This window comes from Mesoplodon bidens (assembly GCF_964165515.1).
Source record: "Mesoplodon bidens genome assembly, chromosome: X".
Taxonomy (NCBI): Eukaryota; Metazoa; Chordata; class Mammalia; order Artiodactyla; family Ziphiidae; genus Mesoplodon; species Mesoplodon bidens.
The window spans coordinates 87,008,965-87,153,143 of record NC_138163.1 but is presented as its reverse complement, the minus strand read 5'-3'; the positions used below and the strand labels follow the sequence as shown (position 1 = coordinate 87,153,143).

The following is a 144,179-nucleotide window of genomic DNA, read 5'->3' as shown; positions in this document are numbered from 1 at the left end:
CTTAATCAGCTGCTACTTTCACCACCACTTACCTGAGTGGGGACCTGATGCCTGAGGGTGGTCAACAGACAGAGGCAGGGCCAAAACCAAAGTTGAAATCCAGGGGTGGTGCGACCAAAGAAGGAGGAGGGAAATCTCTCCATGCAGCCACAGGGGCTGTGGGTTAAACCCCTTCAATTGGATTGGTAAACCCTGCATCTGTGAAATATATGAATAGATGAGTGTTCCAAAAATGAGGCTATGGACTTTGGGGACAAGTAAATGCGGGAGTAAGACAAGACCAGAGTTTGGGCTGGCCCCACAGCGCCCATAGCAGGTCCAGAGACACACCTAGAAGTATTAGAGGACTTCCTGGGAAGGCAGGGAAATGCAATGACTCACTGTGGGGGAAAGGACACTGACAGCAGAGGCCACAGGAATGTACTACTATTATTACTACAATATATATCTTTCTTTTTTTTACATTTTGTTTAATTGTTGTCCTTTTCTAATTATTCTTTAAATTTTTATTTTATATGCTTTTTCTTTTCTTTTTTATGCTTTTATTGTTAATATATTTTTATCTTATTTTTTCTTATTTCTACTGTATTTTTTCATTATATTGTGTTTTTCCTTGTTTTGGTTTTTCTTTGTTTTAGTCTTATTTTTAACTACATTTTCTATTTTTCTATTTTTACTTTACTTCTTTTTTTTGCATTTTTTCCATGTGTGTTCATCATTCATTTGTTTTTACATTTTCTGATCATTTTGAGTGTTTCTTTCATACTTTCTTTGCCTTTTTTAACATCTTTATAATATGGTATATATAATATATATATAATATATTAATATTATATATATATATAATATGGTATAATATGGTCTATTTTCTAACTTTTTTTTTACACCTTTATTGGAGTATACTTGCGTTACAATGGTGTGTTAGTTTCTGCTTTATAACAAAGTGAATCAGTTATACATATACATATGTTCAAATATCTCTTCCCTCTTGCATCTCCCTCCCTCACACACCCTCTATGCCACCCCTCTAAGTGGTCACAAAGCACTGAAGTGATCACCCTGAGCTATGGGGCTTCTTCCCACTAGCGATCTATTTTATGTTTGGTAGTGTATATATGTCCATGCCACTCTCTCACTTTATCACAGCTTACCCTTCCACACCCCATAACCTCAAGTCCATTCACTAGTAGGTCTGTGTCTTTATTCCCGTCTAACCCCTAGGTTCTTCATGATCTTTTTTTTTCTTAGATTCCACATATATGTGTTAGCATATGGTATTTGTTTTTCTCTAACTTCACTCTGTATGACAGACTCTATGTCCCTCCACCTCACCACAATTAACTAAATTTATTTCGTTTTATGGCTGAGTAATATTCCATTGTATATATGAGCCACATCTTCTTTATCCATTCATCCAATGATGGACACTTCGGTTGCTTCCATGTCCTGGCTGTTGTAAATAGAGCTGTAATGAATATTTTCGTACATGAATCTTTTTAAATTACGGTTTTCTCAGGGTATATGTCCAGTAGTGGGGGAGCTGGGTCCTATGGGAGTTCTATTTTTAGTTTTTCAGGAACCTCCATACTATTCTCCATAGTGGCTGGATCAATTGATATTCCCAACAAAAGTGCAAGAGGGTTCTCATTTCTTCACACCCCCTCCAGCACTTATTGTTTGCAGATTTTCTAATGATGACCATTTTGCCCAGTGTGAGGTGATACCTCAATGTAGTTTTCATTGCATTTCTCTAATGATCAGTGATGTTGAGCATTCTTTCATGTGTTTTTGTCAATCATTATATATTCTTTGGAAAAATGTCTATTTAGATCTTCTGCTCATTTTTGGATTGGGTTCTTTTTTTTTTTTTAAAGAAGATGTTGGGGGTAGGAGTTTTTATTAATTAATTTATTTATTTTTGCTGTGTTGCGTCTTCATTTCTGTGTGAGGGCTTTCTCTAGTTGTGGCAAGCGGGGGCCACTCTTCATCGCGGTGTGCGGGCCTCTCACTATCGCGGCCTCTTGTTGCAGAGCACAGGCTCCAGACACGCAGGCTCAGTAGTCGTGACGCACGGGCCTAGTTGCTCCGCGGCATGTGGGATCCCCCCAGACCAGGGCTCGAACCCGTGTCCCCTGCATTAGCAGGCAGATTCTCAACCACTGCGCCACCAGGGAAGCCCAGATTGGGTTCTTTGTTTTTTTGTTATTGAGCTGCATAAGCTGCTTGTATATTTTGGAGAGTAACCTTTTTTCATTTGCTGCATTTGCAAATATGCTCTCCCATTCTGTGGGTTGTGTTTTGGTCTTGTTTATGGTTTCCTTTACTGTGAAAAAGCTTTTAAGTTTCATTAGGTCCCATTTGTTCATTTTTATTTTTATTTCCATTTCTCTATGAGGTGGGTCAAAAAAGATCTTGCTGTGATTTATGTCATAGAGTGTTTTGCCTATGTTTTCCTCTAAGAATTTGATAGTGTATGGCCTTACATTTAGGTCTTTAATCAACTTTGATTTTATTTTTGTGTATGCTGTTAGGTAGTGTTCTAATTTCATACTTTTGCATGTACCTGTCCAATTTTCCCAGCACCATTTATTGAAAAGGCTGTCTTTCCTCCACTGTATACTCTTGCCTCCTTTATCAAAGATAAGGTGACCATATGTGTGTGGGTTTATCTCTGGGTTTTCCATCCTGTTCCATTGATCTATATTTCTAGTTTTGTGCCAGTACCATACTGTCTTGATTACTGTAGCTTTGTAGTATAGTCTGAAGTCAGGGAGCCTGATTACTCCAGCTCTGTTTTTCATTCTCAAGATTGCTTTGGCTATTTGGGGTCTTTTGTTTTTCCATACAAATTGTGAATTTTTTTGTTCTAGTTCTGTGAAAAATGCCAGTGGTAGCTTGTTAGGGATTGCATTGAATCTGTAGATTGCTTTGGGTAGTATAGTCATTTTCACAATGTTGATTCCTCCAACCCAAGAACATGGTATATCTCTCCATCTCTTTGTATCATCCTTAATTTGTTTCAGTAGTGTGTTTTAATTTTCTGCATGCAGGTCTTTTGTCTCCTTAGGTAGGTTTATTCCTAGATATTTTATTCATTTTCTTGCAATGGTAAATGGGAGTGTTTTCTTAATTTCACTTTCAGATTTTTCATCATTAATGTATAGGAATGCCAGGGATTTCTGTGCATTAATTTTGTATCCTGCTACTTTACCAAATTCATTGATTAGCTCTAGTAGTTTTCTGGTAGCATCTTTAGGATTCTCTATGTAGAGTATCATGTTATCTGCAAACAGTGACAGCTGTACTTCTTCCCAATTTTGATTCCTTATATTTCTTTTGTTTCTCTGATTGCTGTGGCTAAAACTTCCAAAACTATGTTGAATAATAGAGGTGAGAGTGGCAACTTTGTGGTGTTCCTGAACTTAGTGGAAATGGTTTCAGTTTTTCATCATTGAGCACTATGTTGGCTGTGGGTTTGTCATATATGACCTTTATTATGTTGAGGAAATTTCCCTCTCTGCCTACTTTCTGCAGGGTTTTTATCATAAATGGTTGTTGATTTTTTTCAAAAGCTTTCTCTGCATCTATTGAGATGATCATGTCGTTTTTCTCCTTCACTTTGTTAATATGGTGTATCACGTTGATTGAATTGTGTATATTGAAGAATCCTTGCATTCCTGGAATAAACCCCACTTGATCATGGTGTATGATCCCTTTAATGTGCTGTTGCATTCTTTTTGCTAGTATTTTGTTGAGGATTTTTGCATCAATGTTCATCAGTGATATTGGCCTGTAGTTTTCTTTGTTTATGACATCTTTGTCTGGTTCTGGTATCAGGGTGATGGTGGCCTCATAGAATGAGTTTGGGAGTGTTCTTCCTTCTGCTATATTTTGGCAGAGTTTTGGAAGGATAGTTGTCAGCTCTTCTCTAAATGTTTGATAGAATTCTCCTGTGAATCCATCTGGTCCTGGGCTTTCATTTGTTGGAAGATTTTTAATCCCAGTTTCAATTTCAGTGCTTGTGATTGGTCTGTTCATATTGTCTATTTCTTCCTGGTTCAGTGTTGGCAAGTTGTGCATTTCTAAGAATTTGTCCATTTCTTCCAGGTTGTCCATTTTATTGTTATAGAGTTGCTTGTAGTAATCTTTCATGATCCTTTCTATTTCTGCAGTCTCAGTTGTTACTTTTCCTTTTTCATTTCTAATTCTATTGATTTGAGTCTTCTCCCTTTTTTTCTTGATCATTCTGGCTAATGGTTTCTCTCTTTTCTTTATCTTTTCAAAGAACCAGCTTTTAGTTTTATTGATTTTTGCTATCGTTCCTTCACTTCGTTTTCATTTATTTCTGATCTGCTCTTTATGATTTCTTTCCTTCCGCTAACTTTGGGCCTTTTTTTTTTCTTCCCCCCCCCCTTTCTCTAATTGCTTTAAGTGCAAAGTTCGGTTGTTTATTTCAGATGTTTCCTGTTTCTTAAGGTAGGATTGTATTGCTATAAACTTCCCCTTAAAATTGCTTTTGCTACATCCCATAGGTTTTGGGTCGTTGTGTCTCCATTGTCATTTTTCTGTAGTTATTTTTTGATTTCCTCTTTGATATTTTCAGTGATCACTTCGTTATTAAGTAGTGTACTGTTTAGCCTGCATATGTTTGTATTTTCTACAGATCATTTCCTGTAACTGGTATCTAGTCTCATTGCATTGTGGTCAGAAAAGATACTTGATACAATTTCATCATTTCATTATGTTGTCTCCTTCTTTATCTCTTGTAATAGTCTTTATTTTAAAGTCTATTTTGCCCTATATGAGAACTGCTACTCCAGATTTCTTTTGATTTCCATTTGCATGGAATATCTTTTTCCATCCCCTGACTTTCAGTCTGTATGTGTCCCTAAGTCAGATGTGTGTCTCTTGTAGTCAGGATATATATGGGACCTGCTTTTCTATCCATTCATCCAGTCTGTGTCTTTTGGTGGGAGTATTTAATCCATTTACATTTAAAGTAATTATCAATATGTATGTTCCTATTCCCATTTTCTTAATTGTTTTGGGTTTGTTATTGGAGGTCTTTTCCTTCTCTTGTGTGTCTTGCCTAGAGAACTTCCTTTAGCATTTGTTGTAAAGCTGGTTTGGTGGTGCTGAACTCTCTCAGCTTTTGCTTGTCTGTGAAGATTTTAATTTCTCTATCAAAACTGAATAGGATCCTTGCTGGGTAGAGTAATCTCAGTTGTACGTTTTGCTCCTTCCTCACTGTAAATATGTCCTGCCACTCCCTTCTGGCTTACAGAGTTTCTGCTGAATGCTCAGCTGTTAACCTTATGGGGATTCCCTTGTGTGTTATTTGTTGCTTTTCCCTTGCTGCTTTTTTTTTTTTTTTTTTTGGTACGCAGGCCTCTCACTGTTGTGGCCTCTCCCATTGCGGAGCACAGGCTCCGGATGCACAGGCTCAACAGCCATGGCTCACGGGCCCAGCCACTCCACGGCATGTGGGATCTTCCCGGACCGGGGCACGAACCCGTGTCCCCTGCATCGGTAGGCGGACTCTCAACCACTGCACCACCAGGGAAGCCCCCTTGCTGCTTTTAATATGTTTTCTTTCTATTTACTTTTTGATAGTTTGATTAATATGTGTCTTTGCATGTTTCTCCTTGGATTTATCCTGTATAGGACTCTCTGTGCTTCCTGGACTTGATTAACTATTTTTTTCCCATATTAAGGAAGTTTTCAACTAAAATCTCTTCAAATATTTTCTCAGTCCCTTTCTTTTTCTCTTCTTCTGGAACCCCTATAATTCGAATGTTGGTGCATTTAATGTTGTCCCAGTGGTCTCTGAGACTGTTCTCAGTTCTTTTCATTCTTTTTTCTTTATTCTGCTCTGCAGCAGTTACTTCAACTATTTTATCTTCCAGGTCACTTATCCGTTCTTCTGCCTCAGTTATTCTGCTATTGATGCATTCTAGGGTATTTTTAATTTCATTTATTCTGTTGTTCATCATTGTTTGATTCCTCTTTAGTTCTACTAGTTCCTTGTTAAATGTTTCTTTCATTTTCTCTATTCTATTTCCAAAATTTTAGTTCATCTTTACTATCATTATTGTGAATTCTTTTTCAGGTAGACTGACTATTTCCTCTTCATTTGTTAAGTCTGGTGGGTTTTTATCTTGCTCCTTCATCTGCTGTGTGCTTTTCTGTCTTCTCATTTTGCTTACCTTACTGTGTTTGGGGTCTCCTTTTTGCAGGCTGCAGGTTTGTAGTTCCCGTTGTTTTCGGTGTCTGTCCCCACTGGCTAAAGTTGGTTCCATGGGTTGTGTAGTCTTCCTGGTGGAGGGGATTAGTGCCTGTGTTCTTGTGGATGAGGCTGGATCTTGTCTTTCTGGTGAGCAGGTCCACGTCTGGTGTGTGTTTTGTGGTGTCTGTGACCTTATTATGATATTAGGCCGCCTCTCTGATAATGAATGTGGCAGTGTCCCTGTCTTGCTTGTTGTTTGGCATAGGGTGTGGAGCACTGTAGCTTGCTAGTCATTGAGTGTAGCTGGGTCTTGGTGTTGAGATGGTGATCTCTGGGTGATTTTCGCCATTTGATATTACATGGATCTGGGAGGTGTCTTGTGGACCAGTGACCTGAAGTTGGCTCTCCCACCTCAGAGGCACAACACTGACTCCTGGCTTGAGCACCAAGAGCCTTTCATCCGCACGTTTCAGAATAAAATGGAGATAACATAGAAAGAAAGAAAGAAAGATAGAAGGAAAGAAAGAGGATAAATAAAATAAAATTAAGTAACATAATATAAAGCAAAGTTACTAAAATAAAAAATAATTATTAAGAAAAAAATTCAAATAAACCTACCTAAGGAGACAAAAGACCTGTATGCAAAAAATTATAAGACACTGATGAAAGAAATTAAAGATGATACAAATAGATGGAGAGATATACCATACTCCTGGATTGGAAGAATCAATATTGTGAAAATGACTCTACTACCCAAAGCAATCTACAGATTCAATGCAATCCCTATTAAACTGCCACTGGCATTTTTCACAGAACTAGAACAAAAAATTTCAAAATTTGTTTGGAAAAACAAAAGACCCCGAATAGCCAAAGCAATCTTGAGAACGAAAAACGGAGCTGGAGGAATCAGGCTCCCTGACTTCAGACTCTACTACAAAGCTACAGTAATCAAGACAGTGTTGTACTGGCATAAAAACAGAAAGATAGAGCAATGGAACGGGATAGAAAGCCCAGAGATATACCCATGCTCATATGGTCAACTTATTTTTGATAAAGGAGGCAGGAATGTACAGTGGAGAAAGGACAGCCTCTTCAATAAGTGGTGTTGGGAAAACTGGACAGGGACATGTAAAAGTATGAGATTAGATCATTCCCTAACACCATACACAAAAATAAGCTCAAAATGGATTAAAGACCTAAATGTAAGGCCAGAAACTATCAAACTCTTAGAGGAAAACATAGGCAGAACACTCTATGACATAAATAACAGCAAGATCCTTTTGGACCCACCTCCTAGAGAAATGGAAATAAAAACAAAGATAAACAAATGGGACCTAATGAAACTTCAAAGCTTTTGCACAGCAAAGGAAACCATAAACAAGACCAAAAGCCAACCCTCAGAATGGGAGAAACTATTTGCAAATGAAGCAACTGACAAAGGATTAATCTCCAAAATTTATAAACAGCTCATGCAGCTCAATAGGAAAAAAACACACAACCCAATCCAAAAATGGGCTGAAGACTTAAATAGGCATTTCTCCAAAGAAGATATACAGACTGCCAACAAACACATGAAAGAATGCTCAACATCATTAATCATTAGAGAAATGCAAATCAAAACTACAATGAGATATCATCTCACACCAGTCAGAATGGCAATCATCAAGAAATCTCGAAACAATAAATGCTGGAGAGGGTGTGGAGAAAAGGGAACACTCTTGCACTGCTGGTGGGAATGTGAATTGGTACAGCCACTATGGAGAACAGTATGGAGGTTCCTTAGAAAACTAAAAACAGAACTACCATATGACCCAGCAATCCCACTACTAGGCATATACCCTGAGAAAACCATAATTCAAAAAGAGACATGTACCAAAATGTTCATTGCAGCTCTATTCACAATAGCCCGGAGATGGAAACAACCAAAGTGTCCATCATCAGATGAATGGATAAAGAAGATGTGGCACATATATACAGTGGAATATTACTCAGCCATAAAAAGAAACGAAACTGACCTATTTGTAATGAGGTGGATAGACCTAGAGTCTGTCATACAGAGTGAAGTAAGTCAGAAAGAGAAAGAGAAATACCGTATGCTAACACATATATATGGAATTAAAAAAAAAGTCATGAAGAACCTAGGTGTAAAACGGGAATAAAGACACAGATCTACTTGAGAATGGACTTGAGGATATGGGGAGGGGGAAGAGTAAGCTGTGACAAAGTGAAAGAGAGGCATGGACATATATACACTACCAAACGTAAGGTAGATAGGCAGTGGGAAGCCGCCGCAGAGCACAGGGAGATCAGCTCGGTGCTTTGTGACCACCTGGAGGGGTGGGATGGGGAGGGTGTGAGGGAGGGAGATGCATGAGGGAAGGGATGTGGGAACAGATGTATATGTATGACTGATTCACTTTGTTATAAAGCAGAAACAAATAAAAAAAGAAAAAAGAAAAAGAGAAAAAAAGAAAAAAGAAATTAAGAAACAAACAAAAAAACGGATGGACAGAACTCTAGGACAAGTGGTGAGAGCAAAGCTATACAGACAATATCTCACACAGAAGCATATACATACAGTCTCACAAAAAGAGGAAAAGCGGAAAAATTATATATCTTGCTCCCAAAGTCCACCTCCTTAATTTCAGGTGATTCTTTGTCTAGTCAGGTATTCCTCAGATGCAGGGTACATCAAGTTGATTGTGGAGATTTAATGTGCTGCTCCTGAGGCTTCTGGGAGGGATTTCCCTTTCTCTTGTTTGTTCACACAACTCCCGGGGTTCAGCTTTGTATTTGACCCTGCCTCTGCCTGTAGGTCGCCTGAGGGCATCTGTTGTTGGGAGGAATTGATCTCCGTGTCTTATTCTTCCACCATCTTCCTCAACTCTCTTTGCCTTTTTTTATTTTATTTTATTTTATTTATTTTTTTTGCGGTATGCGGGCCTCTCACTGTTGTGGCCTCTCCCGTTGCAGAGCACAGGCTCCAGACACGCAGGCTCAGCAGCCATGGCTCACGGGCCCAGCCTCTCTGCGCCATGTGGGATCCTCCCGGACCGGGGCACGAACCCGCATCCCCTGCATCGGCAGGCGTACCCCCAACCACTGCATCACCAGGGAAGCCCCTCTTTGCCCTTTTTTAGTTTGCTTTCTGTGTTTGATCCATTTTTGATATTTTGTTTTTGTCAGTTTACTTTTTAGTGTTTCTTTTCATTTTCGGGTGTGTTTATTTGTTTGCTTGCTCTCTTTTGTTTTCTCTTTTTTTTTCTTTTTTTTTGTGTGTGTGTGCACGTTTCTTTGCCTGTTTTTGTCTGTTCAGTTTTGCTTTTACCATTTTTCTCAGTGATTTGTTTGTCTATTTGTTTTCTTTTTTTTTTCCTTTTCTTCCATTCCATGTGGCTTCTGGGGTCCTGGTGTTCCAACCAGAGATTGGGCCTAAGCCTCCGAGGTGGGAGAGCTAAATCCAGGACATTGGCCCACCAGAGAACTCTTTGTCCCATGGAATATTAATCAGTGAGAGTTCTCCCAGAAGTCTCCATCTCAACACTAAGACCTGACTCCACCCAGAGGCCTGCAAGCTCTACTGCTGGACGCCTCATGTCAAACAACTAACAAGAAAGGAACACAACCCCACACATTTGCAAACAGGCTGCCTAAAGTCATAGTAATCTCACAGAAACCACAAAACACACCACCAGATGTGTCCCTGCCCATCAGAGGGACAAGATCCAGCTCCACCCACCAGAACACAGGTAGCAGTCTACCCACCAGGAAGTCTATGCAAGCTACTGTACCAACCTCACCCACTGGGGACAGACACCAGAAGTAAGAAGAACTAAGATACCACAGTCTGTGGAAAGGAGAACCCAAAGACAGTAAGTCAACAAAATGAGAAGGCAGAGAAATATGCAGCAGATGAAGTAGCAAGGTAAAAACCCACAAGACCAAACAAATGAAGAGAAAATAGGAAGTCTACCTGAAAAATAATTCAGAGTAATGATAGTAAAAATGGTCTAAAAACTCATAAATAGAGGGGAGAGAATACAAGAAACATTTAACAAGGACCTAGAAAAATTAAAGAGCAAACAGTGATGAACAAAACAATAAGTGAAATTAAAAATACTCTAGAAGGAATAGATACCAGAATAACTGAGGCAGAAGAACTGATAAGTGAGCCAGAATATAGAATTCTGGAAATAAATGCTGTGGAGCCGAATAAAGAAACAAGAATGGAAGAATTTGAGGACAGTCTCAGAGATTTCTGGGACAACATTAAATGCACCAACATTCAAAGTATTCAGAAGAAGAAGAGAAAGAGAAAGGGTCTGAGAAAGTATTTGAAGACACAATAGTTGAAAACTTCCCTAAAATGGGAAAGGGAATATCTAATCAAGTCCAGGAAGCCCAGAGAGTCCCACACAGGATAAACCCAAGGAGGAATATGCTGAGACACAATTAATCAAACTAACAAAAATTAAACACAAAGAAAAATATTAAAAAGCAGCAAGGGAAAAGCAACAAATAACACACAAGGGAATCCCCATAAGGATATCAGATTATTTTTCAGCAGAAATTCTGGAGGCCAGAAGGGAGTGGCAGGATATATTTAAAGTGATGAAAGGGAAAAACCTACAACCAAGATTATTCTGCCCAGCAAGGATCTAATTCACATTCAACAGAAATATCAAAAGCTTACAGACAAGCAAAAGTTAAGAGAATTCAGCAGCACCAAACCAGCTCTACAACAAGTGCTAAAGGAACTTCTCTAACTTGGAAACACAGGAGAAGTAAAGGACCTACAAATACAAACCCAAACAATTAAGAAAATGGTAATAGGAATATTCATACTGATAATTACCTTAAATGTGAATGCATTAAATGCGCCAACTAAAACACACAGACTGGCTGAATGCATACAAAAACAAGATCCGTATATATGTTGTCTACAAGAGACCCATTTCAGACCTAGGGACATATACAGACTGAAAGTGAGGGGATGGAAAAAGATATTCCATTCAAATGGAAACCAAAAGAAAGCTGGAGTAGAAATACACATATCAGACAAAATGGACTTTAAAATAAAGTTTGTTACAAGAGATAAGGAAGGACACTACAAAATGATCAGGTGGTAAATCTGAGAAGAAGATATAATAATTATAAATATGTATGCACCAAAAACATAAGAGCACCTCAGTACATAAGACAATTGCTAACAACTATAAAAGCAGAAATCAACAGTAACAGAATAATAGTGGGTGACTTCAACACCTCACTTAAACCAATGGACAGAAGATTAATAAGGAAACACAACCTTTAAATCTGGGGTCCCCAACACCCAGGCTGTGGACAAGTACCAGTCCCTGGCCTGTTAGGAGCCAGGCCACACAGCAGGAGGTGGGCAGTGGGAGAGCGATCAAAGCTTCTTCTACCATTCCTCATCACTCCCCATCACTTGCATTACCAGATGTACCTTCCCCCCTGCATCCGTGGAAAAATTGTCTTCCACGAAACTGGTCCCTGGTGCCAAAAATGTTGGGGATGGCTGCTTTAAATGACACAATAGACTAGAGATATTTAATCGATATTTATAGGACATTCCATCCGAAACCAGCAGATTACACTTTCTTCTGAAGTGCAAACAGAACATTCTGCAGGATAGATCATACCTTTGGTCACAATTCAAGCCTCAGTAAATTTAAGAAAATTGAAACCATATCAAACCTCTTTTCCGAGTACAATGCTATGAGATTACAAATCAATTACAGGAAAAAAAACCTTAAAAAACACAAACACACAGGGGCTAAAAAATACACTACTAAATAACCAAAGAACACTGAAGAAATCAAAGAGGAAATCAAAAAGTACCTAGAGACAAATGGCAACAAAAACACGAGAACCCAAAACTTATGGGATGCAGCAAAAGCAATTCTGAGAGAGAAGTTTATAGCAAAAATATCCAACCTCAAGAAACAAGTAAAATCTCAAATGAACAATCAAAGCTTACACCTAAATAAACAAGAGAAAGAAGAACAAAGAAAACCCAAAGTTAATAGAATGAAAGAAATCATAAGAATCAGACAAGAAATAAATGAAATAGAAACAAATAAAACAATAGCAAAGATCAATAAAACTAAAGCTGGTTCTCTGAGAAGATAAACAAAATTGATAATTTTAAACCAGACTCATCGAGAAAATGAGGGAGAAGACTTAAATCAATAAAATTAGAAATGGGAAAGGAAAAGTTACAATGGACACTACAGAAATACAAAACATGATAGGAGACTACTACAAGCAACTCCATGCCAATGAAATGGACAACCTCGAAGAAATGGACAAATTCTTAGAAAGGTATAACCTTCCATGGCTGAACCAGGAAGAAATAGAAAATATGAACAGACAAATCACAAGTAATGAAATTGAAATTGTGATTAAATATTTTCCAACATATAAAGTCCAGGACCAGATGGCTTCACAGGTGAATTTTATTATATATTAAAAGAAGAGATAACACCCATCTTCCTCAAACTCTTCCAAAAATTTTTAGAGGAAGGAACACTCCCAAACTCATCCTAGAAGGCCACCATCACCCTGATACCAAAACCAAACAAAGATATTACAAAAAAAAGAGAAAATTACAGACCAAAATCACTGATAAATATAGATGCAAAAATCCTCAACAAAATACTAGCAAGCAGAATCCAACAACACATTAAAAAGATTGTACACCATGATCAATTGGGATTTATCCCAGGGATTCAAGGATTCTTTAATATATGCAAATCAATCAGTGTGATACACCATATTAAAAAATTGAAGAATAAAAACCATATGGTAATCTCAATAGATGCAGAAAAATCTTTTGACAAAATTCAACACCCATTTATGATAAAAAAAAACTCCAGAAAGTTGGCATAGAGGGAACCTTCCTCAACATAATAAAGGCTATATATGACAAACCCACAGCAAACATCATTGTCAATGGTGAAAAACTGAAAACATTTCCTGTAAGATCAGGAACTTGCCATTATTATTCATCATAGTTTTGGGAGTCCTAGCCACAGTAATCAGAGAAGAAAAAGAAATAAAAGTAATTCAAACTGGAAAAGAGGAATTAAAACTGTCACTCTTTGCAGATGACATGATACTATATATAGAAAATTCTAAGGATGCCACCAGAAAACTACTAGAGTTAATCAGTGAATTTGGTAAAGTTGCAAGATACAAAATTAATGCACAGAAATTTCTAGCATTCCTATACACTAACAACAAAAGATCAGAAAGAGAAATTAAGGAAACCATCCCATGTACCATTGCAACAAAAAGAATAAAATACCTAGGAATAAACCTATCTAAGGAGACAAGACCTGTATGAAGAAAACTATAAGACAGTGATGAAAAAATCAAACACGACACAAACAGATGTAGAGATATACCATGTTCTTCAACTGGAAGAATCAATATTGTGAAAATGACTGTGCTACCCAAAGCAATCTACAGATCAATGCAATCCCTATGAAATTGCCAATGGCATTTTTCACAGAACTAGAACAAAAAAAATCACAATTTGTATGGAAACACAAAAGACCCCCAATAGCTAAAGCAATCTTGAGAAAGACAAATGGAGCTGGAGGAATCAGGCTCTCTATCTTTAGACTATACTACAAAGCTACAGTAATCAATACAGTATGGTACTGGCACAAAAACAGAAATACTGATCAATGGAACAGGATAGAAAGCCCAGAGATAAACCCAAGCACCTGTGGTCAACTAATCTATGACAAACTAGGCAAGGATATACAAGGGAGAAAAGACAGTATCTTCAGTAAGTGGTTCTGGGAAAATTTGACAGCTACATGTAAAAGAATAAAATTAGAACACTCCCTAACACCATACACAAAAATAAACTCAAAATGGATTAAAGACCTAAATGTAAGACCAGAGGACACTTAAAACTCTTAGAGGAAAACAAAGGAAGAAGACTCATGGACATAAATCACAACAAGAACTTTTTGATGCACCTACTAGTGTAATGGAAATAAAAACAAAATAAATTGGACTTAATGAAACTGAAAAACTTTTGCCCAGGAAAGGAAAACATAAACAAGAGGAAAAGACAACCCTCAGAATGGGAGAAAATATTTGCAAGTGAATCAATGGACAAAGCATTAATCTCCAAAATATACAAACTGCTCATGCAGCTCAATATCAAAAAAATAAACAGTCCAATGCAAAAAAATGGGTGGAAGACCTAAATAGACATCTCTCCAAAGAAAACATACAGATATCCAAGCAGCACATGAAAAGATTCTCAATGTCACTAATTATTGGAGAAATGCAAATCAAAACTACAATGAGGTATCACCTCACACAGTTAGAATGGGCATCATCAGAAAATCTACAAATAATAAATTCTGGAAAGGGTGTTGAGAAAAGGGAACCTTCTTGCACTATTAGGAATGTAAATTGATACAGCCACTATGGAGAACAGTATGTAGGTTCCTTATAAAACTAAAAATAGAACTATCATATGACCCAGCAATCCCACTATTGGGCATGTACCCAGAGAAACCATAATTCAAAAAGAAACATGCACTCCAATGTTCATTGCCACACTATTTACAATAGCCAGGTCATGGAAGGAACTTAAATGTCCATCAACAGACGAATAAAGATGCGGTACTTTACACAATGGAATATTATTCAGCCATATAAAGGAACAAAACTGGGTCATTTGTAGAGACCTGGATGGACTTAGAGACTGTCATACAGAGTGACGTAAGTCAGAAAGAGAAAAACAAATATCGTACATTAATGCATATTTGTGGAATCTAGAAAAATGGTACAGATGAGCTGGTTTGCAAGGCAGAAATAGAGACACAGATGTAGAGAACAAACGTATGGACACCAAGGGGGTATAGGCAGGGTGAGATGAATTGGGAGATTGAGATTAACATATACACACTAATCTGTATAAAATAGATAACTCATGAGAGCCTGCTGTATAGCACAGGGAATTCCACTTTGCTGTATAGTAGAAACTAACACAACATTGTAAAACAACTATACCCCAATTAAAAAAAGTTTTTGCTTTTAAAAATATTGCAGGAATGCATTTCCTTCCCCAAAGCCATACTTTGCCAGAATAACAATTTTAATCTAAGTATTCATTAGCTCATTAGATTTTGGTGAATCTACTTTGTACTTTGTTAATATGTGCCAGCATTGTATTCATTTATGCATCCATCCAACAGATATTATGTGCAGAACATTATGCCTGACTCTAAGAGATCCAAATAATGAACCCAGTAAACCTGCTTTTAAACAATGCTCACACAGTTTCCTTCACATTGGGCTTGGCAGTCAGACTACTATGTGTCTGCAATGCCCATTGTATTTCTTTCATCACCAGGAGTGTACTAAGGAAGAAAAGGTAACCATGTGAGTCATGTGAATCAGTCCTGGTGATTAGGGAGATGATAGATATCTTGCCCTCTTTATAAGACAAAACTCCAACACTGAGGTACTAGAACGTGATATGAGACATTATTGAACTAAAAACAATGTTACTTGGTACCAACTAAAACTGCTCTAGAATTTTGGAAGTGAAAGCAATTCATGAAGACTGGAGTCAGAGAAGAATTTCTGGAGAAGATAGGATTTAAACTCATCCTTCAAGGACAGGAAGGATTTGGATCAGTGAAAGCAAGAACATTTCAAGTAAGGTGTGTGTGTGGAGGGGGAGATGAAACATGTTTACACTCCAAAATTAGGCTCTGGTTATAAACTGATATTTCCTTTTCACATCTATAAATTTTTTGCCTCACACTATTTTTATATCTAAACATCATCTCAGAAAGTAAAGTCTCCTTATATTTCTTATAAAATTTAAATGAATCAGAGAAGCAGAAATTATGTATTCCTTTGACTAAAACATAGCAGTCAAAGCTATTAATAAAATTTATGAAGATATCATGAGTAATACTAATATTTATTGAGTATCTTGTATGTGCTAGGAGCTATTTATATACTTACCATGTATTTATTCATGTAATCGTCAAAACAATCTTGTGACATATTACTATCTCCATGTTATAGATGAGAGAACTGAAGCACAATGAGGTTTAAGAAACTTGCCTAAATTTCACAATAAAGAAGTGGCAGAGAATTAAAGTGGAATTAAAAGATTCAGTTCCAGGTGGATTGTCAGCTGATAAGCAACCATAATTACATCTGCAACCTTAATTCCTCTTGTTCATGTAACATATTCATAGGTTCTGGGGATTAGGATATGAACATCTTTGGGAGAGGCATTATTTTGCCTACCTCACTCCCTAATACACTGCAGAAGAGTAACAGGTAGCCAAAGGAATAGATCAAATTGTTTGGAAAATAAGGCTGAGAAGGGACCCATCTACAATAACCTGGGTTATATCCTGAGATTAGATTGTGTTCACATTTCCTGGAAGAGATGCTGGATTGTGAGAATGTCTGCATTTTATGGATGTGAATAGAGATTCAGGGTTTGAAACTGCACATAAGTCATTTCCCCAAATGGTGAACTTCCCATAAATTCACTCAGGCAAACATAGAGGGCGTATACATAATATTCAGACTTCTGCATAAGCTTTCTGGATGCTGGTGGGCTCTAATTCAAAAGACTGAATCATGGAAATATAGGATGTGAGAACTGGAAGGGACCTCAAAGACCAGCTAATACAAGGCTCTCCTTGTACAAGTGACAAGACTAAGACCAAAGAAGGAAAATAGGCCACCCCACGTAACACATGAGATTGTGGCATAGAGAGGACTAGAATATATTTCTCACTACTAGGTCCAATGACTCCAAACAAAGATGTCATGTTTGGAGGCAGTGTAGGTGCTTTTGAGTCCCTTAAATGATATCATGAAGATGACCACTTCCTCTAGTCAGTGGTTAAGCCAGCCACCAATATGGCATTCTCTCTCTCTCTCTTTTTTTTGTATTTCAAATTTGAATAAATAATAATGGCTAAAAGAAAAAAATATAGGAAATTAATTATTAATACAGTACTGCTACAATCAATACATTCAGAAGCTACTATATACATATATATATATATATATTAACAGTTTTATTGGAGTATAATTACTCTACAATGGTGTGTTAGTTTTGGCTTTTTAACGAAGTGAACCAGACATAAATATATATATTATATATATATATATATATATATTATATATATATATATATCCCCATATCTCCTCCCTCTTGCATCTCCCTCCCACCCTCCTTATCCCACCCCCCTAGGTGGTCAAAAAGCACCGAGCTGATCTCCCTGTGCTTTGCAGCTGCTTATGACTAGCTATCTATTTTACATTTGATAGTATGTCGATGCCACTCTCTCTTAGTCCCAGCTTATCACTCCCCCTCCCCATATCCTCAAGTCCAATCTCTAAGTCTGGGTCTTTATTCTTGCCCTGCCCCTAAGTTCTTCAAAACCTTTTTATTTTAGATTGAAATATATGTATTACAATATGGTATTTGTTTTTATCTTCTGACTTACTTCAATCTGTGTGACAGATGCTAGGTCCATCAACCTCACTACAAATAATTCAATTTCATCATTTTTATGGCTGAGTAATATTAGATTGCATATACGTGCCACATCTTCTTTATCCATTCATCTGCCAGTGGACACTTAGGTTGCTTCCATGCCCTGGATATTGCAAATAGAGCTGCAATGAACATTGTGGTGCATGACTCTTTTTGAATTATGGTTTTCTCAGATATATCCCAGGAGTGGGATTGCTGGGTCGTATAGTAGTTCTATTTTTAGTTTTTAAAGAAACATCCATACTGTTTTCCATAGAGGCTGTATCAATTTACATTCCCACCAACAGTACAAGAGGGATCCATTTTCTCCATACCCTCTCCAGCGTTTATTGTTTGTAGATATTTTAATGATGGCCATTCTGACTGATGTGAGGTGATACCTCACTGTAGTTTTGATTTGCAATTCTCTAATGATTAGTGCTGTTGAGCATCCTTTCATGTGTTTCCTGGCAATCTGTGTATCTTCTTTGGAGAAACGTCTACTTAGGTCTTCTGCCTGTTTTTAGATTGGGTTGTTTGTTTTTTGCTATTGAGCTGCATGAGCTACTTGTAAATTTTGGAGATTAATCCTTTGTCAGTTTTTTCATTACCAAATATTTTCTCCCATTCTGAGGGTTGTCTTTTTGCCTTGTTTATCATCTCCTTTGCTGTGCAAAAGCTTTTAGGTTTCATTAGGTCCAATTTGTTTATTTTTGTTTTTATTTCCATTTCTCTAGGAGGTGGGTCAAAAAGGATCTTGTTGTCATTTATGTCATAGAGTGTTCTGCCTATGTTTTCCTCCAAGCATTTTATAGTGTCTGGCCTTACATTTAGTTCTTTAATCAATTTTGAGTTTATTTTTGTGTATGGTGTAAGGGAGTGTTCTAATTTCATTCTGTTACAGTAGCTGTCCAGTTTTCCCAGCACCACATATTGAAGAGTCTGTCTTTTCTGCATTGTATATTTTACCTCCTTATTCAAAGATAAGGTGACCTTATGTGTGGGGGTTTATCTCTGGGATTTCTATCCTCTTCCATTGATTTATATTTCTGCTTTTGTGCCAATACCGTACTGTCTTGATTACTGTAGCTTTGTAGTATAGTCTGAAGTCAGGGAGCCTGATTCCTCCAGCCCCGTTTTTCTTTGTCAAGATTGCTTTGGCTATTCAGGGTCTTTTCCATTTCCATACAAATTGTGAAATATTTTCTTCTAGTTCTGTGAAAAACACCATTGGTACTTTGATAAGGATTGCGTTGAATCTGTAGATTGCTTTGTGGAGTATATTTATGTTCTCAATGTTGATTCTTCCAATCCAAGAACATGGTATATCTCTCCATCTCTTTGTATCATCTTTCATTTCTTTCATCAGTGTCTTATAGTTTTCAGCATACAGATCTTTTGTCTTCTTAGGTAGGTTTATTCCTAGGTATTTTATTCTTTTTGATGCAGTGGTAAATGGGAGTGTTTCCTTAAATTCTCTTTCAGATTTTTCATCACCAGTGTATAGGAATGTCAGAGATTTCTGTGCATTAACTTTGTATCCTGCTACTTTACCAAATTCATCGATTAGCTCTAGTAGTTTTCTGGTAGTATCTTTAGTATTATCTGTGTATAGTATCATGTCATCAGCAAACAGTGACAGCTTTACTTCTTCTTTTTGGATTTGGATCCCTTTAATTTCTTTTTCTTCTCTGATTGCTGTGGCTAAAACTTCCAAAACTTATGTTGAATAATAGTGGTGAGAGTGGGCAACCTTGTCTTTTTCCTGATCTTAGTGGAAATGGTTTCAGTTTTTCACCTTTGAAAACAATATTGGCTGTGGTTTAGTCATATATGACCTTTATTATGATGAGGTATGTTCCCTCTATGCCTACTTTCTGTATGGTTTTTATCTTAAGTGGGTGTTAAATTTTGTTGAAAGCTTTTTCTGTGTCTATTGAGATGATCATATGGATTTTATCTTTCAGTTTATTAATATGGTGTATCACATTTATTGATTTGCATATATTGAAGAATCCTTGTATTCCTGGGATAAACCCCACTTGATCATGTTGTATGATCCTTTTAATGTGTTGTTGGATTTTGTTTGCTAGTATTTTGTTGTGGAATTTTATATCTATGTTCATTAGTGATACTGGCCTGCAGTTTTCTTTTTTTGTGACTTCTTTGTCTTGTTTTGGTATCAGGGTGATGGTGACCTTGTAGAATATATTTGGGAGTGTTCCTCCCTGTGCTATACTTTGTAGGAGTTTGAGTAGGATAGGTGTTAGCTCTTCTCCAAATGTTTGATAGGATCACCTGTGAAGCCATCTGGTCCTGGGCTTTTATTTGTTGGAAGATTTTTAATCACAGTCTCAATTTCAGTGCTTTTGATTGGTCTGTTTATATTTTTTCTTTCTTCCTGTTTCAGTCTCGGAAGGTTGTGCTTTTCTAAGAATTTGTCCATTTCTTCCAGGTTGTCCATTTTATTGGCATATAGTTGCTTGTAGTAATCTATCATGATCCTTTGTATTTCTTCAGTGTCAGTTGTTACTTCTGCTTTTTCATTTTGAATTTTATTGATTTAAGTCCTCTCCCCTTTTTTCATGATGAGTCTGGCTAATGTTTTATCAATTTTGTTTACCTTCTCAAGGAACCAGTGCTTAGTTTTATTGCTTATTGCTTCCTTAATTTACTTTTCATTTATTTTTGCTCTGATCATTATGATTTCTTTCCTTCTGTTAACTTTTGTGTATTTTGTTTTGTTCTTTCTCTAACTACTTTAGTTGCAAGGTTAAGTTTTTTATTTGAGATGTTTCCTGTTTCTTGAGGTAGGATTGTATTGCTATAAACTTCCTTCTTTGAACTGCTGTTGTTGCATGCCATAGGTTTTGGGTCATTGTGTTTACACAATGATTTTATTTCCTCTTTGATTTCTTCAGTGATCTGTTGGTTATTTAGCAGTGTATTGTTTAGCCTCCATGTATTTTTATTTTTTACAGATTTTTTCCTGTAATTGATATCTACTCTCATAGTGTTGTGGTCGGAAAAGATACTTGATATGATTTCAATTTTCTTAAATTTTCCAAGGCCTGATTTGTGATCCACGATATGACCTAATCTGGAGAATGTTCCAAGAGCACTTGAGAATAAATTTTATTCTGTTTTTTTGGATGGAATGTCCTATAAATATCAATTGTCTATCTTGTTGAATGTATCGTTTAAAGCTTGTGTTTCCTTATTTATTTTCATTTTGGATGATCTTCCCTTTGGTAAAAGTGAGGTGTTAAATTTCCATACTATGATTGTGTTACTGTCGAGTTCCCCTTTTATGGCTGTTATCATTTGCCTTTGTATTGTGGTGGTCCTATGTTGGGTGCATAAATATTTGCAATTGTTCTATCTTCTTCTTAGATTGATCCCTTGATCATTATGTAGTGTCCTTCTCTGTCTCTTTTAATAGTCTTTATTTTAAAGTCTATTTTGTCTGGTATGAGAATTGTTACTCCAGCTTTGTTTTGATATCCATTTGTATGGAATATCTGTTTCCATCCCCTGACTTTCAGTCTGAATGTGTCCCTAGGTCTGATGTGGGTCTCTTGTAAGCAGCATATATATACGGGTCTAGTTGTTGTATCCATTCAGCCAGTCTATGTCTTTTAGTTGTACCAGTTAATCCATTTACATTTAAGGTAATTATAAATTTGTATTTTCCTATTACCATTTTCTTAATTGTTTTGGGTTAGTTATTGTAGTTCTTTCCCTTCTCTTCTGTTTTCTGCCTAGAGAAGTTACTTAGCATTTGTTGTAATGCTGGTTTGGTGGTGCTGAATTCTCTTAGCTTTTGCTTATCTATATAGGTTTTAATTTCTCTGATGAATCTGAATGAGATCCTTGCTGGGTAGAGTAATCTTGTAGGGTTTTCCCTTTCATCACTTTAAATATGTCCTGCCACTCTCTTCTGTCTTTCAGAATTTCTGCTGAAAGATCAGCTGTTAACCTTATGGGTATTCCCTTGTATGCTATTTCTTGCTTTTTCCTTTGCTGCTTTTAAATTTTTTTCTCTGTATTTAATGTTTGATAGTTTGATTAATATGTGTCTTGGTGTGTTTCTCCTTGTATTTATCCTATATGGGACTCTCTGTGCTTCCTGGACTTGATTGACTATTGTCTTGCCCATATTAAGGAAGTTTTCATCTATAATCTTCAAATATTTTCTCAGACCCTTTCTTTTCTCTTCCTCTTCTGGGACCTCTATACTTTGAATGTTGGTGTGTTTAATTTTGTTCTAGAAGTCTCTGATACTGTCATCAATTCTTTTCATTATTTTTTTCTTTATTCTGCTCTGCAGTAGTTATTTCCACTATTTTATCTTCTGGGTTACTTATCCATTCTTCCACCTCAGTTATTCTGCTATTGATTCCTTCTAGAGAATTTTAAATTTCATTTATTGTATTGTTCATCTTTTTTTGTTTGCTCTTATTTCTTCTAGGTCCTTGTTGAAACTTTTTGTATTTTCTCCATTCTATTTCCAAGAGTTTGGATCATCTTTACTATCATTATTCTGAATTCTTTTTCAGGTAGACTGCCTATTTCCTCTTCATTTGTTTGGCCTCGTTGGTTTTAGCCTTTCTCCTTAATCTGCTGTGAGTTTGTCTGTATTCTCATTTTGCTTAAGTTACTGTGTTTGGGGTCTCCATTTTTCAGTCTGCAGGTTCGTAGTTCCGATTATTTTTGGTGTCTGCTCCCAGTGGCTATAGTTTGTTCTGTGGGTTGTCTAGCCTTCCTGGTGGTGGGCACTGGTGCCTGTGTTCTGGAGGATGAGGCTGGATCTTTTCTTTCTGGTGGGCAGGACCATGTCTGGTGGTGTGTTTTGGGGTGTCTGTGACCTTATCATGATTTTAGGCAGCCTCTCTGCTAATGGATGTGGTTGTGTTCCTGTCTTACTAGTTATTGGCATAGTGTTTCCAGCAGTGTAGCTTTATGGTTTTTGAATATGGGGCTTTGTCCTAGCATTGAGATGCAGATCACTGTGAGATCTTTTGCCGTTTGATATTTCTTGGAGCTGGGAGGTCTCTGCTGGACCAATTTCCTGAACTTGGCTCTCCCTCTTCAGAGACACAGGCCTGACACACAGCTGGAGCACCAAGACCCTGTCAGCCACATGGCTCAGAAGATAAGGGAGAAAGAAAGAAAGAAAAATATAAAATAAAATAAAATAAAACTATTAAAATAAAACAATTAAAAAATATATTAAAACTTAAAAAAATTAAAAGTAATTAAAAAAAAAGAAAGAAAGAAGAGAGCAACCAAACCAAAAAACAAATTCACCAATGATAAAAAACACTAAAACCTATACTAAAACCAACCAAACAAACAAAAAGAATGGACAGAGGGAACCCTGGTAAAAGCAATGCTATACAGACAAACTCACACAAAGAAGCATACACATACACACAAAAAGAGAAAAAGGAAAAATTATATATGCATATCTATATGTAAAAAAAAAGGAAGAGAGCAATGAGATCAGTAAACAACTCTACCAGTGACAATGAACTCTAAATACTAAACTAAGACAAACTAGAACCAGAAAAATATTAGAGGCAGGATGAGAACCCCAAGCCTACAGTAGCTCCCAAAGTTGACCGACTCACTTTTGGGATGATTCGTTTTCTTTCCAGGTATTCCAGAGATGCAGGGTACATCAAGTTGATTGTGGAGATTTAATCCAGTGCTCCTAAGGCTACTGGGAGAAATTTCCCTTTCTCTTCTTTGTTTGCACAGCTCCTGGGTTTCAGCTTTGGATTTGGCCCTGCCTCTGCATGTAGGTCACCTGAGAACATCTGTTCTTTGCTCAGACAGGACGGTGTTAAAGTAGCAGCTGATTAGGGTGCTCTGGCTCACTCAGGACCGGGGGAGCGAGGGGTACAGAAAGCTGGGCGAGCCTGCAGTGGCAGAGTCCAGCAAGATGTTGCAACAGCCTGAAGAGCTCCATGTGTTCTCCCAGGGAAATTGTCCCTGGATCACAGGACCATGGCAGTGGCAGGCTTCACAGGCTCCCGGGAGGGGAGGTGTGGATAGAGACCTGTGCTTGCACACAGGCTTCTTGGTGGCTGCAGTAGCAGCCTTAAAATTTAATGTCTCTGTGTTCTGCACTGATAGCCACGGCTCAAACCCATCTCTGGAGCTCGTTTAGGCAGTTCTCTTAATCCCCTCTCCTCATACACCCCAAAACAATGGTCTCTTGCCACTTAGGAAGCTCCAGACATTTTCCTGGACTACCTCCTGGCTAGCTGTGGCACACTAGCCCCCTTCAGGCTGTGTTCATGCAGCCAACCCCAGTCCTCTCCCTGGGATCTGACCTCTGAAGCCCGAGCCTCAGCTCCCAGCCCCACCCGCCCTGGTGGGTGAGCAGGCAAGCCTCTCAGGCTTGTGAGTGCTGGTCGGCACAGATCCTCTGTGCAGGAATCTCTCTGCTTTCCCCTATGTACCCCTGCTGTTGTGCTCTCCTCTGTGGCTCTGAAGCTTCCCCACCACCAACCCCTATCACTGCCAGTGAAGGGGCTTCCTAGTGTGTGGAAACTTTTCCTCTTTCACAGCTCCCTCCCTGAGGTGCAAGTCCTGTCCCTATTCTTATGTCTGTGTTTTTCCTTTTTTCTTCTGCCCTACCCAGGTATGTGGGGAATTTTTTGCCTTTTGGGAAGTCTGAGGTTTTCTGCCAGCGTTCAGTATGTGTTCTGTAGGAGTTGTTCCACATGTAGATGTATTTCTGATATATTTGTCAGGAGGAAGATGATCTCCATGTCTTACTCTTTCGCCATCTTGAAGGTCTCCTGAATGTGGCATTTCCTACCACAATTCTCTGGAAATGAAGAAAATATTGGCATGAGAACAAAGAAAAGATGAGACCTGGGAGCCAGCACTGCACTGTACGTGCCCAAGAGAGGAAATATTTTCCACAAGACAGCTAGTTTTTTTTTTCCTGTTAAAAAGAGGTCAGATGGCATTGACTATAATTTTTGCTCAGGAGTCCTAAATTCAGTAGAAAAATGAACCAATAAACAGAAGGTAGAATAAGACAGATATTTAGCTATTTAATGTAAGGAAAATAACTGGGAAGTTGAATGAGTTGTCTTGGGAGATCGTGAGCTCTCGATTATTGGAGGCATCCAAACAGAGTTTGTATAGTCATAAGGAAAGATTGTTGTATTGGGAGTTTTCTGATTTATTTTGCTAAGAACTGTTTCTTTGAATGAAGGTCTACATGGCTGCTTAACCCAGAATATAAAACACGTAAATGCAGCTCCTTTAAGGGCCCTGTGAAGCAAGCTAATCTGGAAGTAAACAACATCCATGCCTTCTGAGGCCTTTTTTGCTCACTATTCTTCTAACCCGAGGTAACCCAGGTGGATTTGGGGGTTAGGTTCTTCGAGGAACTGGGGCAGGCTCATTACAATTGGTCAATTAGAAAAGCATAGGGACTGACAGTGACAGACACACAGGACGTTTTGGTAATAGACTTGTTGGTCAAATAGTGAAACTATCAAGTACAACTAAGTCAACCTTAAAACTGGAAATGTCCTACCTAAGTTATCTTCCCAAATGAAGGTTATGAATGCAGCTGTTGTCTCTTAGGATTTTGCTGAGCATGCCCAAAAAGTGTCTTATTGATTACGTTTTTCATCATTCATTCATCTAGCAAGTGTTTATTGAGCACCAAGTCTATATGAAGTGTTGTACTAGGCTCTGAGGCTACAATGGGAAGCAAGAAAGATGTGATCCCTGAACTCAGATGGTTTCCATTATAAGTTGTGAAGACAGGCAGTTAAACAAGCAATTTCAATAAACTCTGCTTAAATATACATTGTGTTTTGGGAGCACATGGCAGGACCACCTAACTGAGAAACACAGGAAGTCAGGGAAGACCACTTGGAGGAAGGGAATTCTAAACTGAGACCCAAAAGATGATTTGTAAAAATAATAGAGCAAAGAGTGTTTGAGCCAGATAGAACAACATATAAAGTCTGGAGGTAAGAGAAAGCACATAGTACCTTGGAAAATGGACAAACTGATAGAACTCCGGTATGGGTGGAACATAGAGTATGAGGTGAGGAATGGCAAACAGTGAGCTGGAAAGATTAGGTAGGAGGAGCTAAATCACAAAGGGCCATATAAGCATTGCTAAAGAGTTTGACCTTTATCTTAGAGAAAAGGAGAAGTCATTAATTTTCTCAATATAAGAGTTATAATTTTCTTATGCATAGGAATACAAAGAAAGAAACAAAAGTCAGTATATATTCACTTTCTAGATAACCTTTATAAAACCAATTAATGTATGAGGTTTGAAAATTCAAACAGTTCAAAGTAAAAAAATGAAATTCATGCTCCTCCCCAACTAGGTCACTCTCCCTAAAGGAAAACCACTGTTAAAAATATTTTTGTGAGGATTTCCAGAAGAAAAATTCCTTATTATCCTATATAAGTATATACATAGACGTATGTGTGTGTGTGAATGAAGCAAACACAAAATGCTCATTGTTCTGTACCTTATCTTTTACTTAATGATATATCTTGGAGATATTTCCATATGTGCATGTACACATACACACACACACACACACACACACACGAGGAACATTTCACCAGTTTGAATGTTATCCTTACCCAAGAGCCCTGTTAATCTCCATATTACTCTAACTTCAATCAATAAGGCAAGCACTTTGGAGGATTTTAAGTAAGGGGAAAATATACATTTGTGTTTTGGACAAAATAGCTTTGGTTGTTATTTGAAGAGCAGATTTTGGGAGGCAAGAATGAAGACAAAAAGAACAATGAGGAGATGAGCATGTCTCAGATCATGGCTATGGCAGTGGAGATGGAGAAAAGTGGGTGGATTCAAAAGATATTTAAAATATAAATATGTCAAGATTTGTCAATGAAATGTGTGTGGATAGTGATGGAGAAGGCAGGAATCTTGAATGACATTTAGATTTCTGGCTTGAGAAATGGAAGTGGGAGGGAAAATGATATCATTCAGTCATTTATGAAGCTTATCCTGACACACACCTATTGAAAATGACTTCTTCCTGGGCTTCCCTGGTGGCTCAGTGGTTGAGAGTCTGCCTGCCGATGCAGGGGACACGGGTTCGTGCCCCAGTCCAGGAAGATACCACATGCAGCAGAGTGGCTGGGCCCGTGAGACATGGCTGCTGAGCCTGCGCATCCGGAGCCTGTTCTCCACAACGGGAGAGGCCACAACAGTGAGAGGACCTCGTACCGCAAAAAAAAAAAAAAGACATATTCCTTCTCTTAATTGTTGTAACACTTTGTATAGGCCCCCCTTCTCTCACTTACTATGTTATTTTATACTAATTAAAGGTTTTTTATTCCTGCATTGTTTTATCCTTCTTACTTGTTGCCAGCTCCTTAGTAGCAGAGGTGGGGGTAGGCTGGAATGAGAAAAGTAGAGAAAGTAAGGAAAAAGAGACTAACATTTACTGATATCTTACTATGTGACAAGTGCTGCACTAGGACTTTTTTTAGACATTTTTACATTTTATTTCCACAGCCTGATTTTACAGATGACAAACTGAGGCTTGGGGAACTCAGGTATCTTTCCCAAGATCACATACTTCAGGGAGAGGCAGAGCGAAGATTCACAGATTCACTGTCTGTGCCCATAGCCCACAGTCAGGAAGCCACATGAGAATATAGAGGAAAGATGGAAGGAGAAGCTGATGCCATTTATAGAGCTGTTCAAAGATGGCAGCCAGAAAACAAGACATGTTAACTGAGCGTGGAGGAGAAAGGGAAGTTTATTCAGGCAGGCAAGAAGGGTCTGAGGCAAAGGGAGTGGACAAATAGGTGTTGGAAGGACACTCAGGGAGACTCCAAATGAATGAGGTACCAGGAAGCTAAAGGAAATATACTTTTTGACCTAGAACCAAATATTGTATACCTGAAGACCAAGGCTGTTGAGAGTTGTCAAAATCAGTCTACAAGTGCAAGTTAGCTGGCAGGGGTTGAGCTTCAGAGCCAGAGTCCCTTAGCCCTGAGCAATGGTTCTTAAAGTGTGGTCTTCAGATGAACAGCATCAGAATCACCTGGGAACTTGTTAGAAATGCAAATTATTGGTCCTCACCCAAGATTTCCTGAATCAGAAACTCAGTGTCTTAACAAACACTCCAAGGGATTCTGGTGCATGCCCAAGTGTGAGACCCACTGCCTTAGAAGACTTAAGAAAGCAGCAAGTCGAATTCAAGAACCAGAGCTCAAGAACCAGGCAGTGTCCCCTGAGGGAGCCAGGGAAACACATCACAACAGTGTAGATCAATCCTTTCAAAGCATGATAGAGCCTGCTGGTGAGAAGTGGTGGTGGGTAATGAAAATGGAGAACAGTGGCTTCAGAGGTGTGGTATCTAGGGGACAACCCCTTCCTCTCTTCCTACCTGCATCCCTCAGTCTTTTCCCAGAAGGCATCTTTTTAAAAACTGCTAAGGGCAAGCTCATCAGAGTCCTGAGATAAAGTGGTAGACTGGCTATGCCAGGGCACTGCTCAGGGCTTTTTATTTTCACAAGGTAACTGATGTTGCCACTAAATTTCACTGTGGGGAAGATGGGAAGAAAAGGAATATCTATTGACAGTCCCTAAGGTATTGAGCACTGTTCCAAGGGTTCATGCAAATTCCAGCTTATTTAATCCTCACAATGTTTCAGTCATGGAAGTGTTATTGTTCCAGTTTTACAGATGAGGTACCAGAGAGCCAGAAAGGTTAAGTGACTTGCCCAATGTCACACAACTCAGAAGGAGCCAGCCAGGATACAAACCCTGGCCTTTTTGACTCCAAACCCCATGGTTCTCACACTGGATAGCCTTTCCCTAGCATGAAGTTCCCTGTGATCTTCTCATCTTTGTAGACATCCCAGGGCCATGCCCTTGTGATTGTCCATACACAGATAACATTGTCCATACACAGATAACATTGACTGAGTAAATGAATAAATGAAGGGATGGGTTAGTAACAGAATTTAAGACTTGAAGAATGCTTAAGCACATTCTGGTCTTGTGCTTCTCAAACATGCTTTTAGTTTCAATGAAGGTCCTTACTGGTGCTCCAGGGTTAACCACATTATCTGAATGGGCAGGCATACAAATGAGTAGGCCCCTGGGTATCCTCATCCCTGCCCATTTCCTTTCTCCCCCTAACTTGCCTGTAGTGCTCCACAGGAAAGATGAGACTTCCATAGATAGTGGGGGTTTACTATAAGATTCTCTTTGGGGAAATAGTTTTGCCACCAAAAATAATTTTGAAAAATGACAAGTCTGGACTATCTTCTCCATTTTAGAGGTGATGGAACTGAGTCCCATAAAGGCAAAGTGACTTATCCAAGATCACTGTGTTTTCTTTTGTAGCATAACTAAAACTTAAAACTAGGATTCTTGAAACACTCTTCCTTTTCTCCCTGAATTAATACAACTTATTTTCTAAGAATCAGGACAGAATAATTTAGATTTCTTTATTAAAAATTTTAAAATGATAACTCATTTTGAGCATTTACTATGTACCAGTCACTCTGTTAAATAGTTCACATGTAAACTTTTATTTCAGTCCTTATAACAGCCCTATAGAATAGGTACTATTATCTTCATTTTCCAGACGTAAAACTGATGTTTAGAAGAATTAGATGACTTTTCCAAGGTCACAGAATCAGGAAGTGTCAGAATTGGGATTTCAATCTAGGATGTCTGATTCTAGTTTCCACACTCTTAATAATTTTGTTTTATTGTAAATGTCTATATTATAGGGGTTTTCAAACTACAACTCATGGGCCAAATCTGGTCTGCTGCTTGTTTTTGTAAATTGGCTTTTATTGGAATATAGATATACCCCGCATGCTCCAATGGCCTATTTTAATAGTTATGACAGACAGAGACTTTATGTTCTGCACATAAAATATTTACTAACTGGCCTTTGACTGAAATAGTTTACCATCCTAGTCTATAGGTATCAACTTAAACCTTTTTTAGGTGATTCTTGAGGAAAGGCACTAGAAATATGCCCAGGATTTGCAGAAGTAGGCACTGTGTGCCCTTTCAGTGAAATGCTGAATGAATAATACAGGCTCAGAAACCTAGCCTAGCTGGCTGGCCTCCTGCATTCTTCACTGTGTTGACTCAAGTGTGTCCATAAGACCTGTATATTGTTGTGTTTTGTGAGTCAGAACACAGGCCTTATCCCTACCCCTCCCTGTCATAAATGCCTTTAAGCCTGGACTTGGATCCCAGCTTAATGGGTTTGGTCTCCACATTCCCACTCTAGCTTCAAGGTCTACATCTGTGCTAAGTTGGGGGAGAGACAGATCGTCCCAGGGGCTGCTGTGGCCTGATCCAGCTTCCCTTGATCATTGATAATTTCTGAAGGAGCTGAAGAAATGTGCTTCCTGCCTTCTCCCTATTGGTGCTTCTACTTGGGTTAGCCTGGGGTGCAGTATGTGGGGGCAGCTCCTAAATGTCTAGGCACCTTTAAGCACCTTCATTGGTTTATGACCCAGACTTTGCCCCACTGGCTCAGTCTTTGACTCCTCCTCCCTGGACCCTGCTCCAGACACTTTAAATCCAGGAGAGAAAAATGTGTTGAGACTGCCTGGGGAACAACATCTGCTCCTAGCCAAGATTACCCCATCACAAAGTAAGGATACTAGGTGGTGGAACTGCCATCATACCTTTCTCCTTCCTATACCTGGTTCTGGTGGGTAGATGCCGTCCTTTCTAAAGATGCATGGAGTTCTCTTCCTTTTCTCCACGAATTACTCTGCACCCATTCTTTTCTTACACTTTGCCTCTTTAAAACCTCTTTTTCTTCTACTCTTATTATCAAGAATGTGCCTTCTTCATGGAATCCTAGATATGTAAATTTATAGAGCTGAGAGGGTCCTTATCTAGTTTAAGGCCCTCATTGTACAAATGGAAAGACTGAGGCCCAAAGAAGAGAAGGGCCTGAGCCAATGCCACATAGCTGATTACTGCAAGAGCAAGCTGGGGTTGGAATCTAGGTTACTTGACTCAGACCAGTGATTTTTCAGCACCGTCTCTTTCTAACAGGGACAAAGATGGCCTCTGGCTTTAAACAAATCCAGACTCCAGCTTCACCCAGACATTTTTGGCCCCGTTTTGCTATTTTTATTAGTTCCTTTTTTTTTAATTTAATATTTCCAATTCTTCTGGGTCTTCTTAGTTTTTAGTATGCTGACCTATGTTAATCCAGGCTATCTTGTAGCTACATCCGGTCTCCTCAACGGAAAATGTGAGTAATACAGCCCTGGGGTTTTACTCTAGGAGCTGCTAAAAATGGCAGAGGCAGAGTTAATGTACATTTTAAAAAATCTAGCAGTGACTAGTGGACAGCAGGCACTCAATAACTGTGAAGTCACTCCCTTCATTGCAAAAGAGCTCTCTGTGTTTCTCCCTGAAGTAGCACAGTGTGGTAGTGTGGTAGCTAAGAGTTTAGAGAGACCCAGTAAAATCCGCCCCTCCTTTTACTTCTTAATTGTTTGACTTTGAACTGTTACTTTCTCTCTCAGAGCCTGCTTTTCTTCAGCTGTAAAATAAAGAGAATTAGCGTATTCATTTCACAGAATAATTGTGAAACTTAAATGAGAGAATGCATGAAAAGTGGTTAATATAGGGACTGGCAGGTAGAAAGCTCTTTGTTTTATTACCAGTTTTATTTTTCTCTATTACCAAGCAACCACAGCCTCAGAATATTAGGAGGGCTGATAACTGTACTTAACAACAAGGGAAAATGTTGATGGGGGTGGGGGTTCTTTTCACATCTTGTAACCCTTGCAGAGGGCCTTATTTCTTAAATGAGGCTTTTGGAATCCTCCTGTGAGCTTTGACTGGCTACAGTGACAGTGCATTTCCTTCCCCCTCTCAGCAAATACCAACCAGCAAGCTGCGATAAGAGAAGTGCAGCCCACCCTCTTGTAATTCCTCTGGAGATCCTAACCGGGATTTGGAAAATACCGGATATGGTCAAAGAACCGTCCCGGGTTTTGTACCAAACCAGGCCCGGAACAAGACATTCCAGCAGTTTAGTTTCTGGAAAAGAGGGCACCCAGAATTGCCCCAGCCTCTATTCACCCCTCCCCAGTAACACCAGCCAAATTGGAGCCTCGGACTTTATTTATGAGAAAGGCTCTGTAACCCAGGATACAGACTGAGCAGGGCTGGCAGACTCATGCTGGGGTCTGCAGCTTAGCATCACTAGGCCACTGACATGAATATGGAAGTGTTTTCTGCAGCAAAGGTAAGCTTTTTTCCCCTCTCTTTCCAAACCCTACCTTGCCCTCCTTTCTTTGAAGAAAACCTTTATTCAGCTTGGTTTAGGGGAATCCTGGGCCACTAGAAGAGAAAGTCAGTGACTGAGAAGTTGGAGGAAGCATGGCTTGGTGTGCAGGAAAGTTAAAATGGACAATACACTCTCTTTGCTCCTCTCACCAAAATGGCCAGGACCACACTGGCTCAGCTGTTTCAGAGACGATCCTGGAGTTGTAGAGAGTAGTTAATATTCCTGTTGAAATAGTGTGCTCATTTTCTGTCTCACAGTTTGTGGGGTTTATTGAAGTAATGGATCTGAGGACTACATAAATGGGAAGCTCAAGCACTTAAAAATGATCATTTAGTTTCATACTTTGAGATCCAGATTGACACAGAGTAAGGCAGTAAATTATAGCTGAACTAAGCTATCAGCGTAAAATCTGAATTATTTCTCACACTTAGTGCCTAAGTAGAAGAAATATTTTAGAAAATATGGGTTCAAATTCTGGCTTTGCCAGTAACTGGCTGCTTGACTTTGAGCAAGCCCCTTCATCTCTCTGGTCTCAGGTTTCTATATGTCACATCAGGGATTGAAAAAATATAGTTTCTAAAGGTTTTTATGGATGTATGTATCTCAAATACATTCAGTTTTTTACTGAGCATCTACTGTATTCTAAGCCCTTTGCTAGGGGCTCATATATCCATTATTTTGTTTGAACCTCAAAACAATCTTGTGAAATAAATATTATCCCCAATTTTAGATGAGAAAACTGAGGCTCAAATAGGTGAAAGTGACCTGTTGAAAGGTCACATAGCTATTACAGGCAAGAAAGATAATTTGAATCCAGGTCTTCTAGTTTCAAATCAGTATACTTTCTATTATACCACAACTGGGGTGTGAGGAAATAAAGAAACCTCCTTAATACAAATGCAAATATGTAGTGAAATCATATTGTCCCAGGAACAGTATGGTGATAATATACTGGACATGATTGCCAGGCTAGAGGATCTTAGGTTCTAGTACTAGCTCTCAGGACTTCAGGTGAGTCTCTTCCTCTGTGGGCCTCCATTTTCCCATCTCTGACATACTAAGATACAGTGATAATGATTAAAAAATAATATAAATTGTACTTGTACTACTCTTTTGAGACTTTAAACACTCTCCCCATTTTCCCTTCCAGTAAAGTCCCATACCCACTGAAGGTGAGAAAATCCCCTATTTTGAGTCACAAGGTAAAGAAAAAGCCACACAGCATTAAGAAAGCGGAGGACCAAAAGGTCAATCTTGATGGAGGGTTCTATTAGTAAGACTCCTGAAATTGGAGATGAAACCTCAAGGATAGCTCAGCATTTCTGTGTCCAGCTGAGTGATTCTTTGTCTAGGATGAGAGTGTCCAGACCAGTCTATTCAAACTCAGAGAGAAAAGAGCATTTTCTCATTAAAGGAACAACTTGCAAATTCTAGGGGAAACAGTGATGCAAACTGTCATGGATGATGGAGACCAGGACCAGGTAACATTGGGATGCCAGGAAAGGAAGTTTTGACTAGTCTCAGTGTACACTGACTAAACTATGTCTAATTAGAAGCATCCCAGAAATCCCTTCTCTCTCTCTCTCTCTCTCTCTCTCTCTCTCTCTCTCTCTCTCTCCTCCTCCTCCTCCTTTGAGCACCTCTTCCTTTTGCCCTCTTTTTTTACTCTCCTCCAGGATTCTTGCTCACCTTATTTCATTTCTCCTTTTACCTTTCCCTTTTATTTTTCCTCCTCAGTCTGACCTTTCTATAAGACCTCCTCCTGTGGGCTCAGCTGAGAAAAAAATAGCCCTGTCCAAGTGAAAAGTTTATGTAGGGCTTTCAAATCCTTCACCTCATTTTATCTTCATAGCAAACTAATAGGAAGTCCAAAGCAGAGATTATCTCCATTTAAGAGATGAGGAAATCAAGGCTCAAGAAACTAGGTGACTTGTTCCATGTCATACAACTAATAAATGATGAATTCAGAACTAGAATCTATTTTTCTAGAGTCTAAAGACTTTCAATTTTACCATGAAATATCCAAGTGATTCTAAAAGAATGTTATGGGCTTTCCCTTTCTTCTGTTTTATAATGATAAACCAAGTTTAAAAAAAACAACAATAAAAGTAGCAACAACAAATGCAGCTTTGGGAATAAAAAGGGAAGTTAGTGACTAGAAGAAATGAAAACTTATACTTATCAGATACCTACTAACTCCTTGGTTCTATTTCTTTCAAACACAGCTGAAAACAGCACTCAAACCTAAGTTTATCTGACTCAAAAGTTCTGGTTCTTTTCATATATCATTTTCCTTCCAAAGAAATTAATCTCAGCCATATACATGTGCCTATATGCTTACAATGTGTTATTGTATATAGGAACTTATGAGTGTGTATGTGTTATGGCTATCCATAAAATGTTAAAGCTTTGTGATTCTGGCAATTTTCATTTCTAAAGCTATTTCCTTGTCTGTAATAATCATAGCCACTAGTACTTTTTGATCTCTTGTGCACTTGAGTATTTATTTGTGTTCTATTCATTTACAGATCTTAAGTTATTTAATCCTCACAACTACTCTGAGATGTAGCAAATAATATTAATTCTATTTCAAAGATCAAGACACTATGGCTTGAGAAGTGAAGCAGTTTATCAAGTCACAGAGCTAGGAAAAGCGAAGCCAGGATTTGTTTAGGCAGTCTGATTTCAAAGCCTGTGTCCTCAATGCAAAATGAGGAAGACAATCCTTATCTCACAAGAATGTGAGAATTAAATAATATGGAAGATATGAAAAACATACTGTACAGTGGAAAGTGCTAGGCAAATGCTAAGTTGCATTTTTCCCAGGTTCTATTTTCTAGTCCTTTTGGTCATTAGTCACCCTTTGAATGCTTTTTCATTTACTGCTGAAGTTCTATACCAGTCTCTTCTGGGAATATTTCCAAGTTAACCATGTGCTTCTTCAATTGTGAAACTCTTAGCTGGGACAGTTTTCTCTCTACGTGAGTTTAAGGCACAACAGGCTTGCTGACACCTCTTTGATAAGGAAGCTTGAAGCGGGTGCATGTTGCATTCAGATTCTCATTGAATCAAGGACACTCCCTCTTTGCTGAGGACATGCTATTTGTGTATCCATATGTGGTACTATATGTTGGTGCGTGTGAATGCCCCTGTATTTCATCAGTGAATGTGAGAGCTAGAAAGACTCTTTGAGAACTCTTTATATAAAACATTTTTGTAGTTCTGTGTTTTTGCATTTCATTATATTCCTGAAGATCCATGACCCCCCAAAAGTAAGTTATAGTCCAGCTCTATTATATTATGGATGAGAAAACTGGGGCTCACTAAGGTCACTCTTTGAACCAGTGGCGAACTTGACTAAAGTCAGCTGGTGGGAAAATGTGTGTCTATGTTGTTTTATGTCACTTTAGCAGTAGCCGTTTACATTACACCTACAGGGTCCCCATCACCATATCTACCAGTAGATACACAAAGACCTCTAAGATGTGACATCCACGCTCAAGGAGTTTATATTCCAATCTGGTAAATAAAGACAGTTCATGAGGCAGGTTATGAGACAAAGAAAATAATAATACAAAGTTTGACTTCATGTATTTGGGTGTTATAGAGAGTAAATAGTTCTTCAGAGGACAGTGATATGGAGAGGCTAGAGGGGGCCTTCTGGAGCAGTTAGGATTTAAGTTAGCCCTTAGAGTTGAAATATAGAACATAAGATGTGTGGGAGACAGTAAGGATAAATTAACAAACTGTCACCAGGAGGGAGAAGGAAGAGGAAGAAAACCAACATTTACTGTCTGTTATGTTCTAAACACTAATTGTACTGGGGCTTTTTCATGTAAGTTTTCTAATTTATTTCTCCAAGGCTTAATTAGATATATTTTATAGATAAGAAAAGAGGTCCAGAGTGGCTAAATATCACTCAAGACTACACAATTGGTCAGTAAGAAAGCCAGGTTTTAGGAAGAGGAATCCAAGAACAGGTCCTCCCACATATCAAGGGCTTTCTTCCAAATGTCATATGAAGACTGGATATTACACACTTGGGCCACTACTTTGTGTGGAGGGGTCTGAGAATATGTTGGGAAATCTATAGTTCTGTTTATCAATCAGGATAAATATCTGGGGATTTCCTATCCTCTTGTGAGTCTGTGCATATTTTTGATTTTCTATTTTTGATTAATTGTCCCTAATATCATGTGCTTAGGTTGAGGATTTAGTGAAATAATTTATATATATAAAAAAAGTGAGCATCACATTTAGTGTGTAGTAATTTCTGCATGAATGATAGTTACCATCATTATTATCATCATCATGAATGATATTGATTAGATGGATCTCTGCCCATATGAATATATATGTCTGTTTCTGGAAATGATCATAACTACATATGATTGCATGTTTCAGAGTGTATGGGGTTTTCTCAGATATAACTATAGCTATAGGCATATACAAGCATATCTTGGAGATATTGTGGGTTTGGTTCCAAACTACTGCAATAAAGTTAATATTGTAATAAATCTTCACACAATTTTTTGGTTTCCTAGTGCATGTAAAAGTTATCTTTATAATATAATGTAGTCTATTAAGTGTGTAATAGTATTACATCTTTAAAAATGTACATACCTGAATTTAAAAATATTTTATTGCTAAAACGTGCTAAACATCATCTGACAATACAGAAATGCCACAGACCTTCAATTTGTAAAACACACAATGTCTGTGAAGTGAAATAAAGTGAAGCACAGTAAAACAAGATATGTCTGTAAATGTTTTCTGTGTGTGCAAGTATATTTTGTGAAAAGTATAGCATGGTAATTAAGAACATGTAAACCTGAAACTAACATAATATAGTAAGTCACCTATACTTCAATTGAAAAAAAAAACATAGACACTGGACCCATACTTCCTTGAGCTCACAACCCAACTCTACTGATTGTTAACTAGGTAAACTTGGACAAATTATCTTATACTGCTACTCTGTGGTTTCTCCTTCTATAATATGGGGATAATAATGGCATCTGCTTCATAGTGTTGCTGTGAGAATTGAATGATTTAATCTGTAAAGCACTTAGAACAATGTCTGACATGTCATGCACACACTATAAATATTGATTTTTATTATTTTTTTAATTGAAGCATAGTTGATTTACAATGTTGTGCTTGTTTCTGGTGTATAGTAAAGTGATTCAGTTATATATATATATATATATAAATATATACTTTTTCAGATTCTTTTCCATTGTAGGTTATTATTATTATTATTATTATTTTGAAAGTGACTAAGGTCCTATGTGACACTGTGGTTCTAGTGTGGATGTAAGTGTCTGCATCTCTGCTTTTAGATAAGACTGCGTGTGTCTATGTATATGCAAGTGTATGTATATGTGTGTTTATGTTATGTAGCCTGTGTTTCTGGGATTGACTGTAGCTGTGTATAGTATGACTGAGTACTTCATATCAGCCCCAAAAAGTCTAACTGCCTGGCTGATGTATCAGAATGAAAGGTTAGAAGCTTAGTTCTAACTCTGACTCAAGAGTGAACACATTAAATGGATTTGTGCATGGCAGAGAACCAGCAGAGTACATTTCTTCTGATAAATGTGCTAAGTTCACAGCTTAGTGTATTTTTACAAACTGAGCATACCCATGTAACCAGTAAGTAAATCAAGAAACAGAACATTTCCTAGAAACCTTCTTCCTCTGCCTTACTAGTCACTGATCCCTACCTTAAGAGAAAACATTATCCTGGCTTCTAACAGCATAGATTAGTTTTGCCTGATTTTGTACTTTATATAAATGAAATCATATGATGTGTACCCTTTGTGTCTGGTTTCTTTCTGTACCACTGTATTTGTGAGAGGCATCCATATTTTCATGTACAGTGTTACTTTGCTCATTACCATTGCTATATAGAATTCCATTATATGAGTAAAATATCCTCTACTCATCCATTACAGTGTTCATGGACATATTGACTGTTTCCAGTTTGGGTCTATGAACATTCTAATAAATGCATTTTGGTGAATTCTCATTTGTTTTTAAACACAGTTCATAGAGGATGGAAAGTGGCAATGGTGAAAACAGAGACACAGGGAGAATTAGTGACCTGATTTGGGTACTGAGTGAGTCAGTGGCTCAATCGGGCTACTGATGCCTGTTTCCTAAGTTTTGGGCCAGAGTATATTCTTCTTTCTACATTGCTGAAGAAAATGGATCCAGATTTCTCTTCTGAGGAAAGTGATACACAATTGTCAGTACAAATGATTTTTAACTTTGTCCTCCAAAGTCCAATGTGTAGAGATCCTTGAACATTTGTTGAAAGGAAACAGATAAGGCAGAGATTCTAGGCTAATCGGTTTTTGTTTTCTCAGTCACTCAGTCTGCCTCTTGCCTCTTTACTTTTCCAGACACATGCAAAGCCCCTTTGTTCTCTTTCTTCTATACCGGCAGCTATTCATTTGCCAGTTTCCCAGAATAATGTGGGCCATGGAGCCAGGCCATCTTCTATGGGCTCTGCTGTTCGTGCAACCCTTGTGGCCCCGACTGACTGATGGGGCCACTAGAGTCTACTATCTGGGCATCCAGGACGTGCAGTGGAACTATGCTCCTAAGGGAAGGAATGTCATCACGAACCAGCCTCTGGACAGTGACACGTAGGTTTAATCTCTTGTGGAATTAGAGATGGAGTTAGGGAGGGGCACTCTTGAGGTCAATAGGTAGCTCTTGAAGACCTTTCCCCAGGGTGTGGTTGCAGCCAGCTCCTGATCTCTCTGGGCCATAAGCCCAGTGATACATTTCCTGAGAAGATGACTAGTTGACTCAGGAGCCAGTATCGCATATGGAGTTCAGTTTTCCACAGTGAGGTGCCTAAGTATTTTTAGGGTCCTAAAGGTCATTCCATATTGCCTTGACTCTAAGGTGATATCCACAATGCTGTTTTAATAATAGGTATTTAGCTTTTAAACAAGAAAAAAACATGATATATATACAGTGTTTGTAAGATGTGTGTAGTATATGTATGCTGCCATAGTTCAATGGAACTATACTGATTTAAGATATGTAAAAATGTGAAAAAAATAAGATCAGCCTTAGAATCAAGGAAAGAACAGCAATAGCTATCACTTATGTAACACTTTGTGACAGGTACCGTACTAGAAATTTATATACTTTGTCCCACCTAATTCTGACAGAAACTTTAGGAGGTGAGTATGAATAGTCTCATCTTATAGATGAGAAAACTGAGGCTCAGGGAGATCAAGTGACTTGCCCAAGTCCAACAGCTAATAAACAGAGAGCTAGGATTTGAACCTGGGTAATGTGGATGCAAAGCTGGTACTCTTCTCACCATTCTGCCTCTCACAGATCCCACAGGATTAACCTTTCTTGATCTTAGAGCTTTGCAGGTGTTCCACAAATGCCCATTGAAAAAATCAAATTAATGTATTAAAAAATCTTTTGTGATCATGAATTGCTTTGTCTCTCCAAAGCCTCAGAGTTTTCCAAAGTTGACTGTAACATCTCAGAGCTCTCTAGGAAGAATTAGAATAAGAAAAACAGCTCTCTTTTTTAACAAACCATTTTTCTACTCATCTAGTTTTGGAGTCACAGAGTCTGTATTAAAAGTATCTTTGAGGGATAACTTTGTTATCCCCTTCTCCAATACTTCGAAGTAATAGTTAACATTTATTAAATTTTTACTATTTTCCAGGCACTTTTCTAAACTCTTTATGTATTTTAATTATTTTAGTCACCAGTAATAAGTGGTACCATGGCTATCTCCATTTTACAGATGGGGAAATTATGCACAGAGAAGTTAAGTAACCTGCTCAAAGTCCTACAGATTTGGAAATGGCAATATTGGCATTTAATTGAAACTTCCTGGCTCCAGAGTTTGTGAACTTAACCACTATGCTATAAGACTTCCCATATACAGCAGGGCAACACTAAGTTAGGCCACCTGGATAGGGAGTTGATCACTTAAAAAGAGTCTGTCCATAGTTGGTTGCCTCCCCATTATTATATATTAGGCTTTACTGAGAGAAATTGTCTATTTTGTAGGAAAAAAATTGCTCAAATATCTGCAAATTCATATGGTTTAACTTAATACTTCTCATTGTCTAACAATTAAATTCTAACGTAAAGCTTTCATGTTTTGATCAGTACAATCCCATTTCCTCTTGTTTTGCCCTAAAAAAAGATGGACACTTTTTGGTCAGCCACCTCTGGAAAAAAAGGCAAAATTGTGGCTTTCTCTTTCCTTCCTTCCCAGAGTAGCTTCCAACTTCCTGAAGTCTGACAAGAACCGAATAGGGAGCAGATACAAGAAGACCATCTACAAGGAATACAGAGATGGTTCATACATGGATGAAATTGTTCAGCCAGCCTGGCTGGGCTTTCTGGGGCCAGTGTTGAAGGCTGAGGTGGGAGATATCATTCTTGTCCACCTGAAGAATTTTGCCACTCGTCCCTACACAATCCATCCCCATGGCGTTTTCTATGAGAAAGACTCAGAAGGTAAATCAGCCCATCCTTTTTCTCCTACCTGCAACAAATATCCCTTTTTCTTTACTGCCATCTGAGAGAGAGGAGCTGGGAATGAAGATAGTGTTCCTTTTTGATCTGAGGTGGCAAGGACTCTCCTCAGAGAAAATATGGCTGGGTACTGTTATCAGTTCTGCTATTCACAGACTGTGTCACTTTGGGCAAGTCACTGTCCCTCTCTGAACCTCAAATTCTTCATTAAGAATGTAGAGATTCAATTTACCTTTTATCACAAAGAATTACTTGAATGGCTTTTCCATAAAATATTTGACTGTGTTTTGAAAAGAGAGGAGTGTTCTGTGAATGTAAGGGAGCGATATTCTTGTGCCACAGTCTTCCAAAAGGCCTATTGTTTTTCTTAAGAGGGAGATCGGTTTACTCATCTGTATCTCCTACTATCCCAGGCCCAATGGCCTATAGTACTGACACAACGGTGAGTGAGGGGAATAGAGAGCAAACTCAGAAGGTCTTGACTTGACCATTAACTCCCTGTGGGCAAGTTATTTTCCCTCTGTTTTCTCTTTCATAAAATGGGAAGAGAGCAATTGATCATTAAGTTGCCTTTAGATGGAAATTCTGTGATTGTCTTCTTTCTGTTTTTCAAAGTGAGTGCTTGAAGGAAGGTAATTTTTTTCTTTTCTCTTGCCCCCAGGTTATTGGCTTTGCACTAGAGCCTTACTAGGTTAGACTGTATAGCACTTTCTGTGGTCATAGCTCCTTCCCCAAGGGCTGCTACCATTCTACCCACTGTTGATTTGAGGTCTAGCGTTCTTGGCTAGATATTACCTGAATCTGTGCCTTCCTTAGGTTGTGAGGAACACTGTGCTGAACTTTAGAACTCTACCTTCCACAAGACTGGAACTAGGTATTCCATACGTCCCTCTCCCGGCTTGTACATCTGCCAGGCTCCTTCTCACTCACCCTGGGACTAAACATATGCAATTTCATTTTCTAGGATCCTTATATCCAGATGGTTCCTCTGGTTGGCTGAAAGCTGATGACTCTGTTCCCCCGGGAGGCAGCCACATCTACAACTGGACCATTCCAGAAGGCCATGCACCCACTGATGCTGACCCAGCATGCCTCACCTGGATCTACCATTCTCATGTAGATGCTCCACGAGACATTGCTACTGGCCTCATTGGACCTCTTATAACCTGTAAAAGAGGTATAAGCCCCAAATGTGAGCTGTGAGATACAGTTTGGGATATCTAGGGGAAGCAGTGATATTGCTGAGTCACCTACATATTAAGCAGCAGCCTGGGGAGTGTTAATTTAGCACCCTAGTTTATTAATAGGAATAAATCCTGCCAAACTCCCCTTTTCACTGTTTTTTCTATTTCACTACTTGTTTTTTCTAAAAACAAACAAAAAACAGAAACAAAATACTTAAAAAACACTTTGCTACTTTCTTTTTTTCTTATTTTACTTAAAAAAAACTCGAATTAGTAATGATGGAAGTCAAGTTACATAAGAGTAAGTTTAACAGCCTGTTGGATAGGATTGGAAGTGTAGTCATCAGAATTTGGGGAGGATTGTGGGTTTGGTTTGAAATATGATATGTTTAAGGTGTAGTCAGGCCTGAAGACCTGTGTGTTACAGGAGTGTGGTAAGATCAAAGCCCTGAGTTGAAGATATAGGCAGCGATGGTGGGAAGGAATTATTCTAGATCCTATGTACCTCACCATCAAGTCATAGGTTCAACTGAATTGGTGGTTTCATGTGGGGAATTTAGAAATAGAAATTAGCAGCAGAAGTCTCTACCTACTTTTCTGTTTCTGATAGACTCTTAGGGCCCCTTTTTTTCTATTCATTAATTATGAGTACCCCTTACAGCTTACTGTTGCTAAAGAAAGAAGGTATTTTTTTTAACATCTTTATTGGAGCATAATTGCTTTACAATGGTGTGTTAGCTTCTGCTTTATAACAAAGTGAATCAGTTATACATATACATATGTCCCCATATCTCTTCTCTCTTGCATCTCCCTCCTTTCCACCCTCCATATCCTACCCCTCTAGGTGGTCACAAACCCCCGAGCTGATCTCCCTGAGCTATGCGGCTGCTTCCCACTATCTATTTTATGTACAGTAGTGTACATATGTCCATGTCATTCTCTTACTTTGTCACAGCTTATGCTTCCCCCTCCCCATATCCTCAAGTCCATTCTTTAGTAGGCCTGTGTCTTTATTCCCAGCTTACCCCTAAGTCCTTCATGACTTTCTTTTTTTTTCTTAGATTCCTTATATGTGTGTTAGTATATGGTATTTGTTTTTCTCTTTCTGACTTACTTCACTCTGTATGACACACTCTAGGTCCATCCACCTCACTACAAAAAAACTCAACTTCGTTTATTTTTATGGCTGAGTAATATTCCATTGTATATATGTTCCACATCTTCTTTATCCATTCAATTGTTGATGGACACTTAGGTTGCTTCCATGTCCTGGCTATTGTAAATAGAGCTGCAATGAACATTATGGTACATGACTCTTATCGAATTATGGTTTTCGCTGAGTATATGCCCAGTAGTGGTATTGCTGTGTCATATGGTAGTTCTATTTTTAGTTTTTTAAGGAACCTCCATACTGTTCTCCATAGTGGCTGTATCAATTTACATTCTCACCAACAGTGCAAGAGTGTTCCCTTTTCTCCACACCCTCTCCAGCAATTATTGTTTCTAGATTTTTTGATGATGGCCATTCTGACCAGTGTGAGATGATATCTCATTGTAGTTTTGATTTGCATTTCTCTAATGATTAATGATGTTGAGCATTCCTTCATGTGTTTGTTGGCAATATATATATCCTCTTTGGAGAAATGTCTATTTAGGTCTTCTGCTCATTTTTGGATTGGGTTTTTTGTGTTTTTTTTTGTTGTTGTTGTTATTGAGCTGCATGAGCTGCTTGTAAATTTTGGAGATTAATCCTTTGTCAGTTGCTTCATTTGCAAATATTTTCTCCAATTCTGAGGGTTGTATTTTGTTCTTGTTTATGGTTTCCTTTGCTGTGCAAAAGCTTTGAAGTTTCATTAGGTCCCATTTGTTTATTTTTTGTTTTTATTTCCATTTCCCTAGGAGGTGGGTCAAAAAGGATCTTGCTGTGATTTATGTCATAGAGTGTTCTGCCTATATTTTCCTCTAAGAGTTTGATAGGGTCTGCACTTACATTTAGGTCTTTAATCCACTTTGAGTTTATTTTTATGTATGGTGTTATGTAGTGTTCTAATTTCATACTTTTACTTGTACCTGTCCAGTTTTCCCAGCACCACTTATTGAAGAGGCTGTCTTTCTCCACTGTATATTCTTGCCTCCTTTATCAAAGATAAGGTGACCATATGCGGGTGGGTTTATCTCTGGGTTTTCTATCCTGTTCCATTTATCTATATTTCTGTTTATGTGCTAGTACCATGCTGTCTTGATTACTCTAGCTTTGTAGTATAGTCTGAAGTGAGGGAGCCTGATTCCTCCAGCTCCATTTCTCATTGTCAAGACTGCTTTGGCTATTCAGGGTCTTTTGTGTTTCCATACAAATTGTGAAATTTTTTGTTCTAGTTCTGTGAAAAATGCCAGTGGTAGTTTGATAGGGATTGCATTGAATCTGTAGATTACTTTGGGTAGTAGAGTCATTTTCACAATGTTGATTCTTCCAATCAAGAACATGGTACATCTCTCCATCTGTTTCTATCATCTTTAATTTCTTTAATCAGTGTGTTATAATTTTTTGCATACAAGTCTTTTGTCTCTTTAGGTAGGTTTATTCCTAGATATTTTATTCTTTTTGTTGCCGTGGTAAATAGGAGTATTTTCTTAAATTCAATTTCAGATATTTCATCATTAGTGTATACGAATGCAAGAGTTTTCTGTGTATTAATTTTTTAGCCTGCTACTTTACAAAGTTAATTGATTAGCTCTAGTAGCTTTTTTTTACTTTAATTTTTCCTCTTTTTATTAAAATCCTTCCCCTCACCCCCATCTGTCTTAATGTTAGAATTTCTTTTTTTATTAGTTTCTGCTTTATAGCAAAGTGAATCAGTTATACATATACATCTGTTCCCATATCCCTTCCCTCTTGCATCTCCCTCCCTCCCACTCTCCCTATCCCACCCTTCCAGGCGGTCACAAAGCACCGAGCTGATCTCCCTGTGCTATGCAGCTGCTTCCCACTATCTATCTACCTTACGTTTGGTAGTGTATATATGTCCATGCCTCTCTCTCACTTTGTCACAGCTTACCCTTCCCCCTCCCCATATCCTCATGTCCATTCTCAAGTAGGTCTGTGTCTTTATTCCTGTTTTACCCCTAGGTTCTTCATGACTTGTTTTCTGGTAGCATCTTTAGGATTCTCTATGTACAGTATCATGTCACCTGCAAACAGTGACAGCTTTACTTCTTTATTCTGATTTGGATTCCTCTTATTTCTTTTTATTCTTTGATTGCTGTGGCTAAAACTTCCAAATCTATGTTAAATAAGTGTGGTGAGAGTGGGCAGCCTTGTCTTGTTCCTGATTTTAGTGGATACATTTTCAGTTTTTCACCCTGAGGACAACGTTGGCTCTGGGTTTGTCATATATGGCCTTTATTATGTTGAGGAAAGTTCTCTCTATGCCTACTTTCTGCAGGGCTTTTATCATAAATGGGTGTTGAATTTTGTCGAAAGCTTTCTCTGCATCTAGAGATGATCATATGTTTTTTCTCCTTCACTTTGTTAATACGTTGTATCACATTGATTGATTTGCGTATATTGAAGAATCCTTGCATTCCTGGAATAAACCCCACTTGATCATGGTGTATGATCCTTTTAATGTGCTGTTGGATTCTGTTTGCTGGTATTTTGTTGAGGATTCTTGCATCTAAGTTCATCAGTGATATTGGCCTGTAGTTTCTTTCTTTGTGACATCTTTGTCTGGTTTTGGTATCAGGGTGATGGTGGCTCGTAGAATGAGTTTGGGAGTATTCCTCCATCTGCTATATTTTGGAAGAGTTTGAGAAGGATATGTATTAGCTGTTCTCTAAATGTTTGATATAATTCGCCTGTGAAACAATCTGGTCCTTGGCTTTTGTTTGTTTGAAAATTTTTAATCACAGTTTCAATTTCAGTGCTTGTGATTGGTCTGTTCATATTTTCTATTTCTTCCTGGTTCAGTCTCAGCAGGTTGTGGATTTCTAAGAATTTGCCCATTTCTTCCAGGTTGTCCATTTTATTGGCATACAGTTGCTTGTAGTAATCTCTCATGACCCTTTGTATTTCTGCAGTGTAATTTGTTACTTCTCCTTTTTCATTTCTGATTCTATTGATCTGAGTCTTCTCCTTTTTTTTCTTGATGACTCTGGCTAATGGTTTATCAATTTTGCTTATCTTCTCAAAGAACCAGGTTTCAGTTTTATTGACCTTTGGTATCGTTTCCTTCATTTCTGTTTCATTTATTTCTGATATGATCTTTATGATTTCTTTCCTTCTGCTAACTTTGGGGTATTTTTGGTCTTCTTTTTCTAATTGCTTTAGGTGTAAGGTTAGGTTGTTTATTTGAGATGTTTGCTGTTTCTTAAGGTAGGATTGTATTGCTATAAACTTCCCTCTTAGAACTCCTTTTGCTGCATCACATAGGTTTTGGTTCTTTGTGTCTCCATTGTCATTATTTTTTATTCCCTCTTTGATTTCTTCATTGATCACTTGGTTATTAAGTAGTGTTCCATTTAACCTCCATGTGCTTGTATTTTTTACAAATGTTTTCCAGTAATTTATATCTAGTGTCATAGCGTTGGGGTTGGAAAAAATTCTTAATATTATTTCAATTTTCTTAAATTTACCGAGGCTTGATTCATGACCCAAGATATGATCTATCCTGGAGAATGTTCCATGAGCACTTGAGAAATATGTGTATTCTGTTGGTTTTTGATGGAATGTCCTATAAATATCGATTAAGTCCATCTTTTTAATGTATCATTTAAAGCTTGTGTTTCCCTATTTATTTTCATTTTGCATGATCTGTCTATTGGTGAAAGTGGGGTGTTGAAGTCCCCTACTATGATTGTGTAACTAACGATTTCCTCTTTTATGGCTGTTAGTATTTGCCTTATGTTTTGAGGTGCTCCTATGTTGGGTGCCTAAGTATTTACAATTGTTATATCTTTTTCTTGGATCGATCCCTTGATCCTTATGTAGTGTCTTTCTTTGTCTCTTGTAATAGTCTTAATTTTAAAGTCTATATTGTCTGATATGAGAATTGCTACTTCAGCTTTCCTTTGATTTCCATTTGCATGGAATATCTTTTTCCATCCCCTCACTTTCAGTCTGTATGTGTCCCTAGGTCTGAAGTGGGTCTCTTGTAGACAGCATATATATGGGTCTTGTTTTGTTTCCAGCCAGTCTGTGTCTTTTGGTGGAGCATTTAATCCACTAACATTTAAGGTAATTATCGATATGTGTGTTACTTTTCCCATTTTCTTAATTGTTTGGGGTTTGTTATTTTAGCTCTTTTCCTTCTCTTGTGTTTCTTGCCTAGAGAAGTTCCTTTAGCATTTGTTGTAAAGTTGATTTGGTGGTGCTGAACTCTCTCAGCTTTTGTTTGCCTATAAATATTTTAATTTCTCCATCAAATCTGAATGAGATCCTTGCTGGGTAGAGTAATTTTGGTTGTAGGTTTTTCTCCTTCATCACTTTAAATATGTCCTGCCATTCCCTTGTGGCTTTCAGAGTTCCTGCTGAAAGATCAGCTCTTAACCTTATGGGGATTCCCTTGTGTATTATTTGCTGTTTTTTCCTTGCTGCTTTTAATATGTTTTCTCTGTATTTAATTTTTGATCTTTTTATTAATACGTGTCTTGGTGTGTTTCTCCTTGGATTTATCCTGTATGGGACTCTATGTGCTTCCTGGACTTGATTAACTATTTGCTTTCCCACATTAGGGAAATTTTCGACTATAAGCTCTTCAGATATTTTCTCAGTCCCTTTCTTTTTCTCTTCTTCTTCTTGGACCCCTATAATTCGTATGTTGGTGCATTTAATGTTGTCCCAGGTGTCTCTGAGACTGTCCTAACTTTTTTTCATTCTTTTTTTCTTTATTCTGCTCTGCAATAGTTATTTCCACTATTTTATCATCCAGGTCACTTATCCGTTTTTCTGCCTCAGTTATTCTGCTATTGATCCCTTCTAGAGTATTTTAATTTCATTTATCTTGTTGTTCATCATTGCATGTCTCCTCTTTAGTTCTTCTAGGTCCTTGATAAATGTTTCTTGCATTTTCTCTATTCTATTTCTAAGATTTTGGATCAACTTTACTATCATTATTCTGGATTCTTTTTCAGGTAGACCACTTATTTCATCTTCATTTTTTAGGTCTGGTGAGTTTTTATCTTGCTCCTTCATCTGCTGTGTGTTTTTCTGTCTTCTCATTTTGCTTATCTTACTGTGTTTGGGGTCTCCTTTTCACAGGCTGCAGGTTCGTAGTTCCTGTTGTTTTTGGTGTCTGTGCCCCATGGCTAATGTTGGTTCAGTGGGTGTGTAGGCTTCCTGGTGGAGGGGATTAATGCTTTTGTTCTGGTGGATGAGGCTGGATCTTGTCTTTCTGTTGGGCAGGTCCATGTCTGGTGGTGTGGTTTGGGATGTCTGTGGCCTTATTATGATTTTTGGCAGCCTCTCCACTAATGGATAGGGCAGTGTTCCTGTCTTGCTAGTTGTTTGGCATAGGATGTCCAGCGCTGTAGTTTGCTGGTCCTTGAGTGAAACTTTGTCTTGGTTTTGAGATGGAGATCTCTGGGAGATTTTCACCTTTTGATATTACATGGAGATGGGAGGTCTCTTGTGGGCCAGCGTCCTGAAGTTGGCTCTCCCACCTCAGAGGCACAGCATTGCCTCCTGGCTGGAGCACCAAGAACCTTTCATCCACACGGCTCAGAATAAAAGGAGAAAAAATAGAAAGAAAGGAGGAGGATAAAATAAAATAAAGTAAGATAAAATAAAATAAATTTATTAAATTAAAAAAATATTATTAAGGGAAAAAACGTTTTTAAAGTAAAAAAAAATATATGGACAGACAGAATCCTAGGACAAAGGGTGAAAGCAAAACTATAAAGACAAAGTCTCACACTGAAGCATACACATACACACTCACAAAAAGAGGAAAAGGGGAAAAAATAACATATCTTGCTCTGAAAGTCCACCTACTCAATTTGGGATGATTTGTTGTCTATTCACGTGTTCCTCAGATGCAGGGTACATCAAGTTGATTGTGGAGATTTAATCAACTGCTCCTGAGGCTGCTGGGAGGGATTTCCCTTTCTCTTCTTTTTTTGCACAGCTCCTGAGGTTCAGATTTGGATTTGGCCATGCATCTGTGTGTAAATCGCCTGAGGTCGTCTATTCTGCACCCAGACAGGACGGGGTTAAAGGAGTAGCTGACATGGGGGCTCTGGCTCACTCAGGCTGGAGCGAGGGAGGGGTACGGATGTGGGGCGAGCCTGAGGCGGCAGAGGCCAGCATGACATTGCAGCGGCCTGAGGCACACCATGCATTCTCCCGGGGAACTTCTCCCTGGATCACCAGACCCTGGCAGTGGCGGGCTGCACAGGCTTCTGGGAGGGGAGGTGCGGGTAGTGACCTGTGCTTGCACACAGCCTTCTTGGTGGCGGCAGCAGCAGCCTTAGCATCTCATGCCCATCTGTGGGGATCTGTGGTGACAGCCGCAGCTTGTGCCCATCTCTGGAGCTCCTTTAAGCAGTGCTCTTAATCCCCTCTCCTGGTGTACCAGGAAACAAAGAGGGAAGAGAAAGTCTCTTGCCTCTTGGGCAGGTCCAGACTTTTTCCCGGACTCCCTCCTGGCTAGCCATTGTGCACTAACTCCTTCAGGCTGTGTTCATGCCGCCAACCACTGTCCTGTCCCTGTGATCCGATGGAAGTCCGAGCCTCAGCTCCCAGCCTCTACCCACCCCAGCGTGTGAGCAGACAAGCCTCTGGGGCTGGTGAGTGCTGGTGGGTACCGCTCCTCTGTGCAGGAATCTCTCTGCTTTGCCCTCTGCACCCCTGTTGCTGTGCTCTCCTCCGCAGTTCCGAAGCTTCACTCTTCAGCCACCCACAGTCTCTGCCCACGAAGGGGCTTCCTAGTATGTGGAAACCTTTCCTCCTTCACAGCTCCCTCCCACTGGTGCAGGTTCCATCCCTATCATTTTGTCTCTTTTTTTTCTTTTTTCTTTTACCCACCTAGGTACATGTGGAGTCTCTTGTCTTTTGGTAGGTCTGAGGTCTTCTGCCAGTGTTCAGTGGGTGTTCTATAGGAGCAGTTCCACGTGTAGATGTATTTCTGATGTATCTGTGGGGAGGAAGGTGATCTCCGTGTCTTACTCTTCTGCCATCTTCCTCTGCTTCCAAGAAAGAAGGTTCTTTAAGGCTCTTTTCTTACTTTCCCTAGGAACCCTGGATGGGAACTTCCCTCCTCAGAGGCAGGACGTGGACAATGATTTCTTCCTGCTCTTTAGTGTGATAGATGAGAACCTTAGCTGGCATATCAATGAGAACATTGCCACTTACTGCTCAGACCCTGCCTCAGTGGACTTAGAAGATGAGACCTTTCAGGAGAGCAATAGGATGCATGGTAAGCTGGGAGTATGTGGCCACACTATGACAGTGAACATTGATAGAGGGTCTCCACTGGGCCTAGCATTTAGTCGATGTTTTCACATACCTTGTTCCTTTTAATTCTCACAAGGACCATGAGTAGTAGGTGATTTTCCCCTGTTTTACTCATGAGGAAACCGAGGCTCTAGGATTACACAGAAAATAAATGGCACAGCTAAAATTCCAACCCTGATATATCTGACTGCGTAGTCTATGCTCTTGCCATTAGGTACCCTGCTTTCTAAAGTGGAATAGCCCAGGCTGTGGACTCCAAAGTCACATACTATATGCTCAAGTCAATTTGGTGAGGATTGCCTACTGATATAATTAGTTAACATTTCTTCTAAAAAGGATGCAAACTGTGAAAATTACACATTTTGTAGAGAAAATAAATGACTTCCCATAAGGGAGTTAACATCTTAATTAAATTTAAAACAAACTAAAGGCATGAAAGCCTGAGGCATGGACAGAGAACTGATTTTAGAAATGAAAGTAAGTGATTTTGCTTTCGTTTATTTATGGGAGTGATTTACTTGGTGACAGAGGTGGGCTCAAAATGAGAGAGTCCCAAGGAGAGGTGAAAACTCAGAGGGAAGATGCAAAGGATGGCTTGGACAGCTCAAATTTCTCTTAGTTTTATACCAATTGCTTGTAATAACTATGATAATTAGTTAGCGAACTTGACAACTGTCCTGTGGAAATTTCAAAAGGAAATTGGCTTAGATGGAAAGAAAGTTTGTAAAATAAACTGCATTTCTTAGAAAGCTTCCTCAGATTTCTGGGTTGGAATACTGACTCTACCACATAATAAATTTGTGGTCTTGGGAGAGAAGTAACTTTAGCTCTCTGAGCCTTGATTTTCATATTTTTTTCCATAATAACAGTGAATTCTGCCTATTTCCCAGGGATGTTTGTGAGATTTATATAAGATAATACATATGGTCAGCACAGTGTACTCTTTGAATCCTCATCTAACTGTTATCTATTATTATTGTCAGATGGTAAGGCCTCTCTCATTGGGCTGTCCTTTCCTAACTCTGATACTTTCTTTTACAGCAATCAATGGATTCGTCTTTGGAAACTTACCAGATCTGAGCATGTGTGCACAGAAGCGCGTGGCCTGGCACTTGTTTGGCATGGGCAATGAGGTAGATGTCCACACAGCTTTCTTCCATGGACAGATGCTGACCATCCGAGGCCACCGAACTGATGTGGCTCATATCTTTCCAGCCACTTTTGTGACTGCTGAGATGGTACCCCAGGAACCTGGCACCTGGTTAATTAGCTGTCAGGTGAATAGTCACTTGCAAGGTGAGATCCAACATCTCTGATCTTTCAGATACAGGATGTAGGTGGCAGTGATGGTTAACAGGAGACTGGGTTTCTGACCTGGAGACATAAGATTAGTCTTTCAGGTGAGATAGTTGGATATAAATGATGAAAAATTAGATTAGAATTCTCGGATTCCAGGTTCTTTCCTGGCTCAGCCATTAAATTGCAAGGTGACCTGGGGCATTGCTCTCTGAGTTTCATCTTCCCCATCTCTAACATAAGTTGGTATAGGAATGGATGAGTGAAATTTTAAGCTGCTTTTTTTTTTTGCTCAGAATTCTAAGAAATTAAGACCTGATAATATTTGCTGCTAGTTGAACAGCGAGTGAAGGAGTAATTAGTTAAAGAAGAGTAAGCTTTCTTCAGGAGATCATGTAGTATTGTGGACAAGTAGTGACACTCTAGTTAGAATCCAACAGCAATAGGTTTAGAAGGTTTGGTTTTTAGAAGGAGAATGGTTGAGGTAATGGCCCTGTGCAGTGAGTAACATCAGAGGAGCAGAGGAACCTATGAGACAATGGAAAGAGCATTAGGTAGGTGATTAGAAGGTTCAATTTGTCTCAGCTCTGTGGAAAACTGAAGAAATCACTGTGTGACTTTGGAAAAACCCATTCCCACTTCTATGCTTCATTTGCCATATAAATATATATATATATATATATATATATATATATATATATATATAATGGGGGATTGGGTTTAAATAGTTTGTAAGATCTTCTTCAGCTCTCACTTTCTAGAATTATTTGAAGTATGGTAAATCAAGTGAGTGTCATGAAAGTGATATATGAGTATGTGAAAGTGGATTTGAGTAGGTGAGGAATTATAGACTGGTGGGATATTGATTCTGGAATGGTAAGTTTGACCCAATAGGAGCCAGGTATTCATGTTCCATTGTCCAGGGTCTGCCCTCAGTACCAAATGTACCTGGGTAAGAGAGTATGAATGTGGATGGAGGTTAGGGATGCAGTGCAATAGTGAAACAAACATAAGCCTTAGAGCCAGACAAGCCTGGATTCAAAACCTGGTTCCACCAGTTAGTTACCTTTGATAAGACGTATCACTTTTTTGAGTCTGTTTCCTCATGAGGATTGCAATAATGATTCCTACCATATCAAGTTGTAATGAGGTTTCAGAGAGATAATGAGATTTTGAACCTTAGAGACGAGGGAATGATGAGACCAAGATCCTGGATACAAGAGAAGAAAACGAGTACTCAAATTTGCAGTTAAAATCTAGGTGCGGGCTTCCCTGGTGGCGCAGTGTTGAGAGTCTGCCTGCCGATTCAGGGAACACGGGTTCGTGTCCCGGTCCGGGAGGATTCCACATGCCACGGAGCGGCTGGGCCCGTGAGCCATGGCCGCTGGGCCTGCGCATCCGGAGCCTGTGCTCTGCAGTGGGAGAGGCCACAATAGTGAGAGGCCCATGTACCACAATATATATATATATATATATATATATATATATATATATGCGCTTAAATCTCAACTCTACCTCTGACTAGTTATGTAATCTTGGGCAATTTACTTAACCTCTCTGATCCTTAATTTTCTTAATCTTCAAAAGGGGACATTAAAAGTCTGCTTCACAGGCTAGTTATGAGGACTGAAGGAGATAACATATGTAAATTACCTGACACAGGGTCTGGCATATAGTACACATTCAAAAAAAATAAATATCCTTACCTCCTCCTTCTTCATGCCTCTGATTTATGATTTCAAATTTCAAATATCCTTGGGATGTTGTGAGACTCAAATGAGATAATGTGCCTGAATGTCCTCTATAATTAGCCAAGGAAATATAACACAGTATCATCCATTACCATTATGCCTCAATGTAACATCTTCCGCATTTGGAAACACTACTTAGAATCTAAATTTTCCTGACAGTCCCAAGTGTGAAGCTTCATCTTCATGTGTAGATGATGTTCCATTACTTTGGGAGCTTCCCACTTTACAAATAACTTACTCCTCTTTTTAAAATTTGATGCTCCCATGGGCCTAGTGTGGTAGATTTCCCTATTCTTCCCATTTACAAACCAGGGGTTAATCTCAGGTCTAGGAAGTTACTTGCCTAAGGTCCTATAGATAAGGATAAGTTTAGGACATGAACTCAGGTATTTTTACTTCAAGCTCTGTGATGTTGTTAAAATGTAAGCATTTTGCAGAGGCAAGAGCAAGGGTCTGGTAAATGAGTCAGTGATGGTGAGCAGGTGGAGATATTTGAATTCCCACACAGGCTCCCTCTCTCCCAGCTAGGCTCTTTAGGAGTGAGAGAAAGTAGCCCATTTGGAGGCAGGGGTAAAGAGCCTAGTGGAAGGTGGAAAGGGGAAACATTAGGAGAAGGAGAAAGCTGAGTCACCTGGGTAGAAGATTTTTTGGACGGAATGGAGCTAGCCATGATGTTCTTCCTGCAGATGGCATGCAAGCACTCTACAAGATCAAGTCTTGCTCCATGGCACCTCCCATGAACCTACTCACAGGCAAAGTCCGGCAGTACTTCATTGAGGCCCATGAGATTCAATGGGACTACGGCCCAATGGGGCATGATGGGAGTACGGGGAAGAATTTGAGGGAGCCAGGCAGGTAAGAGGTAGTGTATTCCCTCTCCCTACTCCTGGGCCCAACCACAAACACCTATTACTCCCTCTCAGAAGTCTCTCACTTCACTTGGAGATCACAAACATTGTTTGCCTGAAGTTACATGGCACACAACTGATAGCCAAATTCTTGTGGCCCCCAGAAGTGCTTGCTCTTGGGGAGCTATAAAGCTTTTTGTATGGTTATGTCATATTCCCAGCAAAGAGTGCAAGCAGAAAAGAAGGTCCAGGTGGGACCAGATCATTTAAAATGGCATTTCTCCAACTCTAATTTACTAATTATTTACCTCTTTGCTCCTTCCTTTCTTTACCATAGTCTGAAGGAGACATTTAAGCTGAAGTGTAAAATGCACTCTGAGAAGTGTAGGAAGAGGGGAAGCAACCTGCCTGTGGCCATTCTGTGCTCATCCTTTTGGAGGAATTTCTCCAAATTCTCATGCCTCATCCATGACTCAGATGTGGGCAAGATAGAGTAGAAGGTTAGTGCCCTAATCAGTTGCTAGGCCTTAAGTTATACTGACTCACTGGTCTATCAGTGATTCAAGGTTTTTCAAAAGAGGCACTTGATAGATGACTAAGAGAGTTTATGGAGAAATATCCTAGGACACCCAATCATGTTTATTCTTCCAGTAGGACATAATGGAATGAATCTACAGAAAACAAAGGAAAGTAGGCAGTTGGGTGTCAGCATGGCTTCTAAGAATCTGCAGCTGGTCTTGCTAAGTTAGTGGGTTTTCATTTTTGAAAAAAGATATTATTGATTAAGGGAAGAAAGGATCTTGAGTATCTGAGGATGATTAAGGACAGATGTAAGACTACTTAACTCTGGAGAACAAAACTGATCTCAGTGTTTAGAACTTACAAGCAAGGAGATTTCAGCCTATTTCTATATGACAGTAAAAGGAATTGCTTTCTCTGAAAATGAGTTCCCTGATCTTGGAAAGGCTCAAGCAGAAGCTGGGTATTGCTAATTTGTGTTGTCACCAGAGGAGATATCTTCAGTGGGTGGAATTTAACCTGGATGATCTCTGAGGTCCTTCCTAATCACAAAGATCCATAACTTGATGAGAAAAAGGGTGAGATGGAAACCTATTTGACACATGGCTAACTCATTTGAAATTTGCCTCTTTATATGTCAGTGGCTCAGATAAATTCTTCCAGAAAAGCTCTAGCCGAATCGGAGGTACTTACTGGAAAGTTCGATATGAAGCCTTCCAAGATGAGACATTCCAGGAAAAGGTGCAGCTGGAGGAAGATAAGCATCTTGGAATCCTGGGTGAGGAATCCTTAACTTGTGAATTTAATTGACTAGAGCCAGATAATTGGGAAGGGCTTAGAAACTGGAGGCTGATGACAGCTTAGAAACACACTTTAGACCAACATTTCCCAAAGCGAGTCCCAAGAGATGAGTGTTTTGTGAGAAAGTGTTATAGGTCTGAATTTGTCTGCAAAACACTAAGTTAAACAGTCAAATAGTGTTCTTTGATGCAGGCTTCCCAGAGCCTTGGATTTATTTTTGTTCATCATGAATCTCCAAAATGGGAGTAGAGTATATAGCATTTCTTATATTTACTTTACTACTGAAAGCTTTTTTTCATTGAACATCTTCTGATAGCAGTGTTGTACATATCACACTTTTAAACGTTATATTCTAGGTGTATTTCTGAAGGGCTATATAAGGCAGTAAGACTGTTCATGTTCTTGGCAATACGGGACCAGGAGCAGATTGGCATGACATGCAGACATGCTTGTTATGGTGAGGGGTGTGGAACAAAGCTTAGGCCCTGACCTTAGAGAAGGTATCTAGAAGGCCTAAAGCACAGTATAGCACTGAAATACTATAGGAAGGTTGGGTATGGCTTAGTCACTTGGTAGAGCAGGAAATAAGATAGATCAGATGGGAGAAAACTTTGAAAATGAAATAATGTAATGAACCATCTTCTGGGGATAGGTTTGTGCCAGTTGATTTTAGGAGACCTGAACATGGACAATTGCTGTTTCATTAGCTGGATAGGGAGATATAAGGAGCAGAAACCCACCTGGGTTTGGGAAAGAGGGTGGGTGGCGAGTAGTAAGGAGCTATCATTAGCTGGTATTCAGTATTGGTCCCCAGTCCTTGTTTTTCTTCAATATTTTATTGTGGTAAAATATGCATAACATAAAATTTACCATCTTAACCATTTTAAAGTACACTGTTCAATGGTATTAAATGCATTCATAGCATTGCACAGCCATCACCACCACCCATCTCCATAACTCTTTTCATCTTGTAAAACTGAAGCACTATACTATTAAAAAATAACTACCCATTCTTCCCTCCCCCCAGTGCTTGGCAACCACCATTCTACCTTCTGTCTCTATGATTTTGACTAACTTAAGTACCTCATATAACTGGAATTTTACAATATTTGTCTTTTTGTGACTAACATTTCACTTAGAATAATGTCCTCAAGGTCCATCCATGTTGTAGTATATTGCAGAATTTCCATTGTAGTTTTGCTTATCCACTCATCTATCAATGGACACTTGGTTCTCTTCCACATTTTAGCTGTTTAGAATAATGTTGCTATGAATATGGGTGTACAAATGTCTCTTTGAGATGTGCTTTCAATTACTTTGGGTATATACACAGAAGTGGAATTGCTGGGTCTTATGGTAATTGTAGTTTTAATTTTTTGAGTAACCACCATGCTGTTTTCCACAGCGACTGCACCATTTTACAATCCCACCAACAGTGCATAAGTGTTCCAATTTCTACACATCCTTGGCAACACTTATTTTCTGATTTTTTTCATAGTATCCATCCTCATGGGTGGGAGGAGTTGGCTTATTGTAGTTTTGATTTGCATTTCCCTGATGATTAGTGACATTGAGCATCTTTCCATGTGCCCATTGGCCGTTTGTATATCTTCTTCAGAAAAAAATGTCTATTCAAGTCCTTTGTGCATCTTTAGTTGGATTATTTTGTTGCTGTTGAGTTTTAGGAGTTCGCTATATATTCTGGATATTAATCCCCTGTCAGATGTATGATTTGTAAATATTTTCTTCCATTCTGTGGGCTGCCTTTTCACTCTGCTGGTAGTGTCTTTTGATGCACACAAATTTTTTTTCATGAAATACAATATGTTTATTTATTTATTTTTTTAGTTACCTGTGTCTTTGGTGTCATATCCAAGAAATCATTGCCAAATCCAGTGTCCTGAATATTTTGCCCTATGTTTACTGACAAGAGTTGTATGGTTTTAGGTACATTTAGATCTTTGATCTACTTTTATTTAATTTTTGCATATGGTGTTATGTAAGGGTTCAACTTCATTCTTTTGCATATCGAAATCCAGTTTTCCCAGCACCATGTGTTTAAAAGACTATCCTCATATCTGCAAGGGTTTATTTATTTCTGGGCTCTCTATACTATTCCATTGGTCTATATGTCTGTCTTTATGTCAATATCACACTGTTTTGATTACCATAGCTCTGTAGTAAGTTTTAAAATCAGGAAATGTGATGTCTTCTAGTTTGTTCTTTTCCCCCCAAGATTATTTTGCTATTTGGAGTCCCTTGAGATTACATATGAATTTTAGAAAGGGTTTTCCCACTTCTTCAAAATCATCATTGAGATTTTGATAGAGATTTCACTGAATCTATAGGTAGTATTGACACTTTAACAATATTAAGTCTTTCGACCTATGAACATGCAATGTGTTTCCATTTTTTTATGTCTATTTTATTTCAGCAATGTTTTGTAGTTTTCATTCTACAAGTTTTTCACAACCTTGGTTAAATAAATTCTAAGTATTTTATTCTTTTTCATGGTATTATAAATGGAATTGCTTTTATAATGTCTTTTTCAGATTTTTCAATGTTAGTGCAACTGACTTTTGTGTGTTGATTTTGTATCCTACTACTTTGCCTAATTCATTGATTCTAACAGTTTTTTTGTGGGCACTTTAGGATTTTCTAAATAAGTATGATAAAGATCTTATCATCTGCAAACAGAGATAATTTTACTTCTTCATTTCCAATTTGGATATCTTTTATTTCTTTTTCTTGACTAATTGATCTGGCTAGAAGTCCCAGTAATATGTTGAATATAAGTGGTAAAAGCAGGAATCCTTGCTCTTTCCTGATCTCAGAGGAAAACTTTTCAGTCTTTCAACATCGAGTATGATGTTTGCTGTGAGTTTTTCATATATGGCTTTTATTATATAGAAGTAGACTCCTATTCCTAGTTTCTGGATTTTTTTAAATTATTAAAAGGTGTTGAAATTTGTCCAGTATTTTTTCTGCATCAATCAACATGATCATTATTTCCCTTCATTTTGTTAACATATTACACTGATTAATTTTTGTATGTTGAAACATTCCTGCATTCCAGGAATAAAACTGACTTAGTCATGGTGTGTAATGTTTTTGTTTTTGTTTTTTTGCTTTTTTAAGAATTGAATGTATTTTTATTTATTTTTTTTAACATCTTTATTGGAGTATCATTGCTTTACAGTGTAATCTTTTTAATATGCAACTAAGTTTGTTTTGCTAGTATTTCATTGAGGATTTTAGCATCAGTGTTCATAAGTAATATTGATGTGTGGTTTTCTTGTAATATCTTTGCCTGGGTTTGATATCAGTGTAATGCTGACCTCATAGAATAATTTAGGAAGTATTCCCTCCTCTACAATTTTTTTGGGGAAATTTGAGAATTGGTATTACTTCTTTAAATGTTTAGTAGAATTCACAAATAAAGCCATCAGGTCCAGGGCTTTTCTTAGTTCCCAAATTTTTGATGACAGATTCAATCTCTTAATAGGTCTTTCAGATTTTCTATTACATTATGATTAAGGCTTGGTTGGTTTTCTGTTTTAGGAATTGTCTGTTTTATCTAGGTTTTCCAATTTGTTGGTTTACAACAAATTATCTTTTTAATAATATTTCTTATAATCTTTTTATATAATATCTTATAAACGTTTTTTCTTTACTTCTGTAGAATCAGTAGTAATGTCCCCAATTTCATTTCTGAGTTTAGTAATTTGAATCTCCTATACTTTTTTCTTACTCCATCTAACTAAAGATTTTTAAATTTTGTTTACCATTTTGAAGAACCACTTTTGGTTTCATTGATTTTTTTAATATGTTTATTGGAGTATAATTGCTTTACAATGTTGTGTTAGTTGCTGCTGTATAACTAATTGAATCAGCTATATGTATACATATATCCTTATATCCACTCCCTCTCGCATCTCCCTCCCACCCTCCCGATCGAACCGCTCTAGGGTGACACAAAGCACCGAGCTGATCTTTCTGTGCTATGCAGCTGCTTCCCACTAGCTATATATATTACATTTGGTAGTGTATATATGTCCATGCTACTCTCTCACTTCACACAGCTTACCCATCCACCTCCCCATGTCCTCAAGCCCATTATCTAGGTCTGTGTCTTTATTCCTCTCCTGCCTCTAAGTTGTTCAGAACCATTTTTGTTAATTACATATATATTTGTTAGCATACGGTATTTGTTTTTCTCTTTCTGACTTATTTCACACTGTATAACAGTCTTTATGTCCATCCACCTCACTGAAAATATCTCAATTTTGATTATTTGTATGGCTGAGTATTATTCTATTGTGTATATGTGCCACACCGTCTTTATCTATTCATCTATCAATGGATATTTAGGTTGATACCATGTTCTGGCTTTTGTAAATAGTGCTGCAATGAACATTGTGGTATATGATAATTTTTGAATTATGTTTTTCTCAGGGTATATGCTTAGTAGTGAGATGGCTGGGTCATATGATAGTTCTAGTTTAAGTTTCCTTAAGGAACCTCCATACTGTTCTCCATAGTGGCTGTATCAATTTACATTCCCACCAACAGTGCAAGAGGGTTCACTTTTCTCCACACCATCTCCAGCATTTATTGTTTGTAGATTTTTTTTTTTTTTTTTTTTGCGGTATGCGGGCCTCCCACTGTTGTGGCCTCTCCCATTGCGGAGCACAGGATCCGGACACGCAGGCCCAGCGGCCATGGCCCACGGGCCCAGCCGCTCCGCGGCATACGGGATCCTCCCGGACCGGGGCACGAACCCGAATCCCCCGCATTGGCAGGCGGACTCCCAACCACTGCGCCACCAGGGAGGCCCTGTTTGTAGATTTTTGATGATGGCCTTTCTGACTGTTGTGAGGTGATGCCTCACTGTAGTTTTGATTTGCATTTCTCTAATGATTAGTGATATTGAGCATCCTTTCATGTGTTTCTTGGCAATCTGTATATCTTCTTTGGAAAAATGTCTATTTAGGTCTTCTACACATTTTTAGATTGGGTTGTTTGTTTTTTGCTGTTGAGCTGCATGAGTTGCTTGTATATTTTGGAGATTCATCCTTTGTCAGTTGCTTCATTTGCAAATATTTTCTCCCATTCTGAAGGTTGTCTTTTCATCTTGTTTATAGTTTTCTTTGCTTGCAAAAACTTTTAAGTTTCATTAGGTCTCATTTGTTTCTTTTTATTTTTATTTCCATTTCTCTAGGAAGTGGATCAAAAAGGATCTGCTGTGATGTATGTCACAGAGTATTATGCCTATGTTTTCCTCTGAGGCTTTTATAGCGTCTGGCCTTACATTTAGGTCTTTAATCCATTTTGACTTTATTTTTGTGTATGGTGATAAGGAGTTTTCTAATTTGATTCTTTTACATGTAGCTGTCCAGTTTTCCCAGCACCACTTATTGAAGAGGCTGTCTTTTCTCCATTGTGTATTCTTGCCTCCTTTGTCAAAGATAAGGTGACCATAGTCCATGGGTTTATCTCTGGGCTTTCTATCCTCTTCCATTGATCTATATTTCTGCTTTTGTGCCCGTACCATACTGTCTTGATTACTGTAGCTTTGTAATATAGTCTGAAGTCAGGGAGCCTGATTCCTCCAGCTTGGTTTTTCTTTCTCACTATTGCTTTGGCTATTCAGGGTCTTGTGTGTTTCCATACAAATTGTGAAAAAATTTTTTTCTAGTTCTGTGAAAAATGCCATTGGTAGTTTGAAAGGTATTGTATTGAACCTGTAGATTGCTTTGGGTAGTAGAGTCATTTTCACAGTGTTGATTCTTCCAATCCAAGAATATGGTATATTTCTCCATTTTACATCCTGCTACTTTACCAAATCATTGATCAGCTCTAGTAGTTTTCTGGTGGCATTTTTAGGATGCTCTATGTACAGTATCATGTCATCTGCAAACAGTGACAGGTTTAACTCTTCTTTTCCGATTTGGATTCTTTTTATTTCTTTTTCCTCTCTGAATGCTGTGCCTAAAACTTCGAAAACTATGTTGAATAATAGTGGTGAGAGTGGGCAACATTGTCTCGTTCCTGATTTTAGTCAAAATGGTTTCAGTTTTTCACCATTGCGAATGATGTTGGCTGTGCGTTTGTCATATATGGCCTTTATTTTGGTGAGGCAAGTTCCCTGTATGCCTACTTTCCAGAGGGTTTTTATAATAAATGGACATTGATTTTAGTCAAAGATTTTTCTGCATCTATGGAGATGATCATATGATTTTTATCCTGGAGTTTGTTAATATGGTGTATCACATTGATTGATTTGCATATATTGAAGAATCCTGCATTCCCAGGATAAAATCCACTTGATCATGGTGTATGATCCCTTTAATGTGCTGTTTGATTCTGTTTGCTAGTATTTTGTTGAGGATTCTTGCATCTATGTTCATCAGCGATATTGGCTTGTAGTTTGTGTGTGTGTGTGTGTGGCATCTTTGTCAGGTTTTGTATCAGGGTGATGGTGGTCTCATAGTATCAGTTTGGGAGTGTTCCTCCCTCTGCTATATTTTGGAAGAATTTGAGAAGGATAGGTGTTAGTTCTTTTCTAAATATTTGATAGAATTCGCCTTTGAAGCTATCTGGTCTTGGACTTTGTTGGAAGATTTTTAATCATGGTTTCAATTTCAGTGCTTGTGATTAGTTTGTTTATATTTTCTATTTCTTTCTGGTTCAGTCTTGGAAGGTTGTGCTTTTCTCAGAATTTCTCCATTTCTTCCAGGTTGTCCATTTTATTGGCATATAGTTGCTTGTCATAATCTCTCATGATCCTTTGTATTTCTGCAGTGTCATTTGTTTCTTGCCCTTTTTCATTTCGACTTCTATTGATTTGAGTCCTCTCCCTTTTTTTCTTGATGATTCTGGCTAATGGTTTATCAATTTTTTTATCTTCTCAAAGAACCAGCTTTTAGCTTTATTGATCTTTGCTATCATTTCCTTCACTACTTTTTCATTTATTTCTGATCTGATCTTTATGATTTCTTTCCTTCTGCTAATTTTGGCGGGTTTTTATTTGTTTTTTTTTTGTTGTTGTTGTTGTTGTTTCTTCTTCTTCTTTCTCTAATTGCTTTAGGTGTAAGTTTAGGTTGTTTATTTTTCTTGTTTCTTAAGTTAGGATTGTATTGCTATATACTTCCCTCTTAGAACTGCTTGTGCTGCATACCATAGGTTTTGGGTCAGTTTGCTTTCATTGTCATTTGCTTCTAGGTATTTTTTTTATTTCCTCTTTGATTTTTTCAGTGATCTTTTTGTTATTAAGTAGTGTATTGTTTAACCTCCATGTGTTTGTAATTTTTACCCATTTTTTTCCTGTAATTTATATCTAGCCTCATAGAGTTGTGGTCATAAAATATACTTAATATGAGTTCAGTTTTCTGAAATTTAACAAAGCTTGATTTGTGACCCAAGATATGATCCATCCTGGAGAATGTTCAATGAACAGTTGAGAAGAAATTTTATTCTGTTGTTTTTGGATGGAATGTCCTTCATACCAATGAAGTCCATCTTGTTAAATGTATCATTTAAAGCTTGTGATTCCTTATTTATTTTCATTTTGGTTGATCTGTCCATGGGTGAAAGTGGGGTCTTAAAGTCCCCTACTCTTATTGGGTTACTGTCGATTTCCCCTTTTATGGTTGTTAACATTTGCCTTACATATTGAGCTGCTCCTCTGATGGGTGTATAAATATTTCCAATTGTTATATCTTCTTCTTGGACTGATCCCTTGATCATTATATAGCATCCTTCCTTGTCTCTTGTAGTAGTCTTTATTTTAGAGTGTATTTTGTCTGATATGACTATCGCTACTCCAACTTTCTTTTGATTTCAATTTTCATGTAATAACTTTTTCCATCCCCTCGCTTTTAGTCTGTATGTGTCCCTGGGTCTGAAGTGGGTTTCTTGTAGACAGCATGTATATGGGTCTTGTTTTTGTATTCATGTAGCCAGTCTATGTCTTTTGGTGGGAGCATTTAATCCATCTATATTTAAGGTAATTATTGATATGTATGTCCGTATTACCATTTTCTAAATTGTTTTGGGTTTGTTTTTGTACTTTTTTTTCCTTTTCCTGTGTTTCCAGCATAGAGAAGTTTCTTTAGCATTTGTTGTAAAGCTGGTTGGTTGTGCTGAATTCTCTTAACTTTTGATTGCCTGTAAAGCTTTTAATTTCTCCATCGAACCTGAATGAGATCCTTGCTGGGTAGAGGAATCTTGGTTGTAGTTTTTTCCCTTTCATCACTTTAAATATATCCTGTCACTCCCTTCAGGCCTGCAGAGGTGCTGCTGAAAAATCAGTTGTTAACCTTATGGGAATTTTATTGTATGTTATTTGTTGCTTTTCCCTTGCTGCTCTTAATATTTTTTTCTGTGTATTTAATTTTCGATAGTTTGATTAATATGTGTCTTGGCATGTTTCTTCTTGGATTTATCCTTTATGGGCTCTCTGTACTTCCTGGACTTTATTGACTCTTTCCTTTCCCATATTAGTGAAGTTTTCAACTATAATTCTTCAAATATTTTCTCAGTACCTTTCTTTTTCTCTTGTTCTTCTGGGACCCCTATAATTTGAATGTTGATGCATTTAATGTTGTCCCAGAGGTCTCTGAGACTGTCCTTAATTATTTTTGTTCTTTTTTCTTTATTCTTCTCTGTGTAGTTATTTCCACTATTTTATCTTGCAAGCCACTTATCTATTCTTCTGTCTCAGTTATTCTGCTATTTATTACTTCTACAGAATTTTTAATTTCATTTATTGTGCTGTTCATCATTGTTTGTTTGCTCTTTAGTATTCTAGGTCCTTTTTAAACATTTGTTGTATTTTATCCATTGTATTTCCAAGATTTTGGATCATCTACTATCATTACTGTGAGTTGTTTTTCAGGCAGAGTGCCTATTTCCTCTTCATTTGTTTGGTCTGGTGGGTTTTTACCTTGCTCTTTCATGTGCTCTTTATTTCTCTGTCTTCTCATTTTGCTTAACTTACTGTGTTTGGAGTCTCCATTTCACTGGCTGCAGGTTTGTAGTTCCCATTGTTTTAGTTGTCTGCCTTCAGTGGGTAAGGTTGTTTCAGTGGGTTGTGTAGGAATTCTGGTGGAGGACACTGGTGCCTATGTTCTGGTGAATGAGACAGGATCTTGTCTTTTTGCTGGGCAGGAACACATCCAGCGGTGTGTTTTGGGGTGTCTGTGAACTTATTATGATTTTAGGTGACCTCTCTGCTAATGCGTGGGGTTGTGTTTCTGTCCTGTTAATTATTTGGTCTAGGGTGTCCAGCACTACAGCTTGCTGTTTGTTGAGTGGAGCTGGGTCTTAACATTGAGATGGAGATCTATGTGAGAGCTTTCACCTTTTGATATTAGGTGGGGCCAGGAAGTCTCTGGTAGACTCATATCCTGAACTCAGCTCTTCCACCTCAGAGGCTCATACTGGAGCTCCAAGACCCTCTCAGTCATTCAGCTCAAAAAAAAGGGGGGGGGAATAAAAGAAAGAAAAATAAAATAAAATATTTAAAAGAAAAAAATATTAAAAATAAAAAGTAAAAAATAATTTTAAAAAGAGGGAAAGAAGAGAGCAACCAAACCCAAAAACTAATCCACCAATGATAACAACCGCTAAAAACTATACAAAAAGAAAAAGAAAAACAAAAAAAATGGACAGAGAGAAGAACCCTAGGACAAATGGTAAAAACAAAGCTATACAGAAACACACACAAAAAAGTGTACACATACACACTCACAAAAAGAGAAAAAGGAAAAAATATATATGTTATAAAAAAGGAAGAGAGCAACCAAATCAATAAACAAATCTACCAATGATAATAAGCTCTAAATACTAAACTAAAATAAACATAAAACCAGAAACAAATTAGATTCAGAAAGCAATCCCCACGTCTACAGTTGCTCCCAAAGTCCACCACCTCAGTTTTAGCATGACTCATTGTCTATTCAGGTATTCCACTGATGCAGGGTACATTAAGGTGATTATGGAGATTTAATACGCTGCTCATGAGGCTGCTGGGAGAGATTATCCTTTCTCTTATTTGTTCACACAGCTCCTGGTGTTCAGCTTTCGTTTTGGCCTTGCCTCTGTATGTAGGTCTCCTGTGGCTGTCTGTTCCCCCCCCAGACAGAATGGGGTTAAAGGAGTGGTTGATTAGGGGGCTCTGGCTCACTCAAGCCAGGGGGAGGGAGGGGTCCAGAATGCAGGGTGGGCCTGAGGTGGCAGAGGTTGGCGTGATGTTGCAACAGCCTGAGCCACACCATTTGTTCTCCCAGGGAAGTTGTCCCTGGATCTCGGGACCCTGGTAGTGGCGGGCTGCACAGGCTCCTGGGGGGGCGGAGGTGTGTGTGTGTGTGGATAGTGACCTGTGCTTGCTCACAGGCTTCTTGACGGCTGCAGCAGCAACCTTAGCGTTTCATGCCTGCTTCTGCTGTCCACGCTGATAGCTGCAGCTCACGCCCATCTATGGAGTTCATCTAGGCAGTGCTCTGAATCTCCTCTCCTCTCACACCCTGCTCGCGCCCATCTATAGAGCTCATCTAGGCAGTGCTCTGAATCTCCTCTCCTCTCACACCCCGAATCAATGGTCTGTTGCCTCTTAGGCAGTTCCAGAGATTTTCCCAACTCCTTTCTGGCTAGCTGTGGTGCACTAGCCTCCTTCAGGCTGTGTTCATGCAGCCAACCCCAGTCCTCTCCCTGGGATCTGATCTCCGAAGCCAGAGCCTCAGATCCCAGCCCCCTCCTGCTCCAGTGGGTGAGCAGACAAGCCTCTCTGGCTGGTGAGTGCTGGTCAGCACTTATCCTTGTGGGGGAATTTCTCTGCTTTGCCCTCTGTGTCCCTGTTGCTGTGCTCTCCTCCATGGCTCGAAATCTTCCCCACTGTCCACCCGCCGTCTCTGCCAGTGAAGGGGCTCCCTAATGTGTGGAAACTTTTCCTCCTTCACGGCTCCCTCCCAGAGGTGCAGGTCCCATCCCTATTCTTTTGTCTTTTTTTTTCTCACTTTTCTCTTTTGCCCTACCCAGGCACATGGGGAGTTTCTTGCCTTTTGGGAAGTCTGAGGTCTTCTGCCAGCATTCAGTAAGTGTTCTGCAGGAGTTGTTCCACATGTAGATGTATTTTTAATGTTTTGTGGGAAGGAATGTGATCTCCACATTTTACTCCTCCACCATCTTGAAGGTTCTTGATATTCATTTTCATTGATTTTTAAAATTGTTTTTCTATTCTATATTTTATTTCTGCTCTAATCTTTATAATTTCCTTTCTTCTGCTAGCTTTGGCTTTTGTTACCTTTTATTTTCCTAATTCCTTAAGTTGTAAAGTTGGGCTGTTGGTTTGTGAACTTTCTTGTTTTTTAAATGTGTTTATAGGTATAAGTTTCCCCCTTAGCACTGCTTTTACTACCTCTCATCTTTTGGTATGTTGTGTGGTCATTTTCATTTTCATTTTCCTCTACATATTTTGTAATTTCCCTTATGATCTATTTTCTGATATACTGGTTGTTTAAAAGTGTGTTGCTTAATTTCCACAATTTTGTGAATTTTCCAGTTTTCCTTCTGTTATTATTTTCTTACTTTATCCCATTGTGGATGGAGACAGTACTTTGTATGATATATTTTTAAGTCTTTTGAGATTAATCTGTGGCCTTACTTATGGTTTATCTTGGAATGTGTTCTCTGTGCACTTGAGAAGAATGTGTATTCTGTTCTTGTTGGGTAGATTGTTCTGTATATATTATATCTAGTTGGTCTATTGTGTGGTTTGTCTTCATTTCTTTGTTTATCTTTTGTATAGTTGTTTTTTTCCATTATTGTAAGTGGGGTATTGGTTCCTATTCTTTGAACAGAGGTGCAGCACTAGGAGTAGCAATTGAGTAAAAACTACACCAGAAACCCTGAACTAGGGTTAGAGCCACCAAAGTACTCAAGGTATTGTCTTGGTATTTCTTCTTGATCTCAAAGGTGTTCCAGGCTAGGTTAGATGTGGTAGGTAGTGGAAGAAAGGTAAGTGTAGAAGTCATGGCTAGATTACCTAGTCCAGGAACTGACTAGAAGTTATAATAATTTCATCTGTTTCAATTCAGTTTAGGATTGAGGCAAGCTCAGATTTTTAGTTGAGTTCTAGCAGGAAATACAGTTGTGGGAACTGGGGAAATGGGATTGGACCTGACAGTGGAGTAGGAGAAAACCCTGGCTTCAGGACGTGGTTCTCTTCCTAATCAGTCATTTGAATTTGGGCAGATCAATTCCAACTCTCTGAGCTGCATCTGAAAAATGAAGATATCGTCTGCTTTTTATACCTTAGAATGGTGATTGAAGATCAAAATGAGATGGTGGACTTTAAAGTGCTTTTTATAACTGTAAATTGCAATATACTTGAAAAAGATTATTCTTATTATTGCAGAGGAAAAAGTTCTCTATATTTTTCACTTATTTTTTTCTTTTCTTCCCTCTCCTACTTCCATCCTACCTGATCATCCTGTTTTCATTACCATTGTCTCTCCTTCCCATTTTCCAGGGCCAGTGATCCGGGCTGAGGTGGGTGACACCATCCAGGTGATCTTCTACAACCGTGCCTCCCAGCCATTCAGCATACAGCCTCATGGGGTCTTTTATGAGAAAGACTCCGAGGGAACTGTGTACAATGATGGTGAGCAGCCAGGGTTTCAAGTAATGTGGGCTGCAGATAATAACACGTACCTCTAGAGGACAAATAAATAAAGGAGTGAAAGAGAAAAGAAGGCAGAATTAACTGCCATGGATGGATGTTGTTGAATGAATGTATGATACTTTAGTGAGACAGAGCTGGGATCAATAAGAGACAACTACTTTTAAATATATTTAAATATATTCTGATTATAAAAATAACACATGTATTATGGAATTTTGATAAACATGGAAAATTATAAAATAAATAAACTTCATTCATAAGTAAATTGCCAATATATTTTATATACATTTAACATTTTTCTGTGTTTATACAAATTTATATATTTATAGATTTGTGATGATATATTTTGTATAGTTTGGTATCATACTATTTTCACTTACCATTATATTGTGTCCATTTTCTATGTCATTATAATCTTACAAACATTTTAATGACTATATAATACTCTAACACATAGATTTTACCTTATCCTGTATTATTTGGACATGTAGGTTGCTTTCATTATTTTTTTAATATTTGTAAATCATGTTGCAATGAATGAATATATATATTTGGTTTGGACTACTACCTTAGGAAAAAATCCTAGAAGTGGGATTATTGGGTAGTTAATTTCTTGTTTTCCCCGAGAATAATATTAACACCTGCTAACCTCAAGCCAAAAATACCAAAAAATACTGAAAGCATAAAGGGCAAACTTACAGACAAATCTGGAATAAAAGAACATTCTACAATGCAACTGGTCTAGTCTCTTCAAGAAATCAATACCATAGGGAAAAGAATTAGAGACAACACCAAGGGCAACGTGCAAAACTTGTCTGGATATTAGATGATATGAGGGTATTTTCTTAGGTGTGCTAATGTTATTATGGTATTATAGAAGATGCTTACTGATGTATTTAGAAGTAAAATGTCATTATGCTTGCATTTCACTTCCAAATGATTTAGAAAAAGTAAGCATACACATAGATTTAGATAAATTAAAGATGGCCAAGTCTGTGATAAAATAGATAACCAACAAGGACCTACTGTAAAAATAAATAAATAAATAATAAATAAATAAATAATAAATAAATAAATAAAATTTAAAAAGTACAAAAAGAGAAAAAAGGTGGCCAAATGTTAACAATCAACTCCAAGTAGTAGGGTAATTATTGCACTATCCTTTAACATTTTTTGTATGTTTGAAAATTTAAAGAGTTAGGAACAATGAATGAATAAGAAAAAATAAGTTAAAACCATTCTAAATTATACCACCATATGATTAGTTATACTACAAATATCCTTATGTATGCTTCTTTGCCTACTTTTATGATTATTTCATCAGAATATATATTTAAGATGTAGAATTATATCAGAGGATACACACATGAAAATTTCTGGTACCTATGTCCAAATTGCTCTCTGGAAAAGTTTGCAGTCACATCAATTTGGAGTTCCAACAACAGCTACCAAGAGGGAGGACACATTTTCTTACAACCTCACCAGCAGAGGGCAGCCATTTTAATCATTGTCAAAATGTCAGTCTTGTAAGCAAACAACATCAAAACTCACTGTTACTTCTATTTGCATTAGGTTGAACATTCTTTTCAGTATTTATTTTGTATCTTACTTTTTTTCTGTGGACATAAACTTTTTAAGGTTTTTGATACATTCGGTCAACATTTTTTCTAAAATGGTTATTTTCATTTACACTTACCCTTTTTATAGGTGAGTGAGAGGAGTAAGTGCCATTTGAACCACTTATCACCAGAACTGATTATTATAATTTGTAAAATTTTGTTAATTTGACAGGCAAAAGAATTTATGTTTTCACTTGTACTAATTTGATTACTAATAGGTTTGAACATATAAAATAAAATTTCTGTGCATTGCCTGACCATGACTTGTGTCTATTTAAGGAATTACATCTTTAGTATCATATATACACACACATGCACACACATACATACATAACATATACACATCCACACATACATGAATACACATAGAGAGGAAAATATGTTCAACAATTAGAGCCATTCAAAGATGAAACAGGCTATGATGGTAGGTAGTGAATCTTCTATCTCTGGATATTTTTAAGCAGAGGTAGGACTACAAGAGGAGATGAATGTATGTTTTTAAGTGAGGGATATTCCAAATAAGTTTTAAAAGTTCTTTCAATCCTTGGGTTCTATGAGTTTTGAAAACTGAAACCTAGGGAAATTTAAATTTCCCCAATTCATATCACAAGTAGTGGCAGAACCAGAAACCAAACTCTAGTCTCTTGACTCCTACTCAGAATCTTTTTTTAATATTCTATATTCTGTGTTGCTGCTTCTCCTACTGCTACTCCAAAATGCTTTGTAGATTATGATCTTTACTTCACTGTTTGGAGATGATGATACTCATTCTAGCCAATGTGAGTAATGAATTCTATGTCATTTCCTATAGGCTCATCCCACCCTGGCTTGGTGGCTAAGCCCTTTGAGAAAGTAACATACCGCTGGATAGTCCCTCCCAATGCTGGCCCCACTGCTCAGGATCCTGCCTGTCTCACCTGGATGTACTTCTCTGCTGCTGATCCCATAAGAGATACAAATTCTGGTCTGGTGGGCCCCCTGCTTGTGTGCAAGGCCGGTGCCTTGGGTGCAGATGGCAAGCAGGTATTGCCATGGTTTCTGGCTGGAAAGCTTGCTGGGAAGAGGATGAGGTTGGGTTGCTGAATAGGAGTTAAGCATGGAACTGGGTTCTAGAAGTGAAGGAATAAAAAAACAAGTTATTGAATCAGAAATTAATAGTTGGTGACTTCATGCTATCTTGCATGCTATTCTTTTGTTCACAAACACATATCTTCCTTAGTCTCTATTCCTTTCTATTTTATATTCTCCCAACATCTCCTCATTGTTTTAACCTCAGTGGCCCTTAAAACTTGCTCCTAATTCCTAACTCTGCCTTACTATTTTCTTGCCTTCTTTCATAACCAGCCCATAAATCTTAGCTGTTTAACCTTGAGCAAATTACTTAAACTCTCTTTGCCTCAGTTTCCTCATCTACAGTAAAGGGTTAACAATGGAAGAATGTATCTTGGGTTTCTGTGGACACTAATTAAAACAATCCATATAAAGTGCTTGGCACAGTGTCTGATACCTAGTAAACACTCAGTAAATGTTAGCAGTAATAATAATAATATTACTAAAATTAATAATAAAATAATAGTAAGTTCGTAATTAGTATAATTATTTTTCTTTTATTTTCTAGCTTCTCCCTCCCCATAGAATCCTCCACCACCCCCTCTCTGATCTCCCAGCCGTCTTTCCCCACTCTTCCCCTTAATTGATTCCAGGCTCTCTTCTATCACACTCTGTACCTCTTCATCAGTCTTGTGCACAATCTTGTGCCTCTTCCCTGCCCTCTTTCATACATCCCTCCCCTCCAGTCTTATCACTTTATTCTAACCCCCTTCACCCACTTGCAATTTGAAGTTACCTGAGGAAAAACTTTACAGCAACAACTGCAGCTCTAGGCAGGAGATACGGGCTTGGATCTGTGTTTGGAAAAGGAAATGGAAAATAATCAGGGATCATTGGGTTCTGAAGCTGCACAGTCCACAACTGCTGAAACTGTGGTTATTCCCCACTCTGTTTTCTTCCACTGGGGCTACAGAAAGGAGTGGATAAAGAATTCTTTCTCCTTTTCACTGTGTTGGATGAGAACAAGAGCTGGTACAGCAATGCCAATCAAGCAGCTGCTATGTTGGATTCCCGACTGATCTCAGAGGATGTCAAGGGTTTTCAAGACTCTAATCGGATGCATGGTATGGGGAGTGCTTTTACCCTAAGCTACAACTGAGAGATTATAAGTAAAATCTAGCCTAGATTTAATCATGATCCATTCCTGAAAACATTGATCCTATCGGTCAGCTCTTCCCAAGAGACAAGCTACATCAAGGTATTAAACATAAAACAACATATCTTATACTCAGCACCTTCTTGTGCTTTGTTCTGTGTTACACAGTATGGGAGACACTGGAAAAAGATACTGTAAAATGAGGATTGCACACAAAGAATCCGCTAGAGAATGAGGAGAGTAAGCTGGGATGATACCTTTCCAGTCTTATCTCCTTCTTTCTTATCACCCACTATCCTTGCTTCCCAACCCCATACTCCAGCCAAAGAGGGATATTTTCTCTGTATAGACATGCCCTGTACTCTTCTGAGTCCATGCTTTTGTAATGCTTTGTCCTCCGCTTGAAATACCACTCCTTACATTTTTGCTCTTAGCCAGTGGAAATTCTTCTCATTTTCTAAGGCCCTACTCAAAAGCTACCTCCTCCTCATTTCTTATTACCAAGTCCCAGGATGATGACACCCTCTTACTAACTACTATTGTATTTTTATCAGACTCTTTCAATAGCAAGTTCCATACACTCCAAAATATTGTAGTTATTTGTTACATGCCTTTTGACTTCTGCTAGAGTGTAGTCTCCTTAAAGGTGAGTATTGTTTGTTGTTTATCTGTGTATCCTTTACATGGTCTAATATAGAGTAAGTAGTTATTGAACTAGTGAACTACTAAATTAATGAATAGGTGGGTGGGTGAGTGAATTAATGGGGAGTCATGGTCCAAGTTTGTAAGGAACTCTCAGCATTTTGCAATGAATTGAAACTAATGCCCATGAAACAATTATAGAATATCCAAGACAGATTATAATTAAGTGCTAAATTGTGTGGAACAGCTTTTAAGTGGCATAGCGTTCAGAAAAAGAGAACATCAATGAGGAACAATCCAGTTAAAGGATTCCTGGAAGAAGGAAGTGCTTGACTGAGCCTTGAAGTCTGAATAACTTTGCAATCAAACATTATAGGTAGGGGAAGCAGAATCAAGCAGTTAGCGATGTTTCCATCGGCATCCCAGGGGATGACCAAATAAAGTTACTCATTAAAGCTGGTTGCAGTGGATGTAGGAACATTGAAAAGGGATCAGCTTCAAGCAGGTGTCCCTGTATTTTTGAGCGGAGTATGCAGGGTGGGAGAGAGTCAAGAACGAGTGTGTTGTCTTTTGGCTCTATCTCTTGGTTCTCATTACCAGTCAGTTACATCAGTTGGAAAAAGTAATACAGTCTACAAACCAAGTTTATTCCAGTCTGAATTTATTTGACAACTGATAAGTACTAGGTAACATGCGAGGTGCTTGCAAAAAATGATGTGCTTCATGCTAGGTCAATCTAGTGTGGGAGATAAATTTGTAAGTAAACCACTGGAAGCTGTGGTAAGTGACATTTCAAAATTTTGTAGGGAGAAAAGATTCAAGGAAGCCAGAAAGAGTGTAAAAACTGCTTTACAGTGTAGATGATATTTGAGCTAGTGCATTATGGATATGTAGTAATTTGCTGTAGAGAGAAACCAGAGGGAAAGTTTATTCCAGGCAAAGAGAACAGCATGTGAAAAATCAACAAGTATTTTCTACATGCCTACCATGTTTAAGGCCTTGTGGATACAGAGGCAAATAGAGCTCACAGGATAATGGTGTGTATGTGTGTGTGAAAGAGAGTGGGAGGATAGGTTATAGGCAGGAGTAACAGGGAGGAAGCTTTTGTGTGGGAGTTCAGGCCAGAGATGATGAGAGCCAGAAGTAAGGCAGTGGGAGTGAAGATGAAAAGGAGGAAACGGATTGAAAGCTGAGGAAGGAACCTTGGGGAACTCCAAGGTTCTCTCCAACACTTTACAGAGGCGTGGAGAATGAGTACAAGTTGGAGGAGGAACATTCAGAAAAGTTATAAGAGAACCAAGGACACATGGTGCTACAGAAGCCAAGGGAGAAGAGTTTCAAGAAAGTGGAAATAGGAAAGATTAATACTCGTGTGTGTGTGTGTGTGTGTGTGTGTGTGTGTGAGAGAGAGAGAGAGAGAGAGAGAGAGAGAGAGAGTGAAAGAGTTGTGGGAGTGGAGAGTAGTTCAGTTTTGCCAGGATGTGAAGTATGGTGGAGGAGGGGCAGCAGGTAAGGCCAGAAAGGACAATAGGGCCCTCGTCCCAAAGAGGCAGCTCTTCATAAGTAGAACTAAAGCGGCTTAGGGGAGAAGACAGAGGAGTGGAGAATGACTCCGAAGTTTCAAGTTGTGGGAAAACTTAGTACAGAGCTGATGCCATTCTGCTGGCTGGTGCCCAAGTAGTCTGGTCTCACCTCCCTATCTTGTCTTGTGTTTTTGTTTTCCAGCCATTAACGGGTTTCTGTTCTCTAACTTGCCCAGGCTGGACATGTGCAAGGGTGACACAGTGGCCTGGCATCTGGTTGGCCTGGGCACAGAGACTGATGTGCATGGGGTCACGTTCCAGGGCAACACTGTGCAGCTTCAGGGCATGAGAAAGAGTGCAGCCATGCTCTTTCCTCACACCTTTGTTATGGCCATCATGCAGCCTGACAACCCTGGTAAGTGCTTTAGCAGCTGGCCCTAGGCTGAGAAACTTTATTGGGCATTGGGCTGGGTGAGGTGGGGGGCTGGTGAAGAGAAAAGAAAAGTCATGTTGAGGGTACTTGTGAACTTTTCAAAACAGTTATGTCTTCTCCTTCCTCAGTGTGTACTCCATGTTTTGGTTATTTGGATTCTCTTCTCAGTTGCAGGCAGAATAAAGAGCTGAGGAAGCTCTTTTCTGAAACAACAGGAGAGAAGTAGAGATGCTGCCCAGTATCAGGGCAATTCTTGTATAGATAGAGGGTAGACTTGGTTGCATAGCCCCTTGGCCATGTAGATATTCTATAGATTTAACCCTTGCATTGGAAAAGAGGTCCATGAGATGTACCTATAAGTGCTTCCAACTCTGATATTCTGTGAGGAGTTTTGTAAACTTCTGGTGGGAGTGGGGGGCGAAGTGTGCTGTAACAGTTGCAGCCTAGGAATCAGAACACAGGAACTTCTAGTCCAAGCTCTTTCATTAACTTGCTGTCCAATTTTTGTCTAATTACTTCCCCTCTCTGTGGCTAGATTTCTTCCTTCTTTTTTGTTCATTCTTCCCCCTCTCTCCCTCTCTTCCTTTCTTCTCTTTCTTCCTCTGTCCAACCTTCCTTCCCTCTCCTCTTCCCTTTCCCTCTCCCTATCCTTCTTTCATGATGAAATTTGACTAGAATGTTTCTTCAGATTCCATCTGTGTCTGATATTTCATAATGTGGCAGTAATTTCTCTTTTTTGTGTATTTTGATTATGTTTTTAGCATCTTTATTGGAGTATAATTGCGTTACAATATTCTGTTAGTTTCTTCTGTATAACAAAGTGAGTCAGCTATATGGATACATGTATCCCCCAAACCCCTCCCTCTTGATCCTCTCTCCCACGGCTCTACGTGGTCACAAAACACCGAGCTGATCTCCCCGTACTATGCAGCTGCTTCCCACTAGCTATCTGTTTTACATTCGGTAGTGTAGATATGTCAATGCTACTCTCTCACTTCGTCCCAGCTTAAACTTCCCCCTCCCCATGTCCTCAAGTCGATTCTCTATGTCTACGTCTTTATTCCTGTCCTGTCCCTAGGATAATCAGAACCTTTTTTTTTAATTTTTAGATTCCATATATATGCGTTAGCATGTGGTATTTTTCTTTCTCTTTATGACTTATTTCATTCTGTATGACAAAATCTAGGTCCATCCACCTCACTACAAATAACCCAAATTCATTTCATTTTATGGCTGAGTAATATTCCATTGTATATATGTGCCACATATTCTTTATCCATTCACCTGTTGACGGACACTTAGGTTGCTTCCATGTCCTGGCTATTGTAAGTAGTGCTGCAGTGAACATTGTGGTACACGATTATTTTTGAATTACAGTTTTCACACGGTATATACCCAGTAGTGGGAGTGCTGGGTCGTATGGTAATTCTATTTTTAGTTTTTTAAGGAACCTCCATACTGTTCTCCATAGTGGTAGTATCAATTTACATTCCCACCAACAGTGCAGGAGTGTTCCCTTTACTGCATACCCTCTCCAGCATTTATTGTCTGTAGATTTTTTTTTTTTTTGCGTTACGCGGGCCTCTCACTGCTGTGGCCTCTCCCGTTGAGGAGCACAGGCTCTGGACGTGCAGGCTCAGCGGCCATGGCTCACGGGCCCAGTTGCTCCGCAGCATGTGGGATCCTCCCGGACTGGGGCACGAACCCATGTCCCCTGCATTGGCAGGCGGACTCTCAACCACTGCGCCACCAGGGGAGCCCTGTTTGTAGATTTTTTGATGATGGCCATTCTGACCAGTGTGAGGTGATACCTCATTGTAGCTTTGATTTGCATTTCTCTAATAATTAGTGATGTTGAGCAGCTTTTCTTCTGTTTCTTGGCAATCTGTATATCTTTGGAGAAATGTCTATTTAGGTCTTCTGCTCATTTTTGGATTGGGTTGTTGTTCTTTTGCTATTGAGCTGCTTGTATATTTTGGAGATTAATCCTTGTCAGTTGCTTCATTTCCAAATATTTTCTCCCATTCTGAGGGTTGTCTTTTCATCTTGTTTATGGTTTCCTTTGCTTTGAAAAAGCTTTGAAGTTTCATTAGGTCCCATTTTTTTTTGTTTTGTTTTGTTTTTATTTCCATTTCTCTAGGAGGTGGGTCAAAAAGGATCTTGCTGTGATTTATGTCATAGAGTGTTCTGCCTGTTTTCTTCTAAGAGTTTTATAGTGTCTGGCCTTACATTTAGGTCTTTAACCCATTTTGAGTTTATTTTTGTGTATGGTGTTAGGAAGTGTTCTAATTTCACTATTTTACATGTAGCTGTCCAGTTTTCCCAGCACCACTTATTGAAGAGGTTCTCTTTTCTCCATTGTATATTCTTGCCTCCATTATCAAAGATAAGGTGACCATATGTGTGTGGGTTTACCTCTGGGCTTTCTATCCTGTTCCATTGGTCTATACCAAAACAGAAATATCTTAATTTCTCTTTGCAGTGCCTAGGGTGTATTCTTTTCTCCAGGCAGTAGGTGACAATAGTGTTTGTAAGAAAAATTTGTCAGTTAAATGCAGTTCCCACTAAAGTTTTATTTTAGTTCTGTAAATTGCATTCATATTTGAGAAAAAAAATCCTTAAACAAAGCAAGTTTCCTTGACAAGTTAATAATTTCAGCCTGGCACTGGATTTGACAAAAACTTGACATAAACAGGTCATTTGGGTCCTCATTTCTCTCCATCTACATAGGATATTTTCTTGGTCAAGAAGAGTTGTTGTTAGCAAATTAGAAATAACCATTAATGAGGCTAAAAGGGACAATAGAATTAAGTTCTTGTAGTGAGTGCTAAGGTGGGGAACTTCTGAAAAAAGAGACCCATCTCTCTAGCCTTGGTCCCAAAGTCAAACCCTAGGTTTAATATCCTTCCTATGAAATTAGCCAGGCTCCCCAGCCAGGTCTGTGGGACTCATTCTTACTCCGGATGAGTGAAATTATTTTTGTGCCACACTAAGGCCCAAGGAGAGTGACTGTAGAAGGCTTAAAGACATGGGAGGAGAGGCAGTGAATGGGTTTATAACAGTAAAGGCTTAAAAGGTTAATCTTGGTCAAGACTCCTGAGTTTTCTTATTAGAAATAGCCCAAACTCTTTTTACCTTTGCATTTTCCAGTCCTTTCAAACTCTCCTCTTTGTGAACAATCCTCGAGTCATAGAATGTTGGAACTGGTACAGCCCCTTCGAGATCATCTTTCACTTATTTTGCTAATGGGTGGAAGAGACAGAGATCTCGGGGGGGAGGGAATGATTTTCTCATGTTAGGAATGTCAGCTCTATTTTTTTTTCCCTCTTGCCCCTTCTCCATCAACCCCTGTCAATTTTTACTCCTAGGTAATCTCTTTAATCTGAAGTCTCCTTCATTCTACCTTTAGAGTTTAGTCTCTGATTAAGACTGAGAGAGACCATTGTGAGTAGCTCCCCAAAGACAGGACAAAATTACCAAGTTAATGGAAAAGCCAGAACCAGAATCTGGCTTTGGAATACTAAAAAAAAGGGGTAGCAATGAAGATCGGTAAATATAAATATGCAATTAAGCAGCTTTGCAGATGACTTAAAGCATCACCATGGAGATTCAACATGTTGCTTGCTGGATGTTTACAATATATTTAACAAAACAGAAGAATAAATTCCCAGAAAAAATGCAGCAAAATGCTAAGAGTGCGAGTGTTGTGGGTTTATTGGTGACTGTTTTTAATCCTGTTTTTGCTTTGCTTTAAATTCTAATAATATTTTAATTTCAAATATTAATTATATTTAATAGGAATGATGATTTTGCACTTAAAAATGTCCTGAATAATACACCTCAGCTTTTCCAAAAGAACCACTGACACTAGAGCTTTGATAGCCAGGGAAAGTGGCAGAAAAAGAAGCTAGAGCTTGTAATGTGCTATATTCCACCAACTTCATGTTAGATTTCTCAGCAGCAAAGAGAAGATTTATTACTGCTCTGGTCCTTCAGAGTTTCTTTTCTCTCTTTCACCATTAAAACTCATTCTTTATTCATTTATTTTTCCCCCTTTCCCCACTCTTTTCTTTCCCCATTACTTTTTCTCCCTTCTCCCATTTTTCCTCTTCCTCTTTCATCCTTTCTTTTTGTTTTGCTTCTCTCCTTTTTATATCTCTCTTCTCTTTTCCCTCTTCCTTCCTTCATTCTTCCCTTTTTTCATCTTTCTCCTATCTTACCTTTTATCTTCCCTTCTTTTCATTTTCTCCTTGTATTCTTTTTATCTCTATTTCTTCCTTTCCTTCTTTTCCTTCCCTTCTCCCTCTTTTTTTCACTTCTTTTATTTTTCTTCCTTTGATTTTTCCTACCTTTTTTGTCTCTTTTTTTGTATTTTTGTTTTTAATCTTCTTTTCTCCTTTTTCTTTTATCTTTATTTCTTTTCCTTTTCCCTTCTTCTTGTTTATTTTCTTCTTTTTCCTTTTCCTTTAATCTGTATCTTTTCCCTCTTCTTGTCTTCATGTTTCTCCTTTTTTCTACCTCACTTTTTATTTTACCTTTCTTTTACAATTAGATTTTCCCCAGACATAGTAAATATCTCTTTTCTTCCACTTTTTGGTCTAGATGCTAGGGATGTGAGGATGAATGAGGCAGTTCACAGTTAGTGTGAAAAGGAGAAATGCATGTAAACAATATTCACAATGTTATGATAATGTTATCAGCCAAGGGCTATAGTAACACATGGGAAGCTATAACAAATTCTGTCTGACTTGTGGAGTGAATCTTTCCTAGAAAAGCAGACATTCAAACTGAGCGTTTAAAGAAGAGTAAACTGTCACCAGGCAAATAAAGTGGATAGGTGGTGAAGAGGGTATTATAGACAGTAGGAACCACATGGGCAGTGACTTGAAAGCAGCATATGCTTAGAGAAAGTTGCATAGATTGATTTTATTCAATGGTTCTCAACTAAGGCAATATGCTAAAATGTGTTTGGAAATGTGTGGAGATAATTTTAGTTGTCACAGTGACTGGATATATGGGAGTGTGATACTGTCATTTAGAGAGTGGGAGTCAGAGATTCTCAAGCTTTCTGCAATATGTAAGACAGTCTTAAACAATGAAAAATAATCCCACACAAACTGCTAATACCAGCCTTGTTGAGGAACACCAAGAAAAAAGGTTTAAGAGGAGGTAGAGCAGGACGCCCTTGAAAGAGGTGATGAGAGCCTGACAGTGAGTGGGAGCAATAGGGATGGAGAGAAGGGGCAGAGTTAAGGGATATTTGAGAGAGAAATGACAGGACTTTGCTGAGGGGCTGAGCAAGAAGAAAGGATGTCTGAGGTTTTCGTTTGGCTTGTGCACTAGATGGATGGTGGTGTCATTAACCAAATGAGCAAACACAGAAGCAAGGAAAGGATAGTAAGGTTTGGGTAGAAGCACTCATTTGGGGGCATGTTGAATTTTAAATTTCTTGTGAAGTCCAAGTTGTGTGGACTTTACAGTAGATAGCTGTGGGTAGAAATCTAAACATTGGAGGAAAAGTCCAGCCTAGAGAGAGAAATTTGGGTATTTTCATAGTCGAAGTCCTTTAGCATGTAAAGTTATAGGAAATAAAACTTAAAGCAAAAATCAACATTTAAGTGGTAGAAGGGAGAAGATAAACTAGGTTAAGGAGAAAGGAAAAAGATTGGTCACAGAGGTAGGAGGAGACTCAGGTGCCAAAGGCAGAAAAGCGTTGAAAAAGAAGAAACTTGGGGACTTCCCTGGTGGTCCAGTGACTAAGACTCCACACTCTCAATACAAGGGGCTCGGGTTCAATCCCTGGTCAGGGAACTAGAACCCACATGGTACAACTAAAGATCCCGTGTGCTACAATTAAGACCTGGTGAAGCCAAATTAATAAATAAATATATTATTTTTTAAAAAGAATCACCTTGGACAACAATGTCCATAAAAGATGCTGTGATAGTCCCAGGTCACATGGTTCTCTCAAAAAGGTTTCTATTTTTTCCCATTCCCTCCAGTGATCATCAGACTTTCTTCTCCATACCAACCCCTAAGCTATGACATTTGGCCAGTGTATACAGTCATTCATTTGCACAGAATTCATTCACTCAACACATATTTATTGCACACCTTCCATGTGCTAAGACTGGGATAAAGAGGTGAAAAGATAGACATGATACTTACTCCCAGGGGAGATCTACAACAAACACACACACATAAAATAATAAGATAATTTCAGATCATGATATATGTCATGAAGGAAATAAAATACAATGGTGTGATAAACTGATTGGAGCTTTAGAGAAGGTATTTAGGGAAGACCACTCTGAGATTGTGACATTTAAGATCTAAGTAATGGGGAGGAAGGAGCTATATGAAGATCTCTGAGCAGAATATTCTGAGCAGAGGGACAAGCAAGTGTAAATGTCTCAAGGTGGGAATAAACGTGGTTTGTTCAAGGGTCAGAAAGAAGGCCAATATGGTTGGAGTGTAGTGAGCAAGGAGAAGCCTGACATCGTATGAAATCATAGAGGTTGGCAAGAGTCATATTATATAGGGCCTTATAGACCACAGTCAGGAACTTGAATTGTATTCTGAGTATGAATGGAGCATTTAAACAAGGGAGCAATGTGCTCTGGATCATATTTGTTAAAGAGGACCCTGTATCTTGTTTGGAGAATGTTTGAGGTGGGAGGGAGAAACAGAGGAGACAGTTGTGAGACCATTGAAGTTTTCCAGGTGAGAGATGATAGTGGCTTTGACTAAGGAAGTGAGAGTGGAAACAGAAGGATGACTGTGAGGGAAGAGATGATAAGATTTACTGATGGAATAGATTTGGGGTATAAGGGAAATAGAAAAGTCAGAAAGTAGATATGGAAAGAAAATACTAGATATTTTTCAAGAAGTCTATAAACTAGTGGAAAGGACTGTTTTTTAAAGAGAGGAGAACTTAGTCCTTAACCATGTGATTTAGATGTAAAGTGTTTTAAGAGTAGAGAGGCCAAGAACATAGAGTCCAATGTGGGCCAGAGTAGTCAGCGAGGACTTTCTGGAAGAGGTGAAGCATGAATTGGGTCTTGGAGAATGAGTGAACTCTTATAGATATTTATGGGGAAGGGGATGGGCAGGTCTATTCCAGAAAAGTAAAAATAACATGAGTGAAAATTCCAAGATAAGAATGAGATATGTGAGAGGGGCAATCAGGGACAGAATTAGTTAAAGCACTGGTTGAGTTTGGGACAGAGTGCTAAGTGGGATTGCATCAATAGTTTGGAGCTAGCTCACAGAGGCTTTTAAAAGCTAGGAGGGGGCTTCCCTGTTGGCGCAGTGGTTGAGAGTCCGCCTGCTGATGCAGGGAACGCGGGTTCGTGCCCAGGTCCGGGAAGATCCTACATGCCACGGAGCGGCTAGGCCCGTGAGCCATGGCTGCTAAGCCTGCGCGTCCGGAGCCTGTGCTCTGCAACAGGAGAGGCCACAACAGTGAGAGGCCCGCATACCACAAAAAAAAAAAAAAAAAAAAAAAGAAAGAAAAAAAAAAAGAAAAGCTAGGAGGAATTTGTAGTGGTGGTATAGGCAGTCAGCAGTAAAGGAAGGAATACTGGGGAAAATGTAAAAAAGGTAGTTTCTCCTGATCAGTAGTCTATGAGCCTATGTGTCCTTGGCATAGAAACCTGAATCTTGAGATTAGATCCAGGCAGCTCTACAACTCAGATATTTAAGACTGATATCCAAACATTTCATTGTAAGAAACCTAGGGAAAGCCATTCCAAAGCTCTCTGATGTAAGAATTCTTGTGATCAAGAAATTCATATATATATATATATATATATTTAAGCCCACATTTATTTCTTTGAGACTTGGTAGGAAAGGAGAAAATTGGTCAATTCCTTCCTTCAAATAATAATTACAGCTTTATTTACTTACTTATAGTTTCACTTGAACATTTACTCTATAATGTGCCAAGCAATATCTACATATTATTGTGTTTAATTCTAAAAAATCATATTAAGTAAAATGCCCCCCACTTTACCATGAGGAAACTGAAACATACAGAGGCTTAAAATTCTCCTGAAGGTTATATAGATAATAAGTGTCAGATAGAGTGACTGACCATCACGGTTTGCTCAGAACTGAGGAGTTTCCAGGGATGTGGGACTTTCAGTGCTAAAGCTAGAGAAGCCCTTGGTAAACAGGGAGGAGCTGGTCATCCTAGTGGCAGGTTTAGTTTTAAACCCAGACTATGTAGCTTTGGCACCAGAGCTCTTAAACTCTGTGCTCATTGCTCTCAATAAACTTGTAATAATCTTTTATCTAATGCATAGAAAAACCTTATCTAAAACTACCCACTCTCTGCAATATGCCTAGAGAGAAGTAGGAACTCCCTCAGGCACAATACAGGGGTATTTTGATTCAGGTTTTCTCTCTGTTCTTACCTCAGGGACATTTGAAATTTACTGCCAGGCAGGCAGCCATAGAGAAGCAGGGATGAGGGCAATCTATAATGTCTCCCAGTGTCCTGGCCGCCAAGCTAACCCTCGTCAACGTTACCAAGCTGCAAGGATCTACTACATCATGGCAGAAGAGATGGAGTGGGACTATTGCCCTGACAGGAGCTGGGAACTAGAATGGCACAACCAGTCTGAGAAGGACAGGTAAGGCTTCAGAAAATAAGCGATCACACTTTCAAAGGCTCTGGACCATTTTACTGAAATGGAGGAGGATACTGAAATTCTGAGCTGAGGAGGCACTTATCTAAAGTCAACTAATAAGATACCAACAAATCTAGAGGAAGGACTAGAACACAGGTAAGCTGGCACTCAGTGCTTTGTCTATGTTGTTATACTGTAGAGTTGAAATAAAACCTTGCCCACATCCTCATGCTCTCAGTCTTGGCATCCTTTCCTCTTGTTAGCCAGAAGCACTGATATTGGGACTTAAAATTTATAGGGAATTTACTCAAGGGACTGAATGTCCCCAAGCTCAGATGTCCCTTGACAAAATATCATTAAGATAGAGGCTAAGCTGTATAGAAGAAAAAGCCCAAAATAGAGTGGCTTAAATATGTTAGAATTTTATTTCTTGCTTAAGTACAAATATGAGCAGTTCAGGGCCAATAGGTTAACCAGTCACCCATAACACTTGCCTTCATCTCTGGAACTAAGACATCTCTTCCAGTTGTAGTCATTCCAGCTATCAAGAAATGGGAACTAAATCCATGGCAAGCAGCACTGTCTGTGAGGCAAGGACATGAAGTTGTATTACATTACTTTATCTGAAACCCCGTTATCCTGAACTTATTCATATGGCCATACCTAGCTGCAAGAAAGTCCAGGAAGCGTAATCTCTGGTTAGGCAGCCATATGCTCAGCTAAAACCTAGGTGATTCTATTACTAAGAAGGAAGGAGGGGAGACTGGAAATTATGGTACAGTTTAGCAATTTCCACTATAGTTTATTTTTGGTGTTCTCATTACCCTTTGCCAATCTTTATGTTGGTTTTTGAAGGTTGAAGCCTTTTTGCTAACTTGTTCTGCAAGCTAGAAAAAATTAATTCCCTTTTCTGGACTCTGGTTTACTCATCTTTAAAGTGATGTGGTATAGTTGAAAGAACTTGACCAGCCTTTAGTCCAAGCCCTGGCTCCCTTTCTGGCTGATAGTATCAATGAAGCTAAGCCCTGTCACCTCTAGATCACTGGATTCCACCTCTAGGACATACATACCTCATCAGCCTATTGGGACGATCAAATGATAAAATGAATAATAAAGCTCTCTGCAAACAGGAAAACATCCCATAATGAGAAATCTGTAAGATTTCATTTTCTTCCTACCTCTCCCTACCCCTTATCCACCAGCAACAGAAGCAGTTAGTATTCTCTTACCACCTGTACCTTGTTCTTTGTCAGACTAATTCCATCTAAGACATCATTAAGGCTGGAGCTAGAGTTCACGGCTTCTGATTCTTACCAGATTAATTTTACTATAAATTCCTAACTGGATGATAGAAAACAAGGAAATATGAATAAATATTGAAATATGCCATCTTTAACTGTAGATATGCAGCCAAAGTGTGTAATCTGATATTGGAAGGAATAGGCCTCACCTTCTTATACCTGTGACATGAGGTTGGGTCTGACATAGCTTTCCCATACTTGAAAATGAGGGGTTAAGGACAAGGTGCTGATGCCACTCTTTGGATTCCTCTAGTTATGGTCACATCTTCCTGAGCAACAAAGATGGACTCCTGGGTTCCAGATACAAGAAAGCTGTATTCAGGGAATACACTGATGGTACATTCAGGGTCCGACGGCCAAGGACTGGATCAGAGGAACACTTGGGAATCTTAGGTAAGGGAATTCCACTTCCCTCCTAGTGTCTAGAAACCTGTGATGCTCCTAGGAAGGTCATGTCATATCAGAAAGGCCTCTCCATTCCTCATTATCAGTTTTCCTTATAGTGGAGCTATGGTCATATTTTATAAATCAACCATGAAAATAAGCAATCATATGGGGGTAATTCATGAATTCTGCTGCAACCTAAACCAGTTATTTCCAGGCCTCTATATCTAGGGATCTGTAAAGGTGATGATTTTTTTTTTCAATGCTAAAAGCAAGGGAACTTAGGAACATCGAAGAGTAGGAAAAATGGTACAGAGAAGCATATTACCCTTACACCCTTGCAATTATTGCTGTAGTTTCTTCACTTTCATAGGAGCCAATGAGTTTCATCATTCTTATCTTCACACGGAAGGGACCCACTGGTCCTTGAAGGGAACACAGCAATTCTGTACTCTGTGTCAAACTCTCACTCCTTACCAACAATGATTCCACAGAGCCCTGAATATCTAGAAACTTGGGCTATTATACAAAGAGAGTTGGGGTGGGAAAAGTAGGGATAATTGGAGGCATAATCTTGTTGAAGTACCTTTATCCTGTGGGTAGCAGTATCAGCTCAAGGACTTCTGAATTTTAAAATGGAGTCAGTCATGACTTTCAGTTTTGGGACCCTTTCTCCCGGCAAACCCCTAATTCTAGGGAACTCCTATGTATATCCCTTTTTAAATGTCTTTAATGTCCCTGTTCCACTATTCTACTAATGAGACTTTTTCTTCTTTTGTGTATACTAGGCCCACTTATCAGAGGAGAGGTTGGTGATATTCTAACTGTGGTGTTCAAGAACAATGCCAGCCGGCCCTACTCTATGCATGCCCATGGAGTGCTAGAATCTAACACCGGCTGGCCACTGGCTGCTGAGCCTGGTGAGTGGGAACACTTAGTGAAGGAACATGTGAAGCATCTCTGTTTCACCCTTATGGCTTGTTCCTTTAAAAAAAAATATATATATATATATGCCCTTAGCAAACAGAAACAGGAATATTAACCAGAATGAAGCCTCAGTCTGAATTTGTCCCTATGAAATACTCATTTTTTTCAATCTCAAAACAGACTGCTCACCTTAGGTCTTTTTTTGTGTGTGTGTATGTGTGGCTTAAAACAATACAAATTTATTATCTTCTGGTTCTGTAGGTCAGAGGTCTGACATGGGTCTTTCTGGACTAGAATAAAGGTTTTGACAGGGCCTGTGTTCTTTTCTAGAGGATCTAGGGGAGAATCAATTTCCTTGTCCTTTCCAGCTTCTAGAGGCCACCTACATTCCTTGGCTCACACCTGATGCCCCCAGCTTCAAAGCCAGCAACAGTGGGTTGAATCCTTTTCACATTGTGTCACTATAACACTGATTTTATGCCTGCTTTTTCCATTTAAAAAATTTGTGGCAAAACACACATAAAATTTGCCATCATAACCATTTTAAGTGTACAGTTCAGTGGCATTAAGTACATTCACATTGTTGTACAGCCATCACTGTCATCCAGCCATAGAACTGTTTTCATCTTGCAAAGCTAAAACTCTATACCCCTTAAATAGTAACTTGCCATTCACCCTTCCCCAGCCCCTGGTAACCACCATTCTACTTTCTTGTCTCTATGGATTTGACCTAGGTATATCATGTAAGTAAAATCATACAGTACTTGACCTTTTGTGACTAGATTATTTCACTTGGCATCATGTCCTCATGGTTCATCCATGTTGTAATGTGTGACAGGGTTTCCTTCCTTTTTAAGACTGAATAATATTACATTTTATATATATATATATATATATATATATATATATATATATATATATATATATCCCCAATTTTTTTTAAGGTACATAAATTTTATTTTACTTTTTTATTCTTTTTTTTTTTTTTTTTTTTTGTGGTATGCGGGCCTCTCACTGTTGTGGCCTCTCCCGTTGCGGAGCACAGGCTCCGGACATGCAGGCTCAGGAGCCATGGCTCACGGGCCTAGCCGCTCCGTGGCATGTGGGATCTTCCTGGACCAGGGCACGAACCCGCGTCCCCTGCATCGGCAGACGGACCCTCAACCACTGCGCCACCACGGAAGCCCTTTATTCTTTTTCTTTTAACATCTTTATTGGAGTATAATTACTTTACAATGGTGTGTTAGTTTCTGCTTTATAACAAAGTGAATCAGTTATACATATACATATGTTCCTATATCTCTACCCTCTTGCATGTCGCTCCCTCCCACCCTCCCTATCCCACAACTCTAGGTGGTCACAAACCACTGAGCTGATCTCCCTGTGCTATGCAGCTGCTTCCCACTGGCTATCTATTTTACGTTTGGTAGTGTATATAAGTCCATGCCACTCTCTCACTTTGTCACAGCTTACCCTCCGCCTTCCCATATCCTCAAGTCCGTGCTGTAGTAGGTCTGTACTTTTATTCCTGTCTTACCCTTAGGTACTTCATGGCCTTTTTATTTATTTATTTTTCCTTACATTGCATATATATGTGTTAGCATATGGTATTTGTTTTTCTCTTTCTGAGTTACTTCACTCTGTATGACAGACTCTAGGTCCATCCACCTCATTACAAAAAACTCAATTTCACTTCTTTTTAATGGCTGAGTAATATTCCATTGTATATATGTACCAAAACTTCTTTATCCATTCATCTGTTGATGGACACTTAGGTTGATTCCATGTCCTGGCTATTGTAAATAGAGCTGCAATTAATATTTTGGTACATGACTCTTTTTGAATTATGGTCTTCTCAGGGTATATGCCCAGCAGTGGGATTGCTGGGTCGTATGGTAATTCTATTTTTAGTTTTTTAAGGAACCTCCATACTGTTCACCATAGTGGCTGTATCAATTTACATTCCCAATAACAGTGCAAAAGTATTCCCTTTTCTCCACACCCTCTCCAGAATTCATTGTTTCTAGATTTTTTGATGATGGCCAATCTGACTGGTGTGAGATGATATCTCATTGTAGTTTTGCTTTGCATTTCTCTAATGATTAATGATGTTGAGCATTCTTTCATGTGTTTGTTGCAATCTGTATATCTTCTTTGGAGTAATGTCTATTTAGGTCTTCTGCCCTTTTTGGATTGGGTTGTTGTTTTTTTGTTATTGAGCTGTATGAGCTGCTTGTAAATTTTGGAGATCAATCCCTTGTTAGTTGCTTCATTTGCAAATATGTTCTCCCATTCTGAAGGTTGTATTTTGGTCTTGCTTATCGTTTCCTTTGCTGTGCAAAAGCTTTTAACTTTCATTAGGTCCCATTTGTTTAATTTGTTTTTCTTTCCATTTCTCTAGGAGGTGGGTCAAAAAGGATCTTCCTGTGATTTATGTCATAGAACATTCTGCCTATGTTGTCCTCTAAGAGTTTGATAGTGTCTGCCTTACATTTAGGTCTTTAATCCATTTTGAGTTTATTTTTGTGTATGGTGTTAGGGAGTGTTCTAACTTCAGACCTTTACATGTACCTGTCCAGTTTTCCCAGCACCATTTATTGAAGGGGCTGTCTTTTCTCCACTGTATATTCTTGCCTCCTTTATCAAAGATAAGGTGACCAAATGTGTGTGGGCTTATCTCAGGGCTTTCTATCCTATTCCATTGATGTATATTTCTGTTTTGGTGCCAGTACAATACTGTCTTGATTACGCTTTGTAGTATAGTCTGAAGTCAGGGAGCCTGATTCCTCCAGCTTATATTTCTTTCTCAAGATTGCTTTGGCTATTCAGGTTCTTTTGTGTTTCCATACAAATTGTGAAATTATTGTTCTAGTTTTGTGAAAAATGCCAGTGGTATTTTGATAGGGATTTCATTGAATCTGTAGAATGCTTTGGGTAGTAGAGTCATTTTCAAAATGTTGATTCTTCCAATCTGAGCACATGGTATATCTCTCCATCTGTTTCTATCATCTTTAATTTCTTTCATCAGTGTGTTATCATTTTCTGCATACAGGTGTTTTGTCTCCATAGGTAGGTATATTCCTAAGTATTTTATTCTTGTTGTTGCAATGATAAATGGGATTGCTTTTTTAATTTCACTTTCAGATTTTTCATCATTAGGAATGCAAGAGGTTTCTGTTCATAAATTTTGTATCCTGCTACTTTACCAAATTCATTCATTAGCTCTAGTAGTTTTCTCATAGCATCTTTAGGATTCTCTATGTATAGAGTCATGTTATCTGCAAACAGTGACAGCTTTACTTCTTCTTTTCTGACTTGGATTCTTTTTATTTCTTTTTGTTCTCTGATTGCTGTGGCTAAAACGTCCAAAACTATGTTGAATTATAGTGGTGAGATTGGGCAAACGTCTCTTCTTCCTGAACTTAGTGGAAATGGTTTCAATTTTTCACCAATGAGGATGAAGTTGGCTGTGGGTTTGTCATATATGGCCTTTATTATGTTGAGGAAAGTTCTGTCTATGCCTACTTTCGGCAGGGTTTTTAACATAAATGGGTGTTGAATTTTGTCAAAAGCTTTCTCTGCATCTATTGAGATGATCATATGGTTTTTCTACTTCTTTTAGTTAATATGGTGTATCACATTGATTGATTTGCCTATATAGAAGAATCCTTGCATTCCTGGAATGAACCCTACTTGATCATGGTGTATGATACTTGGAAAGTTCTGTTGGATTCTGTTGGCTAGTATTTTGTTGAGGATTTTTGCATCCATGTTCATCAGTGATATTGGCCTGTACTTTTCTTTCTTTGTGACATCTTTGTCTGGTTTTGGTATCAGGGTAATTGTGGCTTCGTTGAATGAGTTTGAGAGTGTTTGCTCCCTCTGCTATATTTTGGAAGATTTTGAGAAGGATAGGTGTTAGCTCTTGTCTAAATGTTTGATAGAATTCGCCTGTAAAGCCATCTGGTCCTGAGCTTTTGTTTGTTGGAAGATTTTAAATCACAGTTTCAATTTCAGTGCTTGTGATTGTTCTGCTGTATTTTCTATTTCTTCCTGGTTCAGTCTCGGCAGGTTGTGCATTTCTAAGAATTTGTCCATTTCTTCCAGGTTGCCCATTTTATTGGCATAGAGTTGCTTGAAGTAACCCCTCATGATCCTTTGTATTTCTACAGTGTCAGTTGTTACTTCTCCTTTTTTATTTCTAATTCTGTTGATTTGAGTCTTCTCCCTGTTTTTCTTGATGAGTCTGACCAATGGTTTATCACTTTTGTTAATCTTCTCAAAGAACCAGCTTTTAGTTTTACTGATCATTGTTATTGTTCCCTCCATTTCTTTTTCATTTATTTCTGATCTGATCTTTATGATTTCTTTCCTTCTGCTAACTTTGGGTTTTTTTTTTGTTGTTGTTGTTCTTCTTCTTCTTTCTCTAATTGCTTTAGGTGCAAGGTTAGGTTGTTTATTTGAGATGTTTGCTGTTTATTAAGGTAGGATTGTATTGCTAAAATCTTCACTCTTAGAACTGCTTTTGCTGCATCCCACAGATTTTGGGTCACCGTGTTTCCATTGTTATGTATTTATATATTTTTACATCTTTATTGGAGTATAATTGCTTTACAATTGTGTGTTAGTTTCTACTTTATAACAAAGTGAATCAGTTTTACTTATACATATGTTCCCATATTTGTTCCCTCCTGTGTTTCCCTCCCTCGTACTCTCCCTATCCCACCCCTCCATGTGGTCACAAAGCACCAAACTGATCTCCATGTGCTATGTGGCTGCTTCCCACTAGCTATCTATTTTACGTTTGGTAGTGTATATATGTCTATGCCATTCTCTCGCGTTGCCACAGCTTACCATTCCCCATTCCCATATCCTCAAGTCCATTCTCTAGTAAGTCTGAATCTTTATTCCTGTCTTACCACTAGGTTCTTCATGACATATTTTTTCCTAAATTCCATATAGATGTGTTAGCATATGGTATTTTTCTTTCTCTTTCTGACTGACTACACTCTGTATGACAGACTCTAGGTCCATCCACCTCATTACAAATAGCTCAATTTCATTTCTTTTTATGGCTGAGTAATAGTCCATTGTATATATGTGCCACATCTTCTTTATCGATTGATCCTATGATGGACACTTAGGTTGTTTCCATCTCCAGGCTATTTTAAATAGAGCTGCAATGAACATTTTGGTACATGACTCTATTTGAATTATGGTTTTCTCAGGGTATATGCCCAGTACTGGGTTTGCTGGGTCATAAGGTAGTTCTATTTGTAGTTTTTTAAGGAACTGACATACTGTTCTCCAGAGTGGCTGTACCAATTCACATTCCCAACAGCAGTGCAAGAGTGTTCCCTTTTCTCCACACCCTCTCCAGTATTTATTTTTTCTAGATTTTTTGATGATGGCCATTCTGACTGGTGTGAGGTGATATCTCAGTTTATTCTGATTTGCTTTTCTCTAATGATTAATGATGTTGAGCCTTCTTTCCTGTGTTTGTTGGCAGTCTGTATATCTTCTTTTGAGAAATGTCTATTTAGGTCTTCTGTCCATTTTTGGATTGGGTTTTTTTTGTTTGTTTTTTTCTTTTTGAGCTGTATAAACTGCTTATAAATTTTGGAGATTAATCCTTTGTCAGTTGCTTCACTTGCAAATATTTTCTCCCATTCTGAGGGGTGTCTTTTGGTCTTGTTTATGGTTTCCATAGCTGTGCAAAAGCTTTTAACTTTATTAGGTCTCATTTGTTTATTTATCTTTTTATTTCCATTTCTCTAGGAGGTGTGTCAAAAAGGATATTGCTGTGATTTATATCATGGAGCGTTCTGCCTATGGTTTCCTCTAAGCATTTGATAGTTTCTGGCCTTACACTTAGTTATTTAATCCATTTTAAGCTTATTTTTGTGTATGGTGTGAGGGAGTGATCTAACCTCATAGTTTTATATGTACCTGTCCAGTTTCCCCAGCACCACTTATTTAAGAAGCTGTCCTTTCTCCACTGTACATTCCTGCCTCCTTTATCAAAGATAAGTTGACAACATATGCATGGGTCTATCTCTGTGCTTTCTATCCTGTTCCATTGATCTATCTTTCTGTTTTTGTGCCAGTACAATACTGTCTTGATTACTCTAGCTTTGTAGTATAGTCTGAAGTGAGGGAGCCTGATTCCTCCAGCTCTGTTTTTCGTTCTCAAGATTGCTTTGGCTATTCGGGGTCTTTTGCATTTCCATACAAATTTTGAATTTTTTTCTTCTACTTCTGTGAAAAATGCCAGTGGTAGTTTGATAGGGATTTCACTGAATCTGTAGATTGCTTTGGGTAGTAGAGTCATTTTCAAAATGTTGATTCTTCCAATCTGAGCACATGGTATATCTCTCCATCTGTTTCTATCATCTTTAATTTCTTTCATCAGTGTGTTATCATTTTCTGCATACAAGTGTTTTGTCTCCATAGGTAGGTATATTCCTAGGTATTTTATTCTTGTTGTTGCAATGATAAATGGGATTGCTTTTTTAATTTCACTTTCAGATTTTTCATCATTAGGAATGAAGAGATTTCTGTTCATAAATTTTGTATCCTGCTACTTTACCAAATTCATTCATTAGCTCTCGTAGTTTTCTCATAGCATCTCTAGGATTCTCTATGTATAGTATCATGTAAACTGCAAACAGTGACAGCTTTACTTCTTCTTTTCCAATTTGGATTCCTCTTATTTCCTTTTCTTCTCCAATTCCTGAGGTTAAACTTCCAAATCTATGTTGAATAAGAGTGGTGAGAGTGGGCAACCTTGTCTTGTTCCTGATAGTAGTGGAAATACTTTCAGTTTTTCACCATTGAAGACGATGTTGGCTGTGGGTTTGTCATATATGTCTTCTCTTATGTTGAGGAAAGTTCCCTCTATGCCTACTTTCTGCAGGGTTTTTATCATACATGTGTGTTTAATTTTGTCAAAAGCTTTCTCTGCATCAATTGGGATGATCATATTGTTTTTTTCCTTCAATTTGTTAATATGGTGTATCACATTGATTGATTTGCATATATTGAAGAATCCTTGCATTCCTGGCATAAACCCTACTTGATCATGGTGTATGATCCTTTTAATGTGCTTTTAGATTCTGTTTGCTAGTATTTTGTTGAGGATTTTTGCATCTATATTCATCAGTGATATTGGCCTCTAATTTTCTTATTTGTGACTTCCTTGTCTGGTTTTGGTATCAAGGTCGTGGTGGCCTCGTAGATTGAGTTTGGGAGGGTTCCTTCCTCTGCTATATTTTGGAAGAGTTTGGGAAGGTTTGGTGTTAGCTCTTGTTTAAATGTTTGATAGGATTCGCCTCTGAAGTCATCTTGTCTTGTGCTTTTGTTTGTTGGAAGATGTTTAATCATGGTTTCAACTTCAGTGATTGTGATTGGTCTGTTCCATTTTCTATTTTTTCCTGATACAATCTTGACAGGTTGTGCATTTCTAAGAATGTGTCCACTTCTTCCATGTTGTCCTTTGTATTGGCATAGAGTTGCTTGTAGTAATCTCTCATGAACTTTTGTATTTCTGCAGTGTCAGTTGTTACTTCTCCTTTTTCATTTCTAATTTTATTGATTTAAGTCTTCTCCCTTCTTTTCTTGATGAGTCAGGCTAATGGTCTATCAATTTTGTTTGTCTTCTCAAAGAACTAGCTTTTAGCTTTTTTGATCTTTGCTATCGTTTCCTACATTTCTTTTTCATTTATTTCTGATCTGATTTTTATGACTTCTTTCCTTCTGCTAACTTCGGGGTTTTTGTTCTTCTTTCTCTAATTGCTTTAGGTGCATGGTTAGTTTGTTTATTTGAGATGTTTCCTATTTCTTAAGGTACGATTGTATTGCCCTAAACTTCCCTCTTAGAACTGCTTTTGCTGTATCCCATATGTTTTGGGTCATCATGTTTCCATTGTCACTTGTTTCCAGGTATTTTTTTATTTCCTCTTTGATTTCTTCATCAATCACTCGGTTATTACGTAGTGTATTGTTTAGCCTCCATGTGTTTTTATTTTTAAAGATCTTTTACTGTAATTGATATCTAGTCTCATAGCGTTTTAGTTGCAAATGATACTTGATACAATTTCAATTTTCTTAAATTTATCAAGGCTTGATTTGTGACCCAAGATATGATCTATCCTGGAGAATGTTCCATGAGCACTTGAGAAAAATGTGTATTCTGTTGCTTTTGAATGGAATGTCCTATAAATATGAATTAATTCCATCTTTTTAATGTATCATTTAAAGCTTGTATTTCCTTATTTATTTTTATTTTGGATGATCTGTCCTTTGGGTAAAGTGGTGTGTTAAAGTCCCCTACTATGAATGTGTTACTGCATTTTCCCTTTTTATGGTTGTTAGTATTTGCCTTATGTATTGTGGGACTGCTATGTTGGGTTCCTAAATATTTACAATTGTTATATCTTCTTCTTGGATCGATCCCTTGATCATTATGTAGTGTCCTTCTTTGTCTCTTTTAATAGTCTTTATTTTCAAGTCTATTTTGTCTGATATGAGAATTGCTACTCCAGCTTTCTTTTGGTTTCCATTTGCATGGAATATCTTTTTCCATCCCCCACTTTCTGACTGTATATGTCTCTAGGTCTGAAGTTCGTCTCTTGTAGACAGCATATATATGGGTCTTGTTTTTGTATCCATTCAGCCAATCTGTGTCTTATGGTTGGAGCATTTAACCCATTTACAATTAAGGTAGTTTTTGATATGTATGCTTGTATTCTCATTTTCTTAACTGTTTTGTGTTTGTTATTGTAGGTCTTTTCCTTCTCTTGTGTTTCTTGCCTAGAGAAGTTCCTTTAACATTTGTTGTAAAAGCTGGTTTGGTGGTGTTGAACTCTCTCAGCTTTTGCTTGTGTTTAAAGTTTTTAATTTCTCCATCAAATCTGAATGAGTAATCTTGGCTGCAAGCTTTTCTCCTTCATCACTTTAAATATGTCCTGCCAGTCCCTGCTGGCTTGCAGAGTTTCTGCTTAAAAATCAGCGGGTAACTTTATGGGGATTCCCTTGTGTGTTGTTTGTTGTTTTTCCCTTGCTGCTTTTAATATGTTTTCTTGGTGTTTAATTTTTGACAGTTTGATTAATATGTGCCTTGGTGTATTTCTCCTTGGTTTTATCCTGTATGGGACTCTCTGTGCTTCCTGGACTTGGTTAACTATTTCCTTTCCCATATTAGGGAAGTTTTCAACTATAATCTCTTCAAATATTTTCTCAATCCCTTTCTTTTTCTCTTCTTCTTCTGGAACCCATATAATTCAAATGTTGGTGTGTTTAATGTTGTCTCAGATGTCTCTGAGCCTGTCCTCAGATCTTTTCTTTCTTTTTTCTTTATTCTCCTCTGCAGTAGTTATTTCCACTATTTTATCTTCCAGGTCACTTATCCGTTCTTCTGCCTCAGTTATTCTGCTACTGATCCTATCTAGAGTATTTTTAATTTCATTTATTGTGTTGTTCATTGTTGCTTGTTTCAACTGTAGTTCTTCTAGATCTTTGTTAAAAGTTTCTTGCATTTTTTCTAATCTATTTCCAAAATTTTTAATCATCTTTACTATCATTTTTCTGAATTCTTTTTCTGGTACACTGCCTATTTCCTCTTCATTTGTTAGGTCTGGTGGGGTTTTATCTTGCTTCTTCATCTGCTATGTGTTTTTCTGTCTTCTTATTTTGCTTATCTTACTGTGTTTGGGGTCTCCTTTTTGCAGGCTATGAGTTCGTAGTTCCCGTTGTTTTTGGTGTCTGTCTCCAGTGGCTAAAGCTTGTTCAGTGGTTGTGCAGGCTTCCTGGTGGAGAGGACTAGTGCCTGTGTTCTGGTGGATGAGGCTGGATCTTGTCTTTCTGGTGGGCAGGTCTCCTTCTTGTGGTGTGTTTTGGGGTGTCTGTGGACTTATTATGATTTTAGGCAGCCTCTCTATTAATGGGTGGGGTTGTGCTCCTGTCTTGCTAGTTGTTTGGCATAGGGTGTCCAGCACTGTAGCTTGCTGCTCGTTGAGTGAAGCTGGGTGCTGTTTTTGAGGTGGAGATCTGGGAGATTTTCACCATTTGATATTATGTGGAGCTAGGAGGTCTCTTGTGCACCAGTGTCCTGAAGTTGGCTCTCCTACCTCAGAGGCACAGCAGTGACTCCTGGCTGGAACACCAAGAGCCTTTCATCCACACGGCTCAGGATTAAAGTGAGAACAAGTAGAAAGAGAGAAAGAAAGAAAGAAAGAAAGAAAGAAAGAAAGAAAGAAAGAAAGAAAGGAGAAAGAGAGAGAGAGGGAGAGAGGGAAAGAAAGAAAGAAAGAAAGGAGGGAAGGAAGCAATGAAAGAAATAAGATAAAATAAAATAAAATAAGATAGAATAAAGTTATTAAAATAAAAAAATAATTATTAAGAAAAAAATTTTTTTTCATTGTGACTCACTGTACTCTTTATTTTTTTATTAGTTTCTGCTTTATAACAAAGTGAATCAGTCATACATATACATCTGTTCCCACATCCCTTCCCTCATGCATCTCCCTCCCTCCCACCCTCCCCATCCCACCCCTCCAGGTGGTCACAAAGCACCGAGCTGATCTCCCTGTGCTCTGCGGCTGCTTCCCACTATCTATCTACCTTACGTTTGGTAGTGTATATATGTCCATGCCTCTCTGAGAGAGAGAGAGAGAGGGAAAGAAAGAAAGAAAGGAGGGAAGGAAGCAATGAAAGAAATAAGATAAAATAAAATAAAATAAGATAGAATAAAGTTATTAAAATAAAAAAATAATTATTAAGAAAAAATATTTTTAAAGAAAAAAAAACAAAATCAAACCAAAAAAAAAAAAAAAAAGGTACAGATAGAACCCTAGGACAAATGGTGGAATCAAAGCTATACAGACAAAATCTCACACAGAAACATACACATAGACAATCACAAAAATAGGAAAAGGGGAAAAATAACAAATCTTGCTCTCAAAGACCACCTCCTCAATTTGGCATGATTCTTGTCCATTCATGTATTCCACAGGGGCAGGGTGCATCAAGTTGATTGTGGAGCTTAAATCCGCTGCTTCTGAGGCTGCCGGGAGAGATTTCTCTTTCTCTTCTTTGTTCTCACAGCTCCCGGGGCTCAGCTTTGGATTTGGCCCCGCCTCTGCATGTACACCGCCGGAGGGCTTCTACTCTTCTCTCAGACAGGACGGGGTTAAAGGAGCAGCCTCTTCCGGGACTCTGGCTCACTCAGGCCGGGGGGAGGGAGGTGTACGGAGTGTGGGGCGAGCCTGTGTTGGCAGAGGCTGGGGTGACATTGCACCAGCCTGAGTTGTGCCGTGTGTTCTCCCAAGGAAGTTGTTCCTGGATCCCGGGACTCTGGCAGTTGTGGGCTGCACAGGCTCCCCTGAAGGGGGTTGTGGATAGTGACCTGTGTTCACACACAGGCTTCTTGGTGGCAGCAGCAGCATCCTTAGCATCTCATGCCCGTCTCTGTGGTCCACTCTTTTAGCCGCAGCTGGTGCCTCTTTCTGGAGTTCCTTTAAGCAGCACTCTTAATGCCCTCTCCTTGCGCACCAGGAAACAAAGAGGGAACAAAATGTCTCTTGCCTCTTTGGTAGCTCCAGACATTTCCCCGGACTCCCTCTCAGATATCCGTGGTGCACTAACCCCCTGCTGTCTGTGATCACGCTGCCTACACAAGTCCTCTCCCTGCACTCCAACCAAAGGCCGAGCCTCAGCTCCCAGCCCCGCCCACCCCGTCGGGTGGACAGACAAACCTCTCGGGCTGGTGAGTGCCAGTTGGCACTGATCTTCTGTGGGGGAATCTCTCCACTTTGCCCTCTGCACCCCTGTTGCTCTGCTTTCCTCCATGGCCCTGAAGCTTTCCCCCTCCGCCACTGGCTGTCACCGCCTGCGAAGGGGCTTCCAAGTTTGTGGAAACAGTTCCTCCTTCACCAGTCCCTCCTACTGGTGCAGGACCTGTCCCTATCTTTTGTCTCTGTTTATTCTTTTTTCTTTTGCCCTACCCAAGCACGTGGTTCCTTTCTTGCCTTTTGCGAGGTCTGAAGTCTTCTGCCACCATTCAGTAGGTATTCTGTAGGAGTTGTTCCACATGTAGATGCATTTCTGGTGCATCTGTTGGGAGGAAGGTGATCTCCGTGTCTTACTCTTCCTCCATCTTCCCATCGTCTCTCAATTGTAATTTGCTTCTAGGTATTTTTTGATTGTCTCTTTGATTTCTTCAGTGATCACTTGGTTATTAAGTAGTATATTGTTTAGCCTCCATGTGTTTGTAATTTTTACAGATCTTTTCCTGTAATTGATATCTAGTCTTGTAGTGTTGTGGTCAGAAAAGATACTTGATACAATTTCAATTTTCTTAAATTTACCAAGGCTTGATTTGTGACCCAAGATATGATCTATCCTGGAGAATGTTTCATGAGCACTTGCGAGAAATGTGTATTCTGTTGTTTTTGGATGGAATGTACTTTAAATATCAATTATGTCCATATTTCTTAATGTATCATTTAAAGCTTCTGTTTCCTTATTTATTTTCATTTTGGATGATCTGTCCATTGGTGAAAGTGGGGTGTTAAAATCCCCTACTATGATTGTGTTACTGTCGATTTCCCCTTTTATGGCTGTCAGTATTTGCCTTATGTATTGAGGTGCTCCTATGTTGGGGGCATAAATATTTACAATTGTTATATCTTCTTGGATTGATCCGTTAATCATTATGTAGTGTCCTTCTTTATCTCTTGCAATAGACTTTATTTTAAAGTCTATTTTGTCTGATATGAGAATTGCTACTCCAGCTTTCCTTTGATTTCCATTTACATGGAATATCTTTTTTTCTATCCCCTCACTTTCTGTCTGAATGTGTCCCTATGTCTGTAGTGGGTGTTTTGTAGACAGAATATATATGGGTCTTGTTTTTGTATCCATTCAGCCAGTCTTTGGTTTTTGGTGGGAGCATTTAATCCATTTACATTTAAGGTAATTATTGATATGTATGTTGCCATTCCCATTTTATTAATTGTGTTGTGTTTGTTATTGTAGGTCTTTTCCTTCTCTTGTGTTTCTTGCCTAGAGAAGTTCCTTTAGCATTTGTTGTAAAGCTGATTTGGTGGTGCTGAACTCTCTCAGCTTTTGCTTGTCTGTAAAGGTTTAGTTTCTCCGTCAAATCAGAATGAGATCCTTGCTGGGTAGAGTAATGTTGGTTGCACGTTTTTCTCCTTCATCACTTTAAATATGTCCTGCCACTCCCTTCTGGCTTGCAGAGTTTCTGTTGTAACATCAGCTTTTACACTTACGGGATTCCCTTGTGTGTTATTTGTTGTTTCCCCTTGCTGCTTTTAATATGTTTTATTTGTATTTAATTTTTGATAGTTTGATTAATATGTGTCTTGGTGTGTTTCTTCTTAGATTTATCCTTTATGGGACTGTCTGTGCTTCCTGGACTTGATTAAATATTTCCTTTCCCATATTAGGGAAGTTTCAACTATAATCTCTTCAAATATTTTCTCAATCTTTTTTTTTTCTCTTTTTCTTCTGGGACCCCTATTCGAATGTTGGTGCATTTAATGTTTTCCCAGGTGTCTCTGAGACTGTCCTCAGTTCTTTTCATTCATTTTTCTTTTTTCTCCTCTGCAGTATTTATTTCTACTATTTTATCTTCCAGGTCACTTACCGTTCTTCTGCCTCAGTTATTCTGCTACTGATCCCATCAAGAGTATTTTTAATTTCATTTACTCTGTTGTTCATCACTGCCTGTTTCCTCTTTAGTTCTTCTAGGGCCTTGTTAAATATTTCTTACATTTTCTCTATTCTGTTTCCAAGATTTTGGATCATCTTTACTATCATTATTCTGAATTCTTTTTCAGGTAGACTGCCTACTTCCTGTTCATTTGTTAGATCTGGTGGAGTTTTAACTTAATCCTTCATCTGCTGTGTATTTTTCTGTCTTCTCATTTTGCTTATCTTACTGTGTTTGGGGTCTCCTCTTTTCAGGCTGCAGATTCGTAGTTCCCGTTGTTTTTGGTGTCTGTCCCCAGTAGCTAAGGTTGGTTCAATGGGTTTTGTAGGCTTCCTGGTGGAGGGGACTAGTGCCTGTGTTCTGGTGTATGAGTTTGGATCTTGTCTTTCTGGTGGGCAGTTCCACATCTGGTGGTATATTTTGGGGTATCTGTGGCTTTATTATGATTTTAGGCAGCCTCTCTGCTAATGGCTGGTGTTGTGTTCCTGTCTTGCTAGTTGTTTGGCATAGGGTGTCCAGCACTGTAGCTTGCTGGTCGTTGAGTGAAGCTGCATCTTGGTGTTGAGACTGAGACCTCTTGGAGATTTTCACCTTTTAATATTACGCGGAGCTTGGAGGTCTCTTGTGCACCAGTGTCCTGAAGTTGGCTCTCCCACCTCAAAGATACAGCACTGACTCCTGGCTGGAGCACCAAGAGCCTTTCATCCACACGGCTCAGAAGAAAAGGGAGAAAATAAGAAAGAAAGAAAGAAAGAAAGAAAGAAAGAAAGAAAGAAAGAAAGAAAGAAAAGAAGGAAGGAAGAGTTTAAAATAGAATAAAATAAAGTTATTAAAAAAATAATTAGTAAGACTTTTTTTAATGCAAAGAAAATGATAAAAATAAAACGGACAGAGAGAACCCTAGGACAAATGGTGAAAGCAAAGTTTTACAGGCAAAATCTCACAGAGAAGCATACACATACACCCTTACAAAAAGAGGAAAAGGGGAAAAATTAACATATCTTGTTCTCAAAGTCCACCTCCTCAGTTTGGGATGATTCGTTGTCTATTCAGGTTTTCCACAGATGCAGGGTACATCAAGTTGATTGTGGAGATTTAATCCACATCCTGAGCTGCTGGGAGAAATTTTCCTTCCTCTTCTTTGTTCACACAGCTCTCGGGATTCAGCTTTGGATTTGGCCCTGCCTCTGCATGTTGGTCACCTGAGGGTGTCTGTTCTTTGCTCAGACAGGACAATGTTAAACGAGCAGCTGATTTGGGGGCTCTGGCTCTCTCAGGCTGGTGGGAGGGAGGGGTACTAATGCGGGGCGAGCCTTTGATGGCAGAGGCTGGCATGACGTTGCAACAGCCTGAGGCATGCTGTGTTTTCTCTCGTGGAAGTTGTCCCTGGATCACAGGACCCTGGCAGTAGCGGGCTGCCCTGGCTCCCGGGAGGGGCAGTGTGGATAGTGACCTATGCTCACTCACAGGTTTCTTGGTGGTGACAGCAGCAGCCTTAGCATCTCATGCCCGTCTCTGGGGTCCATGCTGTTAGCCATGGCTCGCAACCATCTCTGGAGCTCCTTTAAGCAGTCACTTAATCCCCTCTCCTCGCGTACTGGGAAACAAAGAGGGAAGAAAATGTCTCTTGCCTCTTTGGCAGGTCCAGAATTTTTCCTGGACTCCCTCTCAGCTAGCTGTGGCTCACTAACTTCTTTAGGCTGTGTTCACACCACCAACCCCCATCCTCTCCCTATGATGCTACCAAAGCCCGAGCCTCAGCTCCCAGCCCCCACTCACCCCAGCGGGTGAGCAGACAAGCCTCTCGGGCTGGTAAGTGCTGGTTGGCACTGATACTCTGTGCAGGAATCTCTCCACTTTGCCCTCTGCAACCCTGTTGCTGCACTCTCCTCCATGTATCTGAAGCTTTCACCCTCTCCCACCCAAAGTCTCTGGCCATGAAGGGGATTCCTAGTGTGTGGAAACCTTTCCTCCTTCACAGTTCCCTCCCTCTGGTGCAGGTCCCATCCCTATTCTTTTGTCTCTGTTTTTTTTTCTTTTTCCCTACCCAGGTACGTGGGGAGTTTCTTGCCTTTAGGGAGGTCTGACGTCTTTTGCCAGTGTTCAGTGGGTGTTCTATAGGAGCAGTTCCACGTGTAGATGTATTTCTGATATATCTGTGGGGAGGAAGGTGATCTCCGCATCTTCCTCTTCCACCATATTCCACCACCTTAGGTCTTTTGTTTAATCAAAGACATACTCAACACTTGCCACACATGGAGCCTTATATTGTCTTTAGCACTGAATACAGATTGAGCTTCTAACCCTCTCTAGATCTGAAGTTGAACTTTGTTATTGTCTGAGCTCCTAATCATGACCAGAGAGTGGCCTGTCCCAGACCACAAACTGTTTCGTAAAGTCAGCCATAGATAAAGTTCTTGTCCTCTTAGTACAGACTAAATCCTAACTCCAGTCATATACTAAACTTCTAATACTAAATGTAGGGTTACCATAATCTTGACCACATTATCTTCCATGCATTCATTCATTGAATAAACACTTACTGGAGGCTTACTGGGTGCAGGAGAAATATTAGAAATTATGGAAAGAGTGGGGAATAATACTTTTTCATACCCTAAAAAAACTTGGGCTATTATGATAGATAAGTAAACCAGTAATTATAATCCCATGTTTTAACTGTTAAATAGGGGCTTTAAAAATGTGCCATGGAAGTGTAGAATAGGATACCTAATCTAAAGTTTGAATGGTCAAGGATTGTTTCCCAGAGTAGGTGATAGTTGAGATCTAAATCAGTAGTTCTCAAACTTTAGCATGCTTCAGAGTCACCTGGAAAGTTTGTTAAATCATAGATTTCTGGGAATAACCCCAGAGCCTCTGATTCAGTAGGTCTGGGATAGGGTTCAAGAATTTTCTTATTCAAACAAGTTCCTAGGTGATTCTGATGTTGCTGGATATGGAACTACACCTTATGAACCACTAACCTAAAGAATGAGAAGTACGTATACAGGTAAATGATAGTGTGGAAGAAAAGTAGGGAAAATAGAGTTTCATATGTGGGGAATGCAATATGTAAAGATTCAGTAGTAAGAGAGATGAAATTTAACGTTGAGGAAAGGGTTCTAAAAAGATCAAGTATGTAGAATCAACAAGATTTGATTAATTGGATATGGAAGGTGAGAAGGAGAAGGATTCTTGAATGACAGCCAGATATTTGGAGAAAAATCCTGGAATGATTCCCACATTTTTGGCCTGGACAACCAGATATATGGTAATGTGATCCACCAATATAGGGAACATGGGCAGAAACTGATTTGGGTGGGGAAGAATGGATGATGGTGAGTTCACATTTGAATTTCTTGAATTTGTGATGTGTGTAAGACAACCAAATAGAGATATCTAATAGACATAAAGGTCCAAAGCTCAAAAGAAAGGTAGGATCTGAGGAAATAAATGTGAAAGACATCAACATTTAAGTAGTAATTGAAGGCAAAGAAATAAACACAGTCACCCTGGAAGAGTATATTTAATGGTACAGTAGGAATCCCAGAATGATACCCTGAGGAAAACCAACTTTTAAGGGAGATACTAATTGAAAGGTAAGCATGAGAAAAAGTGAGCAAGATGTTAGACGAAAAACCAGGATAAGATTGTATCAAAAATGTTTAAAGGATCATTTCAAAGATGAAGAGGTCAACAGTTTCAGCTTCCACAGAGAGATTAAATAAGATAACATAAAATTTCCCATTGGATATAGCAACAGAGGAATGGCTGGTGCTTTTCATAAATTGGTGGGAAAAGAAGCCAGATTATAATGGAATAAAGAGCAATTGTGAGATTTGGGAGTGGAAACAGTGAGTGTGGCTTAATTTTAAGACTTAAGAAGAGCAATTTCAGGTGACGAGATGGTCTGAGGTTTGACCAGGGGCTAAAGTAAAGTAGAAGTGAAAGTTACTGGAATTGAGATCAAGGGACTGAAAGGCTAGAGTGTTGGATGAGTCATCCATATAGACTTTAAAATTACTTAGAAGAGTGGTAGAGATTGGGTTAGAAAGGAAGATGGTGATCCAGGTACTAAAATCATCAATAAATGAGTAAAAGGAGAAAGGGGATACATTGGAAGCAGGGAAAACATTTAGAAGTTTGTTGTAGTAGTACATACAAGTGATGATAATGACTTTAACAAAAGTGGTAGGAAACGAGGATTGAGAGAATTAGTTGGGTTTGAGGGATGTTAATGGATAATCAATAGGACATGATGATTGTACAGGTGTTAGAGGGTAAGAGAGAGTTAAGGATTACAAACTGATTTTTTGGATTAAACACCTAGATGGTGGTACCACTCACAAAAGAAGATAAAAAAGCATGAAATATGGGGTGTTTTTGTTTGTTAGTTTGTTTGTTTATTTAGAGGGGGAAGATATTAAGTTTATTTTTGATTGTCTTGAATATAAAGTACCTGTAAGACATCAAGGTGGAAAAGAGAACACTGATAAGAATAGGAGGTTGGGCTTCCCTGGTGGTGCAGTGGTTGAGAGACCACCTGCCGATGCAGGGGACATGGGTTCGTGCCCCAGTCTGGGAAGATCCCACATGCCGCAGAGTGGCTGGGCCCGTGAGCCATGACCGCTGAGCCTGCGCGTCTGGAGCCTGTGCTCCTCAACGGGAAAGGTCACAACAGTGAGAGGACCACGTACTGAAAAAAAAAAAAAAGAATAGGAGGCTGTACTCAATTTGAGTATGGGTTTGTAATTTGGAAGAAATATCTGTAAAAATGTTGAGCTTTAACAGTCACCAGTAACTACAATAAATGATAGTTGAAATCATGATCATATGTGAGATCACCTAGTGAGATAGTGTGTAAAGTGACAATAACATTGAGCTGAGAATGGTACTTTGAAAAAAATACCATTATTTAATAGGAGGTGATTTACCTTAATTAATTTATAGATTTGAAGCAGTTCTAATCAAAATCACAATTGGACATTTTTATACTTAAATGAAATGATTGTATGTAAAGTTCATTTGGAAGAATAAGGAATGCCTGGACAAGAAGATCCAAGAAGTATTTTAAAAGATGAATGAGATGAATGGACCTAGAGAATATAATACATAGTGAAGTCAGTCAGACAGAGAAAGACAAATACTATATGATAACACTTATATGTGGAAACTAAAGAATAATACAATAATATAAAATGAGTCTATATACAAAGCAGAATCAGACTCACAGACATAGAAAACAAACTTATGGTTACCAAAGAGGAGAGGAAAGGAGGAAGGGACAAATTAGGAGTATGGAATTAACAGATACAAACTACTATACATAAAATAGATAAACAACAAAGATGTACTGCATAACACAGGGATTTATATTCAATATCTTGTGATAACCTATAATGGAATATAATCAGAAAAAACCTGAATCATTATGCTGTACGCCTGAAACTAACATAATATTGTAAATCAACTACTCTTTAATAAAAAAGATTAATGAGAGTAGACTAACACAACCCAATATTACAGTGTATTATAAAGGTACAATAATTAAAGCAGCATGGTACTGTTAAAAAATAATTAATAGGACAAAAAAAAATCCCTGAAACCGACTCAAAGTTCTATCTTTGTCAACAGCTGTGGGAATACAACTATTCCACTACTAGCCCACATTTCTTCTTTCTACCTCCCTCCTTAGGTCTCCTCACTAAGGAAATGTTATTAAACTGATTAGTCAGAACCCAGGATATTTGTTGGGCAATGCCTTACTAGTGGGCAGTGTTACTGTTTCTCTCATCTCAGCACTCTCTATTTCACTGCCTATTTCCATGTGGTAAGTTGATCTGTGCCTGCAAATGGGTAAACTGGTTATATGAGTTAAGACTCATATAACTGGTTTTCTGTGTTATGCCTGAACTGCAGATCGAGCTATCTTAGTTTCAAGGGGCTAGAATGAGGAAGCTTTGTTTAGGACTTTAAGTCAAAGTTTTTCAAAAGCCTCAAGGAGAGGAGTAACTAATAAAAGTCAGACATTCTTGTGGTCCTGTATTAATATCATCACAATAGCATAGAAATCTTTCCTCTTGCCTCTAATGCTGAGTGTATATACAAGTTTAATATTAGAAAAATCTAGCATTTCAATGGCAGGAAAGAAAAATTGATCAATACAGTCAGCCCTCCATATCCACTGGTTCAACCAACTACATCCATGGATTCAACCAACTACAGACTGAAAATATAGTTGATCCTTGAACAACATGGATTTGAACTGCACAGGTCCTCTTATATGCAGATTTTTTCCAATAAATATGTACTAAAGTACTACCCAATCCGTGATTGGTTGAATCCACAGATGAGGAAACACGAATATGGAGAGCCAACCATAAAGTTATATGTGGATTTTCATTTTTTATATCATTTTTAAAACATATTTATTTATTTATTTGGTTGCACCAGGTCTTAGCTGCAGCAGGCGGGATCCTTAGTTGTTGATTGCAGGCTCCTTAGGTGTGGCATGCATACTATTAGTTGCAGCATGCATGTGGGATCTAGTTCCTTGACAAGGGATCAAACCCGGGTCCCCTGCATTGGGAGCACGGAGTCTTAACCACTGCACCACCAGGGAAGTCCTTATATGTGGATTTTCAGTTGTGTGGAAGGTTGGCATCCTTAACCCTGTGTTGTTCATGGGTCAACTGTATTCAGAAAAAAATTACAGAAAGCTTCAAATACCAAAACTTTAATTTGCCATGGGCCAGGAACTATTTACATAGCATTTACATTTTATTTACAACTATTTACATAGTATTTACATTATATTAGCTATTATAAGTAATCTAGAGATGATTTAAAGTATATGAGAGGATGTGTGTAGGTTATATGCAAATACTGTACCATTTATATGAGACTTAAGCATGGATTTTTGTATCTATGGTGGTTCCTGGAACCAATCCCCCATGGATACCGAGAGAGGACTATATATGGCTTTAGGACAAGTTGTCTCTTGCCAAAAACAAAATTAGATCTCTGTTTATTACCATATGCTAAAATAATTACAAACATATTAAAGGCAAAATAGCTTAAAAATAAAAGAATTAAAAGAAAATATAGGTGAAAATTTATCTGAATTCTGGGTGGAGATAGATTTTTCTAAGTTTGAGACCCTAAAAAGATGTTTAACACATAAGATATTGTTACTACATATAGGATACTTATTTTTTTTAAAGAGTAGCAAAAGAAAAATGAGTATATAGACAGGAAATTTATGAAGGAAGAAATACAAATGTCTAATGAAAAAAATTGGGTGTTCACTAATAAATATTGTAGTGCAAATTGTTTAGTAAAACCATTGTGACCTCTGCCCTCATAAATTTTACAGTCTAGGCGAGAAAGCAGGTAATAAGTGAGAAACTAATAGATACATACATATTTACAAAATTAGGTAAGCTCTATGAAGGAAGCAGAAGATAGTGTGACAGGGTGGAGGGAGAGGTGTATAAATCTTCCTGAGGCAGTGACATTTAATTTGAGACCTGATGGATATAAGGAGCTAGGGAGACAACTATGAGAAGTGTATTCGAGGAAGGGGAGAAAATTCCAAGAAAAATGAACAGCAAGGGTAAGGACCCTGAAGCAAGAGTGTATTCGTTCTGATCAAGAAGAGAAAGACTGCTAGTATTCTGGAATTGAGTAGGCCACAGAGAGAAGTGTAGGTGAAAAGGTCAGAAAGTTAAAAGTGGAAGAAGAGCAGGAAGCAGATTATGTTGGGTTTTACAGGCCATAATAGGAACTTTGAGTGGATTGGGAGGCCATTGGAAGATTTTAAGCAGAGGAGTGACATGATCTGACTTACATTTTAACACGATCAATCCGATTGCTGTGTTGAGGAGAGATTATAAGTAGGCAAGGAAGGAATTAGGGAGATGATCTAGGAAGCAAGGCAGTAATTCTGTTTAGAGATGATGAGATGACGGTGGCTTGGAAGTGATGAGCAGTCGTCATATTTAGGATGGGTTTTTAAGGTAGATCCAATGAGATATTTTGATGGTCTAGATGTGAGATGGGAGGGGGAAAGAGCAGAAAAAGATAATTTCAAGGTTTTTGGTCTGGACCAACAGAAATAGTTGTCATTTAATGAAATGGAGAAGTTTGAAATAAAGTTTAAGATGTGGAAATATCAAGTAGGTATTTGGCTACACGTGTAGCCAAATTAGAGAAGAGGTGTGAACTCGATAGAAATTTAAGAGTCATCATCATGTAGATGATATTTAAAGATATAATATGCATGAGATCACTTAGGGAGTGAGTTAGACAATAAAGAGTGACCAAGATAATTAGATTAATCCAGGTATGAAATAATGGCAGCTCAGGCCAGCCAAATACAGTGAAAGGAGTGAGAAGTATTCTGATTCTGGGGTTTCTAGACAGACTGGGTTTTCTAGATAGATTTTTCTTTTTGATTTTCAAGAGTTTCTATATTTTAGTTATTAGTCCCTTATCTGTTTTATACATTGCAGGTATTCTTACCCAATTTGTCATTCATCTGTTCATTTTGTTCATGGTGTTGTTTGTTGAACAGAACATCATTTGTAATCAAATTTTGGCCTCATGATTTGTGCTTTATAAGTTTTGTTTATAAAGTCCTTTCCACCTCTGGTCACAAAGATATTGGGCTATACTATCTTCTTTTTATAAGTTTGTCACATTCAGATCTTTAATAATGCCAGAATCTACCTTTCTATGTTCCATTAGCTGGTATCCATTTAATTTTTTTCTCCATATAGTGAGCAAGTTTTCTCAATACCATGTCTTAAACAATTCAGCTCTTCCCCATTTTACTTGTTTTTGCCACCTTTATAGTTTACTTTCTTTTTTTATGAATTTTTATTGGAGTATGGTTGCTTTACAACGTTGTGTTAGCCTCCACTGCACAACAAAATGAATCAGCCATACACATACAGATATCCCCTCCCTTTTAGCCTTCCCTCCCATTTAGGTTACTACAGTGCATTAGATAGAGTCCCCTGTGCTATATTGTATGTTTCCATCAGTTGTCTTTTTTATACATAATATCAATAATGTATATGTGTCAGTCCCAGTCTCCCAATTCCTCCCAACCCACGCCTTTCCCCATTGGTATCCATACATTTGTTCTCTATGTCTGTGTCTCTATTTCTTCTTTGCAAATAAGATCATCTATACCATTTTTCTAGATTCCACATATATTCCAGCATATATCACATATTATTATATGATATTTGCTTTCCTCTTTATGACTTACTTCACTCTGTATGGCACTCTCTAGGTCCATCCACATCTTTACAAATGACCCAATTTCATTCCTTTCTATGGCTGAGTAATATTCCATTGTATATAGGTACCACATCTTTATCCATTCCTCTGTTGGTGGACATTCAGTGTTTACTTTCTTTAAATAAATAGATCTGACTCCAAGTTTTTATTCTGTTGTATTTGTATGTTATTGCAACAATATTATACTATTTTTATTAATATAAGTTTGAAATTTGTCTTAATATTTGGAGGATAGGTCTCCTTTGTTCAGGATTGACTGAAGTATGTGTTATTTTTTCATATAAATTTTAGAGTAAGTTTATCAAGTTCAACAACAAAATCCAACTACGATTTTGATTTGCATTGTGTTGAATTTATAGATTATTTTAGAGAAAATTGACACTTTTATATTATTCACTTGTTGGAATAACTTTCCATTTTTCAGATAGTCTTCTTTGTGAAGACACATAACACTTTTTTCATAGTGTTATGAAAATTTCCCCATTAAGGTTTTACATATGCCTAATTAAGTTAATATGTGGATGTTTTATTGCTTTTGTTGATAATTTTACATTATATTTCTAATTGATTATTGCTAATATAGTTAAATGCTATTGATTTTTATAATTTAATCTTTTATCTGGTAGGATTCCTGAATTTCCTTATTAATTCTGTAGTTTGTTGATTCAAAAAACGAGTGTTTTATCCTTCTACTTATTATTTCCTTTTTGACATATGTGTTTGCCAGGATCTCTAATATTGATAGTGGTGGTAACCCTTAGCTTTTTCCTAATCTCAAGGGGGATACAGCTAACTTTTCTCACTCTTTGCTATGGATCTTTTTTGAAGGAAGATGATAACTTTATTTAAATTTTAGTCAATGTAAATGACTAAAACCTTTAATAGAAGGATCATTTTAAAACTACTTTGAAGCCTACCTCTGTATAGTGATTTTTCCAAGATGGTTATACCAGACATGCCCTAATCTCCAAACCATCTTAAATGATATAGGTTCTGGTAAGCTTGGAATTTGTATACCTCCCCCTCTTCCCCAAAGAAATTTAAAGGTTTTATAATACATACTCCCATATGGCATACAAATTTTCCTGTATTCAATAAATTTCTTCTTAGTAAAGAGGAAAAACCCAACCCAATTATGAGGCCAATCACACCACTGTTGAAAAACTGTACTTACTACTTCAGAATATTGGCATGAGCAACTTGTATTTTAACCTAAAATCTTTATTAAATCCTAGTTTAGTGTCTGTATTATCAGTTAGAGTGTTGGTTAACTTGTGGTGAAATGAGGATTATGCAAGTAATAATGCAGCATAATATTTTACTACTATAAAAACAAGTATCGGGCTTCCCTGGTGGGGCAGTTGTTGAGAGTCCACCTGTCAATGCACGCGACACGGGTTTGTGCCCCAGTCCGGGAAGATCCCACATGCCACAGAGAGGCTGGGCCCGTGAGCCATGGCCACTGAGCCTGTGCGTCTGGAGGCTGTGCTCCACAACGGGAGAGGCCACAACAGTGAGAGGCCCACATACCGCAAAAAACCAAAAAACCAAAAAAACAAAAAAAAACAAAAAAAAGTATCATGTAGTTAGAGTCATAACTGTACACCCACCTTAAAAATGTTTTCCCACATATCTATGTAAAACATGTAATTTTAAAATACTGACACCATAATATATAAATAGCTGTTATAAATGCACATAGCACATTCTATAGACACCATATTTATTTTTCTAAAGAGACTGTAAATTATACATGGAAAAATTACACCCTTGGAAAAGTTTATATTTTAATAGTGTTGTTAAACATCTAGATTAAATAATAAATTGTATTTCAGAAGCATGCTATATTACGTGTATATCAATTCTAGTACCTTAAGTGCTAACCAACAAATCATTAACATATAGAGACATTCATCACAAGAATCAAGAACTATCATCTATCTCTTCTGCATATTAACAGGCGGTCAACTCCAAATCAACAGTGCTCACATAATTATGTCTGTAAACAATTACCCTAAGTGAAAGATGGGCTAAGTTAAGTACAGCTACAACATATTATAAACAATTCATTACAAAAATATCACAAGTTAAAACTGGAACACTTTACACAGTTGATCACAAGACATCATAAAAACTGTCTTCAGTAAAACTATGTAACAGATTGGTCAACTGGATATATCTGGATATGATAAAGACTTCTTATTGAAGATGCACACAAGTTAGGATTTTGAGAAAAAAACAACCATCAGGTCTGCTTCACCAGACTCCTGAAAGGTACCCATCACTGCATTAAAGAACCTCAAGTCTGTTTTGAAGCCCCAGACAACAGATTTCCCAGAGACACTGTTCATCTATGGTAATGACAACAGCAATCTTGGATTTGTATGAGGAGGCTTCTTTTTTATTGAAGTATAATTGCCATTTGACATTATATTAGTTTCAGATGTACAATATAATAATTCAATAATTGTATACATTATGAAACGATCACTGTAATAAGTGTAGTTAACATCTGTCACCATGCATAGTTCCATTTTTTTATGTGATGAGAACTTTGAACATCTACTCTCATAACAACTTTCAAATATGCAATACAGTATTATAAACTATAGTCACCATGTTTTACATTGCATCCCCATGACATTTATTTTACAACTGGAAGTTTGTACCTTTTGACTGCCTTTACCCATTTTGCCCAACTCCTAACCCATGCCTCTGGCAACTACCAATCTGCTTTCTGTATCTATGACCTTGGGTTTTTTGTTGTTTATTTTTGTTTGTTTATTTTTTTCTAATTTAAGATATAAGTGAGAACATATGGTATTGGACTTTTTCTGACTTATTTCACTTAGCATAATAATGTACTAAAGATCCATTCATTTGTCACAAATGGAAGGATTTTATTTTTTTATGGTTGAATAGAATTCCACTGTGTGTATGTGTATGTGTGTGTGTGTGTGTACACACACACACATATATATCACATCAACTTTATTCACTGAAGGACACTCAGGTTGTTCCCATGTCTTGGATATTGTAAATAATGCTGAAATAAATGTGGGAGTACATATATCTTTTTAAATTAGGGGTTTTGTTTTCTTTGGATAAACACCCAGAAGTGGAATTACTTGATCATATGGTAGTTCTATTTTTAATTTTTTGAGGAACTGCCATGCTATTTTCCATAGTGGCTGCACCAATTTACATTCCCATCAACAATGCACAAGGGTTCCCTTTTTCCCACATCCTTGCCAACACTTATTTCTTGCCTTTTTGATAATAGCCATTCTAATGGATATGAGTTGCTATCATGGTTTTTGATTTGCGTTTCCCTAATAATTAATGATGTTGAGCATCTTTTTATGTACCTGTTGGCCATTTTGATGTCTTCTTTGGAAAAATGTCTATTCAGATCCTCTGCCCATTTTTTAATCAGGTTGTTTATTTTTCTAAATGTTGAATTGTATGAGTTCTTTGTATATGTTGTATATTAACCCCTTATTGGATATACTGTTTGCAAATATATTCTCCTACTCAGTAGGTGGCCTTTTCGTTTCTTTGAAAAAAATTTTTTTTTATTCAAAAGCTTTTTAGTTTTATGTAGTCCCATTTGCTTATTTTTTGTTGTTGCTTTTGCCTGACGAAACGGATCCAAAGAAATGTTAAGACCAACATCAAAGAGTGTAGTGCCTATGTTTTATTCTAGGATTTTTAGTTTCAGGTCTTATATTTAAATCTATATCAATTTTGAGTTTATTTTTGTATATGGTGTGAAAAGTAGTTTAGTTAGATTATTTTACATGTAGCTGTCCAGTTCTCCCAACACCATTTATTGAAGAGGTTGTCTTTTCACCATTGTATATTCTTGTCTCCTTTGTTGTAGATCAGTTGTCCATATAAGTGTGGGTTAATTCCTCGGCTGTCTATGCTATTTCATTGATCTATGTATCTGTTTTTATGCCAGTGCCATAAGGCTTTGATTACTGTAGCTGTGTAATATAATTTGAAACCAGGGAGCATGATGCCTCCAGCTTTGGTTTTCTTTCTTAAAATTGCTTTGGCCTTTCAGATTCTTTTGTGATTCTGAACAAATTTTAGAATTGTTCTATTTCTGTGAAAAATGCCATTGAAATTTTGATAGCAATTGCATTAAATCTGCATATTACTTTGGTAGTATGAACATTATAACAATATTAATTCTTCCCAATCCATGAATAGCTTTCCATTTATTTGTGTATTCTTCAATTTCTTTCCTCACTGTCTTATAGTTTTTATTTTTCAGGTAGTTCACCTCCTTGGTTAATTTTATTCCTAAGTATTTTATTCTTATTGATGGAATTATAGCAGGGAATTGTTTTATTAATTTTTATTTCTGACAGTTTTTTATTAGTGTATGGAAACACAATGTGTCTCTGTATGTTGATTTTGTATCCTGCAACTTTACTGAGTTTGTTTATCAGTTCTAAAAGTTTTTTGGTGGAGTATTTCGAGTATTCTATATATAAGATCATGTCATCCTCAAATAGTGACCGTTTTACTTTTTCCTTTCTAATTTGAGTACCTTTTATTTTTTCTTCTTGCCTAATTGCCCTGGGTAGGACTTCCAATGCTATGTTGAATAAAAATTGTGAGAGTGGGCATCCTTGTTTTGTTCCTGATCATAAAGGAAAAACTTTCAGCTTTTCATTATTGAATATGATGTTATATGTGGGCTTGTCATATATGGCCTTTATTATGTTGATGTACATTCCATCTCTTCTCAGTTTGTTGAGTGTTTTTTTTTTCAGGAATGGATGTTGAATTTTGCAAACGCTTTTTCTGCATTTATTGAGATGATTATATGTCTTTTATCTTTCATTGTGTTAATGTGGTGTATAATTATGTTGATTGATTTGTGGATACTGAACCATTCTTGCATCCCTGGAATAAATCTCACTTTATCATGGTGTATGATCCTTTTAATGTATTGTTGATGTTGGTTTGCTAATATTTTGTTGAGGATTTTTGTATCTATGTTCATGATAATCCTATGTTTATCATGTACTTATTACCATTTTGTTAACTATTTTCTAGCTGTTTTGTAGTTCCTGTTTCTTCTTCTCATGCTCACTTTTGTGGTTTGGTGACTTTCTTTAGTGATATGCTTGGACTCCTTTCTCATTATCTTTTGTGTATTTACTATAGGTCTTCCTTTGTAGTTACTACGACACATATAACAACCTCTATTTATAACCATCTATTTTAAGTTGATAACAACTTATGTTTGAATGTATTCTCAAACTCTACATTTTTACTCTTCCCCCCAAGTTGTATGTTTTTGATGTCACATTTTATATCTTTTTATTTTGTATATCCCTTAACTAATTATTGTATTTATAGTTATTTTAACTCTTTTTGTCTTTTATCCACCATGCTAGTTTTCTTGTTTAGTACTGATGAACTTCTTAAGATTTTTGCTTGTCTGGAAAACTCTTTATCTTACCTGAAGACAGCCCTCGTCCCCCACACACAAAGCCAAAATTCCAGGACAAACGGGCCTCTTGCAAGGAAAGACAGGGGGTTTGTTTCAGTCTGCTGTGTGTGCAGTACCCCAGGGATGGTAGCCTTCTAGGACCTGTCTCTCTGATTGTGACAATCCCATGTTACCCAGGAACACAAGCCCCCCTGGCCACCAGAGCCAGGCATTTAAGGGGAATCTCCTGGGCTGCAGCCACATAAACCAGGGCACCAGATATAAAAACTGGGGCACCAGACATGTATAAAAGCTTCCTTCTGGGAGATACTGGCATTCTGGACAGTAGCAGAGGGCAACAGTGAAGGTGGCACTTACTGAGGGAAAAAAGACTTAGTGCCTGCCAGCTTTATCAAGGCAGAGAGAGAGAGAGAGACAGAGCACAGAGATGGTGCCCACCAATTGGTGGGTAAAGATGGCACCCATTGAGAAAAAATAGCTCTTGTCAGCTTTAGCATTTTAGAGGGAGAGTGTGAAAATGGTGTCCACCAGCATCTTCATCCATGGAGATTATCCAAACATGTCCCTGCTCCTTAGGTCAGTGCTTTAAGATTAGCAATGAATTTCTTTGACATAAAGTCTGAGTGCTTTTCAAATGGTTACCTCTATGCTGGGCCCTGGGGCAAGTGAGTCTGCATGTGAGCCATTTAGAAGGTATTTCTTAGTTCACTACGTTGCTTTGGATCTCATGAACATGAGCCCCATTGGTTTAAAAAGCCAGGTATTTTAGAGCTTCATATTTCAGGTTCAGGTATTAAAGGGGGAGGGCGCTGATATGAGGTATGAACACTTTGCTCCTCAGGGAGAAGCTTCAGTTTTGTGAGTTCCCTCCTAATTCTGGATTGTTGAACTGGGGTGGGATTTATGGTAAGACCATGTCTCAGCCTCTCCTACTGCCTCGATATGATCCTTTTCTCATTTGCCAATGTGAAGGAACCACTCAGCTAGTTTTCAGGACGTTTTCAGAGGAAATTCTCCCATAAGTAGCTTTAGATTTGATGTTTTCCTGAAAGGAAGTGTGTTCACAATATTCCTACATTGTGTCTTAGACTGCCTCCTGAGAACCCTGTGATGATGAGACTTCTTTACCCTCTGGTAAAGAGGGTTGCTTTTTGTGTCTGCTTTAATAGCCAGATGCTTGCAAGCAGCTTTCCAACAGCAGATATAAGTGATCTGGTTGTTGAGAATTCTTTTTGGGCAATCCATTTTCTTTTGGCTAATGTTCAACTCTTAGGCTACTTCTGTATCCTTCACTGTCACTCCCATCAGCATTAAAAAAGCTTCAGTAGCTCAGGGAAATAATTGGTTCTTCAACAGTGACTGAAGTGATCTGTGTTCCTGCTATAATAATTTTTTTAGCCTTTTTCAAGGAAGTATATATTATACATTAATGAATATATTTTACAGTAAAATTAAATTGAAATCAGACTCTTTTAAAAAGCCTAAAATGGAAATCAAGGCATTTTTCAAATTTCCATTATGCACCAAAATCCTGACTTTCAGAATTCAGCAATCATGATTGTGGATGAGGGTCATTGATCCATGTTTTTAAATAACTAAGGATCTTGTCCATACTTGGATCAGAATTCTGTGTATAAGTGACAATCATTTCAAATATAAATATTTTAGGGGCCCCAGATATTTTAATTGTTCAGCCATACATGTGTTGTACTTCATCATCTGATGACTTGCATGGCTCCCAGCCAAAGAAAAATATGTTACCCAGCAGAGTTTAAGACCTGACCACACAGATCATGGCCTAGTCAAGACCCAAGGTTCTAACAGAGGGAAGGACTAATACTTCTGTTTTAGAATTTTTTAAATTAAAAATAACTTTATATATAGTAAAATTCACTCATACTGTAGAATTTCATGGATTTTGAATATGCATGTAATTGTGTATTCACCACCATAACCGAGATACAGAACAGTTACATTACCCCCAAAAAACTTCTTCAGGCTGCCTCTTTGTAGTCAAACCTTTCCCCCAATCCTGCCACTTTTGTCAACCACTTTCCTTATGTTCTACATCCCTATGGTTTTCCAATGTACAATGTCATAAAAATTGAATCATACAGTTTAGCCTTTGACTTCTAGATTCTTTTCACTTAAAAAAAAGAATTTGGAAGATAGCAAAATTTGCATATTAGGGAACACCAGATTCCTATTCCTCAACAACCCATACTTCTAAGAAACAAACAAATAAAAACAACAAACCAAATTCAGGTATAACATAGATGTTGGAACTGCCTGACAGGAATTTTAAAATAACTACAATTAATATGTTAAAGGCCTTAATGGAAAAGGTGACAAACATGCAAAATGGGATGATAATTTCAGTGGAGAAATTAAAAACTATAAGAGAGAATCAAATGAAAATGCTAGAAATGAAAGAGAGAGAGAGAGAGAGAGGCTTTTCAATGGTCTCTTCAGTAGACTTCACACAACTGAGAAAATGACTACTGACCTTGAAGATAGGTCAGTAAAAAATACCAAAACTGAAACACTAGGAGACAAAAAAGAGGAAAACAAAACAGAATGAAGCATGTAAGTTCTGCATGATAATATCAGACACTCTAACATAAATGAAATTGAAATCATAAGAGAAGAAAGAGAGATAGGAAAAGCAAAAGATTTAAAGAAATAATAGCTGAAACTTTTCCAAAATCAACAGTAGACACAGAACTACAGAATCACGAAGCTCTGAGAAGACCAATGGGGATAATTACCAAAAGCAAACAAATAAATACACACACATACACACACATGGACACACACACTCGCAAACACCCTTAGTCATGCCATGTAAAGTCTACTAAAACCAAAGACAAACAGAAAATCTTGAAAACAGCCAGGAAAATAACACCAAAGCACATTACATACAAAGGAACAAAGATAAAACTTATGGCAGATTTCTCATCAGAAACTATAAAAGCAAGAAAGCAGTAATGAAACATTTTTAAAGTGTTGAAATAAAAATACTGTCAGTGAAGTATTATATATGCTGTGAAAATAAGGAAAAATAAAAACATTCTCAGAAAAAAAGGCTCTAAGAATTCATTGCTAGTATATCTATATTACAATAAATTTTAAAGAAAGCACTTCAGGAAGAACTGACATGTCACCAGAAAGCAAGTGATAACTATACAATGAAATAAAGAGTGCTGGAAATAGAATAAATAAAGATAATTTTTTTTTCATTTTAGTGCTCAAAAGACTGTCTAAAAGAAAATTTTATTAATGTAGTGTATTTTTCTATATGCAAATATAAAATATATGACAAAAAATACCACAATGATTGGAAGTGGTGTATTGGGAATATACAGTTGGAAAGATCTCTTGCTACATAGTAACCAATATAATATTATTTGAAGATAGATTCCAATATATGTTGTAAATTCTAGAGCAATAAGTAAAATCATTTTTAAAGGGGTAGAGTGAATTAATAATAGAGAAAAAATGGAATCACATAAAATGCTCAATTAATGCCAAAGAAAGCAAGAAAGAAGGAAAAATACAAAAGATAGAAAAATAGAAAAAAGCTACCAATATGATAGTTTATTTCCATGATAACAATAATAATTTTAAATTTAAACAAATATAAACACACCAATAAAAACAGATGTATATTGTGATACTGGATTTTAGAAGATTACCCAACTATATGTTATATAAAATAAATTCACTGTAAACATAAAGGCAAAAATAGGATAAAAGTGAAAGAATGGACAAAGACATACCATGTAAACACTAACATTGCTAATAGTACTGTCAGGGAAAGTACACTTTAGACTAAGGAACCTACCAGGAATAAGAAATATAATACAGTATAGTAAAGAGATCAATTCTCAAAAATAAAACAAAAACTGTCCTAAATATGCACACATTGAACAACAGAACTCCAACATACATGAAATCAAAAACTGATAGTATTGATAGGTAATTTGTATATTTCTAGGGATTTGTGTATTTCATCTAGGTTATATAATTTGTGGATATATAATTGTTTTGGTATTTTCTTATAATCCTTTTTATTTCTGTGAGGTTGGTAAAATATCCCTACACTCACTTGTGATTTTAGTTTTTTTTGTTTCCGATTTTTTTATTGAAGTATAATTGATTTACAATATTGTACAGCAAAGTGATTCAGTTATATATATATAGATAGATATAGATATATTTCCCTGTGCTATACAGTAAACCCTTGTTCCTAATCTATTTTATGTACAGTAGCTTGCATCTGTTAATACCATACTCCAAATTTATCACTTCCCCTCTCCCTTTCCCCTTTGGTAACCATAAGTTTGCTTTCTATATCTGTGAGTCTATTTCTATTTTGTATATAGATTCATTTGTATTATATTTTAGATTCCACGTATAAATAACATCATATAGTATTTGTCTTCCTCTGTTTGACTTACTTCACTGAGTGTAATATTCTCTAGTCCATCCATGTTTTTCCAAATGACAATATTTCATTATTTTTTTATGGCTGAGTAATATTCCATTGTATATCTATACCACTTCTTTTTTTTTTTTTGCGGTATGCGGGCCTCTCACTCTTGTGGCCTCTCCTGTTGCAGAGCACAGGCTCCAGATGCACAGGCCCAGCAGCCATGGCTCACGGGCCCAGCCGCTCCGTGGCATGTGGGATCTTCCTGGACCGGGGCACGAACCCGTGTCCCCTGCTTTGGCAGGCGGACTCTCAACAACTGTGCCACCAGGGAAGCCCAATATACCGCATCTTCTTAAACCAATCATCTGTGATGGGCAATTTGGTGTTTTCCATGTCTTGGCTACTATAAATAGTGCTACTATGAACATTGGGGTGAACGTATCTTTTGAATTAGAATTTTCACCTTTTCTGAATATATGTCCAGCATAACGTTGTAGCTTCATTTTTAATTTTCTAAGGAAACTCTTTACTGTTTTCCATAGAGGCAGAACCAATTTACATTGCCACCAACAGTGTACAAAGGTTCCTTTTTCTCTGCACCCTCTCCGGCATTGGTTGTTTGTAGATTTTTTGATGGTAGCCATTCTGACCAGTGTATGGTGATACCTCATTGTGATTTTGATTTGCAATTCAGTAATGATTAGCGATGTTGAGCATCTTTTCATGTGACTGTTGGCCATCTGTATGTCTACTTTGGAGAAATGTCTATTTGGGTCTTCTGCCCATTTTTTGATTGTGTTCTTTATTTTTTTAATATTGCGTTGTATGAACTGTTTATATATTTTGGATATTAATCTCTTGTTTGTTCCATTGTTTGCAAATATTTCCTCCCATTCCACAGGTTGTCTTATTGTTTTATTGATGATTTCCTTTGCTGTGCAAAAGCTTTTAGATTTTATTAGGTCCCATTTGTTTACTTTTGCTTTTATTACTTTTACCTTGGGAGAGCAAACTAAGAAAATATTGCTATGATTTATGTCAGAGAATGTTTTGCCTCTGTTTTCTTCTAGGAGTTTTATGCTTTCATGTCTTAGATCTAAGTCTTTAAACCATTTGAATAATTTTTGAATATGGTATGAGGGAGTGTTCGAGTGTTCTATTTTCATTGATTTACATGTGGCCATCTGGCTTTCTTAACACCACTAGTTGAAGAGACTGCTTTCTTTCCATCGTACAGTTTTGATTCATTTGTTAAAGATTAATTGACTGTAGGTGTGTGGGTTTATTTCTTGACTCTCTATTCTGTTCCATCGATCCAAATGTCTGTTTTTGTGCCAATACCATGCTGTTTTGATCACTGTAGCTTTGTAGTGTTGTCTGAAGTCTGGAAGTATAGCTTTGTTCTTTTTTATTAGGATTGTTTTGGCAATTTTGGGTCTTTTTTCATTCCATATAAATTTTAAGATTATTTGTTCTAGTTCTGTGAAAAATATCATGGGTATTTTGAAGGGATTGTATTAAATCTGTAGATTGATTTGGGTAGTATGGCCATTTTAACAATATTAATTCTTCCAATCTAAAAGCATGGGATATTTTTCAATTTCCTTGAATTATCTCCAATTACTGTTTTCAATGTTTTATAGCTTTTAGTTTATAGGTCTTTCATTTCCTTGGTTAAGTTTATTCCTAGGTATTTTTTGACACCATTTTAAACAGGATTACTTTTTACTTTCTCTTTCTGATATTTCATTGTTAGTGTAAAGAAATGTAACAGATTTCTGTATATTAACCTTGTACCATGCAACCTTGCTGAATTTCTTTATTAGTTCTAATAGTTTTTGTGTGGAGACTATAGAGTTCTCTATATAGAGTATTATGACAACTAGAAATAGTGAGAATTTTACCTCTTCTCTTCTAACTTGGATACATTTTGTTTCTTTTTCTTACCTGATTTCTGAGGTTAGGACTTCCAATACTGTGCTGAACAGAAATGGTGAGAGTGGGTATCCTTGTCTTGTTCTGTGCCTCCATTCTATTTCTGAGATTTTGGATCATCTTTACTATCATTACTCTGAATTCTTTTTCAGGTAGGTTGCCTATTTCCTCTTCATTTATTTAGTCTTGTAGGTTTTTACCTTGCTCCTTCATCTGTAACATATTTCTCTGTCATATCATTTTTGTTGATGTGTGGAGCTGTTTTCCTCTCTTGCTGGTTGTTTGGCTTAAGGAGTCCAGCACTGGAGCTTGCAGGCAGTTGGGTGGAGCCAGATCTTGGTGCTGAGAGGAGGACTTCTTCGAGACCTCACAGTGATTAATATTTCGTGAGACCTGTAGTTCTCTGATAGTCCAGCTGTTTGAATTTGGTGCTCCCACCACAGGGGCTCAGGCCTAACCCCTGGCCTGGGAACCAAGACCCTGCAAGCTGTGTGATGTGACAAAAGCAAACAAACAAACAAAAAACAGACAAACAAATTCCAAGGCAAATAATAAAATCAAAACCGAACCAACAAAAATAAGAAGTAACAATCGCACAAACAAAAGAAAACAAACAGACAAATAAAACCAAAGACAATAAAACAAATCCAAATAAACAAAAAACAAAACAACAAACATACAACAACAAAAACCCCAAGGAAAGCAAAAAACAAGAAGACACCAAAATGAACAAGAGAGCCCCAAAACCAAAACCAATAATATAAACAAAAGTAACCCAAACAGAAAACTGAAAACAAAATCAAAAAACAAACTAAAAGAAAAGCTAAGTGAAGAAAAGACAAACACACAAAAATGACACACACAAAAAATCAAAACTAGAAAAAAAAGGATAAAAACAAAATAAAATAATAAAGCAAAACAAAACTAAACAAAAATATCAAAATAGCAATCCAATAGGAAGAAAAGGACAACAAATAACAAAGAGCAGGACAATAACAAAAAATAAAAAGAAAAATAAAATTAGAAAGATAAAAAATATATTAGAAAAAATAAAAATGAAATAACAAAACAAAATAGAACAACAGCAAAAAGTTAAAATAAAATAATTTTAAAAGTTTAAAAAATAAAGTTAAAGATAAAAATATAAAAAAATTTTAAAAATGGAAAATTCTGTGATGCCTCCACTATCAATGTCCCTGCACCCATGGTGAGCTACAGCCAACCCCCACCTACCCAGGAGTTCCTCCAAGACCTCTTGGTAGGTCTCTGGACCAGCTGTGTCATCCCCATCTCTGTTTGTGTTCCTCTCACCAGCATCTGCTCCTGAAGCTGGCCTGGAGCACACATGCTTGCATAGGCCAGCTGGAGTGCAGACTTCCATGGGCATGGCTTCAGGGGCTGGCACAGATGGAGGAGGCTTTGGAGAAGGGTGGTGCTCAGCCTGCCAGGACCTGCGTGGACAAAAGAAGATTTGTCAGGGGTGGTAGCAGACTGCCAAGACCCACAGAGCCCATGGATGCTTTGGGGGAGTTTTGCTCAGGTCCACCTGGACCCATGTGGCCGGAGGAGGCTTTGGCAGGGATGTGGCTCAGGCCTGGGGCCCTAGCAGGTTTGCCAAGGCCTGAGCAGGTGAGGGGAACCCTGGTTTTCAGGGTGGGCGAACCTGCTCAGGCATGCACAACTGACGTTACCCAAGGAGGCCAGCCCAACGAGTGGGAAAGGGCATTCCAATGGCAGCCCTGCCCTTTGCACACCACTCAACAATTGCATCTCACCTCCATGGTGGCCTGGGCTTCCTCTGCAAACCTTTCTGGCTGTGGAGCCCTTCCTTCCTGCTGCCTCAGGCTGTCTCCTCACAACCAACAGCTACCCCTTCTCTGGGTTCACTCTCCAAACCTCACTCTCCAGCACCCAGCCCTCCTATACACAACTCAGGCTGGGGTGTGCAGGGCTGTGGCACAGACTATGTGAATAGGTATTACTCTGTCCTGCCTTCCACAGACTGGTTGCTGCACTCCCCTCTAATCTCCCAATCCCCTGAAAGTCCCTCTCTGTCACCACTCTTCCCCTTGTTGTAAGTGAGCTTTTCTGAGTGTGGGAACCTCTGCTCTCCTTTAGCTCCTCCTCAGGGGCACTGGTCCCATCCTGTTTCCACTTTTCTTCCCCCTTTCCTTCTTTCCTTCATCCTACCTGCTTGCTCAGGGATGTTTTTGTCCCCTTAGGTGTCCAAGGTCCTCCACTAGTGTTCGGTAGGTGCTCTCTGAGAATTGTTCCAATGTATTCTTGATGTATTTGTGAGGAGATGCAAACTCCACATCCTCCTATTCTGCCATCTTGACTCTGTCCCCAATGTTCAGTCTTTGATTTACAATATTATGTTAATTTTAGTTATACAACATTGTGATTCAATATTTTTGCAGATTATACTCCATTATAAGATATTTTAAGATAATTGCTATAATTCCCTGTACTATACAGTGTATCCTCTTTGCATATCTATTTTATACATAGTAGTTTGTTTCTGTTAATCCCATCAAACAAACAAACAAACAAATAAATAAATAAATAGTCTGAAGACAGGGAGTCTGATTCCTCCAGCTCCATATTTTTCCCTCAAGACTGCTTTGGCTATTCGAGGTCTTTTGTGCCTCAATACAAATTTTAAGATTGTTTGTTCTAGTTCTGTAAAAAAATGCCATTGGTAATTTGATAGGGATTGCACTGAATTTGTAGATTGCTTTGTGTAGTAGAGTCATTTTCACAATATTGATTCTTCAAAAAAACCAACATGGTATATCTCTCCATCTGTTGTTATCATCTTAAATTTCTTTCATCAGTGTCTTATAGTTTTCTGAATATAGGTCTTTTGTGTCCCTAGGTAGGTTTATTCCTAGGTATTTTATTATTTTTGTTGCCATGGTAAATGGGAGTGTTTCCTTGATTTCTCTTTCAGATTTTTCATCATTAGTGTATAGGAATACAAGAGATTTCTGTGCATTAAGTTTGTATCCTGCAACTTTACCAAATGCATTGATTAGCTCTAATAGTTTTCTGTTGGCATTTTTAGGATTCTCTATGTACAGTATCGTGTGATCGGCAAACAGTGACAGTTTTACTTCTTTTCCAATTTGTATTCCTTTTATTTATTTTTCTTCTCTGATTGCCGTGGCTAGGACTTCCAAAACTATGATGAATAATAGTGGTGAGAGTGGACATCTTTGTCTTGTTCCTGATCTTAGAGGAAATGCTTTAGTTTTTCACCATTGAGTATGATGCCTGCTGTGGATTTGTCATATATAGCCTTTATTATGTTGAGGTACGTTCTCTCTATGCCCATTTTTGATTGGAGCTTAATGACAAGGAAAGTCTGTCTAAGTATTTGAGACATCAATACACGCAGATCATAATTGACGTCAGAAAGATGGCTGAAAGCTTCCATGGAGACAGTATGGAAAAAGAGGAGAAGAGGATTAGAGCCAGAGCCTTGAAGAAACATCTGCATTTAGGAGGCAGCAGCAGGATAAGGAGACCAAAACAGAGCCAAAGAAGGAAGGTCATTATAAGCAGGGAGAATAGTAGCAGAACTACCTTACTAGAGTATTGGACCTGAATATTTAAAGATAGGGACAGTAGAAGAGATGTTGAGGGTGTTCCAGGAGGGAGAAGAATAAAGTCACAAAAATAAAATGAAGACTGATATGGAAATGATGGAGAAATATCTTAAAGGTCCTGGGACTCACCTGCCACAACCTCTTAGGGATACCCGGGAACTGGGAGAAATTTCTAATCTGGTCCAACTGGAGACTCCTGTTACCACTTCTAGGTGAAGTTCTCACTTACCAATGGAACATTCCAGAGAGATCTGGCCCTGGGCCCAATGATTCTACTTGTGTTTCCTGGATCTATTATTCTGCAGTGGATCCCATCAAGGTAAAGACAATATTGGCTTCCTGGAGTTGTCTCAGAAGTGGGCAGGCTGCCTAGCAAAAATAAGTTATTAAACAGATGTAATAAGAAGTCCAGCACTAAAGTCCAGGGTTCAGGTGAAATTCCTCAAATGCTGGGCTTATTCTAGTAGGTAGGAGGAGGGATGAAGGGAATAGGTAACACCACATGTTAGTTCTGAGGATTTTCTTCTTTGTTTCTTCTTCTTGGATAATATAAGGCAGTATGTTATCATTTAAGAAACCTAGGATTGGTTGTCAAGAGATTGGGTTTCTAACCCAAATTTTGTTCTGTCTTGCTTTTGAAGTGACTTTAGGCAAGTCATTTTGCCTCTGTTTCCTGGAAAATGGGCTTATTTATGTAGCCACCCATCCACAGGCAGATGTCAGCTATCATTTATTGAGAGCCTACTACATTTTACCTGGTGCTTTGGATGATACAAATGTAAGATACAGTTCCCATTTTCAAAGAGTGTGATCTAGTTGTGGGAGACAGATGAATATAAACATAATGTTAACATTAAATATATATATTATATATATACATATACATATATATATAATAAATTTTAAATATAGCATAGTATAAGCAGATCTTTAAAACCATTTAATAGAAACTGCTGTGGGGGTCCATGAGAGAATGATTACTTTTGCTTGGAGGAGAGGATGAATGAGGGGGAAACTGGAGAAGGCAACATAATGGTAGGTAGATAAACATTGAGCCTTGAAAGCTGAATAGCATTATGATAAAAGATAGGGATATGGTGGGGGGGTGGGCATTACAGGAAGAAGAAACAGCCTGAGAAAAGGCATTGTATTGTGAAAATGATTGGTGAGTTTGGAGATCAACGAATAGTCCAGCAGAGATAAATCATTAGTGAGATAGCATATCTTACCTGTGTCCCAAGATGGTAGTGAAGATGAATTCAGATAATAGAGTTGAGGTGTTTATAAATACAAGACATTATGATGAATTGCTGAGGGCACAGTGGGCTTGGATGTTAGCCTGTCTCTCTGCAGAGCACTACCACCCAGAAACAACTCCATATAGTTCACTCTCTCCCTCTTCCTCCTATCCTTAGGACATGTACAGTGGCCTGGTGGGACCCTTGGCCATCTGCCGAAAGGGCATCCTAGAGCCCAATGGAGGACGACGTGACATGGACCGAGAATTTGCCTTGTTATTCTTGATATTTGATGAGAACCAGTCTTGGTATCTGGAAGAGAATGTGGAAACTTATGGGCCCCAGGATCCAGGCCATATTAACCTACAGGATGAGACTTTCTTGGAGAGCAATAAAATGCATGGTCTGTAGAAAAGAACCTAACCCTCTTCCAAAGAAGTCCCTACTGGCTGCATGGGGGTATCTGATAGGCCCATCACAACCCAAGGGAGCATAATTTCTGAAAGGATAGGAAAGTGGAATGGGGACAAATTAGAAGAAATGTCTCCTACTACAGTATTATATATTTCATACATAAAATAGGTAATGTGGTCTACATTAGTTCAAGTGCCCAGAAAGCAGGAAGCTGACTCTGTAAAGTTGCTCTGGTGACACTAGCACATTTTAACATATTAGAGAAGGCAAGATGGACATTTATGACCCTCAGTGTAACTGGTGCACTGGCTGATTAGGGCCTCTCTACTTAAAAATTCTGAGTTTAGTTTCTCAATATTATCTTATTTCCTTACCACTCTGGATCTGAGATCTGTTTTCTCAATATATTCTAATATAGACAAATGAAGGACAGCTTATCTTTTAATCTATTTTTAAAACAAAGGTTCAATTTACAGATGGAAGGATTGGAGAGAGAGCCTCAGAGAGCAGCATACTGGGTTATATTACATACAAATAAGAGCTTCTTGATGCTCAAATGGATTTTGGAGGTAAATTGTGCACTCAAGCCTGCCTTCGTTCTAGAGATTTGTGTATCTTTAAAAAAATAGAGAAAATCTCAAAGAAGAGGGAGAATTTAAGTATGAAGTGATTTCTCACTATCTCTTCTAGTATAGTATTTCTTTGATTTGAGGGTAAGTTGCAGTTTTGATGGTGACTCTACTGGAACTCAAAAGTAGTATCTCATTGTCACACAGATTCTAGCTATTTCCCCTTGATGGAAATATGAGTGATTCACATGGAATCCAGTGATTCATAAACTTTACAAAATGAATTTTTTAGCTCCTTTCAAATCAGAGAAATAAATTGCCCAAAACAAAAATGGAAAGAGGACACAGATCTTGCTAGTACAGGGGTTTAGCTAATGCTCATTTCCATTTGTTTGTTTATGTTTATTCATCCAAACTCTTCAGCTATCAATCTATCTACCTATCAAGCATTTGTTGAAAACTCTCTGAGTGCTGGCACTAGAGAAAAAATAATAATGTTGGTGTCTGAGGGCTAACAAATAATACCCTTTCCCTCACTTCCAGATTCCTGAACCAATTGAGAAAGAGGCAGAGACACTTAAGATCAAATGTGAACTTACTGAGAAAGCTAATTGGCAAACTGAATTTAGTTCTGCAACAAAATAGGCTTACTAATACTCCCCCAACAATGGATAGATTTTTCATCCTGTCATTGATGTAGAGGGACAACAATACCCTCCTCCTTCACAGGGACAAAATCTTCTCCATGATGGAATAACAAATCCATCTGTACCACTTTCTATGGTCAGACTGAGTTGAGCATATTTAGTCCCTTCTCTCAAATACAAAATTTGGCCAGAGTAAATAGGCTATAAATGTTCCTTCCATTATTTCCTCTCTTGGGATGTAGGGTATAAATCATCTTCCCTCTGTGATAACATGAAAAGTGGGGGAGTGTATCCTGGGCATAGTCTTGACAGTGTGAATTAACATGGTGATAAGTGGTTTGTTGTTTTTAAAGCATAGGATGTGGCCTGGGAAGAGGCAGGTGATGAGTCCCATGTGTTAATGTCATTATAACTTCCAAGAATATGACAGGTTTTTTTTTTACATTTATTGTAGGCTCAGGTGTCTGCTAGGTGTTCTGAAGAATACAAGGAATATAGTATATACATTTATTCCCTGCCTAATAGAAACCTACAACCTAGTTGGGGATATAAAATTCCACAAATTAAAAGATAGGTAAATGTAGAAGGCAGTTTCTAGTGAGTTCCAAAGGGTAGTATAGACAGTACTAGAGGAGTTCAGATGTGGAAAGTAATGCAGGCAATGAGAGGTGCTGAGAGGTGCTAGATCAGGGAAGTATTATTAGAAGAGGTGAAGGTATGACTGGACTTTGAAAAGATGGATAAAAGGAGGGAAAATTTCTGGGAGGGAAGATCAGAAACATGAGCAAGAACACAGAGAACATGAATATGGGGCCATATGGGGGGATGGTGAAAAAATCACCTTAATTGAAATAAATATGTTAGTGGTAGATGAGTTTTGGAAGGTAGTTTGGGGCTCTATTTTGAAGGACCTTGTTGGCTGAGCTAAGGAGGCATGGACTTGATATTTTTGGCAGGAGGGAGCTAGTAAAGTATTTTAAGCAGCAGAATAGCATGATCATATTAGTTATTCAGAAAGACCAGTCTTATAACACCAATGTGGAAGATAGACTGGAGAGGGACAAATGGAATAAAAATGAGAGAATTTAGGAGGGTATTGCTATCATCAGAGATGATAGGGATTAGCTCTAGGGTAGTGGCAGTGGTAAGTCAAAATGAGAAATATAAAATAGTTTTTCTTCTCTTACAGCCATTAATGGAAAGCTCTATGCCAATCTCAGGGGTCTTACCATGTACAAAGGAGAACGAGTGGCTTGGTACATGCTGGCCATGGGACAAGATATCGACCTACACACTGTCCATTTCCATGCAGAAAGCTTTCTCTATCGGGTGAGCTGGAAAGAAGGCTGAGTCCCTCAGAGTGCTTTGATATCCATTAAGAAAGAAGGGAATAAAAAGAAACATGATAATAATCAGTTAAAAGAAGAAAGGTCTTGTACATGGAGTATTGATCAGGGAATTCTAGTTTGGCTTTGTATCCCAAGGTCAGTCATTGCCCTCCAGGCCTTAGTTTTCTCCTATGATATAGAGGAAATGAATGGCTCATTTATGGGATACAGAGATTGAAGGAATAAATGTAATTGGGTCTCAGTCAGGGACTTGAGGTCCAGTAAGCAGTCAGACTGAGTAAGAAATTTCAGAGTAGTGTCTCACAATCTCTGAAAGTCCTTAATCCATTCCAGAACTTCAATTTAGGACCTATCTGTGACTACATGTGGGTTGTGAAGAAGAAGATTTTGCCTTAGGAAAAGGGGTCAGAGTTGTAGGCATTAATGTGGACTTAAAGACTTAGAAGTCCTGATAAAGGTGGTGGCATAGAGGAGAAACTAAATTGAGTTTCATTTCTAAAGTAAATATGTGGATCCTTCCTAGGGGTCAAGGCTTAAGCCTGCTAAAAATTATGGATATACTAGTTTTTAGCCCCCTAATGAAAGACTAAATGAACCTTACTTTGGGAGACTTTAAGAAAAATTAGGAGGAGAGAGTCTCCTCTGTTGAGTCAGTTTGTATGGGTGCGTTCACAGAGGAGATGGATAAGATGGAATCTTTAAGCTGTTCTCTGATCTGTGAATCTTAAAGTTCTATGTCCCTGGTGTGGATACCCAAGCCTTTTAAGTCCTATAAGTTCTGAGACTATCTCTACCCTTCACTTTCTCTCTCTCACCCACAATCTCTCTTGCAGAGTGGAGAGAGCTACCGGGCAGACGTGGTGGATCTGTTCCCAGGGACTTTTGAGGTTGTGGAGATGGTGACCAGCAACCCTGGGACATGGCTGCTTCACTGTCATGTTACAGACCATGTCCATGCTGGCATGGAGACTGTCTTTATGGTTTTGTCCCAAAGAGGTAAAGCCTAATTAAGCTATCTTCTAGCACTGTATCTAGCCTGTAAGAACCAGATAATCCAAGAAGTGACTTACATCCATCTTCTGATCCCAAGAAGACAGAACAGACCCCTTCTCATGTTCTCCCAACCAATATTTCTCATTCCCTGTTGCTCCCCTGCCCATGCACCCTCCTAATTTCTTTGATACTTGTTGAGCTCACATGAATTGACTCAGCCTGGCTGGGCTGTATGCATTGATGTTTAGTGTAGATTTGCTTCCTTTGAATACATTTAATTTGTATGTAAATTTATTATTTTAGAGTTTATTAGAGGTATTAATTATTTCAAAGGAATCTTATTAACGTTATTTTTTATATAAAGGAAAAATATAATTCTAACAGTCACCCCTTAATTGGTTTGTTTTGTGGGGATTGTCTAAGGCTGGAAAGAGATATTAGCCTTCAATTACAACTAATCCCAGACAGATGCTAACAAGGATGGAAAAAAACATTTTCCTTGTATTTGTTATATGGAGAAGTAATAGCCAGGGTATTTTCTTTACCAATAAATCTTTGTTCACCACCAATAACATAGAAGAATAGGCTGTGTTGAATTTTGTGTCTTTGGGCCATTTAAGGGTTGAGTCTCACTTCTTAAGCCTCTTAACCTGAATCCAGTACTCATCATTGTCCCCCTTGCAAGAGGCTCAATAGAAACTCCTGGGACCCACATGAATCAAGAGAGGTTATTTTTTCTCCTGTTCTTTTTTTTTTTAAGTCATGCTGTTTTGAAAACTGGTTATATTGAGGTAGGTATTCAGGGATTCCCAGCCATTGACATTCTGTCAGCAGGAATAGAAAGTGGGAATATGTCTTTAGACATTTAAACAGGGCTAGCAAACCAGGGTAGAAAATACAACTCTGCTATTTACCCCCAGGGAGGGAGACGAATAATTATACATTATGATTTCTTATATCTTTGGAAAACTTTGTTCTCTGGTAACACATACTGCTAGAATGTGTCTTCCAGTTACTACTGTAGTACTATTCCCTACCACCCAGACAGGCACACATAATTCTTTGTTGTATCCTGTCAGTCCTTAGAATCAAAGTCAAGTGGTGAATTGATGTATCATCAAGATGTTATAGATCCAAAGCAATAGATTGTCTCCATGTGTAGTAACGGGTCATGTCAAATATGGACCATCTAATAGATAAGAGACTGCATCAGTACATATCATCAAGGAACTTCCATGAATAATAATAGCTTACCTCTCTCTATAATAATGAGCCAGTCCATAAATTTTACCTATTTACCTTTTGTTTGTTTGACAGACTATGGTCTAATTTGATATTGTTCCAATCACATATAAGCTAACAGGCCAACCAGAGGGAAGAGTTGAAGACAGATAGGGAATAAAAGACTAATTGTTGGAAAGGGCTTCCCAGTGAAGAAGCAGGGGATGAAAGCCAGAGTTACAAAAAATATTAGAGTGGGGTAAGGTCATCTTTTTCTACTAAAAGAAGAGAGAAAACAGAAAAAGACCAATGTGTAGGTTTGGGTGAGCAGCTTGACAAAAAGGTAGATATTTCTGTCTGATGGTCTGTGTTTCATCTGTGATGGAGAGACAGAGTCATCTACTGAGAATGAAAGATAGATGATAGTGTAAGGGGCTTGAGAAGAGTGGGTAAAGTGGTTATGAAATAACCACTCTGGGTGGTGGGGAAAAAGTTACTCTGAGTGATGGAAAATAAATTAAGTATTGCCAAGCAGCACTGAGGACTTAGTTGAAGTTGGACCCAAAGAATACTGATCTTTATAATTGTGTGACGTTTCTCCACCAGCATTCATCATACCAGAAAAAAATGCAATGAAAGTATAGTTACTGGGGTTTCAGCAAATGATTATAACTTTCCTGGTAAGTTAGTAGTTGAAGTGATAGAAAATGGAGTCCAGCCTGGCCAGGAATGGAAGAAAAAAACAGGATGAAGCTGGTGAGGTTAGAAAAATGGAAGTGTCCAGGAGCTAGAGGTCTTCATGAGAGGAGAAAATAACAGGTGAAATAGAATAAATAGCATTAGAACATGGAGAGAATAGGAGGATGTTGTTAGATTTTAGACTTATGAGATGGAGCAATTCTGCATAATTAGTCCAATGTGACCATAAGAGTGGTTGATAGAATTGGAGTATATTTGAAATTTGTTGGAGTTAAGAGGTTTAAAAACTGTGCAGCTTAAGTGTTGGATAGGTCAACACTCATGATGGGAATTGAAGACAAGAAAGACTGAGCCACGTACCAAAGACTTCCATGAATGAAGAGAACTGTTAGGTAACAGTGACAAGAAGTGGTTGTGATTTTTTAGCCAAATAATATAAGCCTCAAAAGAGATGGATCTTTGCAAAAAGGGGAGGAATAATATATAATCTCAAAGCAGTATTGAGAAGATAAAAAGGAAGTATAGTTCTCAGAAAAGAGCTCAGCTTCATTAAAGCAAGAAGAGGAAGAAGTATTCTAAAAAGGTTGAATATGTAGGGATGAAGCTTTGACAAAGAGCAGGGGCTTCCTGAAAGAAGGATGGGGAAAGGTGGCATAAATAGCAATAATGAGGATAAAGTGCCAATAAATATGTAAATTTTGGCAGAGGGGTGACTTACCTTTTGGACTCCTAAGCCTATGCTCTTGCTTATATTTTGTGTCACTGCTCAAAATCAAATCCATATACCAATACTGACTTTGATCACAAGACAGTTAATTTCAGTCACCTCCGTTTTGCTTACTATATCACAGAGAGTTTCCTCCAACCAATGCTAACCTCCTACAACAAGCCTGTGGATAGGTAGGAAACAAGAATAGGACTAACCTCTTTTCTCTTTTTCCTCCAGAACACTTAAGCACTACCACCATCATCTCTGAAGAGACTGGAAAAGGTAGGGAGAATGATACACAGATTGGGTAGTTATATATGTTGTGCATTTGAGGAAAAGTTCAGTGCCTCTAGAAGATGGGTTTCACATAGCTGAAAGGTGACCTCAATACTAGCAGAAAACATCCTGAGATTTATTTAAGACTTCAGAAGTCAGGAATCTAAGGTTAAGCTTCCAGTTAAGCTTCCCTCAGCAGGTTTATTCTCTCTGACCCCCATGCCCAACATCCTGAGTTGAGGAAAATTACCTCATGCTCAGTTGAAGGCTGCTATCTTATCCTCTTACTAATGTGTGAGGGGAAATAAAATTCAAGGTCATGCTGAGTTGTGAATGAAGGTGCTATAGAACAGACATGAATTCCCCACAAGGACAGTGTGAAACTAGGACAAATGCCATTCAGTCCGCACCAGGTATAGAATACTATAGAATACTAAATAGTTGATGCTTTAGAACCATCCATTTCTGTCCTTCCAGAAAATAGAGATTCTTGTTCTATCCAGGCTGGGTTCAAATAATGCTTTCACTCTCTACCTCATTTGTACCTGAACTGAGAAAGATTCAGAAAGTTGTGAGAAGCTAGAATGGATGTTAGAGATCTTCAGTTTAGTCTGGAGGTTTTTCAGCTCTGTTTGGAAAGGTCCTAATGATCTAAGTATCTTATAAACAGTCAACCAGGGGACTAGGTTATGTCCTGGAGGGTTAGGGAGAGGTAAGGTGAAGCAGAGAGAGCAGTGACATACATATATGTATATATATTTGTATATATATACGCACATATATTTTTATATATACATATTTTGTGCATACATTTGTATATGAATTTGTACATATCAGTGTGTACATACATACATACATCCTCATAAGCTCTTGTTTGTTAAAAAAGTTCAACAGTGGGGAAAACCCCTCAAAACTGGTGGTCTACTAAAGCCCAATATTTTCTGCATGAGAAACTGAGAGATGGAAAGTGATTTTTCCAAGGTCACAAGAGAAGTAAGTGGTAGAATGTAAACTCAAAACCAGAATGTTTCCCAGCTCCCATTTGAACTCATTATATTCCATCTTCTCTCAGTTCTGTAAGAATATTGATTCATCCAGTTATACATTCATCAAACACATACTAACTGCCAGAGACACCACAAAAGTAAGACATAGTCACTATTTTCCAAGAGATTCATGTCTAAAAGTGGAATGAGACACAGAGACAATAATTGCAGTGCTGGATACTATATGTTATTTTTTTTAAGTGGGGAAAAAATAATAATAACTGATCAATTATTGTGCATTTGCTGTCTTCCAGGAGCTATGTTAAATATTTTATGAATATCAACTCGCTCAAGTCTCACAATAAACCACTGAATTAAGTATGGTTATTCTCCCCATTTTATAAAAGAGGAGACTGAAATCCAGAGGTGAGGGTGAATTAGGTCACTTGGCCCAAGCAAGTAAATTGTGGGAGTACAAGCAGTACAGGTACTTTGGGCACACAAAAGAAAGACCATTGTTAGTTATACAGCTGAATTAAGAAAGCTTTGCTTAGACCTATGTTTAAGCTAGGGATAGAATGGTGAGGAAGAAGAAGGGTGTTCAGGCAACGGGAGCAGCATGAGAAAGTCTTGGAGACCTGAAAGAGGCTCACCCATTCTGCAGAACAAAGAATGAGTTGCTATCCCTGAAGATAGTAAATAAGTGTAGGCTAAGTTAGAAACTGATAGTAAGAGTTGCAATGTCTGACTTGAGTCTGAGCTTTACTCCATAGGCTAATTGGAGATCATCAAAAGTTTGTATGCCAGGAACTATGAAAATTAGATATTTCACCTAGAAATATCAATGTGACATCAATGTTATAATGACCCAAAGATGTGAGAGACCAGACAGCACAGAGGCAGGCTCTTGTCATGGTCCAATGGTCAAAGTGAGTATTGATAAGCTAGATAATTGAGTCAAACTGCTTCTCAGGAGTTTCTACTTACTGTTCCCAGTTCTACCCTCTGGAACCACGCAAACCAAATTCAATTTTTTTTTTTTTTCTACATCACAGGCTTTTATATATTTAAAGAAATATGTCAAGGCCCTTCTCACTCTTAGTGTTAGCTCTTTCCATGGGGTTATTGGTGCCTCAATGCTTCCTCATAATTTTCTAAGCTATGGCCTTTTGTTACGCTGGTTCTCTGTAACCTCTGAATCTGTCATCACTGGCTGATCTTTTGAGGGATTAGGATAGTTCCTCTGTCCTATTTGGATGACCTTATTTCTCCTCTCCCAGAGTTGACTATAAAAGAAGATATTTTAGAGTATTCTCCATCCCAGGATTCCCACTTGCCTCTTGTTCCATTTCAGTAGCAATCCCAAGAGACATTGGAGAAAGCAATGTGAGGATGCTGGGCATGCAAATCCCTGTAAAGGATATCAAGATACTGACTTCTGTCTTGATGGCCATGGGTGTCACCCTCCTGCTCATTGCTCTGGCTCTTGGTGGTGTGGTGTGGTACCAGCATCGGCAGAGAAAGCTACGGCGCAACAGGAGATCCATCCTGGATGACAGCTTCAAGCTTCTGTCTCTCAAGCAATAACAGCTGGATCCTGGAACTGCACATCTGGGACACACTCCCAGCAGGCCATGGGCTAGCAGCTGACCTCACTGTCACTCTCAAAGGGGCATGGGTTTTAGAGAGACAGAGGAGGGAATCAAAATCAAGAGAGTATTTCTTCACTAATTTATTTACATGGAAATGATATGCTTTCTTTTTCTTTAGTTTCTTTACTCCACTTGGGCACCTGGGGCTAAGTGAGTCCCCTAGTATCTAATATCACAAATTTCAACAGCTATATTATATCACCCACTGACACTTGGAAGGTCTGGAAATTTCTAAAAACAGACTCTTCTCACAAAGTAGATACCAAGAGTAAGGGTCACTGATTAGGTTTCTACTGCTTTCCAGGACCTAGGCAAGTTCAGTTTGAACTGAGGCTAAGTGAGCTGTGATGATAATCCAAATCTAAACTAAGGACTAAGAACATAGGCATGATGGGGAATGGGTGGGTTGGGATTTTAAGATCCAAATTGTATTTTGATTCTTCTTGGCAGTGGACTATTTTGGTTAAGTGGGTAGATGGAATATTGTTGTCATGAGCAACTACAGCCTTTGGAGGCAAAAGCTCCTCAGGAAGCCAGTACTCCAAGTTCTTGGCACAGTTGCACTGAAGGGAATGTTGAGTGTCCTCTTCATGTTTTAGTCATAAAATCCTACACATTAAAATGCTTGTTAGAACACCGTAAGAGTGAACTTGGTGAATTTGATTGTCTCTGTGGTCTCTGGGAGGTTGTGACTGTTATTGAAAAAGAGAGCACTGAGCAAGACTGGTGGGGGTGACTAGTTTTGGGCATAGAATGGGTCTGCCTATCCTTTGTGGACCCTGCAGGTTTGTGTTTTGGAAGTGAAGAAGCTGCCCAAGAGGAAGCCTCAGAATCAGAGTGATAGGTACCATCTTTTGACCCATAAGTGCCAAAAGTATTCTGAATGCAAAGAAAAGTTGCCAGAGGGAAATAGAGGGCTGAAACTAGGCTCAAACCTTTACACTGGGCAAGGAGAGGTGGGCACAGATCTAATGGGCTCTTTTGGTAGTTGGGGGTATGAGAGGTCTACTTGCAATTTGGGGGGCCTCTTTATAGGGTAGAATCCTTCCTCTGGTAATTTAAAGCAATATTCCTTTGTCACTTACAAGTTCAATCCTCTCTAAAACCTTGGTCAGAGAGCACAGACAAGACACAGAGTAGGGATGGGATAAGATGGCCCATTCTTACTATAGTATCCATAATACCATTTTACATGGCAAGTGGAGAATGGAAGAGGCATCAGGGACAGTTAAAATAATAGCTGAAATGCATAGTGCTTTACACTTTACAAAGCATCTAATACCTGATTGCATTTTACTTCCCTTAGTTCTATCAGGGTGATACTTTGTTTTACCTTTTAGTAAACAAATGATTATAGAGAGTAAGTGATTTTACCCCAGGCCATTCAGATAAAAATTGAGTGGGGATTCAAGCCTTCATCTGTTCGACTCCAAATCCCTGCTTCATCCTTCTATATCAGGGAAACTCCACTAATCTCCATCATTTGTTACCCATATTGAATCCAACTTCCCTTTTCCTGTCTTTCCAAACTGTCTGCCTAGTTAGCAACACTTTGCAGATTAACTGTAGAAACTCACAAAGCTGATGTTCAGGTGTTAAATAATGTTGAAAGTTAGAGGGTAAAACACAGGCCAGAGCCCATCATTCATCTTGGTTTACTGTGGTCAATGGCTCTGTGGAGAGCTTTACTGGAAGTCTCAGAAACATATCAGGGCGTGGAGTAGGGAGAAGATTTGGATTGTTAGTGATAAAATCAAATGAGAGTATTTAAACCATTGCATAATCAATGCACTTAACAGCAGAACTCTGTTGGTGTATTGTTAACGTGAAGGTTATTGAAAACTCAGTGCACTCTGGGGACTCTACTCAATTATTGTAATTTGTATGTAAATGGAAGGTGGTCTCAGTCACGAATCTGAGACAAGGAGAAGTAGGTGGGATGGGGATAAGTTTCTTCTGAATGTGTAACCCTGTTCCTGATTGGGGAATGTAAGCTCAAGCCCATGTATTACAGAAAAGTATGCATTTTTGTAGTGGGTGTTCTCCCTGTGGGGATGTAGGAGGTATTTTTGACAATTAATTGGCACTTCCATCCATTCAATTGCTCAAGTCAGAAATCCCCAAAGTAAGCCTTGTTTGTTTTTTCTCCAAAATATCTTTAATTTATTCAGCTGTTTCTATCTTCATTGCTACCACCCCAGACAAAAACATAACCATCTGTTACCAGGATTTGTGTGGAAGCCTCCTGCTTATATCCTTACATTCACTCCAGCCTCCTACAATTGATTCTCCATGCAGAAAAGTGATGCTTGAAAAACATAAATTGGACTTACAGTTTAGATGAGCTGCCATATGTTCACCTCTCTCTGGAGATAAATAAACCTTGGAAATATTTTTTTTAAAAAGACAACAATAGAAGGGCTCAAAAAGATAGAGAAGAGGAAGGCAGCCTGAAAAAGAAAGAGAAACATAGCAAACAAAGCATCTTGCTAACACCTAACTTAGAAGAATGCAGCCCAAAGTCAAAAAGGAGTCCTAGTGACAACCCCAGGTGGGCCTGGGTCTCTGGAACGAGGGACTGGGGAGGAGCCTTGCTTACATCAAGTAACCATGGAAGATGCTCTTCATCCCTGCTGACCAGAGACTCTCCTCCCCCAGTTAGACATTAGGAAGCAACTGCAAGGAGAATCCCAACATAGCAAGCTGCAGCCCAGGAAGCACTTTTTGTGCCTGTAAGCTGGAGAATCCCTTTTCCTACCCAGAGACAATAATGGTTCTGGAAGAGGTCAACAGGAACCTCAGTGACACCAGAGAAACCAAGCAAAACTGAAAAGCACAGCAAAGTCTCTGAAAGTTACATTGCCATTGGAACACAAAATTATGCCAGGACTTATGCTAAACATAAACAGGGTTACTGCCTCCTAAAATAGATTGTTTTAATATGATTCAGAGTTCCATCATACCAAGAATCAGTAAAATCACAACTTGAATGAGAAAAGACAGTATACTTTCTGGGTGCCCTCTATGTGGGCTGTGTGGGTACTTCTGTTGTGGTGGGCTGATTACTGTGGGGACACTGGTAGGTGGGACTGTTCCCCTATCCAGTTGGTTGCCAGACACTGCCTTTTGCAGAGGCTGTGAGCCACAGGTGATCAAGGCCATGTCCTGGTACGGCTGCTTTCACAGTCAGGGGACTCCAGATCCTGTTGTCAAGCCGCAGATGGTTGTGGCCATGTCATAGGTTGACTGGCTACTGAGCTCAGGGGGATCTCAGGGCTAGTGCTGGCCCACCAGTGCGTATAGCCAGGTCCCATGGTGGCTGGCTCTGGTGCCAGGGATCTCAGATCAAGTGTCGACCTGCTGTTGGGTGGGGCCCCAGGACATCCTGCGGTAGTGTTGGCCTGCTAGAGGATGGGCTGGTTCTTTCCACAGCTGGATGCAAGGCTGCCATGGTCAAAGGGCTGGTGCTCGCACACAAGCAGCTGAAGCTCGGTCCTGGGTGTCAACTGACTTGCAGAGCTAGGTCCTGGGGTCCCTAGCTGTGGGGCAGGGGTTCCCAGAGCTGGTGTTGGCCCACTGGTGTCGAGCTCCAGGGCCCAGGATGACCCAGGGCTAATGCCAACACACTGGTGGGTCTCTGCAGGACCCTGGATACCCTAGAGTTGGTATAGGTAGGTGGATAGGGCAAGGGACAAGGGAATCCTGGGGCTGGTGCCAGGCTGCTGGTGTTTGCACTGTGTGTTGACACAGCTGCCTACAGGGCCTTGGTGATCCTGGGGCTGGTGCCAGGCTGCTGGTGGGTGAGGGCTGGTGCCAGGGCTAGTGCCAGCTCACAGGATGGCAAAGCCAGGTCCTAGGGTCTCTGGCTATGGGACCCAGAGTTTCTGGAGCTGAAGTTGTCCTACTTCTGGGTGGTGCCAGGGCCCAGGAAGTCCTAGGGCTAATGACAGCACACTGATGGGTGGAGCTGGGTCCCAGCATCGCTGGCTGCATGACCCTGGTGGTCTCAGAGATGTTGTCAGTACAAGGGTGGGTAGGAACAAGGCTCAGGGGATGCTGGGGCTGTTGCCCATGCCCTGGTGGGTGATGCTGGGTTCCAGGGTTAGTAACGGTCCACTAGTTTGTGGGGTTGGTTCCTGGGCCCTCTGGTGGGCGGGCCCAATCCCAGGAGGGCTTGGGTCTTGGGGTGGGGGTCCTACAGAAGCTGGCCTGCTGGTGAGTATGGCTATATTCCTGCTCTGCTAGCTGCCTGACATGGAGCATCCCAGAACTGGTGCCAAATGGCTGATGGGTGGGGCCAGGTTCTAGCACTAATAAGCAACAATGGTGCTTACCAACACCAGTGTACTCTTGGTGGGATGAGCTCCCACAAATGGCTAATGCCAGTGTCTGTGTCACCAGGGTGAGTTTCAATTGCCTCTTGCCTCTCCAGGAGGCTCTCCAAAATCAGTAAGCAGATCTGACCCAGGCTTCTTTAAAATTACTGATTCTGCTCTGAGTCTCAGAGCATGTGAAATTTTGTGTGTGCCTTTTAAGGGTGGAGTCTCTGTTTCCCACAGTCTTCTGTCTCTCCATAAAGCTCCACTGGCCTTCAAAGTCAAATGTTCTGGGGGCTCATCTTACTGGTGCAGGACCGCATGGTTGGAGAGCCCAATGTGGGAAGAATGAGTGCAATTGGGATTATTCTCCTTTCGTGGTTATATACCAGGGAATATGGGTCTCAACTATACGGAAGCTCTGTCTCTCCTACTCATCTTGTGATTCCTTATTTATATCTTTAGCTGTAGCATATCTTTTCTGCTAGTCTTCAGGTTGCTCTCATGGATAGTTGCTCTTTGAATAGTTGCAGTTTCATTGTGTCCATGGGAGGAGGTGAGTTCAGCGTCTACCTAGTCAGCCATCTTGTCCATACCTCCATCCAGTCTCATGTTACAATTAAAAAAAAAATCAGACACTATTTAGACACTAAAGGATACAGGGATAAACTGTTCAAGCTCATTTTCCAGTACAGAAGACAGTTATAAGTAAAGCGCTCTGAAAGTAGATGGAAGAACCAGATAACTGGGAGGGATCAGGAGGAATAGCAAAGAGAGTATACTTCAGTTGAACCTTGAAGGATGAGGAGAAACTTGGTAAATAGGTGAAAAAGCATTCTATGCCAGGCTAACAACATATATGACAGCAGGAAGCTTAAGATTGTATTGTGTCTTTAGGATGTAGAAAAGGAAATTCATATTTTAATGTCTAATGGAGAAATATTACTTTTTCCCACTATATGTGCTCCTCATCCATTCTGTCCCATTTCAGCAAATGGTATCACCATCTCTTAAGCTATTCAAGATGGAAATGTAAGAGTCATCCTTCAGCCCTCCCTTTCCCTCACCCCTAACTTCCAATATAACCATAATTTCTACCAGTAATATATACAAAATGTATCCATAATCAATCTATTTTTAACATTTCTACAACCCCAGCTAAGTCCAGGCCACTATCAACTTTCAACTCAACAAAAGCAATAACCTCCTCTCTGTTCATACTTTTACCCTTGCCTTCCCACTACCCATTCTTTCCACTGCAAATTGTGAGAACTTTAAAAAACATAGATTGGGAGAGGAGCTTCAAGACGGCAGAATAGTAAGATGTGGAGATCACCTTCCTCCCCCAAAATACATCAGAAACACATCTACATGTGGAACAACTCTTACAGAATACATACTGAACGCTGGCAGAAGACCTCAGACCTCCCAAAAGGCAAGAAACTCCCATGTACCTGTGTAGGGCAAAAGAGAAAAAAGAAAAAAAGAGAGACAAAGGAATAGGGAAAGGACCTGCACCAGTGGGAGGGAGCTGTGAAAGAGGAAAGGTTTCCACACATGAGAAGCCCCTTTGTGAGCGCAGACTGTGGTTGGTGGAGGGAGAAAGCTTCAGAGCCATGGAGGAGAGTGCAGCAACAGGGGTGTGGAGGGCAAAGCGGAGAGATTCCTGCACAGAGCATCAGTGCATACAGCACTCACCAGCCTTAGAGGCTTGTTTGCTCACCCGCCGGGGTGGGTGGGGGCTGGGAGCTCAGGCTCGGGCTTTGGAGGTTGGATCCCAGGGAGATGACTGGGGTTGGCTGCCTGAACACAGCCTGAAGGGGGCTAGTGTGCCATGGCTAGCTGGGAGGGAGTCCGGGCAAAAGTCTGGAGCTGCCAAAGAGGCAAGAGACTTTTTCTTGCCTCTTTGTTTCCTGGTGCACGAAGGGAGGGGATTAAGAGCGCCACTTAAAGGAGGTCCAGGGATGGATGTGAGCCACGGCTATCAGCGTGGACCCCAGAAATGGGAACGAGATGCTAAGGCTGCTGCTGCAGCTACCAAGAAGCCTGTGTGAAAGCACAGGTCACTATCCACACCTCCGCTCCCAAGAGCCTGTGCAGCCCCGCAGAGCCAGGGTCCCGTTATCCAGGGACAAATTCCCAGGGAGAACACACGGCATGCCTCAGGCTGGTGCAACGTCACACGGGCAGCTGCCACCGCAGGCTCGCCCCGCATTCTGTGCAACTCCCTCACCCCCAGCCTGAGTGAGCAAGAGCCCCTGAATCAGCTGATTCGTTAACCCCGTCCTGTCTGAGTGAAGAAAAGATGCCCTCAGGGGACCTACATGCAGAGGAGGGGTGAAAGCCAATGCTGAACACCAGGAGCTGTGCAAACAAAGAAGAGAAAGGGAAATCCCTCCCAACAACCTCAGGAGCAGCGGATAAAATCTCCACAATCAACTTGATGTATCCTGCATCTGTGGAATACCTGAATAGACAACAAATCATCCCAAATTGAGAGGGTGGACTATGAGAGCAACCATATATATATATTTTGCTTTTTTCCCCCTTTTCTCTTTTTGTGAGTGTGTATGTGTATCCTTCTGTGTGTGAATTTGTCTGTATAGCTTTGCTTTTACCATTTGTCATAGGGTTCTGTCTCTCCGTTTTTTTTTTCTTTTGTATAGTTTATTGCATTTGTTATCATCGCTGAATATGTTTTTTTTTGGTTTTGTTGCTCTCTTCTTTCTTTGTTTTTTTTATTACTTAAAAATATAATTGTTAATTTTTATTTTAATAACATTATTTCATATTGTTTTATCATCTTCTTCCTTTCTTTCTTCTTCTTGTCCCATTTATTCTGAGCTGTGTGGATGACAGGCTCTTGGTGCCCAAACCAGGCATCAGGACTGTGCCTCTGAGGTGGGAGAGCCAAGTTCAGGACACTGGTCCACAAGAGACGTCCAAGCCACACGGATTTTCAAATGGCAAAAATCTCCCAGAGATCTCCATCTCAAGACCCAGTTCAACTCAAAGAACAGCAAGCTACAGTGCTGGACACCCTAGGCCAAACAACTGGCAAGATAGGAAAACAACACCATCCATTAGAAGAGAGAATGCCTAAAATAATAATAAGGCAACAGACACCACAAAACACACCAGCAGATGTGGACCTGCCCAAAAGAAAGACAAGATGCAGGCTCAACCACCAGAAAACAGGCACTAGTCCCCTCCACCAGGGATCTTGCAGAATCCACTGAACCAACATTAGCCACTGGGAACAGACATCAAAAACAACGGGAACTACGAACCAGCAGCCTGTGAAAAGGAGACCCCAAACACAGTAGGTTAAGCAAAATGAGAAGAGAGAGAAACACAGAGCAGTTGAAGGAGTAAGTTAAAAACCCTCCAGACCTAACAAATGAAGAGGAAGTAGGCAGTCTACCTGAAAAGGAATTCAGAATAATGATAGTAAAGATGACCATAATCTCAGAAATAGAATGGAGAAAATACAAGAAACGTTTAACATGGACCTAGAAGAAATAAAGAGCAAACAAACAGTGATGAACAGCACAATAAATGAAATTAAAAATTCTCTACAAAGAAAGGGTAAATAGGGCCTCCCTGGTGGCGCAGTGGTTGAGAGTCCGCCTGCCGATGCAGGGGATACGGGTTCGTGCCCCGGTCTGGGAGGATCCCATATGCCGCGGAGCGGCTGGGCCCGTGAGCCATGGCCTCTGGGCCTGCGCATCCGGAGCCTGTGCTCCGCAACGGGAGAGGCCACAACAGTGAGAGGCCCGCATACCGCAAAAAGAAAAAAAAAAAAAAAAAAAAAAAGAAAGGGTAAATAGTAGAATAACTAAGGCAGAAGAACGGAAAAGTGATGTGGAAGATAAAATAGTGGAAATAACTACTGCAGGGCACAATAAAGAAAAAAGAATGAAAAGAATTGAGGACAGGGCTTCCCTGGTGGCGCAGTGGTTGGGGGTCCGCCTGCCGATGCGGGGGACACGGGTTCATGCCCTGGTCTGGGGGATCCCACATGCCGCAGAGCGGCTGGGCCCATGAGCTATGGCCGCTGAGACTGCGCGTCCGGAGCGCGTGTTCCACAACGGGAGAGGCCACAGTAGTGAGAGGCCAGCGTACCGCAAAAAAAAAAAAAAAAAAAAAAAAGAATTGAGGACAGTCTCAGAGGCTTCTGGGACAACATTAAATGCACCAACATTTGAACTATAAGGGTCCCAGAAGAAGAAGAGAAAAAGAAAGGGACTGAGAAATATTTGAAGAGATTATAGTTGAAAACTTCCCTAATATGGGGAAGGAAATAGGTAATAAAGTCCAGGAAACACAGAGAGTTCCATACAAGATAAATACAATGAGAAAAATGCCAAGACACGTTTTACTCAAACTCTCAAAAATTAAATATAAAGAACAAATATTAAAATCAGAAGAGGAAAACAATAAATAACATACAAGGGAATCCCCATAAGTTTAAGAGCTGATCTTTCAGCAGAAACTCGGCAAGCCAGAAGGAAGGGGCAGGACATATTTAAAGTGATGAAAGGGAAAAACCTACGACGAAGATTACTCTACCCAGCAAGGATTTCATTCAGACTCGATGGAGAAATTACAGACTTTACAGACAAGCAAAAGCTAAGAGAATTCAGCACCACCAAACCAAAGGAACTTCTCCAGGCTGGAAACACAAGAGAAGGAAAAGACCTACAATAACAAACACAAAACAATTAAGAAAATGGTAATAGGAACATACATATCAATAA

At 38.6% G+C, this 144,179-nt stretch overlaps 1 protein-coding gene across 3 annotated transcripts; it reads left to right on the top strand.

Annotated features, from left to right (window-relative positions):
- The first annotated feature begins 31,876 nt into the window (after nt 1–31,876).
- Nucleotides 31,877–135,482, top strand: HEPH (hephaestin). 3 transcript variants are annotated; one of them, XM_081221929.1, is made up of 22 exons: nt 31,877–32,083; nt 35,563–35,647; nt 38,576–38,778; nt 40,395–40,639; nt 41,622–41,834; nt 50,070–50,252; nt 51,332–51,586; nt 54,024–54,192; nt 55,346–55,482; nt 68,038–68,169; nt 70,621–70,832; nt 71,833–71,983; nt 74,383–74,595; nt 83,036–83,249; nt 84,801–84,940; nt 85,720–85,851; nt 124,563–124,669; nt 125,766–125,991; nt 128,408–128,547; nt 129,401–129,563; nt 132,427–132,471; nt 134,806–135,482. In XM_081221929.1, exons 3-22 carry the CDS (start codon nt 38,603–38,605, stop codon nt 135,036–135,038), a joined length of 3,486 nt encoding a protein of 1,161 aa, XP_081078055.1. In that variant the 5' UTR covers nt 31,877–32,083; nt 35,563–35,647; nt 38,576–38,602; the 3' UTR covers nt 135,039–135,482. The 3 variants fall into 3 exon arrangements, with proteins under 3 accessions (XP_081078055.1, XP_081078054.1, XP_081078053.1); XM_081221928.1 differs by lacking the exon at nt 35,563–35,647; XM_081221927.1 differs by lacking the exons at nt 31,877–32,083; nt 35,563–35,647 and having other exon boundaries at nt 38,467–38,778.
- The last annotated feature ends 8,697 nt before the right edge of the window (nt 135,483–144,179 follow it).

Bases quoted from the DNA above. Each gene is read 5' to 3' on its own strand.
- HEPH (XM_081221927.1), top strand. From the start codon at position 38,537: ATGCAAAGCCCCTTTGTTCTCTTTCTTCTATACCGGCAGCTATTCATT. The intron at 38,779-40,394 runs GTAGGTTTAATC...CTTCCTTCCCAG, and splicing joins CAGCCTCTGGACAGTGACAC to AGTAGCTTCCAACTTCCTGA. The intron at 128,548-129,400 runs GTGAGCTGGAAA...TCTCTCTTGCAG, and splicing joins CAGAAAGCTTTCTCTATCGG to AGTGGAGAGAGCTACCGGGC.